Source organism: Pseudochaenichthys georgianus, chromosome 4, assembly GCF_902827115.2.
Source record: "Pseudochaenichthys georgianus chromosome 4, fPseGeo1.2, whole genome shotgun sequence".
In the NCBI taxonomy this organism is placed as follows: domain Eukaryota; kingdom Metazoa; phylum Chordata; class Actinopteri; order Perciformes; family Channichthyidae; genus Pseudochaenichthys; species Pseudochaenichthys georgianus.
In genome coordinates, this window is record NC_047506.1 from 44,003,898 (window position 1) to 44,148,076 (window position 144,179).

General features: G+C 42.0%; 7 protein-coding genes and 1 long non-coding RNA gene across 12 annotated transcripts in view; 7 read left to right on the forward strand and 1 right to left on the reverse strand.

Annotated features, from left to right (window-relative positions):
* The window catches only part of sap130a (Sin3A-associated protein a), an 18,995-nt gene extending 6,717 nt beyond the window's left edge, over nucleotides 1–12,278 (forward strand). The window contains 15 exon segments of the mRNA XM_034081507.2: nucleotides 1,692–1,836; nucleotides 1,923–2,013; nucleotides 2,137–2,241; nucleotides 2,551–2,692; nucleotides 4,682–4,797; nucleotides 4,988–5,275; nucleotides 6,109–6,280; nucleotides 7,655–7,753; nucleotides 7,833–7,991; nucleotides 7,993–8,195; nucleotides 8,592–8,834; nucleotides 8,910–9,035; nucleotides 10,130–10,233; nucleotides 10,319–10,432; nucleotides 11,089–12,278. Coding sequence (XP_033937398.1) covers nucleotides 1,692–1,836; nucleotides 1,923–2,013; nucleotides 2,137–2,241; nucleotides 2,551–2,692; nucleotides 4,682–4,797; nucleotides 4,988–5,275; nucleotides 6,109–6,280; nucleotides 7,655–7,753; nucleotides 7,833–7,991; nucleotides 7,993–8,195; nucleotides 8,592–8,834; nucleotides 8,910–9,035; nucleotides 10,130–10,233; nucleotides 10,319–10,432; nucleotides 11,089–11,247 — 2,266 coding nt within the window. The 3' untranslated portion in view covers nucleotides 11,248–12,278.
* Nucleotides 12,279–14,085: 1,807 nt separating this feature from the next.
* LOC117445062 (unconventional myosin-VIIb) lies at nucleotides 14,086–53,332 on the forward strand. Its single transcript, XM_034080462.1, is given in 48 exon segments — nucleotides 14,086–14,103; nucleotides 14,221–14,322; nucleotides 14,408–14,560; nucleotides 15,045–15,229; nucleotides 16,388–16,509; nucleotides 16,592–16,734; nucleotides 16,827–16,940; nucleotides 17,088–17,241; nucleotides 17,342–17,418; nucleotides 17,497–17,616; nucleotides 24,195–24,334; nucleotides 24,444–24,654; nucleotides 24,736–24,871; nucleotides 24,955–25,124; nucleotides 25,217–25,357; nucleotides 25,443–25,601; nucleotides 25,696–25,788; nucleotides 26,430–26,524; nucleotides 26,613–26,697; nucleotides 26,782–27,000; nucleotides 27,388–27,597; nucleotides 27,676–27,894; nucleotides 28,001–28,159; nucleotides 28,653–28,937; nucleotides 29,025–29,185; nucleotides 29,810–29,936; nucleotides 30,013–30,132; nucleotides 30,898–31,071; nucleotides 31,649–31,720; nucleotides 31,722–31,877; nucleotides 32,939–33,106; nucleotides 33,188–33,305; nucleotides 37,431–37,557; nucleotides 37,640–37,806; nucleotides 40,737–40,918; nucleotides 40,998–41,119; nucleotides 41,194–41,348; nucleotides 42,313–42,466; nucleotides 46,239–46,394; nucleotides 48,072–48,177; nucleotides 48,265–48,378; nucleotides 48,493–48,580; nucleotides 48,665–48,771; nucleotides 49,537–49,722; nucleotides 50,602–50,718; nucleotides 50,862–50,945; nucleotides 51,026–51,145; nucleotides 52,639–53,332. Coding segments are annotated over 48 exon segments (6,684 nt in total). The 3' UTR covers nucleotides 52,732–53,332.
* Nucleotides 53,333–54,903: 1,571 nt separating this feature from the next.
* On the forward strand, nucleotides 54,904–60,599 carry gpr17 (G protein-coupled receptor 17). Of its 2 annotated transcripts, none has more exons than XM_034080732.1 (2): nucleotides 54,904–55,056; nucleotides 57,679–60,599. In XM_034080732.1, the coding sequence occupies exon 2, from the start codon at nucleotides 57,687–57,689 to the stop codon at nucleotides 58,704–58,706; it is 1,020 nt and encodes a 339-aa protein (XP_033936623.1). In that variant the 5' UTR covers nucleotides 54,904–55,056; nucleotides 57,679–57,686; the 3' UTR covers nucleotides 58,707–60,599. The 2 variants fall into 2 exon arrangements, with proteins under 2 accessions (XP_033936623.1, XP_033936624.1); XM_034080733.2 differs by lacking the exon at nucleotides 54,904–55,056 and adding an exon at nucleotides 56,879–56,937.
* A 98-nt stretch (nucleotides 60,600–60,697) lies between these two features.
* On the forward strand, nucleotides 60,698–75,612 carry inpp5d (inositol polyphosphate-5-phosphatase D). Of its 3 annotated transcripts, none has more exons than XM_034080730.2 (27): nucleotides 60,698–61,666; nucleotides 62,143–62,206; nucleotides 63,621–63,756; nucleotides 63,853–63,976; nucleotides 64,662–64,802; nucleotides 65,473–65,557; nucleotides 65,643–65,720; nucleotides 65,828–65,905; nucleotides 66,009–66,132; nucleotides 66,359–66,465; nucleotides 66,872–66,974; nucleotides 67,050–67,246; nucleotides 67,331–67,448; nucleotides 67,544–67,640; nucleotides 69,482–69,620; nucleotides 69,891–69,999; nucleotides 70,883–70,971; nucleotides 71,364–71,445; nucleotides 72,913–73,002; nucleotides 73,086–73,196; nucleotides 73,285–73,364; nucleotides 73,443–73,530; nucleotides 73,609–73,755; nucleotides 73,843–73,909; nucleotides 73,994–74,197; nucleotides 74,500–74,936; nucleotides 75,018–75,612. In XM_034080730.2, coding segments are annotated over exons 1-27 (3,237 nt in total). In that variant the 5' UTR covers nucleotides 60,698–61,526; the 3' UTR covers nucleotides 75,020–75,612. The 3 variants fall into 3 exon arrangements, with proteins under 3 accessions (XP_033936621.1, XP_033936620.1, XP_033936622.1); XM_034080729.2 differs by having other exon boundaries at nucleotides 75,035–75,612; XM_034080731.2 differs by having other exon boundaries at nucleotides 74,054–74,197; nucleotides 75,035–75,612.
* A 5,746-nt stretch (nucleotides 75,613–81,358) lies between these two features.
* smx5 lies at nucleotides 81,359–84,204 on the forward strand. The gene is made up of 5 exons (XM_034080583.2): nucleotides 81,359–81,493; nucleotides 81,686–81,753; nucleotides 82,682–82,712; nucleotides 82,835–82,894; nucleotides 83,740–84,204. Exons 1-5 carry the CDS (start codon nucleotides 81,374–81,376, stop codon nucleotides 83,863–83,865), a joined length of 405 nt encoding a protein of 134 aa, XP_033936474.1. The 5' UTR covers nucleotides 81,359–81,373; the 3' UTR covers nucleotides 83,866–84,204.
* Nucleotides 84,205–84,538: 334 nt separating this feature from the next.
* Nucleotides 84,539–91,908, reverse strand: bcl6aa (BCL6A transcription repressor a). 2 transcript variants are annotated; one of them, XM_034080580.1, is made up of 9 exons: nucleotides 91,870–91,908; nucleotides 89,644–89,815; nucleotides 89,308–89,529; nucleotides 88,276–89,220; nucleotides 87,828–88,009; nucleotides 86,958–87,125; nucleotides 86,738–86,868; nucleotides 85,850–85,987; nucleotides 84,539–85,768 (listed from the first exon to the last, which is right to left on the reverse strand). In XM_034080580.1, the coding sequence occupies exons 1-9, from the start codon at nucleotides 91,898–91,900 to the stop codon at nucleotides 85,625–85,627; spliced, it is 2,133 nt and encodes a 710-aa protein (XP_033936471.1). In that variant the 5' UTR covers nucleotides 91,901–91,908; the 3' UTR covers nucleotides 84,539–85,624. The 2 variants fall into 2 exon arrangements, with proteins under 2 accessions (XP_033936471.1, XP_033936472.1); XM_034080581.2 differs by lacking the exon at nucleotides 91,870–91,908 and adding an exon at nucleotides 90,577–91,609.
* Nucleotides 91,909–105,535: 13,627 nt separating this feature from the next.
* Nucleotides 105,536–107,084, forward strand: LOC139433795 (uncharacterized). The gene is made up of 3 exons (XR_011643193.1): nucleotides 105,536–105,623; nucleotides 106,342–106,420; nucleotides 106,741–107,084. It is a non-coding gene; the product is annotated as an uncharacterized lncRNA (long non-coding RNA).
* A 16,555-nt stretch (nucleotides 107,085–123,639) lies between these two features.
* lpp (LIM domain containing preferred translocation partner in lipoma) overlaps nucleotides 123,640–144,179 on the forward strand; it is a 160,998-nt gene continuing 140,458 nt past the window's right edge. The window contains 3 exon segments of the mRNA XM_071202954.1: nucleotides 123,640–123,670; nucleotides 123,956–124,073; nucleotides 127,106–127,178. The gene's annotated coding sequence lies outside the window, so the exon portion shown is untranslated.

A 144,179-nucleotide genomic window follows, 5' to 3' on the forward strand; every position in this document is an offset into this window, starting at 1 on the left:
TGTGAGCGAGAGAGAGATGCAGCGTGTCTGTGAGGCCCGCCCCCGCACGCAGATGAGAGAGAGATCTCTTTTAAAATATATTGAAAGTTAGAAACGGAGATGGTTAGATAAAATGTGTAGCATTTCTTTATTGTCGAAATGATGACATTTATAACGGGATGAAATCAAAGTGAATGGCCTGCTGCTGCTGAAGGCATGGGGCAAGTGACTGGAAAACGTTTTAAAAGTTATTACATCGTTTCAGATAATAAATAATATTGATAATTCATTCTATTTAGGGGCGCCTTTCAAAGCACCCAAGGACACCTTACAATTCATAACATATTCTAAGGAAAGGTTTTAAGACGGTACAAAGAACGCAGTCCGGGTGATGTTTTTTATGTGGGCTGCAGATGAGAGAGCTGTCAGAATGACACCAAGATGTTGTGTTTGAGTTCTTGATAAGCCATGAAAACAGTAAAATACGTGTCTCCTGTTCACCCAAACATACCCATCTGTTATGGAAAAAGAAAGTATTCCAAAAGTATTCTTAAAGTAATCTGCCTCTGGTACCTGCTGGGATTGTTGTTAGCTTCTGATGCACAGAAGAAAAATCTGGCCCACCCTATTTTTTACAGGCCCACCCGAAAGTACATTTCTGCCTACGCTACTGCAGAACACTACCATTTGCATGCGATCATGGTACTTTAATGTTAAATGTATATAGAGTATATTTGCTTTAGATCGTTTAAGTATGATTGACATTGCAAGTTGGTATTATTCAGAAGCAAAATAATAAAAAATGTAAAAAAAATGAGCATGACGTCATAGAATCGCCGTAATTTAGAAATGAGATCGCATAGGTGTCTGAATCGAGATCACGATCTTTTTTCGATTAATCGTGCAGCACTAGCAGCGAGGCTTCTTTTGTCATCGATGACGTCACTGGCCTTAAACGACACAAGCCTCGATACACGCTTCACCAAAATCCTGGATTACTCGAACCACGCTCCGAAGTTTCGGCGCAGTACGTAACATCACTAATGAGTACGGATTATGTTTGTGTAAACACTGTATAAGAGGTGTGTCTGTATTTAATCTGATGACAAGGGGTTGAACAGTATAGTATAGTACACAGAGATACTTGTGACTTAATGGAAACTTTCAATTCTTTAATATCAGCCATGTGTGCTATATTTAGTCTCAATATGGCACTAGAACTTTATCCAGTGCAGCTTAAAGCATTTTATAAAATAGTATGAATTCAGCCTTAATAACTTGCGTATTCATATTGTGTTAATGGGGCAGTAGGTTATTACCTCTGTATACATTTTCTACAACATTTTGTTTTACCTCAAAACAATGGGTCTTTGTGTGAATCTAACCATTTGAACCACTTCACTTTACAACTTTATTATATCCTAAACTAACCAACATGTTACTGGCTGTAATAGTGGCAACATAATGTAAAGTCATCATAGGAACAACAGAGCGATAAAGTGTGAAGGGGCACATCTTGAAGGAAATGAAAAGGAACGCACTCTGTTCAGTGGAATGGCGAAAGTGTTCAGTTTATAGCTAAACAGAAGAAAAGTCATTCAAACTGTTTGTTTAACATAGAGATCTTTTATCTGACCATGTCTTCATCACTTTTATTGAAAGGTGCCTGAGCCTCAATCTATGCTCTAAAGGGGCTGTCATCTTTTCCCCAGGCGCCCAGGGCTGACCCTTCACCCCCCTCCCCCCACGGTCAGCATTCAGAGGTCTCAGGCATCCCGGGACAACGCCACACGGATCACGCTGCCGTCTCACCCGGCCATTGGATCTCAAAAGCCTCAGCCTCCGCACATGACACAGGTTACTGCTTCTTGATGGCTGTGAATATAAATAATGAAAAGTCATTGAAAACACTGACTGAACTAAAACGTTTGTGTTTCCTCCAGAAGCCCATGTTCAGTCCTGTGACACCGGTAGCTGCAGCTACTGTGGCTCCAATAGTTGCCAGTAACACTGTGCCATCAACAACCACAATAGGTATTTTATATATGAATTAATACCAGCTGTAACATGTTTTACAAGAAGAACACAATGAAACTTAAATCTGTGCAGTTATTCTTCCACATTTATCAAATAATATTGTCGTCCTCATTTTTTTAGGCTCTGTTCCGCATTCACAAATGAACAGTAACACTATTGTCACCATGACGATGGCATCACACTCCTCTCATGCTACAGCTGTGACCACCTCGGCCATCCCTGTTGGTAAGAGGATTGTTTGGTATGTGGCGCAGTGGGTTGTGTGTTGGGGTCAGGGGAGCACAGGTTCAAACCCCACTGCAGTCAGCATGTCATTGTGTCCCTGAGACACTTCACCCCAAGGTGCTCCTGTGGTGATCGTCCACAGTGTTGAGTATGTAAGTCGCTTTGGATAAAAGCGTCTAACAAGTGATATGTAATGTAATGTAATGTTTGGTGTCTTGGAATGGAACCCGGCTGTGTGCTTCACAGGCATTATCTTAACGTAAATGAATGAATGGGGTTTTAAACTCGTCTTTCTGCTACCTATTCCAGCTAAAGTGGTCCCTCAGCCCATCGCCCACTCTTCATCTCGTGTGCAGCCCGACTACCCCGGAGACAGAGCCAACCTCATCCCCATTCCTGGCCATCGGCCGTCTCCTAACCCCGTCACCATGGAGGCCAGAAGTGACATCAGGTGAGCACACAATGTTGAGCAATTGACACGGTTATACCAGGAAAAATAGACACCATAACATGGTAGTAGACATCTGATATCCACTTGTTATGTTTGAAAACCTAAGCTGATTCGAGCCACCACCAGCACTAGAGACGTTTATCCACTAAAAGAGCTCTTTCATCCTTTTGTTGCCATTATTTTATACTGCCATAAGCCACAAATTGTGCTTCTTTTAAGTATTTGGGTCTGGACCAACATGGTCAACCACTCCTCTGACGCTGCAATCCCTAGATCCACGCAGATAGAGCGGCTCGGGTGGGTGTGGACAGGAAGAGCAGGTAATGGTGGAAAAAAAACCTAACCATACAACATTTTAGATTGGAAATCAAACTAAGCAAAAATGACAAAAGGATATCAACAGATCATAACTTTGTTAAAGCGACATAGTGAGGGTTCCAATGACATATTCCCCTTTCACACCAACGCGGTTCCAGGGCCGGTTCGGAGCTGGAGCTTGAAAAACACCGGTTTTTCCTGTTCACACCGCAGCGGAGCCGCCTCTAAGCTCCGGAATCCGGTTAGTTTCAAGCACCAAAAAGTTGTCCGTCTAGAAAACAAGCACCGCTTACGTCGGAGGCAGGGTCAGGGGCATCAGTTTTAGTGTTATACCATAGTAATTAATGCTGCAAAGCTGGGTATTTTGAGCTTGGCGCATGCAGAGGCTAACAACAGCTAGCTCTAACGCCATCGAATAGGACGTATATTTACCTTCTTTCTCCTACAGAATCGTCGATGATTGTTGATGATGATTGTAAAGAACTTTTGAATGTAGCATGTAACGACTGTAAAGTTGGTAGTAAAGTCGTCCCGTTTCGACAGAGCAAAACCAAAACGAGTAGCGCTTCAATACAATCGGTCATTGTTGTTGTTGTCGATGTGAGGGGTTTCCGCGCGGTTTGGCTTTATGAAGCAGGCACGCAAACGGTTACTTCATGACGCAAACGATGACGCAATGACGCAGCACCAGTCGGGCTCTGAGCGGTGTGAACAGAGCGGGAGCTGAACCGAAGAACCGGTTCCGAACCAGAAAAGCTCTACCACGGAGCTAGAACGGGAAAAGCCTTGGTGTGAAAGGGACATATAGTGACACTGCCTCCTTTTCCTAACTGCAGGATTATAAATACAATTCTGGCGAGTCTATAGTAAATTACAGGGGAGAGAAGAAATGTTGTGCGTATATGTAGAGTAGGGCTGTAGCCGAATATTCGTTCGTTGGAGTACTATTCGGGTTTCAATTTTGTTATTCGGATATTCGTTTTTTTTTCTTTTTCGTTTCTGATTGAATTGATTGAAATCTCCAATATCAACATAAGAGCTTGTGCCTCTTCGGGGGGTGCTAACACTTAACCATAAACGTTATCGTTTACTTTCTCCGTCTTTATATGTAGATATGACTTTTCTCCTAATCTCTGTGACATTGTTTCCATAGCAACAACAACTTCCTGTCAACAGCGCTACCTCTCCTTCAAAATAAAAGCATTTCCATAAATAGGAAGCCAAGCCAAATTACATTTAAGACATATACAACTACAACGAAATTAACAAACACAATGCAATATCCCCTTTTCAATTTCAAAGAACACAAATTGGGTTACATTAACAAATAACTATAAAAAAACAATACTGTAGAATAACAAAAACAATGCCGTCAAGAAGTGGTTCGCTGCTGATTACTACTTAGTTTCCATTATGGATTGTGTGTATGGATTCAGATTGCATTCACGAAAGATTTTTTTTTAAGTTGTTTTCTTATTATAACTTCTGTATTTAAATATGTGGATTTAGATATATGGAGATTAGTTATAATGAGATTGTAAGTAATTAAGTATTTAAGAGAAAAAATTAAATGTGATAAATATGCATTTACCTGAGTAATAGAGATACCTTATTCAGATGACGATGAATTCATTCTGCTTGTCTGAATCACTGTGTATGTTTACTTTGAAGGCCGCCTGTGCCCGTGCAGTTCCAGTATTTCCTACCGGCATACTCCTCTTCGTACCCTCTGGCACACACCTACACGCCCATCAGCAGCTCTGTTTCTACCATCCGCCAGTACCCTGGTAAGCTCTGCTAACAATGCTGTTCTACTGATAACATACACTTTATTATTTGACTTGCCATTTCAATCTTGGACTGTAGCTAAGATGTTGACACAATATTCTGAACTCAGTACTTTAAATGTGGAATGTTTAACATGAGGGTTAAACATGTCACACAAACATCTCACACGACTTCCCCCTCTCAACATAGTTACCCCTCAAGCACCTAGTTCAGCGCTGCCTACCCAGGCTGGAGTAGGCGTGGCGACTACCGTCCATCTGAACCACATGCAGCTGATGGCAGTGGATCGCATCGGTCTCCCATCCGCACAAATCGGCACCCAAGGGATCCAGCCAGCACCAATCACTGCACAGGGCATTCAGCCTACACCTATAGGAGTCCAGGGCCTGCACACGTCCGCCCCCATCGGCACGCAGGGACTACAGCAGGGCCCCATGGTCACTCAGCAACAGCAAGCACAGTCTGAAGCAAAACCTGGTGATTACTAAACACACATAGTGGTGCAGGGATGAGTCCTAAACACACATAGTGGTGCAGGGATGAGTCCTAAACACACATAGTGGTGCAGGGATGAGTCCTAAACACACATAGTGGTGCAGGGAAGAGTCCTAAATACACATAGTGGTGCAGGGATGAGTCCTAAACACACATAGTGGTGCAGGGATGAGTCCTAAACACACATAGTGGTGCAGGGATGAGTCCTAAACACACATAGTGGTGCAGGGATGAGTCCTAAACACACATAGTGGTGCAGGGATGAGTCCTAAACACACATAGTGGTGCAGGGAAGAGTCCTAAACCACAGAATGAGTCAGGATTTTAACACTTCTTGTTCGAATGTCTCAAAGTCAACAGTTCATTTTTACTTGTTTTTGATGGGTTCCTAAAGTAATGTCTGCCGTTAAAACAAGCTAAGAGATTTTAATGTGTTGTTTCACGTCAGTAAATACCCCACTCTTAAATGTCAACATTAGCAGCCTTTAGCTTAGCGGAAGTCACATGACGTTAAGTGGACTTTGCATTTAAGCTTCAACAATTATAAAAGTGGTGTAAATATCTGCAGTTTATTTTGCTGATCAAAACATGTAATTATCTTAAACAGATGTTTGCCATGGAGCTTATTTTGGGAAATATTCCCTAATCCCATTGGCTTTTGTAGAGGGAGAACTTGCGATGCTAACTTCCGGGTCAGCCTACAGCAATAGGTCATCGCTGCACCTCTCTTTACTGCCTCAGTGAAACATCGTGGTGTCGATGAGTGCTACACTTGAGATGTTGGCTGCTTGTAACGCATGTTTGATTTTCTTCAGGGGTTGTTTTGGCCGATGGCTTTGTAGCCAGCCCCATCAGCAGCACATTCAGCTCCACCCTGCCAGTTGCCACCATGGTGCAGGCACACGCCCAGGCAGGGGTAGGAGGAGCCCCCACCCTGGTCTCCTCCCCGAGACCCAGCATCCTCCGCAAGAAGCCCGCTAATGAAGGGTGAGTAGAAGAACAGTACATGAGACGTGTTCAAATCCTAAATCTCTTAACTTTTATTCCCACAGTTCTGTCAGTGCTTATACCAGAGTTCCCGTTAGCCGGTAATTACCGGACTACGACCGGTAAAATATGCTGAAGACCGGCAAATCTAAATCTCTCCGTTCAAAATCATTTCCGCTTAGCGCAATACCACATCAGTTGCACAACTTGCGCCATTTATGTGACAGACAAAAGAGAGTTTGGGGCTCTCTGCTGGAACTGCTACCCCCGCGACCCGACCACGGATAAGCGGGAGAAGATGGATGGATGGATGGATGGACAAAAGAGTATGTGACAGACAAGAATAGTCAACTATAATGTCTAACACGTAATGTGGAGAAAGAGATGTCCTGGATGGGTTGATTGTGCGTTGATCTGTTGGTAATGCCTCGGGGTTCCGGTGGGCATGTAAACAGATGCATAATGCTGCGCTATACTTTGTGGCCTCACCCGGTTGCATAGCGACACTTATTGTGTAGGTGTCTTTTAATAAGCAGGTAGTCATATCATTAGCTAGAACTAGCTGGACCTGATCGATATGGACATAAACGCGAGTGAAGTCTGATCTGACGGGAGAGAGAGATCAGCTGCTGCTGACGAGTCGACACGCAGCTCTGCATAACCACATGCAGCGGTGAGCGGACAAAACACACTTCAGGGTAGAATATCACACGTAGCTATTTTAATGACCTCTCAAACTACCGTAACTAGTTATAGATATGTTTAGTTTGACTGTCGGGTCACTCATTACTGATCCTCGAGCTGCATGATACTGGCGGGCTGTCAGAAGAGGGAGAGCGCTCCGTTTATTATTCCCGTGTTATTGTAAATTACTGAACACTTTTGAATAATGTAGTTAATCTACTATAATTAGTTTGTTTAATATCGATGTATGTTTTAAAGCACAATAAATAACAAAGAAGACCTTTGACCGGCACTTTCCTCATTTTGTCCGGAAGATTTAAACTTTAACGGACATGTTGACCGGCGAACGGGAACTCTGGCTTATACACTGCATAACAAACATTTTGTCCATTTTGAATTCAGGCTCCATAATTGTTTGAAGTTAGATGCTTACAAATAATATGTCACATAATGCGTATCTCTTGCCTATTGCTGAGTCATTACAGACTGGTCACCCTGACCTAATGATATACCTTTAGACTGCTCTGTATACTAAACAAGGCTGACCAGTGGCAAACAGTCATTCCATAGCAGCTTGGCCGTCAGCATTCAATTATATAAATGCCATTTGACAGAAAGTCAAACGGGTCAAACAGGATGGCTCAATGTTTTTCTCTTTCACCAAACCACCCCTGCTCATCTTTGTTTCAGGTGTGTTCGTAAGAACCTGATCCCCGCCCAGTCCAGTGACCCGAGTGGAGGCAGAATGGAGAGTGGTGTGAGGGGAGCAGGATCTCCCCGACCTGCAGGGTGAGCCCCATCACATGTATCCATATTCAGGTCCTGTCATTATAAGTTCTGAGACGAGTCTAAAACCTTTCTCTCTCAGGTTGAAAGCCAAAGGCGAGGTTCACATGGGGGTGGCCCCCCCTGTCATGGCTACAGTAGAGGCCCTGTCTTCCCAGGGAGGAGAGCAGCATGCTCTGTCCTCCAACGCTCAGCACCTGGCCCAAGCTATCCCCACCCTGCTGACCCAGCCGGGGCCCGCCCCCCCCCCTGCAGCCCTCTACTGTGCTCTCAGCGCTGCCGGCAGCCATGGCTGTGACCCCCCCCGTCGCAGCTTCACTGGCCAACACTGTGGCCTCCCCCACGCAGCCTGCGGCCAGCAGCACTGCAGCCTGTGCTGCCAGCTCCACCTGCCCAGACCTCAAGATCAAGCAGGAGATGGAGAGCATGGACACCTCGCAGCCAGGTGAGCAGCGCACCAGTCTCCGGGGAGTGTTTCTCATGGTCCTGTGTTTTTGTAAACTGATAGTTTTTATTGAATATTTAAAAAATAATTATGTTATCACTCTTTTATTACACCTTTTTGCAACTTACTTACTTTCAATATATTGTGCAAGTTTATAAATACAAACTGTAAAATAAAAATGACATACGCTACACAGGACAAGGACAAATGAACATGATTTCATAAACAAATAAAACTTGGTAAGCACATAAATGATTTCTTTTCGATGACAGTGGAATGGAAATTGCATGAAATAAAAATAATCAAAAAATGAATTCCAGTAAAACTATAAGAAATCCACAAACATAAAACAATCAAAATACACAAATAATGGATGTGTTTATCTCTTCCTCTCAGATCCCAATGCAAACTTGTCATCAGCCCCTGGCCTCAGCCAGGCCTCCTCCCTCAGTGCTCCTGCCTCCGCTGATCTGATCCCTGGAGCCTCCCCCAGGAAGAAGCCCCGCAAGCAGCAGCATGTCATCTCCACGGAGGAGAGCGAGATGGTGGAGACCAACAGCACGGACGAGGAGAAGGCTCCCGGCAGGCCCATCACCGGCCGGGCGGAGCGGCGCGAGTCTCCTCCCAGAGAATATGTTGGTATGTAACCCCATGATGACATCACTGATGAAGATGATGATGTGTTATCTTGTTCAACACGTGTTTGTCTTGCAGATGAGGAAGGAGTGCGTTATGTTCCAGTGAAGCCCCGCCCTCCTGTCACTCTGCTGCGGCACTACAGGAACCCCTGGAAAGCTGCCTACCACCACTTCCAGAGGTACAGCGACATCCGGGTCAAAGGTCAGTAACTTCCTAGAAAAATGCTTGTGCTCTCGGTTTGTGCAAAGTGTTGAAAGTTCATTATAAACATATAAACTTTAAGAAGTTGTGTTTTTTTAAAGTTAGGAATATTCAAAAATACTTACTGTCAATACTCGATTCTCTTATCTTCACAATCACTCATGCAAAGGGGAAATCTTTCATATCTGAAATAAAAGCATCTTGTCCTCATATGTGTTAGCTATGTACTTCTGATTGAAGAGAAGAAGGCGTTTTTTATGAATCCCCTTGAGGACATTCAGCTTTAAATCCGTTGATAGAGAGCAGGGGTCGGCAACCTTTTTGATACGAAGTGCCATTCAAAAAAATGTCTTATCAGCGTGCCAACGATCGTGTATTATCAGCGGGGAGGCAGTGTGTGGACCTGTGCAACTTACATGATGCCCAATTTAACAAACAAATTTAAATAATTAGTTTAAACGGCATAATAATAAGGACGATCGTCCGTTCTGTGATTCTGCAGAACACACAGCTGGCCAGTCCGCCCCTTTGTAGCATGTTATTTGGATGAGAGATGAGCAGATCGCCACTGGGCTTTCAACTAAATACACAGCCACGCAAAAACTGCGGCATTTGTACATCTCCTTGTGGGTACTGCAACTAGTGAAGTGCTTCCCTCCGTGGTGAGACGATCAGCACCACGGAGGGAAGCGGCAGGAAGTCGCCTGGAGATAAAGAGAGCGGCGCTGCGCTGCGTGCATGGCTTCCTTCTGCAGGCAACGGGGAGACGCGCTCTGGCGGCGGTCTCGACCAGGATCCGAAAATACAATTTAAATATTTTGCACACTTATTCCTAGTGTGCCACTGGTTACGGTGCCGCGTGCCAGGGGTTGCCGCCCCCTGATACAGAGTAACAGTTCAATGTGAAAAAAGACACGCTTCCTGTGGCTATAAAGGAACTCTCTTCACTTTGTTTTTTGGCAATTGCATTATTAGTGACACTTTAGATATCATGATAAAGGCCTGGAGTGTGATTCCGGTACGTGGACAGTGACACAAGAAAGGTTCTAAAATATGTACACTTCATATCAACAATCCTTTTGCTCTTCTAACAGAAGAGAAGAAGGGCAGCCTGCAGGATATGGCCAACCAGAGAGGAGTGGCATGCCGAGCACAAGGCTGGAAAATCCACCTGTGTGCTGCACAGCTCAGGCAGCTGGTGAGTGCTGACCCCAGACCTGCCACAGCAGAACACGACTGTGCTGTTGATCCCTCTGGACACTGATGTCTCTCTCTCTCTGCAGTCGAGTCTGGAGCATGACGTGTACAGCCGCCTCTCCACGCTGCAGGAGGGCCTGATCCCCAAGAAGAGGGCAGGCTCTGACGATGACCTGCACCGGATCAACGAGCTCATACAGGTAGGGTTGTTCCTGCAGACATTCTCTGCTCAGGTGTTTGCAGCCATTGCTCATCAACGGTGTCTTTATCAATTAAATGCGAACAAGTTTAGTTAACTAAGATCATTACCATTGTGAACTGGCCCTAACTAGACTGGAGATGATGTTGATTTCATCTTTTCCTTTTCAAATGTCCACAATACTGCCCTCAGGTGGCAGCAAATAAGCTCATGTGTTTGTAGTTTGACTGCACACGCATCAATGTGTAGTTATTTTGATTATATATCATATTTCTACAATATAGATTCGCTGGTAGCAGCTGCACGGTCTGCTCTCTGTTCTGAGAAAGCTAGTGGAAACATTCAGCTCATTATGACATGAGGCTGTGAGCGTCTGTGACAGTCATGGAGGGAAAGGCATACAACCACAAGGTGTTAACTGTGTGTGTGTGTGTGTGTGTGTGTGTGTGTGTGTGTGTGTGTGTGTGTGTGTGTGTGTGTGTGTGTGTGTGTGTGTGTGTGTGGTGTGTGTGTGTGTGTGTGTGTGTGTGTGTGTGTGTGTGTGTGTGTGTGTGTGTGTGTGTGTGTGTGTGTGTGTGTGTGTGTGTGTGTGTGTGTGTGTGTGTGTGTGTGTGTGTGTGTGTGTGTGTGTGTGTGTGTGTGTGTGTGTGTGTGCAGGGTAACATGCAGCGCTGTAAGCTGGTGATGGACCAGGTGACCGAGGCCAGAGACACCATGATGAAGGTTCTGGACCACAAGGAGAAAGTGCTGAAGCTGCTCAACAAGAACGGTGCGGCGAAGAAGTCCTCCAAACTGAAGCGCAAAGAGCGGGCGTAGGCTTGGACCCTCTCCTCTGTCCACAACCATCAGTACCCCCCATCACCAAGGGGGGCGCTAACAATTTGGTGCTATGATTTGCTGCATACAATCTCACGCAGCCTCCCGGTCTGCCTGAGTGACAGGAGGGCGGGAGGAAGCAGACGAGCGCATCAACAGCTGGTTCTCATTCGAGCTCCACACACATGTTGACTGGGAAGCATTGCAGGCTACATTAGAGAGGCCAACTGGTCCTTTTTATTTTGTTGAGTATTGAAGACCCCCAGAGACCATTTTTACTAACCCAACTCCTGCCTCTCCTTTAAGACAATGTCAGAACAGGCACACCGTGTGTCTTTTAATATGTCACTTGATGGAGTTGCGGTTAAAAACAAACAAATAAAAGTGATGTAAGTATTTGAGTTAGAGAGTTACTGGATGGGTCAAACCATGTGAACAGGAGTCCTCTCATTGGCTGTGTATACACATGCTCTTTTCATTAAACTGTGCCTTCATTTAGTCAGCTTTCTCTGCTTCGCCTATCCTCTGAAAGTAGGTTGGTCAGTATACTGTGGGTAAACACATTGAGATTTAAAAAGTACTAGATGTGGCAAATTGAATTGATTTAATGTCCAAAACATGCTGTTGTCGGTTCAAAGATCAAAAGAGTCCCATTATGATGATCTGAATGCTAAAACACAATGCCAACTTAACTTCACGTTTTAAACGGCCATGAATCATCTACTTTCACCAAACTAAGGGGTACAAAGTATATTTCTGATTTGGTGTCAGAGTGGAGTGCTTGAAAGAGAGTGAGTGTCCTCGTGTGGTCATACTGGTGGATTGAGTTTATGTAAATCACTGTAAATGTGCTTTTGGTTCTTCATCGACATCTTTTCAAATTTTGTACTGAATAAGCATTTTGTGCAGTGTGTGCCGCTTCATTTTGTGTAACGACAATGACGTTCTGAGATGAAGCACCCTGAAACATCCAGCTATTGTACATTGTTTTTGTCTGTGTAATTATAGTAAAGATACTTAAACAATATGAACACCAGTGTTACGTCTTTACCTGTTTTTAACCCCGTTTATAAAAGTTGCTCTGATGTAAAAAAACAGCCTTCAAATATGTTGTCTTAATATTATTTTCCACTTTTATAATGAAATCTTTGAACCATCTTCAGCCCTGATCATCACCACCACATATTCATTATTTGACAGCCTCTGTTGTTTTTCATTTGAAAATGTGAAGTATCTTCTCAATATGAAATGCCATGGGGAGCATGTGTTCGAATGTTTCAATGTGGACACTTTCCTCCTTCAGAGTGAGGCTATTTGGGCTGCACACTTTATTCTTCACGTATTATCGGAGCCAAGGATACATTCCCAACATGTGAATGCTTTATGCATTCACATGTTGGCAAGAAACGATTTAGAAAGCCCAAAATGTCCCCATTGAGACCAAGGGTTAATATTGTACATGTTAAAAAGAGTGGATACACAGACCACACCTGAGGACCGTAAACCAGTGTTATCAGGGGCATCTTGATGAGCATGCTCACTAACTGGTCTTCACAAGTTATTATATTCTACTGTCATCACATATGAGGAAAGTACAGCATGACACATATAGATTAGTTTGGTAGTTATGGGAGTTTGAGACAATGGGCTTTTCCACAGAGAGCACACACACTTGAGTTCAGGCTCTTTGGTCCTTTTGTGTCTCAATGGTTCTTTTCATTGGTCATAGTCCTTGTGATTTGGTCTCTGTAGTCTTTGTTGGCTCTTTGTTGTTTCTGTTTATTTGTAGTCTCTTCCTGGATGGTATTTTCCTAATCGAAGCCAATCTGTATTTGTAATGTCTGATTGGTAAATGCTGTCTCATGTGTTTGAGTAGAGGGTATGAGCTGTTGTATGATCACATCCTCCCCTCTCCAGTGAGCCCATCCCCTTTAATATCTGCTTTACAGCGTAATTGCTGTGATAAACAGGAAGTGCATTGGCGGTATCCTGAGGTTCTGTATCAGGAAAAGTGACTTTACTGGTATTTCTGTAATCCACTCTCCCCTTTTAGCGGGAGTGTTTGCACCGTCAACAGAATACATTTGTGTCTGGTGTCGGTCCTTTCAGTATTTCTTAGACAATTAGCAAATCACTCCTTTTTGTTATGTCTATAACATTTTATTTTTTAGAAAAATTCTTAATCTTTTAGCCATTTATTCAAAGACCGATATCGTGTTTATTTGATTTATAGTAAATGGCATTAACTGTAGCATTGTTTTTTTCCATTGTGAGTGCAGACATGAAATGATCCAGATTAAATAATGGAAGGGGAAGGAACATGTTTTCTCTTCACGTTATCGTCAGATATCTAGATGTGAATGACGGTACCGGTGATAACATCAATTGCCGAGGGTGCTCTGTGATGATATGGAGTGAGTCGGCTGGTTGGTGACACTGGTGGCTCTACCTTCTGCAGGTGCAAAGTCAAAGAGCCATAAAGAGGTGTATGCTGGGAAACTGCCTGCTTCCTGCTTCACATTCATTCAAGGTCCTCAGATCCGACAAGGTAACACGATTATGATGTGTATTTTTTTTTGTACTTTTCCATTGTGATCTTTAGAGTGTTAAAATGATAGATCTATGGAAACACAAAATTGCATTTAAATTGTGTATAATTGGGTTTCTCGTGTTCAAGTGTCATGTCAAAATGACAATCGGAGAACCCCCAAGCTGCCTACAGTTTCGTTGCTATTGTATGTGATCTACGGCTAGTTCTTGGGTTACTGTCACTGGGCTGAATCTTAATAAAGAAGATGACATGTTCACATTCCTTTGCAGTCTTATCCAGGGTTTGCTATGCTGCATTTGAGTAAGGTAAGAACAACTATCTTTGTAATATTTATACATTATCCTAAAATTACTCAGACATTTTGATTGAGAACTAGTAGCCTAGTCTTTGTAAACAAAATAATTGTTTGTTGCCCAAACTAGGGTGATTTTGTGTGGGTGGACTCCAGTATCGGGGTGCCGATCGGGGCGGAGGTGAAGGTGTCCGACACCGGACAGCTCCGGCTGATCGATGATGAGGGAAAGGTACAAACCCCACTTTTTTTCACTTCCAGAAAATTGAGTTCATGACTTATTATATAAAGTAAACCCTTTTGTAACTTTCATACAGGAGCACAAGGTGAGCAAGAAGACGGAGGGCACCGTGCGGCCCATGCACCCCACCTCTGTGAAGGGTGTGGATGACATGATAAGGCTGGGGGACCTGCACGAGGCCGGGCTCCTCAGGAACCTCCTGGTGCGACACAAAGAAGGCACCATCTATGTAGGTTTCTGTTCCCTCGGCACCACCTAGTTTTATGATGTCCATAACCTGCTGTGAAATGATTAGGCCTACTTGCTGTTATTGGCTCCTCTATTTCAGACTTTGGCCTGTGCTTTATCACAGCGCTGTTCGTCTCCATAGAGACACATGAGCCTCTGTTGAAAGAGAACATCCCAGTGTTTCTGTTTCCACAAAGCTCAGCAGTGTGTGTTCAGTTATGAATCCAGGGGGCAAAATGTACAAAGGCTTTCATCTCTTTGTGTTATAACCCGCGGCGCTTAACACAGCGTTCATGATTTGAATCCGTCCGTGAAATTGTTAGATCATATTTAGAACATGCAGATGATGCAATGCGGCCATGACCAAACGGGGGTCCCTGGGGTCCCTGGCTTAATGCTGTGCCTACCACACAGTAACTGGTTTATGCTCATGTACACAAACATATTCCTCTACTGTGTCTAACTTAACCCCCCTCTGTTTTAAGACATACACAGGCTCCATTCTGGTGGCAGTCAACCCTTACCAGCTGCTGCCCATCTACACCGCGGAGCAAGTGCACATGTACACAGACCGCCGGCTGGGTGAACTGCCACCACACGTCTTCGCCATCGCAGACAGCTGCTTCTTCAACATGCGCCGCAACAAGAAGAACCAGTGCTGCGTCATCAGGTGGGCTTCAGTCAGACGCTGGTTCTGATCACTAGTTCTGCTTCAAATCATCCATTCATCAAATAAGCCTTCATTTTTAGAAGGGAGACTCTCTTTTGCAGTGCCCGTTTACAATACACAAGAAGATAGTGAAATGTATACCTACCTATTATAGACAACATTGTAAAGCGGCCCCATTTGTGAGTCAAATGATGTGGCTGCAATACAAATATGTATTATCACTGATTTCTAAGAGTAAACTGATTGTCTGACCGTTTATGGACCAAACAATTATTGTTTTTTAGAGAAAAGGTATGGTGGATGAATTGATGATACAAATACTCGTGTTCACAGCCAACATGGCCATGAGATACCATAGGAAAGCTACTGGAGACAAATACAGGATGGCAAGAGCCAAAAAAGCAAGACATTCACATTAAGATTAAAATGTCAAATGGGCAAAATTAAAATGTAAAATATTCATATTTAACTGTCATTGAAACTGTAATTGATAAACGTATTAATGTGAAATGTCCAAAAGTATTTAAAAGATTATTCCATTTGTAAGGTGCAAAGAAATGAAAGCTGATTTTCCGAGGGTACCATGCATAGTAGGGATATGTAAGAGCACTGCATTGTAGGGTTATTAAGGCTCCTGAAGGCAGGATGGATGTGAAGATTCCTTCTTAATTTCAACAGGTAAAGCTTTAGTTGTTGGAGGCAACTTTGAAAGAATTGCAACCATGCCACCGAGCATAAAGTGCTTGCTCATGTGTGTCTGCATATACATTGATTCAACCATTAAAAGCATACAGGGGGGGAAGACAACTTAAATTGATGTTGATAATTTTCAAACAATGTTGACAGGGGTTTAAAACAGACAGCTTGGAAACAGTGAAAGGCATTTTAAAGACGGTAAATAATTTAAATATTGAATAATATTGTTGCCCCAGACTGAGGCCCTGAATAAGCCCGTTCAATAGCTTCTTCATATTTCCTCTTTGCAATTCATTGCATCTTGTTTGTCGTTCATGTATTCATGTGTATTTGTAAGTACTTGATATGAAAGAATCCTATTGTTTTTACTCTAAATATCATTATAAAGTAACGTTTATTTTTTCAAAAGCTACCTTATTAAATGAATTTCCTCTGCACGTGTCACTTCTGTCTGCCCATCAGTGGAGAGTCAGGAGCAGGGAAGACGGAGAGCACCAAGCTCATGCTGCAGTTCCTGGCTGCAGTGAGCGGACAGCACTCCTGGATCGAGCAGCAGATCCTGGAAGCCAACCCCATCCTGGAGGGTATGGGCAGAACGTCTGAAACCATAAAACAGTCTTCACAATCTGCTGTTTCGTTTAATCTGCTGTGTTCTTTTCTTCTCAGCCTTTGGTAATGCCAAAACCGTTCGTAACGATAACTCCAGTCGATTTGGAAAGTACATTGACATCAACTTCACTGAGGGGGGGGCCATTGAAGGGGCCCGCGTTGAGCAGTACCTTCTGGAGAAGTCGCGAGTTTGTCGTCAGGTGGAAAAACGTGTTATGAGCAGAATATTTGAAGAGCAGTAAATTGGGACAGTTGAAATGTTCTTGTGATAAACATGTTGGTCCACATGCAGGCGCCGGAGGAGAGGAACTACCACATCTTTTACTACATGCTGATGGGAATGCCAGCCGGGCAGAAGAAGATTCTTTCCCTGGGGAACGCTGCGGAGTACAACTATCTGACCATGGTACTAGAACACTTTGGCAAACTGTGAAATGTTTATATAATCGTGATGGATAGTGAAGATGCAAAAGAGCCAGTTAATCTCATATTACAAGATCAAGGTTCAAATCAATCAGTAATTAAGCTGTAAACCATGTGATCATATCCCCAGGGTAAATGCACCAGCTGTGAAGGACGTGATGACATGAAGGAATATGCCCACTTCCGCTCAGCTCTGAAGATCCTCATGTTCACAGACAATGACTCCTGGGAAGTCTCCAGGCTGCTCGCTGCTATCCTTCACCTCGGCAATGTGGACTACGAGGGTAAAGACGGCACCATACGAGGGGATTAGCACACCAACACACATACTGGATATAGTTGCATTGTTTAGCCATTGCTTATATTTGTTTTGCATTCTTTCAGCCACCATGGTAAATAACCTAGAGGGCTGTGACATCCTCCAATCATCCCATTTCAAAATGGCCAGCCAACTTTTGGAGGTATGATTTTTTTTTTTTACAAATCTTAACTAAGGTGCTGAGATGAACTGTTCTTACTGTGATTGCCTCTTACCTCAGGTGGATCCCAAAGCGCTGGAGAAGAGTCTGACTCAGCGCTCCTTCATGACAGCCAAAGAGAGTGTGACCAAACCTCTGGCCTCGGCCCAGGCGGTGGACTGCAGGGACGCCTTCGTCAAGGTCACATCAGTCTTCATCCATGATTTGCAGCAAATTCACCTTATTTGAACACAAACTAAACCAACCTTGTGATGATATAATGCTCATCAGAGAACAAAAGTGATGGATGATAAAACTGAGACACATTTTAATTCTGTACCACCCTTAGGCAACAATTTAAACCTAATGTGGCCGTTTGAGGACTTCTCAGACTTTACGTTCAATATCAGTTATGTTCAGGTCTCTGAAACTCCTTCAATGACAGAAGAGATCATGTCCTCATAGGTGCCTGTAAAATATGTGTTTGTTGGGTTTTTAAACCTTAAGCTTAGTAACTCAACATTACATTATTACATTGCATTTAGCTGACGCTTTTATCCAAAGCGACTTACAATAAGTGCGTTCGACCAACAAGATACAGAATCATACATCAGGTTTCATAGAGCTAAAACATTTCAAGTGCTACTCAACTGGCTTTAGATAAGCCAGTCCTTTGTTAGTATATAAGTGCTTTGTTAGTAATTATATCGCTCCAAGTGGAGTCGAAAGAGATGAGTTTTCAGTCTCCCCCGAAAGATGTGTAAGCTATCTGCTGTCCTGATGTCAATGGGGAGCTCATTCCACCATTTTGGAGCCAGGATAGCAAACCCACGTGTTTTTCCAATCCAATCCAATCCAACTTTATTTATATAGCAATCCAACTTTATTTATATAGCAGAAGAGGTGGGTTTTAAGACGGGATTTAAAAGCAGTCAGTGTGGGAGCCTGTCTGATGAGCAAGGGCAGGTCGTTCCACAGTTTAGGGGCGGCAGCAGAGAAAGCACGGTCCCCTCTGCGCTTAGACTTTGTTATTGGCACCCTTAGGAGCAACTGATCAGCTGACCTGAGAGTGCGAGTTGGCGTGTAGCTGTGTAACAGCTCAGAGAGGTACGACGGGGCCAGGCCATTCAGGGCTTTAAATGTAAATAAAAGAGTTGTAAAATGAATCCTCAAATGAACGGGCAGCCAGTGGAGTGAAGATAAAATGGGGGAAATGTGCTCGTGTTTGCGTGTGCCAGTTAGTAGCCGTGCTGCTGCATTTTGCACCATCTGGAGGCGAGCAAGGGAGGATGCACTTATCCCCATATATAGTGCATTACAATAATCCAAGCGAGAGGTGACGAAGGCATGGATTACAGTTTCAAAGAGGTCACTATTTAAAAAAGGCTTTATTTTGGCTAGCTGCCTGAGTTGGAAGAAGCTGTTTTTAACAACTGCCTTGATCTGGCTGTCAAGCTTGAGTTCAGGGTCCATCTTTATCCCAAGATTTGTGATGGTAGGCCTGGTGGAGTGGCCCAGGGATCCTAGGTCTATAGGAGTGGTCCGAGGGGCACCAAAAACCATCACTTCGGTTTTGTCATCATTTAATTTTAAAAAGTTGCATGACATCCAGGATTGAATGTCTTCAAGGCAGTTTAACAGCGGTTTAATTGAATAGGAGTCATTCTTTTTAAGTGGCACATATATTTGGCAATCGTCTGCATAGCAATGGAAAGCGATACCGTGCTTCCTAAGAATGGACCCAAGAGGGAGCAAATACAGGGAGAACAACAGGGGGCCTAACACTGAGCCCTGTGGAACCCCACAAAGGAGAGGAGCAGACGAGGACTCAGAGTCCCCAAGGCTGACGCAGAAAGTCCTACCAGTCAGATACGACCTAAACCATTCGAGGGCTTTGCCCCTAATGCCCACCCACCCACTGCTCCAAACGAGCTATCAGGATCTCATGGTCCACTGCATCAAAAGCGGCCGTTAGATCAAGGAGTAAAAGGATAATGCATTCACCTGAGTCTGTTGCTAAAAGGATATCATTAAAAACTCTTAAAAGAGCTGATTCCGTGCTGTGCAAGGTTTTAAAACCAGATTGGAAGACCTCGAGTACCTTGTGCTCTTCCAGAAAAGCGAGAAGTTGACTGTATACAATCTTCTCTAGGATTTATGACATAAAAGGTAACTTGGAAATGGGCCTAAAGTTTGCAAGAACTGTGGGATCCAGACTAGGTTTCTTAATAAGTGGTTGAACAACGGCATGTTTCCAATTTTCCGGAACAACCCCTGTGAGCAGACTGCTGTTAAAAACGTCAAGAACAAAAGGTCCTATAGTGGGGAATACCTCTTTAAAAAATCGAGGAGGGACAGGGATCGATTGGAGAACCAGAGGGTTTTATTTTGGAGACAATCTCCTGCACAGAGGACAGAGTCATAGGCTCAAAACGGTCAAAAACAGCAAAGCAGGGGGCAGAGACAGAGGTGTCTTTTGATGGAGCAGTGATTTGAGTCCTAGTTGAAGTGACTTTATTAATAAAAAATTGAAGAAAATGTTCACAGACTGCAGGGGAGGTCTCCACACAGGTAGTCTGAGGGGCATTAAGAGCTGAATCTATTGTCTGAAATAGTACACGAGGTTTGTGACAGTTTAAAAGAATGATGTCAGAGAAATGTTTTCTTTTTGCCTCTTTTACAGTTTTCTGGTAGAGACGCCAACACTGCCTCAGCATTTGAAAAGACACTTGTAGTGTGTCCTTATTCCATCTTCTTTCAGCTCTACGGCATTCACGTCGGGCAGCCCGAGTCGTGGCATTGAGCCAAGGCTCGGATTTAGTTTTGGGTCGCCTTGTTTTTAATGGAGCCACAGTGTCCATAGCAGCTTTACATGTGGAGTGAAACCATAAACTAAGCTCCTCTGTAGTGTTAGACATAGGCTCATGGATAACACCGTTTTCATGACACGGCCGAAAACTGACCAGCAGTGGAAGTGTTAATGATACGGGATAGCCGGGCAGCAGCGCGCGGTTTGACAGTAGTACAGGCAAGTGTAACATCAAATAAAACAGGCATATGATCTGAGAAAACAGTGTCACATATCTCCAAGTTAAGAACAGGCAGACCATATGATAAAACAATATCAAGTGTGTGTCCGCGTTCTTGCGTGGGGCCAGACACATACTGAGCAAGACTAAAAGAGTCAACAAGGTTTAAAAAATCCTTTGCCATAGGTTTCTCAGGACAACACACATGAATATTAAAATCCCCAACAATAAGGACACGGTCATATTGCGGCATCATTTCAGCCAGAAAGTCAGAGAAATCATTTATGAAGTCCTTATTGTATTTGGGAGGTCTATAGACCACTGCACACAGCACTGTGTGAGAGCGGCCGAGCTCGAACACGCTCAGTTCAAAGCTACAAGGAGAGAATGACAGTGATAGTTGCTGACATTTAAAATCACTCCTAAAGACCGTAGCTACTCCTCCGCCTCGGCCCGAAGTCCGGGGAGAGTTAAAATAGCAGCAATCTGGAGGTAAAAGTTCGGTAATGATGGGAACTTGGGTCCCCCTCGCAGTGCGGGTGCAGCGAGCCGTTTGGCCAATGCAGAGTGGAGTGCACGTGCTGGGGTGTAGTTTAACCATGTCCTGGGAGGGCCAGATCCATTCACAGCATGGTACGCAAGTACCATTGTCTGGAAGTGGATTCTAGCAGTTACCGGAAGCCAGTGAAGGGATACTATGTACATTACATTACATAGCATTTAGCTGAGGCTTCTATCCAAAGCGACTTACAATAAGTGCAATAAACCATAAAGATTCAAACTAAGGACAACAACATCTGTGCTGACATATTCACTTCAAACAAGCAACATCATTGTAAGTACTGATGCATAAGTAAAACTCTTAAGTGCGTTTTTGTTCCAATTAGGAGCCAGTTAGGATAGCAAAACATCCATCACATTAACAAAAGCAAATGTCCTCAATTTGACTTGTTAATTCATTTACTAACCAATGTTGGCATCCTAGTAACATTTAGTATTATTGAATAATGTTAACACCTGTTAAGCCCCGAGCCTGTTTTTCAGGTCTCAGGCTCGAAAATGACATTCCCAGAACAAATGACCATATCTTCCCTTCTAAAAGGGTTACATTAATAATCTTTTCTCTCAAAGCAAGGTTGCATCTGTGAGTTGGATGTAGAAGTGTCAGAATCAATATAGATGTTTTTATTTTAAAGTGAATTCAGATTGAACACAGTAAATTATTGTGTCCGTCCAAAAAAATAAAAATGACTTCTAGTGAAAACCACCCTTGAATGATGGGATGGTAGACTAAAAGCTTTAGGAATCCAAACTACAACATATTGTAACGATCACAAAGGGAGTCGGAAACAGGCTTCAAGTTGTTGGGCTTTAATAACTCTTCTTAATCACAGATGCTCACAGGTTCATGCACAGCTTGTGGGTTCAACCTCACACTCACACTAACTCCCACACCTACTCCCATATATAACAGTGTCTACGCCACAACTTGCTCCCCCAACCACAGGCCCGCACCTCGACCAGCATCACTGTGCAGCTCTGTGATTGGCAGAGAGACGGGGGATGCCTGAGTGACACCCTCAGCATCCTATATAGGGTCGCTACACTATAATAAGTACACTGTAAAATATTACCATGATTTCACAATATTTAGCTGTAATATTTTACAATAAATTACTGTTTTACCACTTTACAGTCTTTACCTGTAATGTTCATAATATAATACTGTAATTTTGAATTTCACAGTGAAGTCAATACAGGCACAGTTAATTACTGTGAATGTACAGGATCAATGATTACCAGGATTTCACAACATGTTACTGTATTATTTCACAGTAAAATACTGTATTCAGACCATCCTCTGTGATAACACAACAAATTAAGTGATTTTCTTGCTTTTATCGCTCTTGCTTTAAATACTAATTCCTTTTTTTGGTGCAGGTTTTACTTAAATTGAAAGGGGCACCGCTGCATGTGCCTTAAAATAAACTATGCAACATATAAATCTATGTCAAATTGAAATTGTTGTCTTGGCTTATTGTTTTCAGGTGCTTCCTGTGCATTAATCCCAAGACGGGCTCGAAAGCCAAAAAGAGGCATGGCAATTTAAACCCCCATGTCAGCACATTCTTCAGAAAAACAGTTGACTTTGAGTGGATGTCTGTGTAGACAAGTGCTCCCCTATCTACAGTAAATTACTGTGAAATATTTACAGTAAATTACTGTGAAATCCATGCAACTATTAGCTAGTAATTTACTGTAATTTTACAGCCAAACATTTTATATCAAGATTGATGCAAAAATCTGCTTTCGTGTTATCGGCTGAATCTTTATTTATTGATTAGATCACGTTACTCTGATGATAGTGTTCAAGACAGCAGATATGTCTGAACTTGACCCTTAGAGTAATGTGTTACGGAGCCTTCTCTTCAATATTGTTTCCACATAACGAGCATTTTGCTCTTTTCCAATGTGGAAGCAGAATGTGTGAAAGCATACAGCACGATGCGGGGTGTGTCTCTAGACATCCTTAGACTGGAATAGCGGGGCCCAGTACGCGAACTCGCCTCGCAGGTGCACACGCCAGGATAGAGGACATCAGACTCCAGAGAAAATTAGCTCGAGTCCGAGTCGGAGCGTCAATGTACAAGTCGAGTCCGAGTCATCGTAGGGGGAAAAATTCACGAGTCCGAGTCCAAGTCAGTGTACGCGATAATTCACGAGTCCAAGTCTGAGTCGCGTCAATCAGTGCGTGAGTCCGAGTTGAGTCACGAAAATCGGCACTCGAGTCCGAGTCCAGGACTCGAGTGCTCCATCTCTGGGTTCTTGCCATAATATGGATTACAACAGTAGTCAAATAGGGCTTTCCACTGTGCACTAACTCTACCTCTGCTCAACACAACTGATGGTCTCAAACACATTCAGAAGGCAAGTCATTCCACAAATGGTCATGGACTCTTGACAAGGCACACGTGTTAATTGAAAACCATTCCAGGTTACACCTCATGACGCTGACTGAGAGAAGCCAAGAGTGTGCAAAACGGGGCTACTTTGAAGAATATCAAATAAAAATCGTATTCTGGATTTTTGTCAACTAGATAATTCCATATATGTTCTTTGATAGTTTTGATGTCTTCAGTATTAATCTACGAAGTAGAAACAAATTAAAATAAACAAAAACCATTGAATGAGAAGGTGTGTCCAAACGTTTGACTGCTGCTGTATATGTTACATATGAGGATTTATGCTAATGCTAAATTCATCAATCAATCAATGTTTATTTATGTACCTTTGGCAGTCACGACTAGTATTGTATTATCTGTTAGGGTACATGCTACACTAGCTAATATACATTTAGCATTGTAGCAACGTTCAGCATTAAATCATGTTAACATGATAAAGATACATGCTAATATATTGGAATTAATCTACTGTACAATATGCAAATATTTTGACCAGCTTCTGAGCATGATTTTTAAATAGCCTACCCAAGTTTGGCCTCCTCTTTTCATGGCAGACCTGGCCAAGACAGCAGCTTAAAAAGTCTGGCAACAAGTACTAAAAACCGATAAACCAGAAATAAAGCTAAAATCCGGCAAAGAGCAGAGTCATTTACCATAGCCTGAAAGCAATAATATAGGAGTTTGAGTCAACATTTATGACATTTCAATATTTTGTGTTGTTTTTTATTAAAGTGATTGGTGTTACGTAAAATACGTAGGTAACATATTCTCTATATTATTTGTCCAGGCTATTTATGGAAGACTTTTCCTTTGGGTTGTGGGCAAAATCAACGCTGCCGTTTACAAGCCAGCTGAGGATTCCAAAGAGGTCCGACAGTCGATAGGCCTTCTCGACATCTTCGGCTTTGAGAACTTCGCCCAAAACAGGTTCACAACAACTCCCATGACATTAGAGTGAGGCTGCATTGTTGAGACAAATTGACTAAATTCCCCCCATCGTTCTTTCCTCTTGTGCCGTTTGTTGGACTGTTGGCAGCTTTGAGCAGCTGTGCATCAACTTTGCTAACGAGCAGTTGCAGCAGTTCTTCGTCACGCACGTTTTCAAGCTGGAGCAGGACGAGTATTCCCGTGAAAACATTGTTTGGCAGCACATCCAATACCAAGACAACCAAAGCACCCTGGACGTGTTGGCCAACAAGTCTCTGAACATGATGGCGCTTATCGATGAGGAGAGTAACTTCCCCAAGGTCTGTATCCTCCTCGTACCTCATCAGATTTTAAAACGGAGCAAATCAGGTTTTACCTTTTTAATTTGTTGTTATTTTTAGGGCACAGATGCCACACTGCTCCAAAAGATGAATCAGGTCCATGGTAAAGGGCTCATCTATATTCCCCCCAAGAACAACTATGAGACACAGTTTGGAATCAAGCATTTTGCTGGAGAAGTCTTCTATGATTCAAAAGGTACTTCTAGAGCTTTTAGAAGCAGCAAGTCATTCAAGTGCAAGTCCTATGTGATGTTTTCATTGTGTCTGTCTTGCTTTGAGGTTTTCTTGAGAAAAACCGCGACGCCCTCAGCACAGACCTGATCCAGCTGGTGGAAACCTCCACCAACAAACTCCTCAAACAGGCCTTTCACGATGTGCTGTCTTCCAGTACCATCAAGAGCAGTGTGAACCCCCGGATGATCATCACCTCGGCCAGCAGCAGCCTCCGGGTCAGAGAAGCTTTGAGCTTCAGCAAAAGATAAAGTAGTACGTTAGTCGATGTAATTACCAACACTATCTGACATTTGTTTGTGTCTGGCAGCAAGCGAGTGATGGCAAGAAGCGTGTGCCGACCCTGACCGGCCAGTTCCGTCAGTCTCTGGATTCCCTCATGAAAACGCTGACTGTGTGCCAGCCATATTTCATACGCTGCATCAAACCCAACGACTTCAAGAGACCCATGGTGAGAAAAGCAGCTGCCTTCACTCCAACCAACCAACATTTAATGATCTACCAACCGTGAATGAGATGTGCTTCCTGTGTCTCAGCTGTTCGACAGAGAGCTGTGCATGCGCCAGCTCCGTTACTCTGGTATGATGGAGACCATCCGGATCCGGAAAGCTGGATATCCCGTACGATACACATTCGAGGAGTTTTTCATTCGCTACCGTGTGCTTCTCAGAACTTCCCTCTGTGATCCCAAACAAGTATGTTGGAGGTCTGATCATTTTTATCATCACTTCCTTACACCTTTGCTTATCCTCTCTCTGGTTTGAATTATGGATCTGTTTGCTCTCACAGGAAAGTAAACAGAAATGCTCTGAAAGCATTTGTGAATCTGTGCTGAGTGGAGAGGGCGACTGGAAGACTGGCAAGACCAAGATATTCCTCAAGGTGCTTATTGTACAGGCTGCTGTTGCTGATATGTGTGTGTTGATATGTGTGTGTTGTATGTGTGTGCTGATATGTGTGTGTTGTATGCAAGCCAACACTAACTGCAACATCTGACCAATGCTGATACCTTGTGTTGAATATTTGTAATACATGCTGTGTAGTGTACTGTTTAAGTAATTACAGTTCAGAACAACTAATCCAGCTTTACAAATTCAAATAGATTTTTATTTATATTATTAGAGAAAGCCAAATATAACTTTTAGCTTGGTGTGGCTCCTAAAATGTCAGTGTTTGTATCACAATCATCCAAGACTGGAATGTTTCCCTCAGAACACCTGTTCCTTGTGTTACTAAGTGCAACGTCTAAACAACAAGCAGACAGACATTGAGTGCACATGTTCATATCCTGGGGAACAACACAACTTTGCTTTATTTCAGTCCGACAATATCTGCAAAACTGTCACCCACACCAGATTCAACTGTTTATTGTTAATTAGCTAATGTTAGAATGTTTGAATCCTACTTACCTAACGGGAACTTATGTATAGTATATACAGTATATATATATAGTATATATATTGTAGGAAATAAATATCTCCACCAACAAAAAAATCAAAAAACGTGCCACTGTTTTCTTCCAGGACTTCCATGACACTATGCTGGAACTGGAGCGGATGAAAGAACTTAATGAGAAAGCACTTCTGATCCAGAAAGTCCTGAGAGGATACAGATACAGGTTTGGGGGGAAAAAGCTTGGAAATGACATTTATATTTTGCTTATGTGACTTGCATCCTCATGTCTGTTTGACTCGTTCCCTCTAAAGGAGGGAGTACCTGAGGAAAAAGGCAGCTGCTCTTGTCATTCAGAAGCACTGGAGAGGACACAAAGGCCGCAAGCTGTACAAAGTGGTGAGTCACTGTTTCACACATTGCCATCTATAGGAGATGCAGGGAATCATGCAATATCCCCCTTCAATGCTGTTCCAACTCTAGGTCCAGCACGGCTTTGCCAGGCTGCAGGCTCAGGTCCGATCCCGCCAACTTCACTTCCTGTACAAGAAGAAGCGCGAGGCGGCCGTCGTGCTGCAGGCCCGAGTCAGAGGATACCTGGCCAAGAAGGAATGGAAGCGCAAGAGAGACGCTGTGCTCCTCCTGCAGGCCCACACCAGGGGGGGGCTGGCCAGAAAAGCAGTCCGAAAGATGAAAACAGATGTAAGTGTAACCAGAAGAACTGTGAAGACCCCTCTCTAGTGACACCTGGTGGTGGTCAAAGTCCCTGCTGGTTATCTGCTACAGTGCTCTGACGTCACCCAGCCTCCCTATCAGAGGAGTTCATGTAACCTTTCATCAACACCTCGTCATGCTCCAGATGTCCTTCGGCTTATTTTACCACATATTTATTTACATTTAGTAAATGTCAGTATAACAACAATTTGAATTTAAATATGATATGAATATAAAAAATCTACTGTAGTGTAATTATGTATGTACGGTAATATGCATTCCTTAAAGCCATGGATGTGAGTGGCACCTCTGGTACTTTGGTTACTCTGACTGAGCAGGAAGCTTTATCCCTGATCTTCTTTTGTATTCTTTCAGAGGTACCTCTCTGCCAAAGAGAAAGAAGAAGAACGGCGAGTCATTCTGGGGAGACAGAAACATCTGGAGGAAGTGCTCAGGCGGAAGAAGGAGATGGAGGCCAAAGCTCAGAATGAGGCCATCACAGACCAGGAGATGGTGGACAGCATTTTTGACTTCCTGCCTGTCGTGGTTGGAGGGCAGGAGGGGCAAGCCCCTGTAGGATTTGAGGTTTGAATAAAAAAAAAAGGCTTTGCACATTTGGATTTCCTCGTGAAGTCGGTCACTGCATGTCTGTTCTGTTTTCAGAAATTTGAGCTGAAAAAGACAATTACTGAGGAGATAGACATCGACGACGTCCCCATGGAGGAAGATCTTCCCAGAGGCGACGATGATGACGACGACCTGGATGAGTACTCCTTCTCCAAATTTGCCTCTATGTACTTCCAGGGTGCAGCCACCCACACCCACATCCGCCAGAGGCTGCTGCTGCCCCTGCTCTACCACGAAGATCAAGGAGATGTCCTGGTGCTTCCCTTAGACTACATGAATCCATCATTTCTCTGGTTCTTATACGAGGAACGTCTTTGTTGGCCATCAGCTTACCATTGTGTTTCTGTGATGTTACCTTCAGGCGTCCATGACCGTGTGGTGGATCATCCTGAGGTTTTTGGGAGACCTCCCTGAGCCCAAGAAGCAGGTTCGAGGAAGCTCTACGCAGGAGCGCTTCATGCCGCTGGAGCTCATCTCCAGAAAGGACCGACGCCTCAGCCACATGGTCGGCCTGGATCAGGTAGACATCCTGACGGAGAGCAGTGTTATGATTTACATTGTGTAACATCATGTTGTATTAGGGCCATTGTAGGTCAAACGGCTGTTTAACATGTACAGAACAGTTGGAGGGGGTTAGTTAGAGTCGTTCATTTTGGAGAGAAAAACGTGGATAAAAAAGACTCTGAGATCAAAGGAAGAAATCCACGAGAAAACAACCACACATTGACTGCAAAGTGTGCTTAGGTCCTCCACTGCAGATACAAGTGCTTCCTGATCCATTCTTGCACAGTGAATCGCTGTGGTTCCTTGAAACCCTTTTCTTCTTGCAAGTGTTGGCCTTCTTCCTGGAAAGTCTGTGAATAGTTTGATCTCAGAGTAAATCTATGACTATCACATATACCTTTTTAATACAACCCTAATGCCCAAATACCAAATATGAATCTACAATGACCTTTCATGTACATTGTACAGTTATCATATATTTAAAATGTATTTCCTGTTGAATGTTTTAGAGGGTGCTGAGGAATAAAAATGAAAGGACGCCTACCACATTACCCGAGGAACCAGGACAGAACAGGAAGGGCTCCATGTTCATAGACCTGCTGACCAGGAACAGGAAGCCTTCTGCTGTGCCTGCAGAGGCAGCAAACCCCAATGTGTACACTGTGCCAGAGGGGAGCCCTCGAACCAGGAAGGGTTCCACATTCACTGACCTACTGACCAGAAACAAAAAAGCTGCTACAGAAAGTGCACCCCCCACCTCAAGCCTCAGGAAACCTTCCATCATCATGGAGGAGGTGAGGTGTAGGACGAAGACATATTCTGACTTGCTGTGAAGTTTTATTCTGTCACTTATATACTGAGTGATGTCTTCTTTCTTTCAGTCCGACGATCTGACGGAAGTGTCCAAGCCGCCCACCCTGCAGAGTGTGAAGGAGGACGGGGACCTCATGGAGGGGGAGGGGGCCACCCTGGACCGGCCGCTGACCTCACTGGAAAAACTCCACATCATCGTGGGATATGCCATCGTCAGACGTGACCTTAGGTAACGGAAGATCCATTTAAAAGTCACATGAATCCAATATCACCAATAAACTTATATATGGACAATGATTTTCTTTTATTACACATTTACTGAATGAAGTATTTCCTTATTAACTATGGGCAATCACTTCCAGTAGTCTGCACATTGAATCACGCCAGGTTCAAAAGTCAAGTTTCATTTTGCTGCCTTTTTTACTAAGGGGGATATATTTGTAAAACATAAATAAAAAAACATAGTCAACAGTCATAGAACAGCCATGTTTTTAGGAATACTATGTTGTCTAGGCCTGGCTATGAATGATTTATGAACAACTGTTCAAACCTTAGAATATAGATAGAGTGACAGTTTGGTGTATGCAAGTGATGCTCAAGTGCAGATTGTTGAATCAGCATAGTTTTAGAACAGGTTTAAAATAATCTCATTAACTTATTAAAAGAGAAATCTACAGAAACAAAGACACAAAGTTGGCAACATAAAGCCCTTGGATGCCTTCTTTCTGCGAGTCTGAAAAAAAGGCATGTAATGAATTGAAAATAGCCCAAACTTACCAGTGATTCAAAACGTATGTGCCTCGTGTCTTACCGTAAACTCTACTTTTACAGTTTGTGTTCTGTTTCTGTCCAGGGATGAGATTTACTGTCAGATCTGCAAGCAGCTTCAAGACAACAACAATCGCAACAGCTACTTCCGCGGCTGGATCCTGCTGTCCCTCTGCCTGGGAGTCTTCCCCCCCAGTGATCGCTTCATTAGGGTAAACACAGACCTCTGATCAGTGTGTAGCCTGCTGTGAGATGACTCTCACCTCTTCTCATCTCTTCCCTCGGCAGTATCTGCAGAGCTTCATCCGGTTCGCTCCAGGAGGCTACGCCCCGTACTGTGCGGAGAGGCTGCGGCGCACCTTGCTGAACGGAGTGCGGGGGGAACCTCCCGCCTGGCTGGAGCTGCAGGTACTGCCACTCCCAGAATATGCTCATGCTATTATTTTAACTGTGTTCATATGCATTGCATTTATAGAAATTGTAGAATTAAAAAATCACAGCTACAGTAGCCTCGTGTTCTGATCCATTCTCTGAACAGAAGGATTATTCTGAAAAAGTCTTAAATTCCTACGTTTTTTATAAACCAAAAGGTGTTTTAACTGGGATGGTTCTCAAAGGGAGTGGCTTTCTCTAAACACAAATGGCAAAAGTTTCAAAATATGAAATTATTTCGCTAGATAACTTTCTGAGAAAAAAAGAAATTAGCCGGGGAATTGTTATGTCTTTGGTCGGGATAGTATTTCAAATCATATACCTTATTTTTACATGTAGTACGTACAGCAGCTGCCCTTACACAGCAAGATGTTGACCCTTTTGCTCATGTGTGTGCTGTGCAAAGGATTGTGGGTCTGAACAGCCAGAAAACCATTCTAGGTTTCATTCTGCAAACTGCGACTGGATGCAGAAGCAAATCCCGTATTTAGCAAATGATGTATTTGGACCTAGGACATGTTTTAAGGGATAGGACATAGTGTGGTGGGTATTGGACATGCTGAAGGTGTTGTTGTTGTTGTTGTTGTACTGCTTATTTGGGCCACAAGAGGATGAAGTGCACAGCTACCCCTGTTCTAATGTTCCCGTTGTAAACCTCGCTGTCAGCAGAATTAACTTCACACGCACAGTTTATATCAAAGCTGTTTAATCAGCATGGTTTGTTTGGCTGCTCTGTGATAGGCCACCAAGACGAAGAAGCCCATGATCGTGTCGGTGAACCTGATGGACGGACGCTCCATCAACCTGCCGGTGGACTCCTCCTCCACCTCCAGAGAGATCTGCCAACTGCTCTCCAACAAAATCAAACTCAAAGACACATTTGGCTTTTCTGTCTACGTGGCCTTGTATGAAAAGGTGCGCAGTTCCATCCTGTAGTAGGCGATAAGGAGATCTGCTATTGATCATCTCACCGATTCTTTGTACTTTGTTCTTTACAAGATATTTTATTTATATTTTGTATTTGCCTTTGATAAGTTAAGACTCATGTCAGCATTAAGTCAAAGTAGCGTATGTAGTGTATGCCCCATAGCTGCTATTCATCCCTTTTCTGCATGTAAATACGCTTTACAATGTGAACAGATGGGGTCCATTGTTATTGTAATAAATAATCAAATGACTGGGCCGTGGTAGGTGACTGATATTCAGATGAACAACTCAATCAGATTAAAGGGGTCATTTTACAAGGAGCAACTCATACGTATTTTCTCATTCATTATAATTATTCATTGTAATAAGGTTGATCTAGCCCTTGCAAAGCGAGGATGGTCTTTTGCACTTTCATCTCAGAGAATATTACCTTTTTGTGAGTTTTTACTTTTAGATGTACCTATCAGAGAATATCCAATATTCTTTTGGATATTAAAAATCATTTGGTGTTGAACTTTCCCCCCCCCTACCAATCCATACCTTAACACGCTGACCTGTCCTGAAGGTGTGGGCTCTGGGCAGCGGCCGGGAGCACGTGATGGACGCCATCTCCCAGTGTGAGCAGGAAGTGAAGAGGGGGGGGGGGGCAGGAGCAGCACGCTCCCTGGCGGCTCTTCTTCCGCAAGGAGGTTTTCACCCCCTGGCACGACTGCAAGGAGGACACGATCAGCACAGAGCTCATCTACAAACAGATCATCCACGGCCTCAAGTTCGGAGAGTACCAGAGTAAAAAGGTTGGGGCTTTTATTGATAAGGACTTATTCTGCACATTTCCAGATTCATGTCAGTATGTAGTGTCTCTACTGGGACACGTCTCCACGCTTTAATGTTCAACAAGCTCTTTATCGTTCTCATACTGCCTGTGCTGCATCACCTCTTTTCACCCTCTGTCTGAAACCAGAGCCCAGTCTGCTCTGATTGGTTAGCTGCCTGGCTCTGGCAGTTTCAGGCAGGGGGGGAAGAGGGATGATTGCCTTTGTTGTACATGTACATGCACACAAACCTATATCACACTCTATAGGAAAGGGAAAACCCCAAAAAGCAGAATAGGGCCTCTTTAAAGTAAGGTCGTCTTCCGGCCTGTACCTTTGTTGTGAGATATACATTGGCCTTCAGTAGCGGGCTGTGCATTTCACACCTTGGCCTTCAATAGTGTCCTACCTGAATCATCCACTTTTTAATACCATCATTATTACGTCACTATAGAAACCATCAATATTATACAGAAGCGCAGTATAACAGTCTGCATCACAGAGCGAGAATGAATGCCATTACTAAAGCAAGAAACCCATAGCAGAACTGCATCAATATTTACTTCATAAAATGACAAGAAAATATGAAAACATTTCAATTAAAGTCATGATCGTATACTCACAATACGTTTTATTATTTGTACTCAAAATACATCCTCCTTTCTTTCCTCAAGAAGAGTTCGATTACAGTGTTGGACAGATTATCTGAGCATTGACCTGATTGGTCAATACAACAGTTTCCTTTCCATTTGTTTTGAGTCACTCACAGCACTGTTGATTCTGAAGGCCTCAGTGCAGATCTATTTGACCGAGCAACACATTCTGAGTTCAATAGGATTGGATAAAAGCTCCGACATTAACAACCATTACTGCACTCAGAGAAAGCTATCAAATGAAGAGAATAGACTATTGGAAATAATTTAATACATGTTAATGAAAATATATGAAAAGGTTCTGATAGTGTTTAGGCCAGCAGAGAAGGCCTTGCTGCCTCTGACGGCCCACCACCGATTGACTTGTTTCCCTACATTTCACTTCCACAGGAGGATGATTTGGTTCAGCTCACTGCGAAACATGTGTACATCCAGCATGGCTCTGAGAGCAGTGCAGAACATGTGAAGGAAGCTGTGCAGGACTGCATCAACAGCTCTCTGCTGGAGGCCAAGTCCGAGGCCAAGTGGGTGCAGATGGTCAGCACTGCTCACGCTCAGGTCAGTCCCTCACAGCGCCGGACACACGGTGAGCCTCGCAGCTCTGAGTAGATTTAAAGTCTGCTATTCTCAACACCCTAGGGTCCTTATGTGAGTTCAAGACAGAAGGCGGACTCTGTGAAGGCGGAGATGGTGGACTACGCCCGGGAGAAGTGGCCCATGTTCTTCTCCCGCTTCTTCGAAGTTGTCAAGCTGTCAGGTAGGAATCATCTCGCTCTTGTTATTGTTGTTCGACAAGCAATGGATAATGTGCAGCCAGCCAGCCTAATAGATATCTTATTTTCTTATTATCCCTTAAGGCGTTTCTTTAGTGTTTCTTTAGTGTTTACTTCCTGTCTCTCTTCTTCTGCTGCTTTCTCTGTCCTCTAGCTCGCTGTGTCTTTTTCATTCCTCCTCTTGTGCTGTTTTCCTGTTCTTCTTCTCCTATTCATTTTTTAAATATTCAAATAGTATCAGATGTAAAAGAAGTGATTTTAGGCCACTGCTGAAGGTGTTCGATTTACCAGACTTCTTTCTGCTTGAACGTTGATCGGAGCATCCTTAGCAACAGTGTGCTATCCTAGCATAGCATCTGGATAGCAGACCGCAGGATGTCCAAACTGACATAATCGGGTATTCTGTATTGTAATGACTACTAACAGTCTTTTTACTTCATTAATAAAGTAATATGAGTATAATGTGTCATTGCCTGAAAGCATAGCACTTGCTATCTGTTTCTATCAGGTCAAATACTTTTTTACATTTTCAGGCATTATTATATTTTTACTTCAAGAAATGATTCCAAAGCATTTTCCAACCTGAATCCTGTGTGCCTCTTTGACAGCAGCACATGTGATCATTACTTTGACTGCTTCTGTTGCTTCTCTAGTGTTCCGTCATTACCATGAACTTTGAACAAGACTAAGAGTTCAGCTTTATTTTAACAATACTTTATCAAAAACTCTATTTGTTGTTATCTACAAATGACCTTTATTAGTATCTAAGATTTGCATTCAAAGCTTGTATCAAAAAAGTGTCGGTTGATTTCCTCCATAAAATGTTGAATATGAAAATGTGCCGCAAGCACATAGTAGCCTCTGTTCGTTCATTCTTTTTATTTTGTTATACTGTTCATTGTGATTTGTTTATCTGTTTGTTCATTTATGACAAATAACAAGTAACAAAATAACTTTGCAGTGATACAAAAATTAAATTATGATACTTCAGAAGGAATGTCACAAAGACACAAAGAGAGTTGTATTTGTTAGTTTTATGTTTTATTACAGTAGAACATTAAAACAGTATAAGTTCTGCACTTTCCTCAGGACCAAGCCACAACACTTTTAATGATCCTCAGTGAAGCTGTTTACCCAGCATGCTCTGAGCAAATGAGCTGTTGTTGTGTTTTGTATCTATGTCAGACTGAAATATAAGAGGATATTAATAATAATAATAATAATAATAATAGTTACACTCCACCATTGGGGGTAAGACTCCAATAAAGCAGTGGATAAAGAAGGGTTGTGAGTCAGGAAGTACATTTCAGATGTTCTGCTTGTGAACAGCACTTTACACAACAATACATCTCAGCTGTCTTCACGATGAGCTCAGACTCTATTTTATCTCCAAAAATGTAATTGCAACATGCCACTAACATAAAATAAACTGTTAGACTTCCAAGACTCAATTCCTTAACATAACTCATCTAGTGGAGTTTCAGTCTTCACCATGTGGTGCCCCTGGTGACCTGTCAAATCTAATCACATTTTGTTTCTCCTCACATCAACAAGAGCATTTCCATGTGGCCTGTCTTCTTTTTATAATTTGATTTGGGTGTAGGTATAGTTACATTACATTCAAGATTTCAACATGACACAAGAAATTAATAAGCACCAAAAAATACTTAAATGAGATAATACCAAAGCCCTCAGGATTACAAAAGACCCCCATCACCCAGCCACAAACTGTTCTGTCTGCTGCCGTCTGGCAGGCGGTACCACAGCATCCGGACTAAACCCACCAGGTTCAGAGACAGCTTCATCCCACAGGCCAGAAGACTGTTAAACACCTGAACTCTGTAAATAACATCCATAACATTCATCTGGCTGCTACTTATATATACAGTGGGGCAAAAAAGTATTTAGTCAGCCACCAATTGTGCAAGTTCTCCCACTTAAAAAGATGAGAGAGGCCTGTAATTTGAGACAGAATGAGAGAAAAAAAATCCAGAAAATCACATTGTAGGATTTTTAAAGAATTTATTTGCAAATGATGGTGGAAAATAAGTATTTGGTCAATAACAAAAGTTCATCTCAATACTTTGTTATATACCCGTTGTTGGCAATGACAGAGGTCAAACGTTTTCTGTAAGTCTTCACAAGGTTTTCACTGTTGCTGGTATTTTGGCCCATTCCTCCATGCAGATCTCCTCTAGAGCAGTGATGTTTTGGGGCTGTCGCTGGGCAACACAGACTCTCAACTCCCTCCAAAGATTTTCTATGGGGTTGAGATCTGGAGACTGGCTAGGCCACTCCAGGACCTTGAAATGCTTCTTACGAAGCCACTCCTTCATTGCCCGGGCGGTGTGTTTGGGATCATTGTCATGCTGAAAGACCCAGCCACGTTTCATCTTCAATGCCCTTGCTGATGGAAGGAGGTTGTCACTCAAAATCTCACGATACATGGCTCCATTCATTCTTTCCTTTACACGGATCAGTCGTCCTGGTCCCTTTGCAGAAAAGCAGCCCCAAAGCATGATGTTTCCACCCCCATGTTTCACAGTAGGTGTTCTTTGGATGCAACTCAGCATTCTTTCTCCTCCAAACACGTCTAGTTGAGTTTTTACCAAAAAGTTCTATTTTGGTTTCATCTGACCATATGACATTCTCCCAGTCCTCTTCTGGATCATCTACATGCTCTCTAGCAAACTTCAGACGGGCCTGGACATGTCCTGGCTTAAGCAGGGGGACACGTCTGGCACTGCAGGGTTTGAGTCCCTGGCGGCGTAGTGTGTTACTGATGGTAGCCTTTGTTACTTTGGTCCCAGCTCTCTGCAGGTCATGGACTCGGTCCCCCCGTGTGGTTCTGGGATCTTTGCTCACCGTTCTTGTGATCACTTTGACCCCACGGGGTGAGATCTTGCGTGGAGCCCCAGATCGAGGGAGATTATCAGTGGTCTTGTATGTCTTCCATTTTCTAATAATTGCTCCCACAGTTAATTTCTTCACACCAAGCTGCTTACCTATTGCAGATGCAGTCTTCCCAGCCTGGTGCAGGTCTACCATTTTGTTTCTGGTGTCCTTTGACAGCTCTTTGGTCTTGGCCATAGTGGAGTTTGGAGTGTGACTGTTTGAGGTTGTGGACAGGTGTCTTTTATACTGGTAACGAGTTCAAACAGGTGCCATGAATACAGTTAACGAGTGGAGGACAGAGGAGGCTCTTAGAGAAGAAGTTACAGGTCTGTGAGAGCCAGAACTCTTGTTTGTTTGGAGGTGACCAAATACTTATTTTACCGAGGAATTTACCAATTAATTCATTACAAATCCTACAATGTGATTTCCTGGATTCTTTCCCCCCATTCTGTCTCTCATAGTTGAAGTGAACCTAGGATGAACATTACAGGCCTCTCTCATCTTTTTAAGTGGGAGAACTTACACAATTGGTGGCTGACTAAATACTTTTTTGCCCCACTGTATCAATATTCCAACTACTGTATATAGACTAATCTGAACAGTTCTATCATATTCTGTTTCTATTATATTATATTTTATTGTATTTACTTGTACTATTGTATCTGTGTAATTGTGTTGCACTGTTGGAGGAGCCTGGAACATCAGATTTTCATTGTCATAACTACTAACTAAAAAAAAAGGATATATGAAAAAAAAGATAAATATGTGAGAGACAAACAGAGTTAATGAAATAGTTGTCATTACGTTATATTTTATCCCCACTCATGCCCCCCCCCAGTCCCTACTGTAAAATACATATACAAAGTAGCTTTGATGGCCTAAGAGGACAACAAATATGTGTCAACAAGTTGCCAAGAAATTCAAATCTTAATGTCCTAAAAAGTCTGACTGTCTGTCGTTTCTTATACACTTACTATACGAGCTAGTATGTCAAGCTTTCAGATCATTAAAAACCTATTCTTTGCCAACATTGTTGCTATATGCTTTAACCCAGCCAACATTCTAAAAAGTTAAAATGCTGATCTTTCTGATGCTTATCTGTGAAAATGTTTGACTTTTTAGTGTTTTGTTTGATTTGTAGTCGAATATCTTCATGGACTGTTGGTTAGACAAAAGGAATAACTAACCCTGTGCCTGCTGCTTCTCTGGTGAAGGTCCTGCGCTGCCGAAGAGCAAGTTCATTGTGGCCATAAACTGGACTGGTATCACCTTCCTGGACGAGAGAGAGAAGAGGCTGCTGGAGCTCTCCTTCCCCGAAGTCACCGGAGTCCACAGCGTGAGGTAGGGACGGATCAGAGGAGCAGGAAGCTCTCTCCAGAGGTCGAGTCAGTTCAACTGAGCTGTTTCTTGTGTTGTGAATCAGGGAGGGTAAAGCGTCCAGCCAGGCCGTGAGTCTGCTGACTCTGAAAGGAGACTTCACCCTGAGCGGAGGCATGGCCGAGGACATGTCCGAGCTGCTCACCATGTTCCTGAGCGGCCTGACCTCGAGGTCTCGGTACGCTGTGACCCTGAAGGAAGCTGACACGCAAGGTCAGAGGTGCACCTTTCTGTCTGCCATGGCCACAGCTGAAGTATCCCTTTTAAGGGTCCTTTTAATCAGGAGAGAAGCATTCGGTCAAAGAATATGTGTTCAAATGTGCATTCCTTCTCAATCACTTATTCCCTTATTGGTACTTAGTGTTTTCAGGTGGTCCCTTGAGGACTTCAATTTAACATAACACAGTGATATTCTGCTGACTCAAATGCAAATTGTAAAGTGCATATTGTGAGAACAAGCATAATGTAAACTGCCTTCTATTCCGTATACTTATAGATTTATATTGTGTATTCAATATACGCTGTGTGTACAATTATTAGGCAAGTGATTATTTTGACCATATTATAATTATATATTGCATATTTACACTCCAAGCTGTAAAAACTTGAATGCTTATTAGATTTAAGATTTGTTTAATGAGGGAGGGTGTGGCCTAAGGAGATCAACACCCTACATATCAATGTGTGCATAATTATTAGGCAGCTTCTTTTCCTCAGGCAAAATGGGCGAAAAATAGATTTAACTGACTTTTGAAATATCTAAGATGTTGGGGCGTGATCACAAAACAATCAACGGTTTGGTTGAAAATAGTCAACAGGGTGGCAAGAAACGTGTTGAGACAAAAAGACTCAAATGAAGTGCCAAAGATCTGAGAAGAATCAAACGTGAAGCCACCAGGAAGCCATTATCCTCCAGTGCGGTCATACTCAGAACTGTGACCCACCTGAGGGCCCAGAGGTCTCAGGTGTTCAGAGACATGGCCACGGTGAGGGAGGCTGGACCCCCACTGAACAAGACACGGTGAGGGAGGCTGGACCCCCACTGAACAAGACACGGTGAGGGAGGCTGGACCCCCACTGAACAAGACACGGTGAGGGAGGCTGGACCCCACTGAACAAGACACGGTGAGGGAGGCTGGACCCCACTGAACAAGCCACGGTGAGGGAGGCTGGACCCCACTGAACAAGCCACGGTGAGGGAGGCTGGACCCCACTGAACAAGACACGGTGAGGGAGGCTGGACCCCACTGAACAAGACACGGTGAGGGAGGCTGGACCCCACTGAACAAGACACGGTGAGGGAGGCTGGACCCCCACTGAACAAGACACGGTGAGGGAGGCTGGACCCCACTGAACAAGACACGGTGAGGGAGGCTGAACCCACTGAACAAGACACGGTGAGGGAGGCTGGACCCACTGAACAAGACACATGAGTTCAAGACTGGGCCAAGACACAACTGAAGACAGATTGTGAAAGGTTTTCTGGACTGATGAGATGAGGGGGACTCTGCATGGACCAGATGGATGGGGGCTGGATCAGTACCGGGCCCAGAGCTCCACTTCCACTCAGACCCCAGCAAGGTGGAGGTGGTGCATGTATTACTAGAGATGAGCTAGTTTGACCTTTTCAGGTTGAAGAGGTGAGGGTTGACTAGAAATCAAGTCCAACCCTCCTGCCACTTTTCAGAACACACTTTCTTCCATCAGTGGAACAGTCTGTGTCTTTCAGGAAGGCCATGGTGTTATGAAGAATAATGCTCCATCGCATGCTTCAAAGTACTCCACTGTGTGGCTAACCAGTAAGGGACATGGCCCCCTTCCTCACCTGACCTAACCCCTTCCTCACCTGACCTACCCCCTTCCTCTCCTCACCTAACCCCTTCCTCACCTGACCTAACCCCTTCCTCACCTGACCTAACCCCTTCCTCTCCTCACCTAACCCCTTCCTCACCTGACCTAACCCCTTCCTCTCCTGACCTAACCCCTTCCTCACCTGACCTAACCCCTTCCTCTCCTCACCTAACCCCTTCCTCTCCTGACCTAACCCCTTCCTCACCTGACCTAACCCCTTCCTCACCTGACCTAACCCCTTCCTCACCTCACCTAACCCCTTCCTCTCCTCACCTAACCCCTTCCTCTCCTGACCTAACCCCTTCCTCTCCTGACCTAACCCCTTCCTCACCTGACCTAACCCCTTCCTCACCTGACCTAACCCCTTCCTCACCTGACCTAACCCCTTCCTCACCTGACCTAACCCCTTCCTCACCTGACCTAACCCCTTCCTCACCTGACCCAAACCCTATTGAGAACGTGTGGGCCCTTCTTAAAGGGAGATTTGCTCTGAAGGAAACTCCTCTCTGAACAGAGTCTGGGAGGCGGTGGTTGATCGTCAACACAGATCCAGAAACTGACAGACTCCATCAATGGAAGGCTTGTGACTGTCATTGAAGAGAAGAGTGGATATGGGTTCATGTTTTATCTCAGGAAAATTAATTTGTATATGTTGGGTTGTTTGTTTATTATTCTCACTTTAACAGTTGAATACAAACAAGTGAGATGGGAACATTTTCGTTTTACCTTTAGTTGCATAATCGTTCTGCACAAAAATAGCTGCCCAATAATTGTGCACACAGTGTATATATACTCTATAGATATATATCCTTCATTATTGAAATTTATATATTCACTATTTTGCATATTTAGTTTATCTTCTACTGTTGATATGTATATCTTAATAGTTTTTTTTAAAGGTATTTATTTATTTACTATTATTTATTTATTTTAATTCATGTACAATGTCTTATCTATGCTGCTGTCACGAAAAAAAATATTGGCATCACTAAAGTATATCTTATATTATCTTATTAGATATCAAATTGACATGTTCTTTGGACTATAATTCCACATCTGGATCTTAGGGGGAAGTGTAGGTAGAACAGGAGACGCAGTAGCATCATTTGTGGCAAAATATAGTTCACTGAAGAGTGGACGTTTAGAATCAGCTGATAAGAGGCAGCTGGAGGAAAGAGAGAGAGAGAGAATGTAGAATGATAAAACAAAAAGGTAGTTTTCCTGATCAAAGTTATGCTCAGCTTTAATTGTGCTCTTTTGCTAATTGATTCCCGACTTCCATTCTTCTGCAGACGACCCCATGTTACTGAGCTTCAAGAAAGGAGAGCTCATTATCATAATCAAAGACGACGAGTTTGCCCAGGAACGTGGCTGGATAAAGGGCCAGAATGAGAGCACAAAACATACCGGCGCCGTCCCCACCGGGGCCATCATAATCCTGCCAACGCTCAGCAAACCCACCAATCAGGTCATGGTATGGAGATGTCAACCTCACTTCCCTGTCAGATGAGTTATTGTGCTTAGACTGTTGTTAAAGTTCTCCTTTGTTTCAGAGCCTCATCAACCTGTCTCCAAACCAAAGGAAAGACATAATACAGGCAAACCAGAAGGAAACAGGAACCATGGAGAGATTAGCTCCCACCACGCTGAAAGACTTCTCCCTGGAGTACTTCAGGTATCTGGAGAAGCCCTCTTTGTTTTGCACACTGGAACAGGAGTGTTTACCCATACTGTACCTTGATCCCACAGGCAGCCCACTAAGGATGTGAACCGTCAGGTGATGTCCAGGAACGCTGCTCCTGAGAGGCTGTGGGCCAACTCGAGGGAGCCAATCAGACAGCCCCTCCTCCAGAAGCTGGTGGGCAACCCGGAGCTCAGCCACAAAGCCTGCCTGGCCTTCACTGATATCCTCCACACATATATGAAAAGTAGCATTTCTTACTACGTGTTTTTTTGACCAGTGCACCTTTTGCCATGCAAGTTAAATTGATGAATGTACTATAAGCCTATTTCAGGGCATGGTTCAATTTGTCTACTACCTGACACACGTGTGCCTGAATCCTGCCCACACGGGGAGCAGATCCCCACGGTTTAATCAGGCCTCACAAAGTATCTTCTTTGTATCAGCTTAACCCTAACCACACTCACTTTCGCTCAGTTTTCCAGCCTTCAACAAAATACAGATTTGTTTGTTTTCATTGATTGGGATACGGTTTAACATCTAATGCATATCATCCAACTGCTATGTTGCACAAAGAGTTTCTAGCTATTGCTAATTTTAACTTTGTTCCTTAGTTGGGATTTAGCATGTACATTACAATATCTTTCAGTATTATATAACCAATGAAGTGCCAACACAATAATAAACACATAATGCAATAAACATACAAATATACCTTGAAATTATACACTAGCCTACATAATATGTATAGCTCTGGTTTGCTTTGGAGCCAACCCTTATCTTCTTGTTTATGATTTTATATCTAAAGATAATTGAATTCATAATGAATGTGGTCCCCCCTGATGGAAAGGCTGTCCAAATGTAGATGTATGATGTGTTATCTTACAGTGTCCATTCGCAATGATCCTGCAGTCTTGTTATCTAGCTATCGAGTTCCACTCGTTAGTGTCTCGTCTCTGTCTTAAACAAATGGTTCAGTTAAGTCAGAGTGTAAAGTGTAGGGGTTCAGGTTGGCCTCTAGCACAGGGCCATTCAAACCTATCTACACTAACTAATATACTAAGCCAAGACCCTACAGCCAAACAATCCCTTCCTACCTAACAAGCCACAATCTGTAGCATCAGTACCTCACAATATCGTTGAAGTTAAGGAAATAGGATGGTTGTTCCTCCTTGATTGCTGTGTACCGATCCTGAAATATATGGGAGATTATCCCACCAAGCAGATGCAGAGTCCCCTGGAGCACACAGACCTGATCTTCAGCCCCGCCACTCAGAACGAGGCCCTGAGGGACGAGATCTACTGCCAGATCATGAAGCAGATGAGCAGCAACAACAACCGGTACGTGTTCCCCCGCTGTCATGGCTCTCCGATTCTTTAAGTGTAGATGGGTTTGTTCCAAGAAAAGGCTGCGTCACAATTCCTTTATTATTATTTAAAATGTGTTTGTTACATGGTCTGTCTGTATATGTATTCAGAGCTAGTGAGAAACTGACTTTCAAAATAATAATAATTTCTTCTTTTTTTTCAAATCTTTTTATTGCAACAAGTCATAAACCGGCAAATGACAAGAAGTAAGAACAGTAGTAATCGATACAAAACAGTACAGATGTTACAAATGGCAAATGAAGACAATGGGGATCATTACAAAGGACCTCTTTGAAAATAAAATAAAGTGATGTATTGCTCCATATTCACTTCAGGGTTCGTAGAGAGTCCTTGTTTACAGGTTGTTGTTGGTGTTGTTGTTGTTGTTGTTGTTTTTTAACCCCCCCACCCACAGGTATGGACGGCCCCAAATAGTAAAATAACTGAATAAGTCAAATAAAATCATAAGTAAAACATAAATAATAATAATAATAATGAAAAAGAAAGTCGAGAGTCTGTAAGAATCCGGTATAAGGGAAGAAAATAATAGTAAACATTGTCGTCTTGGTGAGGAAAAAAGGTTTCATTAAGAGGGAAAAGGAAATGAGTGAGTGGTCAAGGGCAAAAGACAAAGGGTCATGGTGGAAGAGCAGTAATAGGAATGGTCACTTTTATTTTATTTATGTCCTTTCAGAGAGCTACCTGCGACTCAGCGTCAGAAGTGATGGGGAGTTCTTTGATAGGGTTATATATTACTAACCCAGGTAGTACGGAAGGATTTCAGAGATCCTTCAATGAGAATCTTAACTTCTCCATCTGAAGGCATTGCAAGACATCACGTATCCACTGATCATGTGTTGGTGGGGAAGCATGTATCCATTTGAAGAGAATAGAGCGTCTAGCTAATAGAGTGGTGAAGGCCATGACACGGCGTATAGTAATGGGTATATTCTCAGATGGAGGAAGGCCGAACAGTGCAGTCATAGGATTAGGGTCTATCGTTGTATTAAAGGCCCGCTCAATGGTTCCAAATATGTCAGACCAATATGTGTCCAGCCTCGGGCAAGTCCAGAACATGTGCAGATGGTCAGCTGGGGATTGATTGCATCTGTTGCAGGCATCACTCCGATCTGGGAACATTTGAGCCAGCTTAGCATTAGTAAAGTGCGCTCTGTGGAGCACCTTGCACTGGAGTAGGCCATGTCTAGCACTGGAGTAGGCCATGTCTAGCACTGGAGTAGGCCATGTCTAGCACTGGAGTAGGCCATGTCTAGCACTGGAGTAGGCCATGTCTAGCACTGGAGTAGGCCATGTCTAGCACCGGAGTAGGCCATGTCTAGCACTGGAGTAGGCCATGTCTAGCACTGGAGTAGGCCATGTCTAGCACTGGAGTAGGCCATGTCTAGCACTGGAGTAGGCCATGTCTAGCACTGGAGTAAGCCATGTCTAGCACTGGAGTAAGCCATGTCTAGCACTGGAGTAAGCCATGTCTAGCACTGGAGTAGGCCATGTCTAGCACTGGAGTAGGCCATGTCTAGCACTGGAGTAGGCCATGTCTAGCACTGGAGTAAGCCATGTCTAGCACTGGAGTAAGCCATGTCTAGCACTGGAGTAAGCCATGTCTAGCACAGATAGATGATGTATGGACGAGGTTGAGAACGTCACTCCATTGATCCTCGGAAATGTTGCTACCTAGATCACGCTCCCAGGCTCCTTAAGAGGCACCATAGGGTCCGGACTCAGGGAACCAAACTGACCACAGAGAACTGAAACCAAGCGCTTTTGATCAGGGTCGAGTGTGAGACATGTATCAATTGGCGATTCGGGGGGGCGGTTAGGAAAATGGGGACATTGCTTTTGGGTGAAGTGCCTGATTTGGAGAAAACGGAAGAGATGACTGGGCAGGTTGAATTTGACTGACAGGGACTCAAAGGATGAAAAGACTCCATCCTCGTAAAGGTCATTAAGCGTTGCGAGACCGTTGTTCGACCAAACGCGGAAGGCCGGGTCAGTACACGATGGGGGGAATAGGTGATTGTTTGAAATTGGGGCGTGAACCGAAGCTCTATGTAACTCGTGCTGTTTCCTGAATTGGAGCCAAATGCTTAAGGTGCTAGTAACAATTGGGTTACTCAAATGTTTCTGGGTCGCTACAGGGAGCTGAGAGCAGATCATAGAGGGCAAAGGAGCAGAAGATGACGGCTCGATATGTACCCAAGGTGGGCAGGGGTCTGAAAGTTTATAGTTAGCCCAATAGAGGAGTTTGTTAATATTACAGGCCCAGTAATAGTGGCGAAAGTTGGGGAGCGCCTTCTGATTTAGGGCGTTGGAGACAGAACCTTCTATACGCGCAGGCTTGTTGTTCCAGATGAACGCATTCAGCTGCTTATCAAGATCAGTGAACAAAGATGTGTTGATGCGCACTGGGATGTGTTGGACAAGGTAAACACTTTGGCAGGATGACCATCTTTATAAGGATGCCGCAGGAGACAGGGGAAGGGAGGCCCACCTAGACGGCTTTGCATTTATCTAGTAGAGGCTGAACGTGTTTAGGGACCAGGTCTTTAAAAGAGTTTGCAACAAGTGTTTGAACCCCTCCGCAGCCCTTTGAAGGGGAATAGGGATTGGGGAAGTGCCTCTGCCATTTTATTTACAAAAAATACTTTGCTCTTTTGAGTGTTTAGTTTGTAACCTGATACACGGCCAAATTGATCTAAAATCGACAGTATGGGGGGGAGAGGGGATAAGGGGTTCGAGATCATAAGAAGAAGGTCATCAGCATATAGAGACAGTTTATGAACCATGCCATGACGCGTAATGCCCTCAAACCTATCATGGCTTCTGAGCCAGATAGCAAGAGGTTCAATGGCTATATTGAACTACAGCGGCGAAAGAGGACACCCCTGGCGAGTAGCACGTTGGAGAGAGAAAGGGGGAGATGGAATGCCATTAGTGTGTACAGAGGCAGACGGAGAGGCATAGAGGAGTTTAATCCAGGACATAAATTGCGAATCGAAACCAAATGTATCAAGACTAGAAAATAGGAAACCCCACTCCACCCTATCGAAGGCCTTCTCTGCGTCAAGTGTCACGATGACTTCGGGGGTGTTAGAGGAAGGAGAGACAATTATATTGAGAATGAAAAAAAGAGTGTCTCCCCACCATAAATCATTTCTTTTTTAAATGAAATGTAAATGAGCGATACAATGATTTCCGGCGTTAATGAATCCTAGGATCTGTGTTATGATCTTTGCCAATCGATGCCTTTACTCGTGATTTAAGGAAATAAAGCCTCGTGACCATTGATTTATTTCATTAATGCTTATTTGAAAGGCTGTTGATCAAAGGGTTAGGACCATGTTAGGACCCCTTCTGTTACTATTGCGATTGTTTTGTTATTGACAATATTTATTTTTAATTTTTTTTATATTAAAATGATCATAACAGCAAGAATATTTGATATGAAATATCTGACAGATGAATTGATCATTAAAGTACCTAAAGGCTTTTCCATCCCTAGCAAACCAAGATTATAGAAAATACAATCGTGAATGAAAGAAACTTAAACTTGTATTCCTTTGTGTATTTTTATTTATTAAGAAAGAAGGAAGTAAAAACAGTAACAAATTCCAGGAGTAGAACCCTCCAATGTTTCAGTGTTTGTGAATGGCAACCCACTGGTCCTCCGCTCCACAGTGTCCCACATGTTTTCATCCTGTTGCTTGCCCCCCCCCCCCCCCCCCAGGTTCAGCATGGAGCAGGGCTGGCAGCTGCTGTGGCTCTGCTGCGGGATGTTCCCCCCCTCCCAGGCCCTTCTGAGGCACACTCAGAGGTTCCTGGAGTCGCGGCGCAGAGAGGCCCTGGCCCCCGACTGCCTGCAGCGGCTGCAGAGCTCCCTCAGGTCAGCAGCGCTAACACACTCACAGCAACATGTCTTCACGAGTCTCAGAGCAATGTGTACACTATGAAGGGTGTGTGATGTCAGGCAGCATGCAAACAGTTACAGGATGGAGGATTGTACAGCTAGTGTGCTTGTAGAAAAGAGGCAGTTGCAACATGCCAGCCCTCGTTAGCAGCCACCATGAAGTGCATGTCACCACGCTGAGAACAAGGAAATGTCAAGCTGACCGCATGTTCCTAATCTCTCATGAGTTATTGGTACGGAAGCCTTGAGAGGCAAGTGTCTGAGTCTGATCTATGTACTTTCCTCTTCTGTGCCTACTACTTAAGAACAGTTGGGGAAAAAATGTCCATGATAGTCTTTCCAAGTTATTGAGCACTTTGTATCTATAAACAGGTTAGGGTTTTACCAGGTTAGGCTTTTCTTAATTGTTTTAAGATACTTTTCGTCTGTGAAAACAGTTGTTCGAAATAGGGCTGAAGCCGTCATGTTTTTGAACCTTTTCATGCACAAAACCTTTTTTTTGCCAGTTTTCTCAAATAAGAAATTAAAGTAATGTTTCACAGACAAAAGACAATAATTAAGGAATTTATAAGGATTGTCCTAGAAGTATCCTTTTTATACCTGCCTTAAAAAACTGCCTTAAATGTGTCCTATCATGCAAAATGCACTTTTTGATGTCTTTTATACATAAATATGTGTCCTCGGTGCGTCAGGGAACTCACAACGTGTCAGAAAATAAAACCCTCTCTTTTCCTCCGTACCCACATCTCTAAAAACGGGGGTACAACGGAGCTGATCCAGATTTGCTGCCGATATGACGTAATATCAGAAATGTGGGCTGGCTTTTCGCCCACGGCCCAATCAGAAACATCGCTATCAGAAACAATGCCCGACTGTTTTGGACGTACTATGGTCTGTGTTTACATTAGTAAGCATGGCTAACACTCAGAGCTAACCTGTACTGGAGAGAGTATGTGTAAAGAAGCAGGAAATAAAAAGCTACTCTCCTTGTGGTAAACCCGCAGGAAAAGAAGCATTTGAGCTCCATACGGTTTCAGAAATAATCCTTAAAGTGGTTTGGAACATGATGTGGCGTTTAATCACGGCTGCATCTGAGCAGAGCAGACAGCTCGTCACAGAACTCAGTGTGCCTGCTGCTCAAAAGGGGGCGGGGCCTCAGAGTATCAGCCATTCTCTAACAGGGCTGAAATAGAGGGATGTCTAAAATGCATGATCTGTTTGGTATTTTGAGCAAAACACATCACAGATATGTTTTTAATATATCTGATACCCATAACATATGCCTACAAATAGCATGATAGGAGATCTTAAAGTTAGAACCATTTAGATCAGACTCCCCTGCCTCTCAGGTAGAGGGACTCCTAGGACTTCATGTATGTGAATATATACAGACCACTTTTGTCTTGGTTTGTTTGAATGCATGTTGCGGTTTATTGATGTTCACATTCAACGTTAAATGTCACTGTGTGTTGCATGGCCTCCTCTATAATACATTTGATTCAAATTCTTTATAATGTTCTTCATCTCAACAGGCTCTAAGAGAAATACCAAAGAGCAGCACCTTTGAATGATCAAGTGTGTGCTCTGTAGCTACACAATGATAAAGTTAATTCAATAGTAAATAAACAGTGTGTGTTTGTTGTCCTTGTGTAGGATGGAGCCGAGGAAGCTCCCACCACACCAGGTGGAGGTAGACGCCATCCAACAAAACAGCACTCAGATCTTCCACAAGATCCACTTCCCCAACGACACAGAGGAGGTGACACACCTCTCGTGCAAAGTTACAAGGAAACATCCTGGTCAAATATTCCATCATCACATCTGGACTCCTGTCATCTCTCTCCAGATATTTGAGGTTACCACCAACACCAGGATCAGGGATCTGATCCAGAGAATCACCAAGAAGCTCAGGCTGGCTTCTGCGGACGGCTTCAGCATCTTTGTCAAAACACATGACAAGGTTCATTTGTCCTTTCTCAGCCCTGATCATGATATGTTGTCTCTTTTACAACATGCTGTGCCATCTTTCATGACCTGTTTTATTTAACAACGTCTGAAATTGTGTTCATTTCAGGTTCTCAGTTTGAATGACACGGACTACTTCTTTGACAGTCTGAGACAAATCACTGACTGGTCCAAGAAAGCCAAGACGATCAAAGAGGGTATACACATGTTCAGATGGCAGTGCCTTTAGCCTTGTGATGTTCTTTGTATTGACCTGTGAACACCTCTTGTGTGTCCTGCAGGTGGGCTTGTCAACATACCCTACCTTGTGTTCTTCATGAGGAAGTTGTGGTTTAATGTAATCCCTGGCAGAGACACAGAGGCTGATGTTATCTTCCATTTCCCTCAGGTACATTTGAATGATGCGGCTCAACCTGCCACCATCACATTTTCCGGATGAGTTTTTCCACCTGATATGACAGCCAAATATTTCCAGTTGGACGTACGATATATAAGTAGGATCTTTATTTTGAAGAGTGTGAATGGAATACAGTAATACAGCAAAAACACCTATAATTGTTTTTAATTAAATGCGCCGGACATACAAGGCATATCTAAAGGCGTCATGCTGCTACGTTTTACAAGATACATTTCTTTTATTTAAAGCTCCTTGGATACAAACAATCAGTCATGGATCAGTGTATCAAAGAACCAAAGCAGGCACCGCTAGTCCATGGCCACAACCAACAACATATTAGAGAGGAAAAACAGAAAAGAAAATTCTGGTTGCAAAAATAAATGCTGAGTCAGTGGTATTGAAATACAAGCTACAGAAAACATTATGTGAGCGGGCACTTTATTTATTTCTGGTGAAAATTCCTCCGTTTTTTCTTTTGAAATATATAGCAGAATAACAAAAACATGTCCCCTATTTGTTAATATCGTTCAGCTGTACTTCCATGTAGACAATTCTATCTGACCGATACATGAGATAGTACCAATATTAGTACTGGACCACCCTGGTTTCTGACCTCTATAAACGTTACAGGTTCAAAAGTTATCAATTGTACAATGTTGTGAATAGTCTGTGGTTGTGAGGAGCAACTTGGCTGAAGGTCAAACTTGGGCCCAGATCTGTGGTGAAATATTTTAAAAGTGACTTTTTCTCCTCCAGGAGCTACCAAAGTACCTGAGAGGTTACCATGTCAGCACCAAGGAGGAAATGCTCAACGTTGCCGCTCTGCTCTTCAGGATAAAGTTCAGCAACGACAAGAGCCAGTTTGTCTCCATCCCAAAGGTCCTGAAGGAGCTGGTCCCTGCAGACCAGCTGAAGGCCATGTCCGAAAATGAGTGGAAGAAGGTATGAGGAGCCTCTGCTGTACAGTTTAAATGACTTTCTTCTTTATTGTTGTTTACATTGACTGACCAAAACCAACAACTACAAATCCACACGACCAGGCTAGTGGCTTATTGTGTCTTTAGTTCATCATCTGAGTGGAAGACAGCGAACTCATTGCCAATGCTAACATGCACATGTCCTTAGAGGGCAGACATATACGTACAAATACTGCCATATCATTATATATGATACAGCACGCTTTACACTTTATTAGGGAACATCTTTAACCATCTTACATTTAGAAATGTCAAGTTTTTGGACCCAGTTTAAATGCCAGTTTGTTTGCATAATGCCAATGTTGTTTTCTAATAACCAAAATCAACATAAAACTGTTAAGGTTTACTTACATCTCCGAGCTATGCTGATGAGCAACAAAATTAATCTTGAGGCATGTTATTTTTTATGTGCATAAAACCAGGAGAAAAGCCAACGTTTGAAAATGCATAGTAAAAAAAAAAAAGAATAGAATGTTTTATTTCGTGCTGTAATGGCCGTGGGATCCAAATATTCGGTTTGAATGGATTTCAATGAGGACAGTTTGTCCTTGTCTGCAGTGTTTGGAAAACAATGGAGCTCTCTGGCACAGAGAAAGAGATATATACAGGCTTGGGATACTCAGACAGTTATATAGAGCATCACCAAACCTGTTTTAACATGTATCATCTGAACAATAACACCATTATGCCATGCCTGTGACCCCCCCCCCCCTGCCTTGGGAATATTGCCTGAGGGCTGCGGGGGCGTTGGAAAATCATTAACCTCAGTCAAAGTAGTTCAACTACTTCTACTAAATGAGTGTTTTTTCACACTGCGATGTAAGTAATTTTATTTTATTTTCAGAGTATTGTCGCATATTTTAACAAACAAGTGGGTTTGACTGCTGAAGAAGCGAAGGTGGCGTTCCTGAAGGCGGTCTGCCGCTGGCCCACCTTCGGCTGTGCCTTCTTTGATGTGAAGGTAAGGCAGTGAAGGCAGAACATGGAGCTTTTATTTAGCTATCTGTAGTTCTTTTGGTTGAGTGGGTGCTTTGTTTATCTGGTGCTCTCAGTCCTTCCCTCCCTCTGTCACCATCTCATTTGCTTTTGGAACTTTATTTTCAGCAAACATCTGAACCAAGCTTCCCAGACATTGTGCGAATAGCCATCAGCAAGCAGGGACTCACCATCATCCACCCTAAAACCAAGGTGAAACAGAAGAAAACCAGCATTTTCTTTAACATCTTGCTGTTATTATTCATTATTAACAATTATCCTCTTTTGTAAAGGATGTACTGGCTAATCACCCATTGAACCGCATCGCTAACTGGTGCAGTGGAAGCACCTACTTTCACATGACTATTGGCAGCTTAGTCAAGGGGAGCAAATTCCTGTGTGAAACTTCACTGGTAAGATCTATCTATCGTTAGACATGTGCACCTTAAAGAGCCTGTGACACGGTTTTCCCCATCATCCAAACCCATCCATTTGAGTACATATTGTCCCCTTGAAAACCGTTACTGAACTGATTTTGGATATTTGTACTTTGATAACCATTAATCTGCCTTCAATGTTGACCATTTTCTGGATCTTCTCGGGGATTCTTCAAGTCCCGCCAAATGATGTGTGACGTCATTGCGGGCACAGCGCTCCAGCTGCACCGTCCAGGATCCCAGCATCTGCATGTAAACCTTTATATATATACAGTCAGATGTAAACGCACGACGGCGCACACAGCAGCAAGCTCAGACAGCGATGACAGGTTAATGTTGAACGTGTCTGAGAGCTCATATGAGGCTGAAGGATCGGTTTATGTTGTATCTGTTAGAAGTTTAGGAATGAGGTGCGTCAATATGGGCGATCATACGGTCATGTAGCCAGTGGTGGAATGGGACTAAAAATCATCCCGGGACTCTCGACCGGCCCACTTCGGTACCGCTAGTAAATTGTCAACAGGGGGGAGTGGGGGATGTGCTAGTGACTTATCCGACCGGCCCACTTCGGTACCGGCCCATCGGGATTCGTCCCGATGGCCAGTCCGCCACTGCACCCAGCCCACGTAAACTGTCAACGGGGGGAGCCTCGCTGCGGGGAAACGGTGGACCTAGTGTCCCGATCGGAGTGGGAATAATAATAATAATAATAATCCGTGCATTTTATCCATTAATTTCCCAACATTGTGGTAAAAAACCACACGTTTAATCCATGTTGGTGTACTACAACTACAAAAAGCATCGGTTTGTTTTCTCATCAGGAAATGCAGACCGGCTCAAACAAACGATTTTTAATCATCATCCTCACTCATCATTTAATGTATCATATGTTCGCCGAATTGACATGAAAGCACTAATAAATGTAGTTTCATCCACTTGAGTTTACAACTACAAAAATAATCGATTTGTTTTTATATCACATCCGACGGGAGGAAATTCAGCAGCTCTCACTCCCGATTTTTAATCCTAATGTAATCATCGTCTTCACCACGATCATTTGTTTATGTCGCCGAATTGACATGAAAGCACTGACACATATGAATATACTGTAGTCGACTTCATTACAACGTTATTAACGTGCCTAAACTCAGTAATTCACCATTTCTACGCATGACAACACACTTTGTCCGTGTTTGGCTCTCTCGCCGCACAGAGAAGCGTTCCCGCATTGACGTCACTTCCGGCTTCCCCCAAAACTTCAAAAAGAGTCGAAGGAATTTCCCCGCAATGTTCGAAATTATTGATATTTATCGGAACGGTATCGCACCTTCTTTTTTAAACTGACTGTTCGAGATGACTAGTAGCCCAATATTTCATTGCACAGCAGTTGGGAGGCTGTCACAGGCTCTTTAAGTAATGACTAGTGTGTCCATTATGTTGTCTTTACCTCTCTGTCTTCCTCTTAATAGGGTTACAAGATGGATGATCTTATAACCTCCTACGTAAACATGTACCTCCAAGAGAGGAAGGCGGGGCATACCAGGAACCAGCGCTTCAACTGAGCTGAAGTAGCACCAGTGTGTCGCAACTTTGAAACACACACACACACACACACACAGAAAGGCGGAGCAGCAAAAAGTTCATTTGGAATCCATTTCATTTGACATTGATTAATTGCATGAAAGAAAGTTGTTTTAGATTTCTCACATTTTATTTTAAGCTAATCTTTCTTTGCCATGTATTCAAGTAACATATTTCTAATTGAATAACTTACGGTTTAAGTAATATAATTTAATAATAATATCCATCCATATGGTTTCCTTAAATGCTTCTTTCTATTTTTAAATACCACACAGGTTTAATTATTATTAAACACATTTACTATACTTTTTGAGTATGTTAGTCTCTAATAATATTCCCCAAAGGGTTTCATCTGCATTTGGTAAACATGTTGTTTAGACGTCTAAATGCACAGGAAGCATTGTGTTGCGTATGTTCTCTTTCTCTTTGTTTAGTGGCATGTGTTTTGGAAATTCATTGTGAACCCCATCATGTAAACACAATTAGCCATACACATATGAAACCTTGTTGTTATTTGTATTCTTCACAACTGGTATCTCCTCTCCATATAAATCCGCCTGCCTTATAAACATTAAAGGAGCACTGTGGAGTCTTTGAAACAATCACTTGATTTATTACTCAGTAACATGTTCCTAATGAGTTTATGGTCTCAGCTAGCTTGAAGTCTTTCAGCAGCATGATGTTCGTTATGTGAACCACGGTCCTATTCGAGTGAACAAGGTGTTATAGGCGGGGCCACCTTGTGAATGACAAGTTGCTGTCCGACAATATGTTGTACATTAAGACTCTAAAGGGTCAGCTGTTTTGTTGTAGTATGTTATGTGCTAGATAAACTTAGCAGCTTCGGAAAAGCTAGCGTTAGCTGGTTAGTTATTACACCATTTAACTTCATGGCCCTGCGTGGCTGCTCCTCCCCAGCGCCTCCAAAGGCCTCAAAGCTGTAGGCCTAACACCAAAGGGAGACGTCACACTGTCTATGTTCCCTTTTTATAGATATATATATATATATATATATATATATTATTACAGTATGTATAACATCTATGGTCAAAACATTGCTAAGTTGTGCTAAAAGGTATTCAAAAACTCCATCGGGATACCTTCTTAAAAGTCCCTCTTCAGAAAACATTTGAAATGATTATGATCCCAATAAACATTTCGGCCTGAGTGAAAGCCTGTTGGTGAGTGTTCAAAATGATATAAAATGTTTATTTCCCCTGAGCAGCCGGGAGCCCGAGTCTGATAGTCTGCAGTCTTCAGAGAGAAGAGTGCTATATTTATGGTAGCAGGATCTTACACTAAGCGATGTTTTGCTTCGGGTTGCGAGACGCAGAACAGACAGAGTCGAAGTGGCGAACAAAAGCTGGGGCCATCCCAATTAGTAGTTGGCAGTAGATTAACAGTGTAGTGGTGTCTGAGCCCCCCCCCCCTGCCATGCACAGATAGCGCCTCTATTCAAGTCTACAAAGCATTTGCATATCGATGATCCAGAGGAGAGAAAGGGCCGATGTGTCTGACACACAGCTGTGATCTCCCTGTATGAAAGAAATATTATCCCCCCCGCCAACCAGCGGGTCCCCCCTCCACATCTGTCTATGGGCTATGTGACTGATTATTTTGGGCATTCCAATTCAGGATGCCCCTAGGAGGCTAGAGACCAACAAGGGCCTCTGTTTCTTCCGAGCGCTGACCCCCCTCCCCACTCTTGTTTTCACCCGCTCTCCTATAGGGAAGGGGGCCCTCTAGAACTAAACAGACTATCGACAAAAGATCATTTCTGAGACTTCAGTCATAAACTTCTAAATTAACAACACAGTCCATCTTCTATCTATCAGTGGGGGGGTGGGAGTTCATAGTAAAGGCACTTGGTGGACCACTAGCCCTCGTTGTCATGGTGTCATACCCCACATCTCATTGGCACTGAGGCATGTCATTCTTCTCCCCGCTGCTAAAATGTGCTGCCTATTCTGACTCAGGCTATTGTGGGGCGCACAAGTAGCTCTCTGAGGAGATGGGGAAAGAAAGGGCGGGGTCAAGGTTCAAACAAAAGGCTCTCATTGGGACGCCGTTTCTGTTATCAAATTGGTTGAGACACAAAAAGAGCTACAGTCTCATTCCCAAGGACGTCTTGAGGGAGAGAAAAGGGGGATAGGACAGCATTCTTCGTGTCCGCGTCAGAGCTCCAGAGCTCGCGGTCGGACTCCAGTCTCCACTCGGCTCCTGCAGAGTGTTCAGCAGCTCAATTGTTCCTAAAGCAGCCACGCTTCTCTCAAGACGTCCAGTTACTGTAAAGCTCCAAAGCTCAGGTAAGTCTTATTTTACCTCAGAGTTTTAGAAAGTAATAGAAATGTGTGATTATAATTGTTTTCTTTGATTACTTCATAACAATTCTGGCTCTGCAAGAAGGATTATTTCTATTGTCTGTATAGTACACACTGTATTTAATTGGCATACATGGTTACGGTAAAGCAATATATCCTTATTTTAGAGCCACTGTGCAATAGTAAAAAGTATTTAATCCGTATCACTAAGCATCACTTTGGAAATCTAATATTTACTTTTTAAGAACTATATCCTTCCGGTCAGTGCATTTAATCCAATAACCAGATTTCACAGTTACTTAATTCTACGGGTTTCTTTGATGATTTTAACAACATGTACACATAACAGCTGTCACAGATTTGTCACAACAAATTGTTCCTGACTAATCTCCTAAAAACGACCAGTGCCAGGATGCTCAGTGTCCTCGATGGCAACGCTCCTCCACAGATCTGTTTACCAAGATCCTTGTGATGAAGGCATATTTCAGGATTGCCTCTCTTCAGGATTATCCCTCGGGATCCGTATTTAGGGAGCTTTTTCATTGAGCTGTGCTGCTCCTGGTTTGTTATCCCTGCTGGGACTGAAACTCTTTTCGTTAAGGCTCCTGATTCCCAGGCTGAGGAATACCCTCGGTTACTGGTCTCACAGCTCCAGTCGGTGCAGGAGCAGAGCACACACTGAAGAGAGGCACGCTGCTATGTCTGACTGCTTCTTAATGGGTCAAACGGTCTATGGTCAAAAGACAGTGGCTGGTAAAACATATACCCCTGTCAGATAAAAAGATATATTTTTATAAAGCCATGCGCTGCAGCATTATTTAATCACGTTTAATACATTTTAATAATAATACATTTAATTTATATAGCGCTTCTCATCTGCCAAGACAAATCCCGAAGCCGAAGACGTTTCACTGTCTGGGCAGCTTTTTGCATCGTATATTTGTGAACTTCCATCAGCTAAAGAAACATCTGTGGATGTCAAGTTCATCTCTGCTGGCTGCACATGTTTTGATGATGTTTCTGGATCCTCCACAAAGCCAAAATAAGCCTTTTCTCACATTCATTATTTGTGTTCACGCCCAATGGAGTGGGCAGATGGAGCTTGCCTGAGGGACAGAGGAGTGGGTGGTCATTTTGTAGGTGTGTCGAATGGTTCTCATAGAGAGAAAATACAAAAACGTGGAGAGTATACTGTATCAATCAAAAGTTATACTTTAAACTCACGAAGGAATAACCCCAGAGATTTGAAAATCATATCATATATCATTCAAATATATCTTTGATAAAAGTATATTTCCACCAACAGGTTACTTCATGTAGCCGTAACCCATAAAGAACATTTTGGACATTTGGACAGAGGTGTTAATACGTTTGCTTTTAGTTTCCTGGCTAAGCTAACAGGCGGCCGGCGCAAGCTTATTATTAGCTTACAAACACGAGGGTGGTGTCTGTCCAACCCAGTCTCACGGCATTTCATGTTCACCAACACCCTAACCCTGACGGACGCCAAAAAAGCCCGAGATTATGGAATTAAACCAATAAATAAAAGCAAGGAATAACAAATTAGAAGGAAAAACAGATTTAAAAAATACAGATTTCAGTATCCTGAGGCTCTGAGCCCCATTTATTTTCCTCACAGACGGCAACAAAAGTCCGAAATTATACGATTTAAAATAAAAGCAATAACTGTGGCTTGATATTGAGTAAGAACATGTTTTTATGAACCACACAGCTTCCGGTCTTCCACGACCCGACCGGAGAAAAAGACGTGCTGCAGCCGGCAAATCGTGATGGTGAACACGAATCAATAGATTAAAAATCGTGTTGGTGAACACGAAATGCCGTGAGACTGGGTTGGTCCGTCAGGTGAAGAGATACACACTTTGGAGACACATTTACAGACTTATTGATGCTATGCTAGCGTTAGGTTTAAAATTGCTCACACTATATAATTGTTAATCAGTCTAAAGAATTGTATGCTGACTAATCAAACTAGGGGGCCAGATGAACTGTAAAAAAGAGGAGTGAAGATCTGAGGGAATGTGGACATTAACCGGGTACACTGACATCCATGGTTACCTTGTGAGACTGTCACTGAGACAAACTCTCCCTGCCGTGTGTGTGTGTGTGTGTGTGTGTGTGTGTGTGTGTGTGTGTGTGTGTGTGTGTGTGTGTGTGTGTGTGTGTGTGTGTGTGTGTGTGTGTGTGTGTGTGTGTGTGTGTGTGTGTGTGTGTGTGTGTGTGTGTGTGTGTGTGTGTGTGTGTGTGTGTGTGTGTGTGTGTGTGTGTGTGGTGTGTGTGTGTGTGTGTGTGTGTGTGTGTGTGTGTGTGTGTGTGTGTGTGTGTGTGGGGAGACAGGGGTTGGGTTTCCTGTCACTGCAGAAATGAAAAGCACGTGTTTAGAAAAGTCATGACTCAAATGGTCAGTGATCTGGAGCTGTCAATGAGATACTTTATCTATCCTACAAACACAAATACTAAACTAGAAATGAGCTGTATAAATACCTGTAGGCCTACATATTTTTGCGATATTAAAATTAGACGTTTCTAGTTTTCTAAATATTTTTTTTAGATACATTTTAAATGTCAGTTTTGTTGTCTCCTCAGCAAGCAACATGGAGTCTGCTACCATGGATCTGTCCTCAGTGCTATCCAATCAGTCATCAGAGAGCTGTGCGCCGGTGGACACCACAGTGGAGAACACACTGTTTGGATGCTTCTACATCCTGGTTTTCTTCCTGGCGCTGAACGGTAACAGCCTTGCCCTCTGGATATTCTCTCACCAGCGTGGCGCTTCATCTCCAGCAAACGTCTTCTTGGTTCATCTGGCCGTGGCAGACTTATCGTATGTGATCATTCTCCCCCTGAGGGCCACCTACCACCTCACAGGAGGCCACTGGCCCTTTGGGGAGGTTCCCTGCAGGTTGGCAGGCTTTTTATTTTTTGTCAACATGTACGCCAGCCTGTACTTCCTGGCCTGTGTGGCAGGGGATCGCTACCTTGCTGTGGTTCATGCTGTGAGGTCGCTGAAGGTTCGTCGTGCCCGCTACGCTCACATCATCAGCTTCTCTCTATGGGCCCTGGTTACTGTTTCCATGGCGCCACTGCTCATCACCAACCAGACTGCAGAGGTAGACGGCATGACGGTGTGTTTGCAGCTGTACAGAGAGAAGGCCTCGCGCAATGCTCTGATCTCCCTGGCTGTGGCCTTTACCCCGCCTTTCCTCACCACCCTGTCCTGCTACCTGCTCATCATTTATAACCTGCATCGGGGCTCCAGGTTAGAGCCGTCCCTCAAGCGGAGGGCCCTGCGCACCATTGGTCTGGTCATGCTCATCTATGTAGTCTGTTTTCTGCCTTATCATGTGAGCAGGGCCACTTTTATCCTGGGCTACAACCACCCTGACGTCTCCTGCCAGACGCGCAGAGGCTTGAGCCTGGCCAACCGCCTCACCTCATCGCTCACCTGCCTGAACGGTGCCCTGGACCCGCTGATCTACCTGTTTGGAGCGGAGAAGTTCCGCGGAACACTTATGCGATTGTTTTGCAAAGATCAGGCCGGGGTGTCAGCGGCCACCAGTGGAGAGTTAAAGGGAACACATGAGAGCTCTGTCAGTGCCAAGTCTGAGTTTTGAGGGAAATACATTTGATCTGGAACATTGTTTGACGTAGTTGAATTTCCTTATTCAGGCCCATTCCACAATGTGGTTGATGTGCTTCTCTAGTCACCATGTCTCAGTTATAGTCTCCACCCCACGCCCCATTCACCCTCAGAGACTGCAAGTGAGTCCTGTGTACTAGCAGGAGCATGTGAGGACTCCCTATAAGGACCTCATGTTACCTGGACAGGGCCAACCTGTGCTCAGCTAAATGTGAGAGACGTTGAAGAGAATTATTCTGTTTTAAAGAAAACAAGTAGTTAGTTTATAGTTCCAGGAGCATTTCTTCTTGCCATCTTCTACCACCAGGTGATCCCACCACCAAAGTCTTAATGAAAGTGCCTTTAAGGTCAACGGGAGCCCCCTAAACACGAGCCCTCACTCTCAGACTATCATGGTCTGTGAGACTATGAGGATCCACCCAGCTGTGATCTCAACACGTTGTTGAATCTACTATTTCCACAAGCAATTTTTGTGTTAAACACCAAATGTTCAAATGTGTACACTACAGTCAACTCTTAATGTATATTTTTTGGAACTGTTTTGTATCCTATGCCAAATGTGACTTGTTAATTCCTAATGCCTTTATATATAAGGTGTTTTTAGCCATGCTAGCATTGTGGCACTGGGCATGGCTTGTTGGTCAGTTAAGTATTGGAGGAATTGCCACACAATTACAGATATCCATGATCAATGGAACAACGTGTCCTGTCACTGGTAGGTATAACATGTTGATTTGGGCAATACTTTGATTTATGACCAACAGGTTTAGTCTAAGTGTTAATCTAAATGTAATCTAAGTGCTAACACACTGAGATGGTGGGAATAGTATATAACTCCTTCATCTTTAAAGTTATAGTATGATTGTGTTGCTGTAATGATAGATTGTTTGTAGTCACCCAAGCAGCAAAGCCCCAGATATGGTCTGCCAGGTTGTCGTGGTGATGACCGTTATTCAACAAACCAATCAGTCTGAACATGTTTCATTGGACTGAAATCACATTTTTTCATGATGTCATCTGACCTTCTATGGCAAAGTCATGACACGCCCTACTCTGCCTCTAATTGGCTTAGCCTGATATCTTAGCACTAACCAGTCCCAACCCTCATGGCTAAACCTTATCAACCCAATCAACAAAGGCGACACTTTCTAGCCAATCAGAGGCTGTAAAGTAAAAAGAAAATGGTTTGGGCTCTCAGTTCCATGGTTCATCGGGGTTCAGAATAATGGGCCGTAAGAACCATTTTAAGCTCAAAAAGAGAGCTAAAGTTAGTCGTTGGCCACAATTTGGTCCAGACTAAACTATCTTGTGGCACTGACTGTCATGTTCCACTGAGAATGAATAACTGTTTGACCAATGCAAAACATGTGACATCCCCAATAGCCTTGGGTTTGCTAATTAGCAACATTCAGAATGGCAAACAGGACGATACACACGGTAGAGATGGACCCGTCACACGCTGGGACCATCATTGTGAGTGAGTATGTTGGCAGCTCAAAGCACCCGATGCCGGCGCAGTGTCTCGGAGCTGCTAGCATGGCTATAGACTCTTGGTCTTATTTTAATGAGGTATACTTTAATAGACTTTGTTTTTGCGAGACACATCTTCATTGTACACATGCTTAGTCATTATCCAACTTGCTAACTTGCTATGCTATGCCTTTATTGTTTTGTACACATTGTTATTGCACTATTGCATGAAACACTATTAACCCTGTTTTACTGCGAGTCAGTCTGGCTTGACGTCGTCTGCAGAAGAGGTGAAATACATGATTTATTTACCCAGATTAGTTACATGTGAATTATAAATGTACTTTGTAACATTAAGTTGTAAATAATAACGAAGTAAACATGTGTTTTCAAGTGCTCTGTGCTGTGCATGAGACGATGCGTCTTCTCTAAACTGTCATATATCTGAGGATTTGAGCTGCTCTCTGTGAAAGTGAGAACTCTATTTGTAGCTTCGGACAGAAACCTCCGAGCTGCAGTGACTTGTCACGGTGTGGTTCTCTTTTTGTGTCATGTGACCCATGTTGTGGTTAGTGAGCAGCTTACTTTCCTCATCTTATTTCTGCAACACTTCCTGTCCATCACATGAACATGGCAAGCCACTCGAAACTTGTATTTCCTGAATGTACACATTTTCATAAAACCCCTTGCTCTTCTAGTTCATATTTAAAGATCAAACTATGATCATTCGGACACAATGTGGTGTGAATATGAGCACTTGTTTAACTTGAAGTCAAATGTGATGCAGCCATTAAAAACGCATCCGGGAACCAAGTAAAGCTCCTTATAGATTGAATTTATTTTCGAACACAATTGTCAAGAAATGTTTGGACTATAACAAATGGAGTCGTGTTTGATACATTTTGATTTACTTCCCTTTTTCATTTTTAGTTTTAACAAATGTTTTGCCTATTTCCTGCATGGCTCACATTACCAAGCAGCTGCACAGAAACTAAAGAGGGAACGCTGGTTCATCAGTAACACAATGTAACAAAGATTTCTACTTGGAGAGTGAAAGTATATATTTCCAGTTAGAGCTGTGGAGATCTGTCGTATAACAGGCAGGGCAGAACCAGGGCCCTCCTCTCGTTACCTCTCGAATAAGGAAGTTCAGAGTCTAGCTAGTATAGCAGCTTCCTTTTACAGCGTTCAGGGCAGAGGATGAACAAAAAGACTTTTGAAGTTTGCACCATGAAAAGATGAAGATAGCTACTTCGGTTTGCTAGCATACTGTTGGAGAGCAGAGGCAGAACTCTTGAGCTCAGGCTCCCCGGGGAGAAGCAGGATGCCGTGTTATCAGCCATGGTGCCATGGTACGATAAGTCGATCCAAAGCTGAGGATCTACTTTCCAAAGCAGCAAGAGATGGAAGCTTCCTCATCCGGGCGAGTGAGTCCATACAGGGAGCGTATGCCCTCTGTGTTCTGTAAGTTGACATTTTTGGTTTCTTGACAGTTTATCTTAAATGCAATTTCATAGTGGACAATGACAATTGTTTGAAAAATGATCCTTACTATTTAAAGATAAACACTCATTTGTTAATGTGTTTGGAATCAGGTTTAAGAAGAAATTACTCTTATCATAGTTAATTTAACATGATTACAAGTAGTTACATTTCCCCCTTCTATTTGTCGATGTGTCATATCAGATGTTCTGCATGTACTCTCGTAAGGCAAGTCTAATTCCGCTTTATTTGCATACTGTGCTACCACGCCGCAACACCCTGTGCCATCTCCAACTCATAACTTTGAAATAGAAATATCCATTTGAAATGCTTTACAATCTGTTTAGATCGTTTGCTGTACTCAATAAAACACACTCAGCCAGTATTCAGTTTCTTTCACCTACAATGTCATATTCCAGTGACACACATTTGCATTTGATTATCTCTATTAACCACAGATACCAGAACTGTGTGTACACATACAGAATCCTGCCAGATGAGGATACGAAGCTCTCTGTCCAGGTGGGTTGACAGTTTCACAAAAGCCTCCATTATTTTGTACCAAAATCTGTTGAGTTATTATGGCTATAGACTGATAAGTACTAACAGTATATACATGGATGCATGTCTTCATGTGAATGTGAAGATAAAGGGCTTCTTATATCAGAGCTAAAGGTTGGGATGCAGCTCATTGTGTTGCCGCACCTCCACCTGTATTTTAAGACACATATTGGTTACATCCGTCCTCTGGCATCATTTTACATTTGGCCGTGCTAAGGACACGACTTTTAGGATAGCAATGTTTGTCGGTTGTCCACCATTTTGGACTTAAGCATCTCAACATACTGAAAGGATCGCCCTGAGATTGTGTTCATACATTCTGGTGATCACGTGATCTTTCATCCAGCACCATCATGAAGGCATCGTTTCACTTGTCCTATCTGCCTCAGCTGTACTTTGGGTTTAGTTCTAATTGGGAAATGTTAGCATGCTAACAATCTCAAATAAAACAGTAACACAAAACATGCTTAGCATCAGCATGTTTACATTGTTGTTGTGAGCATTTGAACATGCTGTCTTAACGTTTAGCTCAAGACCTCGACTGTGAATAACAATGCCTCACAGAGCCACTCGCATCTATTTAGACCCTTGTTCTTTTCTCAAAATGAATCTAAACAGCTGAGAACTGCTGTGTGTGTTGAACACAATGAAATGAACCACCAGGAGGAAGTGAAAGCCCTTTGCACATGTAATGGAGCATCATCGGCATAGAAACAAAGATATACAAAGTGTTATCGTATTGGAGCATGCCCATTGACCAAAAGAAGCCTATCCTGGGGTACTTGGTAGCAAACATGTGTCGTGTGTACCATCAACAGAATAGATCGTGTGCACGTCTGTGACCCCGCATGCAGGCTGGCAGTTTGAATAGTAGTGGCACCAGTTGTTCCAGTTCCAGCAGGCACTGTCTGTGATGCAAACATTTAATGTGGAATGGCAGTCTGCGGTTTTAGAATAACATTTTGAAAGAGATTAGAGTCGGTTTGCTGTAGAGACACTACATACTGATATACACCAGAACATCAGCAGGAGAGGACTCTTCAAACAATTGTGTGTGTGAAGCGAGATGAAAACAAATGGTCAGAAAGAGAATACATAAAGGTTATAGAGTGACTGCAATGACCGTTCAACCGTTCAACCTTTGAAAGTCTTTGAAGTGCACACACAGCTGCTTGAGGAGCTTAGCTGAGGACATGAGTGCAGATCTAGCATGCTGGAGGAAGCCACAGACGGCACCACTGACGTCACTTGGGAAGTCAAACTAAAAGATGGTGGCACCTGGTCTGGGAAGGAAAGAAACAAAGGTCTTCCAGCCCACCATGTAATGTCCGTTCTTCTGAGCCATGAGGTGAATGACGCTGTATCTGCTCTCCAGGCATCTGAAGGAGTTCCCATCAGGTTCTTCTCTGTGCTCACGGAGCTGGTGGAGGCATATCAGAGTCCCAACATGGGTCTGGTCACTCATCTGCAGTACCCTGTCCACAGGGAGGAGGAGGTAGACGAGGAGCAAGGTCAAACCACTTCTTATTCATTTGATTGGTGGATATTATGTGAAACATTTTAAGATTTGAAAACTCCTAAACATCCTTCACATCTCTGTCCTGCAGAATCCCAGATTCTTCCACCGCAGCTTCCACCCAGGAACTTCGCTGGCAACGATGTGAGAGAAAGTGACTCCATGTCCCTATCGGAAACCTGCCTGATGAGACTGCAGCATATGGACTTGTCCACGTATGGACACATTTACAGAATTGGCAGTGATGCGTATAGCCAGATAATGAATCGTGCAAAGTGTCTGATAATACACTGGCAGTATACGAAGTGTACAATGAGTCATCTGTCTGTGAGCAGTGATTTAACGCTGTTAAAGGTCCCCTATCGTGCAAAATGAACTTTCTGATGTCTTTTATACATAAACATGTGTCCCCGGTTAGTAAGGACACTCGCAAAGTGTCAGACATACAACCCTCTCTCTTTCCCGCCTTATCCACATCTCTAACGGGGAACACCGGAGCTGATCCAGATTTGCTGCGTCATGACGACATTACCAGAGGGGCTGGCTCTACGCTCACGGTCCTCCAAAGGGGCGTGGCCAGCAGCAGCTCTAAAGGGGCGTGGCCAGCAGCAGCTCCAAAGGGGCGTAGCCAGCAGCAGCTCGGTTACATTTAAAGGGCCAGACCCAGAATCAGCACTTTAGTAACAGGGCTGAAATAGAGGGGTATGAGGCATGCTACAATGGGTGATCTGTTTGGTATTTGGAGTAGAACACTTCAGAGACATGTTTTGTATATATGTGGCCCTATAATATATTGTTCTAATATAGTATAATAGGTGAGCTTTAAGTGATTAAACTAGGTTAACAGAGGTTTGAATAATTAAACAGTTTTTAAATTGTTACTGTGTCTTACATTTCCAGAATACCAGAGGAGCATCAACTGGCTATCCAAGAATACTTCCGGACCTCAGTCAGCCTGGATGCTGAACAAGTGCACAATGGTTTCTCTAACCTCCCTGGGCTAAATAAGCTAACGATGGCAATCTGCAAGAATCTAAACAGGTACAGTTAGCAGTCAACAGAATGGCCTAGTCCTATGTCCCCACATGGCCCCAGGCCGCCCACATGGCCCCAGGCCCTGGACCTTCAGGGAGGAGTTGACGTCTCCTGGTATGTGCTTGATCGCAAGAAGCTGAAAGAGACTCAAAATGATTAGGAGGATACACCACTTTTAAAAGTGGTGTATATTTATATATTTTATTATTTGTTTCCTTTGGAGAACATACAGTGGCCCTACGCAAATGTAAAGGTACGAAAGGCCATTTCTAGAGCCAGAGTCTGGTTCTTCTCTTGTGTGCTACTGTAGAAACATGGCGTTCTATTACATTAATCCCAATATCGATCTGTAATTATTCATGATTAATAACAAGTTTGAATGCTAGTATAAACTTGTATCTTGGGTTGAGATCAAAGAAATACACATGTGGTGTTTTAATAAAGAAATGCATGACAAACTGGTGAGAAATCAGTTCGCTAAAGCATGGACAAAGCTGCTGTATGCCCTCTGTGTAATGTGTGCTACACAGGACATGTTCTCGTACTGCAGCTGTCCCTACAGTGGTGACCCTGTCTGCTATCTCACAGTCCTGTGTAGGTCCGTGTGGACATTGGCAAATACATGATGTAGATTACAAAGAATAAGGCTGATTGTCTGCCCTTTATTGTGAGACAGTGAAATATCCCGCATCCTGCCAGTTTTGGAGATCTGTCATAGAACGTTGGACCAACAGCTCTCCCCGGCGATTGGACTAAAACAAGTGAGTTGTACCCTTAACCGTCTGTAAGGAAAACAACACACAGAAAAACGTCCTTGTCATGATATATTATTTCCTTGATGTTCAGATCTCCGGCGATGTAGGTCAATCGGTGCCCTTTAGGCTTGAGCAACTGACAAAGCTGCTCCACTCAATAGAAGATAAGGTACTGTGGATCCTTTTGCCAACTGACCTCGAACCATCTTGTTTATTGACCGACCGACAGTTGGTGTGAGTTACAGATGACAAAGGACTTCTCTATTCTCTCTTCAGGCTAGAAGCTCGATGTTTGAATCTGTTGGGTGTGAAGGAGGTCACAGGAAATCTCTCATACCGCTTGTTACGTTTGAGGTGCTTCTCTAAACTACTTTATTAACAATATTGCAGTGAGCTAATGATGTGCAATGTCTGAAGGTTTCTTGTTAACTTTCCCCATTTCCTCTTTCACTTGCAGGTCAAGCAAGAATCTCTGGGTATCTCCATGAAGATGTTCCTGAAGGTAGACGTTGAAAGTGGGAAGCTCTACTTAAAGAAGTCAAAAGATGGGCCTGAAGACAAGTTTTTTGTGCACAACAAAAGTAAGAAATCCCATCGTGCTCGAACCTCATTCCTTTGTATTATTAGCCCTGCAAGCAATGTGGCTCCAGCAATGGCCGCCTGTCAGTCGGCCACCGCTTTAGACCAACCGACACATGTGTGCTGGGCCTGGACACCTTTACATGGCCGTAACTCTTATCTGGTTTACAACCTGCAGTTAAGCATCAACACGACGCATTTATTAAGAGTGCTATGATTCTTCTTTAGTCCTGCAGTTGGTGAAATCTCAGAAAATGCATGCCAAACTGGTGATCGTGGCGGAGAAGGAGAAAGAGAAGATTCTGCGGAGAGAGTTTGTTTTCGATGACACAATGGTAACAAACGTCTGATCCATTAGCTTGTTCTTGGTCTATTTTAAGTCCCCTAGATTTGGTTAAATATCAATCATTTATAACATATTCATTGACAGATTTGATTGTGGTATGGCAACATTAGGGTGGGGTTCATAAGCATAACACCTTGTCAGCACATTGAGAATTATTATTTTTTTTTTTTTAAATGAACAATTAAGACGAGCATAGATAAAAACATGAACAGAAATGAGATTTGATATAACCAAAATGGGTTTGACATAGCTTGTTCATGTAGAAGCCCTTTGGTAATTATAAGAAGCTGATTATGATATATGTTTTCAGGGCCAAAAGTGAACTCATCAGATATAATGTTTAATTGGGTTCATTTTAAGAAATCACATTTTCATTTTTGTATGTGTCTCGCCAGAAAAGGGAAGGATTTTGCCAACTCCTTCAGCAAATGAAGAACAAGCACTCTGAAAAGCCTGAACCAGACATGATCACGGTGTTTGTTGGCACCTGGAACATGGGTAACAATGTTACAATGATTTGAATTCATGATTAAATGTAACAACAAAGTAAGATACTTCCCTGTAAACCTGCAGGAAATGCTGGTCCTCCCCACAACATCGACTCCTGGTTTCAGTGCAAGGGCCAAGGGAAGACCCGAGACGACACTGCAGACCACATCCCGCATGATTTCTACGTTATCGGAACACAGGAGGATCCTCTGGGCGAGAGGGAGTGGACAGACACGGTCAAAAGCGTGCTGAGGAAAATCACAAACATCACTTTTAAACAAGTAGGTGACTAACAAGCAGTAAGAAACAAACAACTGAATGCAGACGCAGAGCAGTAATGCTTTACTTCATCTTCTCACCTCCAGGTGGCGACCCACACTCTGTGGAACATTCGGATTGTGGTCCTGGCCAAGCCTGAGCACGAAAACAGGATCTCCCACGTGTTCTCAGACAGCGTGAAGACGGGGATTGCCAACACTCTGGGTGAGCAATCCAACTCTACGACAAGCAATTTAATATCCTCTTATCAAAGTGAATAACACAAATCACTGATGTTTTGATATTTTGATATTTTGTAGGAAACAAGGGAGCAGTGGGAGTTTCCTTCATGTTCAACCGTTCATCGTTTGGCTTTGTCAACAGTCACCTGACCTCGGGAAGTGAGAAGAAGCTCAGGTTGGTAACAGAGAACAAAGCCAGCGAGTCTACATGTATCAGTAACACTATAAACGAATCAAACTAAAACTGTAATGTCAGTGTCTTTACTATTTTCTTTAGTAGCAGTTGCAAGTTCTTTCTGGACTCTCATACATACAAACTGCCTAGGCACTCAAACTGGTGGAAGTTGTTGTAGTCAGAAGGTACAGGAAAGGAGCTCTGCAGAGGCTTCTACTGAAGTTGACAACATCTAGAAAAGGGTTATCAAACACTTACTGAATACATCCTAATACTATGTTTAGTTAAATCATTGTGGGTAGGTAAAATAGCTCGCTATCTTAACCTTCAATCACTATTAAATAAACAGTTAAAGAATTGTTTATTCACTAGTAGTGTCAATTGATTCAAAATGGTCTTAATCACAATAATAATCCTGTGATTAATCATGATTTATCACATGGTCAGAATACTAGTATTGACTTGCATCTAGGAAGGACATAACACAAATATGTGTTTGGTGTTGTGATAAAGGAATGTATGACAAACTCGTGAGTGAAATCAGTTTAATTGTTAGCATGAAGTTGGACATTTTGCTCAAGGTATGGACAAAGCCGCTGGCATGGAGAGCCGGTGTAATGTATGGGCATATATATATATATATATATATATGTATGCTTACAATGAAAGTGCAAAATACATTAGCAAAATAAAAATGTGAGCTAACAGAAAATCCTCCATATTAGTTTAATACACACAGTTAAGCTAGCACACACTATTGTATGAACATATAGGTTCACCTGCTGAATTAAAAACAGAACACATGAAGCAAAGAAAGTGAAAAGCATGAAGCAGGTTCAGGCAGGAGGCGTATGGATTCACACTTAAAGTATTATCCTACAGAACAGAACAGCTTCAGGAACAGAGATAACAGCTGATCCTTTACAACACACACTATATGCTATGTTTAGCTTGTTACTAACACTTTATTCCTGCTAGTAGGCTAATCCCCATTTTTTCAAAATGAAACTGATTACATCATTTTTTAAGTAACTAAGGGATTACAGTTACCTATTTTTGTATCTTGATTACATAATCCCATTACAACATTACCGTTCCCATTACAACATTACCGTTCCCATTACAACATTACCGTTCCCATTACAACATTACCGTTCCCATTACAACATTACCGTTCCCATTACAACATTACCGTTCCCATTACAACATTACCGTTCCCATTACAACATTACCGTTCCCATTACAACATTACCGTTACCATTACAACATTACCGTTCCCATTACAACATTACCGTTACCATTACAACATTACCGTTCCCATTACAACATTACCGTTACCATTACAACATTACCGTTAAACCCAGGCGATGAGGGTCCGTACTGATGTCCAGTGGTCTCCAGTCAGATCCAAATACTAGCTTGTGCCACTTCCTCTGCTTTCTTTGGCATTGGCACAAATGTATTAATAAACATGTCCCTATGTAGATACACGAGGAAGATACAGATTGTGTTATGAGTATGTGTAATTTAAAGATAAGCATGTGTGTGTGGACTTCCCAGCAGCGCTAACGAGCTCACTGTGACTGCTTTAGCCACTGTTACGAGAGTTGAGACAGTGATGCCTGAGATATTAACTCATTATGCCCTTGGTGGTGTATTTGTACAACAATAGTCACTACTGCTTTTAGTTTATCTAACGGTTACAGAGTTGTCGAGGATTTAAGCTTGTTCACTTACTGGAGGTTAAAGGAAACATATAGCCTACGCTTTATTTTGTTTAACACATTCAAGCAATAATATTATTTATTGCCGACATGCAATACATTTCAATTTATTTGCAGACGAAATCAAAACTACACAAACATCCTGCGATTTGTGAATCTGGGGGATAAGAAGCTCAACCCGTTTGACATCACACACCGCTTCACGCACCTCTTCTGGCTCGGGGATCTGAACTACCGCGTTGAGTTCCCCTCCACGGTGAGTTCTTTTGGATTGTAACACAAACACAAAATAATGTACTTTGATGCAAAATAACGTTTTTGCTACCACTGGATATATAACGTTTGTGTTGATATCTTAATAACAAAATGCTAATTATATAATCTATGTTTGTTTTATAAATACATGTTTGCATTGCTGTAGTTCAGTGGTATATAAAAGAGCGTGCTGGATGTCAGGTGTTTACATGCTCAGCTGCTAACGCTGTTAGGCAGAAAAGTCACTTCTCTCCACTGTTTCCCTTCACAGGAAGCTGAACACATTGTGACGAAGATCAGACAGCAGCAGTACCAGGAACTCCTCAGCAGAGACCAGCTCAACACGGAGAGGGAGGATGGAAAGGTCTTCTTGCATTTCGGTGAGCCTTGGATCATATTCATTCATAAAGAAATGCAGCGTGTGAGACCTGTATGTGCTTTTCAGATTCCTAAGGAAGGCAAGTGAGAAACATATTCTGTTGATAACATGTTGTAAGTTTAATCAAAATGATTATATGTCTTACTTAATCCCTGGTTAGAAAACAATGTTTTGCTACGTTTATTTTCCCAGGTTCCTTTTTTTTATCTGAGTTTTGGTAGATTCTTTTTTCCTGTAAGGACATGTTCCCCAGGTGTTGTTTTGTAATACTCTCTTTAGCCACAAGAGGCTATAACAAGTTGTCAGTTTACAGTACATCAGGGGTGTCCAAACCTTTTCATGAGGGCCACATACAGAATAATATAAGAAGGACTGGGGGCCACTTATAGAGGTGAGGTATATTGCCTCGTAAATGAAGTTATAAGTTAGCAAAATGTAGGTAAATTAGGCTTGATACATGAATACACTTTAAGAAAACAGCCGCCTGCATCACAGCTCTCCATAGGGTTCATTTCTCTGATCGGCAGCTCATCCCCTAAAACAGAAGCCTCAGAGGGATTATAATAACATGAAATATGAAGGGTCTATTTCAAGCTTGTTATGTACATAACTTATTGGGCTTTTTCTTTATCAACTAAGATTTGTTAGAACATGTTTTCAAAAGTTGGCTTATTAACACATGAATACTACTGTGTTATATATTTGTACATATACATTAATAAGTACAATATAAGAAAAGCACAAGTTTCATTTGTGGGCCATATTTCATTATACTTTTTAATTTGCTGAGGGCCGTTTCAAAATGGCCGCGGGCCGCATTTGGCCCCTGGTGTAGATACAAAATAAAACACGTCTTCTTAACAATGATTTCATTATGTCTGTAGATGAAGAGGAAATTACGTTTCCACCAACTTATCGCTTTGAAAGAGACACGCGAGAGAAGTACGCCTACACGAAGGCCAAAGCCACAGGGGTAAGCTTGTGTCCGACGTCTTGTCCCTGACCCCTGACCCCTGACATGCCCCATAGTGCAGACACTGTGAAACTACACCACTGAACATAACTCTCATTTGACACAGAACATGGGTTTCGCTTTTAGCCATCCAGGTCAAAGACTCCATGTGAAGATATATTCTCATCTACAGGCTCCAGGATACATTTCACACACTTCTCTTTTAGATTATTGAACCTCACACATTTTGATCTCTTGAATTGATCCATACCAGCAAGAATGTTTGATCATAGTTTATACCAGAAATAACATAGCCTCCCTGCTGCTTTTTAATACTTCAAATGTTTTAAAGCTGTATCTGGCAAAAGCTTGTAATGAGTCTTTGTGGGTGTATCATGACTTTAACTCTACAGACAAAGTACAACTTGCCCTCATGGTGTGATCGGGTCCTTTGGAAGTCGTACCCCCTGGTTCATGTTGTCTGCCAAGCATATGGTGAGTCATTGGAGAACATGTATGGAACTGATTTATTCTACAGGGTCTGTCAGGTCTGGTTTTTAAAAAGCTCTCTAATATCTTAAGTGTTCAAGAAAAAGGAGACTATTTTCAGTTTTTTTAAATCCTATGAAATTGTTCCAATGAATGCTCTTTGAGTTGTAGTTCAGGTGAACATTACAGAAGAGATTCTTGTTTGAAGGCCAGGGTCTCTCATATGGTGCATGCTTTGTCCCCGGAGAGCACTGGACATTGTTTTATATTGTAAAATGTTCCACTCAGCATAGAACTTTGTCCAAATTCATAACAACTTTAAATATCAACATTAGATCAGCCTCAAAGATCCATCATTGGTCAGGCAATAGCAGATGTATGACATCTAACGGCCAGATTACATTTAAATAAATATGAAAAGTAAATGTTTCATTAAATAAAAAAATCTGATTTACTCCGTTTTTAAAACATACTAATTTCACCGACAATGTTTCTTCCTGGAAAATACCAAGGAAAATGATTAAAAGATTATTTGTAAAAGATGAACCTGTTTAGATAACTTTTCAGTAGGAGCACCTAACCCCTGAACATGTTTGATTATGCTCTCTGCAGCTCTAAACTAAACTAACTAAAGGGGGGGTTTAAAGGCAAGGGCCTTTACCAGAGAGGGGGGGTTTAACAAAAGAAGACAGCTGTAGGGACTAAAGTCATGTTATCTCAGCGCCTGCTGCACACTTTCACCATTCTTGGTTTAATATTTCTCTTCTGAGTGCACACACAGGTCTCCTCACAAAGTGTGAGAAAATAAAACCCTCTCTCTTTTCCTCCTTACCCAAATCTCTAAAAACGGGGGAACAACGGAGCTGATCCAGATTTTCTGCCAATATGACGTAATTTTGGAAATGTGGGCTGGTTTTAAAACGTTGCTATCAGAAACAATGCACGTCGTGTTTTGGAAGTAATATGGTCTTGCTTTACATTAGCAAGTATCGCTAACACTCAGAGCTAACCTGTACTGCAGAGAGTATGTGTAGAGAAGCAGGAAATACAAGGAACTCACCTTGTGGTAAACCTGAGAGTGAAAAAGCATTGTAGCTCCATACTGTTCCAGACATAATTATTGATATGGTTTTGAACATGATATGGCGTTTACTCATGGCAGCATTTAACTGAGTTTCTGGGTAGAATTCCCAGGCACAAGCTCCCCCCCAACCCTCTTCTTTTTTTAAAGCTACGGACCCAGAATCAGCACTTCTCTAACAGGGCTGAAATAGAGGGATATGAGGCTAGAATGGGTGATCGGTTTGGTTTTTGGAGCAAAACACTTCATAGACATGTTTTTTATATATTTGTATATATCTGAGACCTATAATATATGCCTACAAATAGTATAATAGGAGACCTTTAACAAAAGAGCCCTGTTAATGATATTTAGTGAGACAGACTCATTGTTCCAAACTTTCCAATCTACAGGTTGCACTAATGACATCATGACCAGTGACCACTCACCATTATTTGCCTCGTTCGAGGTGGGAGTAGCCTCACAGTTCGTCTCCAAGCAAGGTAAGACCACCATCTCTGGCTCCCTGCAGTAATGATTTCCTTTCCGGGGTTACAGGGTGATGTTGTCACTTTTACATTTTCAGACATGAACAGTGCACCTCAAGGTGGGATACAGATCAGGAACTGCATAGCCACCTTGATGACCAAGTCAAAGACCAAGTTCTTCATCGAATACCATTCCAGCTGCTTGGAGAGTATGTCTGTGTGACTGACCCTATCACTTTGGATTCTGCTGTAAAACGCTTCAATGATGAAAACTAATATTTCTTTAATTGTCTACAGAAAAAGTCAAGACTATAGAAGGAGAGAACATGGAGAAATCGGATGGGTCAATAAAAGTTTCCTTTAGAAACCAAGTTGAGGTAAATAAGAAAGGAGCTTTCAGTGTGTGCTTGTTGTGGTAAGAAATCATAATGATGTTGTCTTCTTCCTCCTTTCAGCTCACCCCCATCATCTCTGACCCAGAATACCTGTTGGACCAGCACATCCTCATCTGCGTGAAGTCCACAGACTTTGACGAGTCCTATGGTGACTGACTCACATGTACTTTGTAATATGCAGTAATCTGAGCAGGATTTACAGTTTGCTGGTGTCTTCTTCCCAAAGGTGAGGGCTGTGTTGCCCTGAGAGCAGCTCAGTTCTCCTACAGAGAGTTCCAAGTGACACTGACTCACCACGGAGAGAAGACGGGCGTGCTGACAGGCGGCATCCAGTTACCCACCTCGGAGTGCAAGCCCACTGAGAAGTTATACGGTCAGCACATCTCATCAGGACTTCACATATTCAACTCTTCTTACTTCAGTTCTTTAGGCATTCATTCCTCTTTTTATACGCTTGCAGATTTCATCAAAATCGAAAGCTCTGATGACACCGGCTCCTCAAAAGGAAAAGGCGTTGACGCCAACAAGTAAGACGTATTTTCACCTGTGATTACTGTCAAATAACTGAGACGTGACTTCAGTTTGTGATGATTTCTGTCTTCTGTTGACAGGTTTTCTGTCACACAATCACATGATATTTCTAACCCCAATTACATGGGCATTTCCTTCAGAAGTGGCAATGTGGTAGATAAAGGTTGGAGTTACAGCCTGCCACAGAAAAGTCTTCCAATCGCTGGCCAAGGGAGCAAAGACACCAAGAAGGGGGGCTATGATGTGGGCTCACGAAGCCCCACAGGAAAGCATCTCAATCCCATGTGAGTGCCTGTTGTTTATGCATTTCATATCATCTCAGTGGTCAAACTACAAAAATACATTATTTACATACACTCTTTTAATACAGAGCGAGTGGAGGGGTTTGATATTCTGAGAAAAAAAGTTGAAAATTCACAGGAAAAATACTCTCTCTCTATGGAAAATGTTTACAAATATTCACATTTGTATTGTGAATGTAGGCCTTATCTTCTCAGAATATCTCCTGAATCTCCGTAATAATTGTTTTTTAACTACAATGACCCTCATGCACTGTCTGAATGAAACTGAACTAACCCTTCTGTAGGGGGGAGGAGGAAAAGGTGTCAGGGATGTTTGACAATCCGTTATACGGTTCGATGGGGAAATCACGGGGCAAGGACCAAGACCATCAGCAGAAGGACCTCTTCACACCTCCAGATCCCAACTTTACAACCTCCAATGCAGCAGACGGAGACCCTGATCGCCCCCCGCTGCCCACCCCACGCATCCGGTCCTTCACCTGCTCCGAGACAAAACCCCAGCCTTCCACCCCCGTCTCCTCGCATCCCTCAACATTCAAGAAACCAGTGGCGCCATCGCGCTCCGAAGGGGGGGTGGCACAGAGCCGGCCCCCTCTGCCTTCCAAGTCCCGGCCGGGCCTGCCGGAGCCCCAGAACCCCCAAGACTACAGGGACAGCTCCGAACTCCCCAGCAAACACAGACTGCCTGCAAAACCTGGCCAGCCGCAGCCTCACAAAGACTGTAAGTACAAATGTGTTTCTCTTATTGCAAGACTCTTAAATCATACATTTCCCAGCAAATACAATACATTTAATGATGCAGAAACTGTCTTCACATAGTGCACCCTGAAGTCACCAAGATGGGCCGTTCTGTGAAGTGAGGCCGGACCACAGCGACTGCACAGCTTCCGGCTCTGCATCATGGGAGCCAGGCCTTCCCCCTGCTATATGTATCACATACTGTATGAGTGACTATTATTTAGTAACTACTGAATATTTCTACATTTTTTATGGTGTGCCTTTTCACTTTCTTGCTAAAGAGAGCAATACCACTTTAATGTCAGTATGCTAAATATTACGCTATAGCAAGTTAGCTAATCTAGCATGCAATCTTGTAGTCTAATAAAAAGTGCTGAGCAACACATTTTCAGACTTAATTTCTGCTAAGCTTTCATAAAAAAAAAAAAGTTTGGAAATAGACTGCTTATAAACAATTGTGTTACTTTGGATGTGGAGTTTCACACTATAGTAGCTAACGAATGTTACGGCACAGTATTATCTGCATACACATTAACATGTTTGCCCTTGAGATGTAAAATATATGCTCAAAATCTCAGCTAAACTGTGTTATTTAAGATCTTTTTTTAAACCTGAACTCATAATCATTGCCTGTTTAATAAAAACCTCAGTGAGACCAATGTGGTGCTGTAAAACTCAATGCTTCCATCTGCTGTTGTGTACAAGAATTTCATGCAGAGTGAAAATCAAGTCATCCAAGCTGCACAATCAAGAAGACTTACCTTTAAATTCATTTAAGATTTGCTGTTTGCCATGTGAATTGCTGGATAATTCTACCTGAGCCTAAGAAAATAAATGTTTGGTCCCAAGATACATTACATATGTTAACATTTACAATGTATGGAAGAGTATAAGGGCCAGGCATGAGGGGAAATATGTTTTTGAGGAGGAAGATATTTAGTATTCTGCATTTTCAGAATAAAACCAATGTCTAGAGTCTAGACCAGGGATGGGCCCTCTTTTTGCGGCCCTCAGATTAATTTATGAACAACGTTATTAAATTTAAAAAATAAAATGTAGTACTTAAACCGTCCACTATACTCCTAGTTATGTCGCGAGCTGCTTACATGATTTCGTTCGGCAGCTAAATACCGCGAAATAATCTGTGACGCGTTTGTGTGTATTGTGTTTGTTTCCCGGGGAAGTATGGAAGCAAACAAGAGACAGAAGTATTTGAATTGTATCAGACACCGAATTTATAGCATTGAAAATAATTACTTAGAAAATCATGTATCTGAATTGTTTTGCTCCGAATTTACCTATGTGAAATAAAAAATTAACAATTCAAGTTAAAAAAAATTAAATGTTCAAATTCAGATCCCAAAAATTGAAGTGAAAAAAATGTGAATGCACAATTTCGGTGTTTAAAATTCGACGTCAAAAATATCGGTGTTTAAAATTCGATGTCCAAAATTGCGATGCAGCATCAGCCGGGCTACTCAGACAGGATAAGCATTTGAGCCCGAATGCAATCAAACCGACTTCTGGCCTATCAGAGCACGGCTTTGTCAGTCATGTGATTACAACAACCCGGGAGAAAAATGACGGAGAACAGTGGGGCTCGGGTAAGTAGTCAGTTTGTGCTATTTATTTTACAAGCAGTGAGGGCTCGACAGCATTTGTATCTTACATTAGTTAGCTAAATGAGTGAGCCTTGTGCCTTGCTGTTAGCAAGCTCCGTAGTTATCATTAATTGAAGTGAATCACGTTACTGTGTCCTTTTGTGTGTGTGTGGGGGGTGACGGTTTGCAAAATAACGTTAAGATCACTTCGGTTAGATAAGTCAAGTAGACCATGCTACACTATACAAATACTCTCTTACAAAAGCCCTGCATTTAAACATGTTAATGTTACTTTAGTAAAAGTATGCTAGTATAATTAGGAAAGTGTTGTTAAAGTATTTCAAGTAGACACAAGTTATATTATATCATTTGTTTTATTGTTATTACCGATGCATGAGTTTACTTAACTGTTGTAGTTGGAGCTCATTTTGAACAATGAGCCAACTAATGATTACTTTCATAATGGTTTAATGTGCTGATTATTTTCTACATTAATAGATGAAGGTCTGGTTTGTTCAAACTCTCAAAATAGTAGGACATGCTGTCATAATTACCCAGAGTCCGAAGTGACACCTTTACGATGTTAAAGCTGTTAGATAAATGTAGTGATGTAAAAACTAAGATTTTCAAGATAGTGTAGTGGAAAAGAGATAATGTTTTAAAAACATGTTAATAAAACAAAATCTCTTGTTTTGGACTAACAGTAATGATTCAAGAAATAGTAGATCAATAAATACACACATCAATCTGTGTGCATTTGTGGTGGATGGACAAATGGTGCTCTTACCTGTGATGCCACCTCCAAACATTATAACCAGACTGTATCATTCAAACTGTAAGTAACAGTTATAGCTACTTGACTTTAGACAAACAATTCAAAAGACAAAATCAACACAATTTATTGAAAGGCCAATCTTTATTTTACGGTGCCTCTCCTTTTGTTTGTATTATTAAACCCTGTCAATCTAAAAAACTGAGCAACTCAACAGTTAACTTTATATTTCTTATTTTCCAAAGCATCTATTACACTATTTTTTCCCCTCTCATATTCACAGGATAGATGATTAGAGACTTTGGGGGAGACCTCAGCTTTATGAACGTCCTGTCTGTTGCTTTGGCCAGAGAGGACCGAGGGTCTTTCCCTGAGGCCCGAGGGAGGAGGACCAGGCCTGAGGGAGGAAGACCAGGCCTGAGGGAGGAGGACCAGGCCTGATGTAGGAGGACCAGGCCTGATGTAGGAGGACCAGGCCTGATGGAGGAGGACCAGGCCTGAGGGAGGAGGACCAGGCCTGAGGGAGGAGGACCTGCACCAGCTGCACCTACAGAACTTAGCCCATGCTGGGCATAGCTGTTACCACCTGCACAGGCCTAGCCTGTCAATTAACAGATTAACATTTAGTGTAATTTATGTATATTATTTGGTTTTTATTTTTTTTAAATGGTGATGGTTAGGGTGAACTTTTAGTTCACATTTCAATAAATTGTATTTGCATTGGCACTCTTTTTGTCCGTTATTCTTACTGAAAATGTTACATTACACATTCACATCTGACTGAAGATTGGCCCCATTTATTTGTGACGTTGCAAACTCTGCAGTACAAGGCACAAGTATTGTGAAGCTCATAAAGTGAGGCAAATGTATTTGATCAGCTGACTTTTTTTTGTGCTAAACTTTATAGGCCTGACAATAATCACACTGTCTCTGAGGTGCAACGTAAAACACAACACAACAATTAAGTTCCTGTTAGACTACAAAACTAGTCAGTGTGCAGGTCTGTGTGTTACAATATAAGTGTCTCTTCGTGAATGTCCTGTACTGCTCTTAAATCTCATCATATCAGCTTCTCCTTTCCCTCTTGGATGTTCTTCTGGACCCTCAGAGAAAGAGAACATGGTGAAGCAGTCCTGTCTCTCAGGCATGTCCTTTCAACAGAAATATTATTGCAGAGCAAGTGTGTTATTTAAGAAAGAGGTGTGTTTGTTTGTTCAGGGGCTATAAATATAATGATTTTTATTTTTTATTTGAATGTGTTTTTTAAATCCAACAGTGTACTACAAAGATAATCTGATTATGAATAAACCGTTCTAAATTCATCAACATTGAAATAAATGTATTATTCAAATAATATGTAACTGTTATCAAAACTTAGTGCAACTGTAGAAGCTTGCTCTGTTCGGTTGTCTCACTGAAATAATCACTTTTAACATGTTGTTTTACAGTCAGTATGCAGAGACAAAGGGTCGTAGTTCTCACTATGTTCAATAATATTTGCCGTAAATACATTGAAATGTGAAAGTTGAACAAAAAAGTGATGTTGCTTGGTAAAATGTAAATGTAACCTTTTTCTAAGAAAGTGCACTCAACATCACTGATGTGTAGGTGATCTAGTATTCAGTCATGTTTAATGGCATGTCTATCAGTGTATTAGAGTCATTACTTTATGCATTCTTTGTAAAGTATGAAAAAGGTGTACCTTGGAATCCGTGCTGAAGTTCTCTGCTGCTAGGAGTCCAGATCTGTCTCTCCTCCTCTGGTCCAGCCTGTCTGGATCACCTTAAGGACACTTTGAACAAACAGATGTAAAGTTACATGCATGGCTTACAGACTTCTTTACATGCAAACAACGTTTTATCTTCTTTTAAAAACAGGTCATAATCTTATTGTTATACTTAAGAAATTGCTGGATATCACAGTCCTCATACTGCATCAGTTTGATTGAGTATTATTGTCTAGGTCCTTTTTATTTTTCTGTTACTTTGGATGAGTTTTTCATGAGTCAGTCAAATTAATTTGTTTTCATATGCCATATTCATACGTATGTATCACACACGTAAGGGTAAGACACAAAGCTATTTAACAAATGCAATGCAATGGATAAGCTTAATTTTCACTGAAGTCACAGATAACGTCATATCTAATATTTAAACAAATAATTTCCTTGTCACTAAAGCATTGACTACGCTATTCATTGTCCTTAAATGCAGGCATTAAGTTAAATCTTCCGTTCTACAGCCACGATGAGGCTGTTTCTCAAGTGTGATGAAAATACAATTAAAAGAGGCATTGGTAATAATATTAAAAACAACAATGTTTGGGTCGTTCGTCGGATAGGTGGTTAGCTGCAATAAATAACTCCAGTTCAACAAACCATATTACAATATCTAAGGGAGCGTTATTTCTGGACCATGTTGAAATGTGACGTTCATATTTTAAAGATACACACATTTTATTGTGAGGTTGATTTAATATACACTAACTCTCTTCAACAATACATTGACGTTAGCTAGTCTATTTTATGCTATAGTAGAGCATAGCAAATTGAAATGAACCTTCACGGCCCGGGCGTGTCTGAAGCTCGACCAACAACCAATCACATGAATCTCCCGCCCCTGACACACAAGCAGCGGTTTGATTGGCTAGAACTTGTCCTGGCATATGATTCGATTGGCTGACGCTTCTGCCGAGGCTTCAAAAGTTGAACATTGCTCAACTTTTGCAGCGAGCCACGCCAGCAACGCTCCGCGTCGCTTCCCACAATGCAGTTCAGCGAAAAGTGACGTCACCCTATTCAAAGTGACGGCACACCATACAAATGTAGAAATATTCAGTAGTTACTAAATAATAGTCACTCATACAGATTTGCCCTGCTCTCAGATTTATTCTGTGCGCGCTCGAAATTTTTGTGCAACAATCCTGTCAAAATCCCTCAACCAATAGGAGGCCAGGTGTCTTTGCGGATGCGTTCGCTTTACTTATTACAGCGTCCCGTAAGGGACATAACATGTACAACTTTTTTCGGGGGGGGGTAAGCACAGTTAGTATATATATACCTTAAATAATAGCTATGTTCAGTGGCGGACAGGGACTAAAATAAAACAAGTGCTGTACATGCTATGTTATAATGCCGTGGAGGGCGGGAGTTTATAAACCAAAGAGTAACCGCCCTTACGGGACGCTGTAATAAGTAAAGCGAACGCACCCGCAAGGACAGCTGGTCTCCTATTGGTTGAGGGATTTTGACAGGATTGTTGCACAAAAGTTTCGAGCGCGCACAGAATAAATCTGAGAGCAGAACAAATCTGTAAACAGCAATATATCTGAGTGCAAGCGTACAGTTTGAGCACAAGCAGAGCAAATCCAAGTGCAAGCAGCACTATTTGAGTGCGAGGACAGGGTTTGAGGGAAAGAAATCAATAAAGTATGCTCTCAAATTTAAATACCACGCTCTTGAATAAAGATAGGGAATAACCCCCATACAGGTTCTCCCTCTCATGAACACTTTGCACATACTGAACATCCATAACCATATACATAACCATATCTCTCTCTCTCTCTCTCTCTCTCTCTCTCTCTCTCTCTCTCAATTCAATTCAATTCAAAGGGGCTTTATTGACATGAAAGTTAAATTAAACAATGTTGCCAAAGCATCACAATACAAAATAATTAACAACATTAACATACATTTCAAATGTTTACATATTATTGATGATATATATACAGTGATATAATTACATTTCAACACGTGTGTGTGTGTGTGTGTGTGTGTGTGTGTGTGTGTGTGTGTGTGTGTGTGTGTGTGTGTGTGTGTGTGTGTGTGTGTGTGTGTGTGTGTGTGTGTGTGTGTGTGTGTGTGTGTGTGTGTGTGTGTGTGTCATTCACTGTCCCTCGGGTTGTGGCATGTGTATACATATTGGGCAGCAAGGTGTGCCTTGTCTCCTTCTCCTAGCAGTACTCTCAGTCTTGAGAGGTCATCAACCTCCTTGAAACCTGGGATTACAGAGTTCAACTTGTTCCAGTAAACGCTCCTTACTTCGTTGAATGTTTGGCACATCTGGCGCCCTCGCGCGGCGCTCACCCTCCTCCGTCATAGCAATATCACGCGGGGTGAAACGTCATCAACACCAGACGCACATCCAGAATACACCAATAGCAATAATGGCAAGTATACCAATGTAAACGTACGGTATGAATGTGTTTCCAGTTTTTCAAAATGTTTTGTGTAAATGCTCAGTGCAGTACTCACGACTCTATTCTCGCTTCTTTAGTGTTTTTCGCTAAATATGGACAGCCTTCGTCGTGCTCGACAGTTAGCTCGATGCTAACATTAGCCGCATGTCTTTGTGTTTGCAGCTCTTCTACTCGTTCTTCAAGTCGCTGGTGGGGAAGGATGTGGTTGTGGAGCTCAAAAACGACCTGAGGTTAGTTCTGTTCGGTTAGGCCGAAAAACGGAGTAACACTGTTTGAATTTGCCTCCACTGTATGAAGCTGACTGTGCTGTACAATGTGGAAACCAATTCAGTTCTAGATTGACCTAATATCAGGGGACCGAGTGTGACCATTATTCTTACTTGTCATTGAAGTGAGGTTATTGTAAACATCAGTAGAAACAGCTAACACTCAAATGCAGTGGGGTTATTATTGATGTAAGCAGAATTGCACGAGTATTGTACTTGAGTAAAAGTAGAAGTACTCAGATCTTGTACTTGAGTAACCAGAATGTAGGCATACTCTTTTACGAGTAAAAGTACTGCATTCAAAATGTCACTCAAGTAAAAGTAGAAAAGTATTGGCATCAAAATATTCAAGTACCAAAAGTCATCATTGTGCAGATTGGTCCATTTCAGAATAATATATATGATATGTTTTATAATAATTGATCATGAAAGTGTTCTCAAAGCTGGTGAAGGTGCAGCTAGTCTGAAGTACTTTGTAGACTGCAGGGTAGCTGGTGGATTCACTCCAGGTGGAACTAAAGTCTGATTCAACACTTGGTTAGATTTCACATCATTCATCCACATCTGTGAAGTAACTAAAGGTATTAAATACATGTAGTGGAGGAAAAGTACACCATTTACCTCTGTACTGTTGTGGAGTAGAAGTACACCATTTACCTCTGAACTGTTGTGGAGTATAAGTACAGTAGCATATAATAGAAATACTCAAGTAAAGTACAAGTACCCCAAAATGATACTTAGGTACAGTAATGAAGTAGATGTACTTTGTTACTTTCCACCTGAGGGTATAACTAGCTATACATTCCACCAAATCTATATGTATTCAGCTTCGCTTGCACTTTCGCTATAACTTACTGCGTAACAATTAATTTCCTAACATCTCTCTTTTCAGTATCTGCGGAACACTTCATTCTGTTGACCAGGTTTGGAAATGATCATTTCTTTTCTAATATGAAAACAAAGCCATTCCAGCTGCTCCAATGTGTATCTGACTGCATAGACTTGTAATCTTCTGATGTCACATTTCTCTGTTTGTGTGTTTTAGTACTTGAACATTAAGCTCACAGACATCAGTGTCACTGATCCAGAGAAATATCCACACATGGTGAGTGTATCCGTCTGATCATTCAGTGTCATTTCAGCTTTGAAGACACGTCAGTTTTAAAACTCTACTGTTCACTTTGGATGTTCGAGCCCTATTTACCAGCTCGAAACAATGTAAATTATATATATTAAAGGTGGGGTATGTAATTTATTTCAGAAACACTTTTTGTTATATTCCATGGAATGCTCTTAACATCCCGATGGCAATGAATATATGAAATGCTTTGACAATAAATACATTAAAAAAATTCATCCTTGGAAGCCGTAGCGCTGTAAAAAGCACGACCAATCATCTGAGCCGGCTAAAGTAACTGGATGGCCTACCTGCCTGTCAGCCTTCCATCTGGGCACAAACTTATCTCGTGCCCTCATTGGTCATGTGCGCGTTTGTGTGTGTTGGAGGAGGGGCTCTGAGAGGAAGTCTGAAGGAAGTGGCAGATTTATTCCGGCTGTGTATTTTCAAATTGTAGCGCACTGGAGCTGGTTTCTCCAAAATTACCTACCCACCTTTAATACATTCATAATAAACGTAAAATAGTTTTGTCACCTCGGTAATTCATAACTTACCCAACCTCTATATGAATTTCTTATTAACATCCTCAAGTCAGAATAAAAGGATGATTTTTGTTACTATAATTAATATTGTTGTTTTTTATTATACCTCAATACATGTGAATGTAAAGCCAATTTTAACAAAACACCAATAAAACTTGTGGTTTATTAATAAAATGAGTGATGGAAAAATAATAACAAATACAATCTGATGAAATATAATCAGGCAGCGTCTGTGTCTCTCTGAAAGACAACCATGTTCAAACTGCTGTGTTCGGTTTGTGCTCTGCTCAGCTGTCAGTGAAAAACTGTTTCATCCGTGGGTCTGTGGTCCGGTACGTGCAGCTGCCCGCTGACGAGGTGGACACGCAGCTCCTGCAGGACGCGGCGCGGAAAGAAGCCATGCAGCAGAAGCAATGAGTGACCCAAGGGGTGGAGTGTGTGTGGGAGTGGGCTGAATGAGTAGTTTTGAGTTCAGGTCATTTTAGAGATGATCCCGTTTGTGCAGCTCTTGTAAACGGAGCATTATTGGTAATTTTCCTGTATTTTCAAATGGAACTTAATAGTGTTTCTGACCAGGATAATTCTTCATTTGTAAACAGTCCTTTTTGGATTGGTCTTTGTTTTGTTTAAAAGAAAGATAATTAAATAATGTTGAGCCCAGTAGAGGTAAAGATCTGAAGTCTTTCTGTTTATCTTATCTTAAATGATGACTTTGTTTTTTTATGCCACTTCGAAATAAAAAAGCTATTTTATTTACATATTGAAATGATTGTCGGTAATTCTACATGTAACAAGTGATACACATGTTGGTTATGGGCTCTTAAGGATTACAGCCAGAATGTTCCTTGAGCTGCGATCATGCGAGAAAGTTATTTAGTAAATGACTGCATTTATGGGAAATACAAATGAAAATCCCATGACCTCATTGCTAGTTATCCAAATCAGTGTATATACGTGTTTATTTAAGATGTTTTATATTTGTCCTGAAGTTATGTCTCAGTTATTGTAGCTACCTAACTGTTCCTGAACAGATAGTCCCTGTATACCCAGTCCTTTCTCCTTGTAATATGACTAGTCTGTGGTGAGTACATAGAAATCCAATACCTTTATTTTACATTCATACATCTATAACATTGTACAATAAGTTTAATGCAGTTAAAAAAGCCCAATCCAAAAACAAATCCTGAAGATTAACAATGATGGAATTATATTTTACGATTGGTGACAAGCATTTAAAAATATACACAAACACACACGGGGTATGAGGACGAGTGGCGTCCTTGAGTTGTACCTTTTGTGCTGAACAGAGGGATTCAGACGGAGAGAAAGGCACATTGAATACACAGTGTACAAAACCGAAATGTTGACACGTAACAACCTTACTGTAGGATCTAGAACAATGACCAAAAACTGTAAACCTTCACTTATGGAAAACTAATGAACAGAAACTAAAGTCACATCTATACAAATACATTTAAAGCAAAATATTTTCTTGGTCATAACAAAGCAGAACCTTGAAATGCATTTCAACACCTAGATTGGCTCTGCCAGCAGAGAGCAATCCCACAGATATAATTACACAATATGTCACAATACTTATGCAGTTGCCCACTTCATGTGCTCCGACAACTGGTAGAGAACCTCATGCAGAACCATCAGACAGCAGCTCCAGCCGATATGTTTTAGATTCCATCTAATTACAACGTCTCCCCTCTGTACATGAACATGGTGCAACATGTACGTACATCTACATACAAATGTATAGACAACCCTATACAGCCGCACATCTGGTATGTACCGTCAATCAAAAATGTTCAATACTTTCAGAAAAGTAAGTTCTCTGATATAAAATACTGTATTTTAAAAAGCAAATTGTTTACATTCCATCCAACAAAATAAAGCTTTATATACGTACCTTCAAAGCTTAGAAACACTCCCAACATACATGTATGTATTTATATATATATATATTCTATATAGAAACAATAAAGTGACTAAGATGCCATAAGTGGCTCTACGTTCACATGTAGTGGAAACCCGTTTAGAATGGCGTCCAAAGCCAATGTATTTGTCTAATGAACACAGTGTGGCACTACAATTGTGGATGATTGTACGAGTTGGGGTCTCGATGCCAAGGTCAAGATCGCCTCCTCTGAAACGGGCCTCTTCTTCCCGCTCAGCACGCCTTGGTCAGGTCAGTGGGCATGTCGGGCGTGGTCATGCGGTACTGGATCTTCGTGTTAGTGATGGCGCCGTGCTTCTGTCTGAGATGCAACCGTAGCTGACTCTTGTGGCGGAAGTGCAAGTTGCATTTCTCACACTGAAAAGGGAAGCGGCGTAACGTTATTTAGGATGCTTGATTTAGTCACTTTAAAGTAGTGAAAAGAGTGCGTGGACCTACATGATAGGGCTTTTCTCCTGTGTGAATGCGCAGGTGGCTCTTCAGCGTCTGCAGGTGGCGGAAGCGTGTTCCACAGATCTCACAGGGATATGGCTTCTCCCCCGTGTGGATCAACACATGGGCACGGAGATGAGCAACCTGAAACACAAACAAGTCATTTACTAGATTATTTGATGGTTCATAAAAAGTCAGAACATGGAAAATAAAAGTGTCCATCCCAGTTCCTCAAAGTTCAGAGCAAATAATGTCCACATTTGAAAGGCTTAGCGTTCAAGCACAATAAATGTATTATCAAAATACTTTACCATTATTTTTGTTGTCGATCTACTACTTGTTACAGGTCTAAAATAAAATCAAGTTTCATTTATATAGCACCTTTCATACACAGCTGGAACACAAAGTGCTTCACCAGAACACATCAATTCACAAATAGAAACAATATTACCTCCCCAGTCAGTGTAACACATAGCTTTGCAATTCAAACATTAATCCATCTATATATATATATATATATATATGCATGCATAAACACTTCATATACATACATACAAATACAAGAAGAATAAAAGAGAAAAATACAACTCAGTAAAAAGGTGGGTCTCTAGTTTGCTCGTATGAGTACGAACGCTCTCTGCTGAACCTCGTAAACCAAACTGACTGATCACAACAATGCAAACTGTTATCGGGAATGAGTCAGACTTTGATGAAACTTTTCAGACAGTCAACGTATTTGAATCAATTGTAAAAATAAAAACCCACACTTAAGGTAGCTCTTCACTGTAATGATGGGTATCTGTGTAAAGCTGAAAGTGACTAAAGCCTCCCTGCTATTAGCGCAAACACAAAAGAGACAAATGTTTCATACAGAGCCGTCTCTGTAGCTGTTACCTGTACGAAACGAGCTCCACACGTCTCACACTTGTATGGCTTCTCTCCTGAGTGGATGCGAGTGTGAGTCTTGAGGTTCGCTGGTCTGTTAAACTGAGCCCCGCAGATATTACAGCGGTACGGCTTCTCTCCTGAGGAAAAGAGATCAGAGGGGGAGACGCTCAGCATTCAGCAGCAGGGGGCGTGCACTTTACCAGGCAATAGAAGAGCTGCGATGTACCGGTGTGCACGGTCTTGTGGCTGGCGAGGTTGCCCTTGTAGCGGAAGGCGGCCTGGCAGCGGTCACACTTGTAGGGCTTGTCGCTGTGCACCTGGAGCACGTGTTGCTTCAGCGCCCCGTCTTCAGCGAACTTGGAGTCGCACTCGTTACAGAAGAATGTGCCGTTTTCTGTCCGGGGGAAAGCGTAGCAAAGGTTACCTCGAGTCAGGTTTGGGGAATCACGGACTACGTGTAACAGCGTTACGTAATCAGGATGCAAACAAAGGAACCGATGCCCTTACGGTTACTTTAAGAAAAGACATGATCACATTGCTGTTAACATCTTTTTTGAATGGGGACTAGAATGCATCAATGAATTACAGGTAGACATCCTGCCGGAATGTTCTTTTTGGTTTTCATTTAGGCTACTTTCATTCTCTTTTTTTAAAGCAGCAGGTGGACACCTGATTTATTAAAAACAAAAATGCTGCTTGCTTTTAATTCATAAATTAAACTAAAACACTTTTTGAAAGCTCTACCATTCTGTAGGTCTAGCCTAAGTTTAAGAGGACACGTTGTACTAAATATCTTGGTTAGGTCGTAGCCTATTGTTCTGTTGTCTCTAATACACTGAAGTAAAAACATATTATTCATATTTCCTCTTTATTTATTTGCATTGCATTTGATGTTGAGGTAATCCAACAGTAATGGAAAGTAATTAGGTTACATTACTTTTATATTCTGATACTAAGAACATGTTTCAAATGTTTTACAGGTAACTATTCATTGTAAACATGTTTAAAGTAACCTTCCCCACCCCGCCTCTAGTCCTTAAAAAGTTATTGATTTACAACGCTTGTCACTGTATTCAATTGGATGTGTGTATCTCACCACAGCTGGAGTCGGAGTACTCCGAGTGCAGCTCTGCCATGTCCTCAGGTAGCCGGGACCTGGGGGTGTTGGGACAGACCTCCGAGTGCTGCGGGGAGGGGGTGCCGCAGGTCGAGCAGTTCAGGCGGCTCAAGTAGTGCGGAGCGTGGCTGTCCCCGTTCCTCAGCGACCCCTCCAGTGCACTAACACACAAAACAAGTACTTCATGTCAGGCATAACAAAAAACAATATATTCAAATAAAATGTACTTGCAAATAAAGTTTCTAAAAGATCTTAGTGAATGCCCAAAAATGCTCAAACACAGCAAATAACAATGAATGGATGATAAAACTCGTATCAAATATATACACAAACGTTACCTATAGATCCTCACCGCATGCCATAGAACCTGATCAACATGTTCTTGTTGGACTGCAGCACACATGCAGCGGTGTGTGTGAGCGCTCACCTGCTGATGATGTTGTTGAGGCGGCTGGCCTGCGGCACAGGGAGCTCCTCGCTGTGGTCGCTGCTCCTGCTCGTGGCTTGAGGGTCCAGGTTCTCTGAGTCGCTGGGGTGGAGGTAGGGTAGCAGACCCAGACGCTGAGGGGACCGGAGCCCCACCTCGTCTTCCTTGGCGCTCTGATTCTGCACGATGAACTTGTACTTCTTCCAGTTGCGGGATTTGGTCTCCTGCGCGCCTTGCGGAGCCTGCACTGCGGCCGCCTGGGAGAGCGTGGCGTTCTTGCTGCTGCTGGACTCTGTTGGGGAGTTGGGCTGGCAGTCTGATTTGAGGGGGCTCTGCGGGCTGCTCATGAGGCTCTTGCGCCCAGTGGAGGAGATTCCCAGCGGGTAGTGCTGATGGATCAGGTCTTCCTCTGCCTGAGGAGCGTGATCTTTCCCTGACTCTCTGTGGTGCTCGAGGGTCAACACAGGAAACGCGCGCTTCCTTGCACCGTGGCTGATCGACTGGCTGACCCCCTCGTGGCTCTCCTTCCGCATCTCCTCGTCTCTGCCTACCTCCCTGGAAGCGTAGGTGGTGGAGTGAATAATGCTGGAGGAGCTGGTGCCGAGTGCTCGACTGTATTCTGCCCTGATGATGTTGGCGCTGTCATGCGGAGAACAATGGTGGATACCACTCTTAGAGAGGTCAGCAAAAGCGTTTTTGGCATCAGTCAGCTTGCAGAGCGGGAAAGGGAACCCTGGCATGGGAAACTGCCCGTAGAGGTGGTAGTTGCTGGGGGTGCTGACACCACTGAACATGTTTGAACCGTAGGGCCTCCCATCCCTGAATGGATTGACCCGGCTGTGCAAACTGTCAATAACATCGTGGGGCCGGTAAGCATGGACATCCTGAGGCAGCACCAAGGGGCTGATCAGGAACTCATCTCTCGGCAGCTTGGCGGAGGGATCACTGGGAAAAGAATGAGAAGGGGAATAAACACAACGCATGCTGATAATGAGGAATTGGACCTACGTAAAGCAGCCTTGTTCTGCCAACCTGGACTTGATGAATCTGTGGCAGGTGTCCACCACGTGGTCCATCTGCAGGTAGATGGCCGTGTTCATGATGGCCATGATCAGACTCTCCTTCAGTGTGAGGCGGGAGGTGTACATGAACTCCAGCAGGATGGCGAAGCCCTCTGGGTCCACCTTGGGATCCAGACTGATGGCGTTAAGGTTGCACTTGTGGGAGTCAGTAAAGATGGTGTAAAACAACCCACTGCAGCCATGAAAAAAGAGAAGTACACACAATATCAGTCAAGATCACAGGATCAGTCATTTCATCTTTAAACTGCAGAACAAAAGCGTGCCTCACTTGGCCCAAATAACACACCTGCAAGCCATGAGAACCGTCTTGTGCGCACGAAACTGCTGCCTGTTCACCAGGATGGTGACGTCTGTGAGGATATCTCTGCTGCGCAGCCGGTTCAGGTTCAGCAGGACGTCGCTTGCATGGCGTGTGAATTGTATGCAGCTGTCTGCTGCACAAGCCATTTTGTCAAATTCTGCAAAAAACAAACATACAGATATTTTCAGATTAAATTCGTGCCTCAAATTCACAACTCACCCAGCTGTCTCAATGAGGAGAACTGGGTTCCTTTAAGTCAATTCAATGGGCTAAAGTTATGTATGATGTTCATCATGAGGTCTGTCAGACTGAAACAGTTACATCCCTTCCTCCAGAAGGCGGCGCCATTTATTAAATAAGCCAGGTCTCGAGGTCTCTCCTCTTCCCTGTGTCTCTTCTTAAACCACTGGTTGACAAGTTAATATATAACCAATAAAGGTGAAAAGCATGCATCACATTCTGACAGAGTAAACAGAAGATTTATGATATAAAACAGTAATAACTTGTTTTACTATTACAACTTTTGGTAAATACAAAAGTAATGACCGCGTTGATTTAACTTAAATAGGCCTAGTTCATATTTCAGAAAATAAACAGAATTTAATGCAATGATTTAAAAAAGATCATTGGCAGTTGGCAGTTTTATTAATCAAAAATCCGGATGGATGGATGGAAAAATCCAATAAGCACAAACGTGATCGGTCCATAGTCGCGTGAGGGCTTTCTGACGGTGAAAAGTTTTCCGCGCGGCGGTGTGGGGTCTCGTCTCACTCAGTCCATGAACAAGCTGATGATATTTTATAAAATAGTTCAAGGAACCAATACGGTAATTGCAAACTTTTTTTACACACAAAAATAACACGCAAATGTTTAATTGTTTAAACGCAATGTGTAATTGTTTAAACGCAATGTTCTCACCATGACTGCAGTTTAAAGCGCTCCGGTCAGACCTCAGTGCTCTCTCCCATTAACAATATGCTGTTATGCATTTCTAGGTCAATTACTTTGAGGGTGTACAAACTATTTATTAACTCAATAGGGCAGAATTGGCTCTATAGAAAGCACGCGGTTTCAGACAGTGTGTTCAACTCAATGTGACTTCTGTAACTGGACACGTCCGAAAATAGGAGCAGAACAGCACAGCCTACATTTCATTTGATCAAAAGATAGAGAACTATGACCTCCAGCCAGTGGTAAACAAGCAGGAATGTTATAGTAACAATTAACTACGTTTCCACGGAAGTTATTAGGAGGGAACGCCGCGTTAACTGCCGTCATTGTGCCCCATCAGTTTGTTCATTAATATAACGTCGTTTTTCAGCAAAGAAGTAAGACCCCACTTGAATTTCGTTTTTATTTTAAGAGCCAAACTTTGACTAGTTGTAACTGCTCCTTAGACTTAAAACTATAAACCGAAACTCTGAGTCCGTGACAGACATGAGGCAACACTGCAGGAAAGTTGAAGCCCACTCTGAAACATGTCACCGTATTCTGAGGACTGCGTGCCAAGCAGCGCAGGGTCTCAGTGGAAACACAAGTTCGCGCGACTGCGTGTATCGTATCCTCTACTACCGTGGAAAACACACACCCATCAACACTTATGTTTCCGCTAAGAAGTGACGCTAACAGAAGCACTTGTTCGGCGCAGCCTTTGCGCTTCACTAAAGTGAAACTGTGTTGAACCTGAGGCTGCCATGCTGCCGGCGGAGAGAGTCTGACAGCGCCGTGTTGACACTTGAGAGTAAAGTCGCGTTAAAGCACGCGCATTAACAGCTGAGGCTGACACCGCTAACTGTCCACCCGAGAACCACGTAGCCAGCCTACTACACCCCGGGCAATGGGTAGCCTATCCACCGCTCGATATCCCATTTGTAGTTATCCAAACTAAGCGTTATGACAGCCTAACAACATGACTGTGTTGGAGCGGCATGGGGAGCTCCCGCGGAGGGACACACTGCGGTCTACCCCGCCGGTTCAACCCCGGTTAGCCTGATCTGTCAGAGGCGTGCTGTCACTGCACGAGCCTCTCAGAGTTTCCTCCGCTCTGTTCAAACTGCCAGCGGACACAGTCACACAGCGCAAGCTTCACAAGCACATAACACAAACACAAACAGCACACATTGACAAATAGCTCTGTCTAAAGCACCAGCATTACACAGTTGATAACCACTTCGCGCCAAATTAGAGGGAAAAAGGAATTAAAAAAATCACCTGGTAGCGCTTTCCTAGAAACTTCTTGCATCACCACTTCTAAGAACCCCAGTTCTAAGAATCAGACGAGCTCAATTCTCGGAATTTGAGCCCAAGACCGTACCACTTTTTCGTGGCAGGGGTGGGACGCCCTTTTCTCTTGTGGTAAAAACAACGTATTTCCAAAGCCGTTATTTCAACGCTTTTATCAAATTATGCTTTTTACAGTAGACACGAGTTAGATGCAATGTTACAATGAGCATAAAAATCTGACTTATTTTGTAAAATAAGGCAACGAATTGTTTCATAGTGATCAAACTCCCCCTGCTCTTGGTTGAGTCCACAGTTACAGGACGTCGAGCCGGCGACGTCACGAGTTTCTTAAACCCAGCCCCCGAAATTCTCAGAACTAATTCATATTCCATGATTTAAGCAATGTGTCGTTCGGTGGCCTTTCTTCGCATTTAACACAAAGACAGCCCCTACTATACACTGAGCGCACTGACAGACATCTTCATTAGACCCACGCGGACAGGTCGATGTAACAAGCGTGCTGTTCTTCTTTTCTTTTTTAGCCAGATTTCCTGCAGGTATGCTGACTTTATATATGGAGAATGCTGCAAAGCACCGGGGTTTGTTGTAAAAGGAACGATTTAATATGTTTAATTTGTAACAGTGTCCTTTGGGTGTGTGGATTTGATTGTTAAGCGGTTTGGTGTTTCAGTACATGTTAGAATGCATCGTCAGATTGGCACTTACAAGTGTTATTATATTCTCAGTTTCGCATATTAACAGTGCGTGTCATTAGGATAAAGATGACATCGTACATGTAGGTGCGATATTCAGGTATATATTAACTTAATTATATAGAAAACTTGTTGCATCACTAATATACGTTGAATGAAATCGTGCCTTGATTATTAAATTGAATCAGCCATACGCGCTTGACTGTTACTTCCATGGCTTAATAAATAGTCCTGTTGTGACATTTTCTTGGTCTTTTTTGTATATGCTTTTGAAAATTGGACTACTAAACATAGTTTAGAAAGCCTCGTGTTGTGTCGACTGCTGTCCGTTGTTGTGGAAATGTTTGAAATTATTATTAAGATTGGAATTTGCCAACGCAAAGTGAACGTTTCCTGGGAAATGAATTAAATGCATTGCTCTGATTTCCCCCACAATTTAATTAAAAAGTGTTCTCCCTGTTGCATAATTTCTCAGAGTTGAGGGAGAATAAACAACCTTTATTTTTCAGCTTACTGGTGTTGTGTTTTACTTCATGCTTCTTAGTGTGAAAAGTAGAAGGCAGGATTGTTTCTATTAAATGATGGCATGGTCAAGAAGTTGAACTATTTTTCTTTCCTGCGTTGGAATGAAAACTGTGTGTGTAACTGGTGTGAAGTATTGTTTGGACCAGTTGATTGATAGTATATGGTGCATTGTTAGGGGATGCAAGCATCTGAAATGTTGTAGTCATTTCATGATTCGTGTCAGTGGCTCACCTTGGAAACTTTGTTTGTGGTGATTCCAAAGCTCTCCGTCTTTTCTCACCCCGTTCACCCCTTGGCACAGAAGGAGCATCTGCTGAGCTGATGGTACATAACACAAACACATTTATACAATACATGAAAACACATATAGGTTGCACTCAATCATGTATTACTCTCCTTTCTAAATGTATCAATTATCTTCAGCAATGTTACAAAATAACACAGGTGGTTGAATGAAAACTCTCATATCAATTCTATATTTATAGGATAAAGTCAATATTCATATCATTGTACAGAACAGCATGCAAAGACTGAAGCGCATTCATGATAATAAGTTGCTCGCACATAACCTTGTCCTCTATTGGATTTATATTTAATTTGGTGAATATCCACAGTGTTCCTTTAAATACCTCCTTGTCAACATTATATATTTGATCAAGTCTTTGAGGATTATTATGTAAATCATGGTCTAATACTTTTGTTTTGATGAAGACAAGATGAAGTTTTTAATTCTATGTAAAAATGCTTTTCTTTTTCGACACACATTTTTCTGAATAATTGTAATATCTACTTTATAATATACATTACATGAGGTGAAATGCACATGAGTGAGAGTGCAGTCAGTCACTGTGTTTCAGACTATGTTTCTTTTGTGTTAACCCTTGATGTGACGCCACACTCCTGTAATGTAACCGACATGTCCCTGTGGATCGCCGAGCATCCGCCCATCTGGATCCGGCATCCCACTAAAAGCACTCCAGGTGTTTACAAACCATTGGAAGGGAGGGGGGAAAGTCTCCAAAATAATTAAGACGCACACTTTCACAGCAACCTCCGATTCAGCACTGCCAAATAAAGACTGTGTTGAGCTGCAAACAAAGAGCAGCGTCAACTTTATTCCAATCCACTTGGGGGATGTTTAAGGCGCTCCAGCGCAGTTATGCATAATGCACGGCCGTAACGCATCCAGGAGGTAGGAGAGGGATGTGTAATCTACCAGAGCCCCATGCTGTGCCCGGCTAGAAGGATGAGATCATTACTGCAAACTTTAACTCAACCAGAAAATAAATGACCCACTTACAGCGCACAGAGAAAGAGTGCACGGCAGCTGATCAATATCTGAAGTGATAGGGACGACACACACATATGAACAGGGTATCTCCATAATGAGCCAGCGGGGCACGATGTCGGGGGCTCGTTGTGAGGCGGCTCAGACACTAGGGGGTCAGAGCAGGTCGTGACGGCGAGCCGGCCAGCAACAGCTGCACAGAGCAGAGCAGCTTGTGACACAGTGTGAAACACCTCTGAGCCGTATCATGCGCACACTCGGCGCATGATAGGTCACTGAATAGAAATGCCCACTGACAAAAGCCCCAGGCCCGGAGGTTGCCTCACTTTCTTTTTGCTCATAAACTGCACACTTTTGTCTCGTTTCACAGCACATTTCTGCCAACTTCAGTGTTCATTGTCAGCAAAGATGTGAGTGTGGAGTTTTGTTCTGAGAGGCATGATGCAACCCAGCTGTAACACCACACAGATAGTGCTGTTAGCTACAGAGCTCCTTTTTTAGTTCCCTTTCTTTCAAATCATTTCTTTTTTGTATTGTTAAGTTTCACTTTTTTAACTCTGTGCATCCCAGAAGAATTGTGTTCTTCTTTTGTCCATGACAAAGCCCCCCCCCCCCCCCCCCCCTCATTGTCACATGTGAGTCCTGCTGCAGGTCTGGATGGAGACACGGCTGCATCAATTCTTTACTAACATGTGTTCCACTAGTCTGTGTTCTGACACATGTTCCTTACGCGTCTATGCCGTCTATCATTGATAACAACTGACGTGCATCATTGAAAGGACACACTTTGTAATAAATAGACCCACTTCCTGCGCCTTTACGATGAGCACACTTTACTTGGAAGCTTTCCTCTTGCTTTTTAACCTGTTAAACCCCGAGCCTGTTTTTCAGGTTTCAGGCTCGAAAATGACATGCCCAGAACAAATGACTGTAACTTCACTTCTAAAAGGTTTATATGAATAATCTTTCTTATCAAAGCAAGGTTACATCTGTGAGTTGGATGTAGAAGTGTCAGAATCAATATAGATGTTTCTGTGTCAGAGTAAATTCAGATGGAACATAGCAAAAAAATGTAAATTCCTGTCTCCGCCTAAAGAAAACCCATTACTTATAGTGAAGACCAACCTTGAATGATGGGTTAGTAGCCTAAAAGCTTTAGGAATCCAAATTATAACATATAATAAGTACCCTGTATCAAGATTGAGGCAAAACAAATGACATTTGACCTTTTTAGAGAGGTTTATGAAAATAAAGTCCAGGCGGAATAAGCTTTGGGCACATTTGGGCCCATTTGGGCCCATCAGTGCCATTTGACATTTTTCAGATACCAGACTATAAAAATCATTGTATTACATTGAATAATCACTATAGGTATTCATTCCATTAAAAAAAAAAAAATTAAAAAAATGTAAATAAAAAAAAAGATTCTTAAAAAAATATTAAAAATATTTGTGTGAGTGTGTATAAAAAAAATCAGGGTCCCCGTCGGCGGGGACCTTCGGGCTTAACAGGTTAATTAACAGACACACTGGTGAGTTGTTGACATGAAATCTTGTCTGTTTGCAACAATGCTGCCGCGGTGTGTGTCTGCACTCACACACTCACACACTCACACACTCACACACTCCCTGAAAGACGCTTTCATCCCACTTGACAAGGTCAACGCCAACACACCCAGTCAGATTATCAGCAGCAGCGGTGCGTAATTGAAATAGGAAGCTCAGCCAAAGGACTCCCTTGATTGTATATAAGATGTTGATATACTTGTGAGTTGTTGGACTTGATATGAAATAGTTTCCCTCTTCCTGAATGCAGAGTCTGATCAAAGGAGAGGCTTGCTGCACGGCTTTGTTAAAGGACTCTTTATTCTGCTTTATCCCTATTTGAAAATGAACTTAGTAAAACGTGTGTTTCTGTAGGATGACCTTGAGTCCAGCAGCCTGCCTCTGCGAGCTCCGTGCTAAGGCTGTAGTCGGAGCATACAACCTTTGTGGGCTAGAATTTCAATTTTGTTGTCAAATAAAAGCATGTAGATTCAGGACATTCTCAAGGCCAGCTGAGAGCGGCCAGGAATGCAGCCTGCAGAGCCCAACTTGATGGAATGTTCCACGCATACCAGAAGCAGTCCCTCACCAGTGTGCCATCTGCGTGAGGATGGGTCAGCTACTTGCATTAACTCAAGAGCTGCAAAGCAAAAGTGCTCAACAGCTAGCATCTTTACAATCAGATGCTGTTCTCTCACACGCCCAAACACACGGAGCTTTGAGAGCGGGTGAGGAGGAGTTGTTCAGACTAACTTCGGCCCAGATTAGTCTCAGAGCCGTGTCTGTAACAGAGGTGTCCCCTCGCAGTGATGGGGAGCTTCAGTGCAGAGATTGAAGACGGTAAACAAGTGGCTCTTATTTCTTTGCAGCACCCTCCATAATGATCCAATACAAGTCCTCTCTGTGAATCAAGCTTCTCTGCTCCGAGTCACACACCCTTCAGAGCCGCTCTGCAGCTCCTCCTCCATCACTGCATGGTTTGGTGTTTCTACAACTTTAGGGACGTGCGTACTCCTGCGTGCTAATACACCCCCACTGGACAGGAGGGATTACTTTATTCATGTGCATGATAACAGAGTCAAAAGAATGGACACATGGTTTTAATAGTTAGTTCAGTTTGAAATGAATAAACAGTTTTTATAAGGATTTACAATTAAGTCAAAAACAGACCTAGCTATATCACTTAAATAATGTACATTTACTTGCATACTATACTCAAGCAAAGGTGGATAAAGTAGGCTACTCAGATGTTTTGCTTTAGTAAAAGTATAACAAAACAGCACCTGAATATACTTAAAGTACCCAGAGACATTTTCTATTCTGCAAAATGGCACATTTCTGAATTCTTCTAAATTAATTACAGTTATTTATGTATTAATTGTCACTTTTTAGTTGCAGCTGGTAAAGGTGAAGCTTGTGTTATACTTGATATGCTGCTGATGGCTTGTGAATTTCCCTAAGGTATCAATCAAGGTTATGCTAACCTGAAATACATGATCAATTATTACATTTTGTATTATTATTATTCTGAAAGTAAAAACCTTTTTAATCCAAGATGTTTTATTGTAGCATTCGAGTATTTCTTCATGGGGATATTGAAAATGTTACTCTAGTAAAACAGCTCAGTAGTTATTTCACCTCTGTCTTAACTTTGCTGGATGCTCAAAGAACGTGTCAAAGATATTGTCCTCACGCTGTGATCACTCTGACCGAGACAATGTTATACGTACATAAATAAAACGCAGCACGCACACTGCGGAGATTTCATTTCAAGCTTGCAATTAGCTGTTTAGTCAATACAGGCAGCTTTCTTCTGTATTCCACTGTAGCACCGGAATATTCCAATGTCAACATGTGGATGGTGACTTAAAGGCCACTAACCCGTTTAATGCTGTGTGTGGCAGCATGTGAAGGACCGAAACATTTCTCACTTCAGATAGTTAACATCTGCTTGTAGCACTGTGTACTTATAGTTCTCAGCACACATACATATTCATCACGCTTCTTCATACCGTTAATAATAATACATTTTAAAGCATTTTATAATGACATAAGGTCTGGTATCATGCTCATACTTAAACTGATCCTTTGTTTTTTGCATTTATTTGAGATGGACTTTTACATTTCAGTTACGTAATGTTTACCCCCCAACAACTGACTTCAAAAACGACTTCTACCAGACCAGCTGTATGTGACGGCTATTATTTCAGTCAAACTGAGAGATGATGTGACTTTGGAGGAAGCTTTACATAAGGGAAATGTTTATGTGTCAAATTAGTTTTTAGTTTACTGTCTGATATTATCCGTTTGAGATGTTATGAAAGGATTCCCTCACGTTCAGCTGTATCATGTTCTCTGTGTTACATTGCCCTCCCTGCCAGGCCAGAAGAGTCTCTGGTCTACAGGTGTGTTAAACAGACTCACACACACATAGCTCTGGGCCATGCTTCAACAAGGACACATGAAGCATTTAGCACATCCACCACCTCGGAAACGTCCTAAATGCATATATGTATTTCCTCACATTAAAACACGAGAGGTCAAGTCCAAAAGATGCTGAACAGGCATTGGTTGAGGAATCTGGCCCTCGGTGCCAGAGATCCTCATCAAACGGCCTGCAGCCTATAGGTGTATGTTAAGTTCAGCTTTTTGCTTTCCTCCAGCCAGAGCAGTACATTGATTTAATCCATCATGGAAACATGGGATTGGGAAGATGAAAGCCATCCCACCGAGCTCCACAACTCAGCTGCTTCACCAAAGAAAACAACGTAAACTCTGGGTACTTACATGGATTCAGGAAGAGATGACTCAAACATTTATAACATTGTTAGATGAATATATATATGTGTAATACGTATGCACAAACATGCAGCAAATACCTATACTCATACACATCTACTGTAAACATACACACATACACACATATTACAGATACTGCAGATAGGCTATACCAATAGCAGATCGTTTTACAGAATGTGGAATGCATTTAAAAAAGGTTAGCTATTATTTTTGATAAATAATAATGTTTTACATTTTTGATCAGAGCCCATGACCTTTTATTGAAGCCAAACAATGATTTCTCCTTCTAAATTCTCTAAAGCCTCCCACTCTTTATTTTAGCTAGAAACATCCATCCATCCATCCATCCATCCATCCATCCATCCATCCATCCATCCATCTATCCATCCATCCATCCATCCATCTATCCATCCATCCATCCATCTATCCATCCATCCATCCATCCATCCATCCATCCTATCCATCCATCCATCCATCCATCTATCCATCCATCCATCCATCCATCCATCTATCCATCCATCCATCCATCCATCTATCCATCCATCCATCCATCCATCCATCCATCCATCTATCCATCCATCCATCCATCCATCCATCTATCCATCCATCCATCCATCTATCCATCCATCCATCCATCCATCCATCCATCCATCCATCCATCTATCCATCCATCCATCCATCTATCCATCCATCCATCCATCTATCCATCCATCCATCCATCCATCCATCCATCCATCCATCCATCTATCCATCCATCTATCCATCCATCCATCCATCCATCCATCCATCTATCCATCAGGCCTCATTAATGTGCATTTATTAAACACGTTGGTGACGATCACATTGACATATTGTATGTGTACTAATGTATGATAGTTAACAGCTGCTCTCTCTCAGTGCTTTTTAAAATTAACTCTGAAGCTCAGGAAATACCGGGTGGAAGTGTTGATGCAAAAACTAAGCAGAGTGACACCTCCTGCACATTGGCATAATTGTTATCTGTACACACACACACACGCACACACACGCACACACGCACGCACGCACGCACACACACACACACACACACACACACACACACACACACACACACACGGTACTCCCGTTTGCTTATCAGATGTCAGTTGTTTTATCGTCACCCCTTTAGACGACACTTTGCATGCTTGCTCTTGCTCAAGCGATTGAGCAGTATTGATCTGATGTGTGAGATTAGCTGACCGTCATAAAGCAGTATGGAAATAAAGATCTACCTCTTATTACAGTGCAGGGGTAAGCAAGCCAGTGTTTGTGTTCTTTTGGTATAATGTGTGTTGATGTAAGACAAAAGAATGCGAGAATACCAATGAATAATACAATATTACATTTCAGTTGTAGGATGCTTTAAAGCGACTTCTGAGGGCAATCCCCACAGGAGCAATCTGGGGTGAAGTGTCTTCAGGAACACAACAACATGCTGACTGCAGGGGGATTGAACCAGTGCACCACACCACTGAGCCACAGTCTATGTATATATTGTAGTGTTGGATATATCTAAATTATATATATAAGAACAAGTCAATATGATTTTTTGCATGAAAAAACTATATATTTCTCAAATTAAGAATTGTTTTGCAATATAATTTGTTCATGCACAAACCTTGTAAACTGATAACAATATATGACAAACAATGGTAATATAGAAAATCCTACATTTGTCACCAGTCTTTTAAAGAATGTTACATTTCCAAAAATATTTATATTAATTTCAACGTTTTAAAATTAAAGATTAAAATGTCATTATTTTCTACATTCATTATCCAGCCAGTTTTGATTGTAAGTTGTGCAGGTGTTGAGAAACAGAAAAAGAAAGAAGTCTCACCTTTTTTCTGCAGGAAGGAGTGAGGCATGATGATGGGATCTGTAGTGGGAAATCAGGAGGAAGTGAATTCAAAGTGCAGTTCAGGAAGCAAAGCGCGGCCTCTTGTGCCGCTCCAAAAGTCTTTCAGTGCTGACCGTCAACTTTCTACCTGACTGGTACGATCCAGAGCACCAAACACAACACGCCTTGAGTCTTATTTTTCTGGCAAGTAGCGAGATGTTCCAGGATGTCCCCCCCCCCCCCCCTGAGTGGCAGCTAAAGCTGGAGGGATGGAGCTTCTGTTCAGAGCAGGAGGGCAGCGGGGGAGCTCTGGTGAAGCCTCATGTCTGTCAGTTTTCAGCCGGACGAGTGGGAGCTTCTGGAAGGCGGCACGGCGGCGGGCTGAAGTGAGTCAAGTGGAGTGAGCACGCTTCATGTTAGTGAACCAGTCCACAGGGCATCCCGCTCTCTGAGCTGATAGGCCGCCTGCACTCTAGCGTTCATTCATTGTAGCGCTCAGTTGCTCCACTTTTTCCACGAATGCTGAAACCGTGGAGCAGGCTCAGTTTTGCAAAAAAAAGAGAAGAGATTAAACAGCCTATAAAATAATCCCAGTTTTCCTATGTATAATTCATTTGAATGAAGAGTCTAAAATCCCATTAAGCCACAGGAGCACAGACTAGCAGTGCCTTTACCGTGCAGGAACTCTGGAGCTCAGGCCATCTGCCAGATTACACTTTTCATATACGGCTACAACACATTGTTTTATAAACAGAGCTTTTATACAACACACATGTCAGTGTTCCGGAGCATTAATCTACCTAAATTGATCTCAATCCAGGGAACTAGATATTGCTCTTTATAACTTGTCAGTGGAGGTGGGGTTATTACATCTCACCAGCTGTCACTTCAACGTGGCACAGCCAATAGGAAGGTCAGCAACGTGTGGCGGAGAGAACATTAGGGAGGGAAATCCTGAAAACAGTAAAAACATATATTCAGTGGAGAACTGCTAAATTCAAATACTTTGAGTGGAGCTGTTTGTGATCTTTTTTCATATTTGGTTGCAGACTCTGATAAAGCACTTTTGTAAGCATAGATCCACAGTGTTCATGTCAAAGCACGAGTATCAGTGGTAATCGCTGTCGACACCTGATGTTGAAGTCAGATTAAATGAACACACATGCTGTCTGTGCAGATAAGCTCACCTCAGCGGGTATGAACTCCCAAAGCTCTGCTATTAACAGCCTTACATGCTGCACAGCTTTACTTATGAATGCTGCCATCATTACAGAAAAAAATAGATGAATGCATCAGAAAGTGAAGAAGAACCTAAAAATGAGATACATGCGGGTGTGTGACAGATCTGTACAGTGTGTTCATCGCAGCCATGGGATAATCCATTTGGATGAGTGGACTCATATTCAGCCAATGCTGCTAAAGCCAAATTAGTCCAACACATTTCCATCATATTTCTGAATAAAGCAGCCCCAACAATCCGAGCTCTCGGGATAGTGACGGCAAATGACCGGTGAGCCCTCAGAATCCCTGTGATCCAGATAAACTCCTCATGAAGAAGCTTACACCTCTGAACTGACACACACATGAGAGCCAACAACAGGTCACAGCGCCTCAGAGGGAAACTGTGAATACTGTCTTACTGTCACCGGAGCCACGGTGAGGCAGGGGGAACCTGGCCCGAGAGGGATGACAATAAAGGCATCAAGTCACCGGAGCCCCCCCCCCCCTGCTCTGTGGAGCTTATAGGAGGATGGCTTGTGCAGAGCAGCGTAAGAGTGACCTTAATCATCAGAGGGATATTTGGGTTTTATTCTGCACGCCGGTCAGCGCTCTGTTTGACTGGCAGGCATACAAAATTAGAGAGGGGCAAGGTCGGTTTGAAAGTGTAATCCATATCATCCCGTTACAGAGGCTGGGCTGCCGTCGGGCCCCGGGGCCAAACAGCGGCAAGCCGCGCCAAGCACATTTTGATGTTGATAATGATGTCGGATTATGCTGTCATCTGATGTAATTTCGGCCTGGATCAAATTAACAAAACAGGGATCAACACAATTCTTTAGAAAGGGACCGTTTTGTTTTGTTGCAACCTTCTAGATGCAAAGTGGATTTCATGAAGTTTAAAGCCCAGATAGACTTTAGACATTTCTGCCGTTGGCCTTTCCCTGGTAAATATCAGATTCACAGCATCCTCGCTTTCATAGCAAGAAAAAACGGTGACCCTGGCTGCATGCCGAATAGTCAAAAAATCAGCTCCTAACGTCTAACCCTATCGTCTATTCCTTGACCTCTGAGTGAAAGGTCACGGGGTTAAGGGATAGTGGATAGGAGAATTCAAAAGGACTTAGGAGAAGAGACTGCGGTACTTTAGAGAATCGACTGCACTTTCACTATCTGACGTGTTTATGATGCGCCAGCAGACGTCATACATGTGCGTCTGCTGCTGTGGGGAAACCATGGAAACCACAGTTTTCTATACAGCGGACTACAACATGGATGTTCAATAAGAACGAGGGACTGCTGTGAACTCATCTAGAGACTCTGCTCCGTGCTCTGATGCTGCTGCTTTGCTTTATGAACGTGGACAACAGAGAAACATATTCTTCAGGACCAAAGTTGGAATTGAAATAAAAAAGGAAAGTGAAACTTATGCTCGTCCCCCTCTCCCTCCGGTCCACATTAATACTAATGATCCCAAAGATTGTATGAACTATGAAAAGATCTTAAAATAAATAAAAATGTATTTATTATAAACGTTAGTCCTTAAAGAGCCTGTGACAGCCTCCCAACTGTTGTGCAATGAAATATTGGGCTACTAGTCATCTCGAACCGTCAGTTTAAAAAAGAAGGTGCGATACCGTTCCGATAAATATCAATAATTTCGAACATCGCGGGGAAATTCCTTCGACTCATTTTGAAGTTTTGGGGGGAGCCGGAAGTGACGTCAATGCGGGAACGCTTCACTGTGCGGCGAGAGAGCCAAACACGGACAAAGTGTGTTGTCATGCGTAGAAATGGTGAATTACTGAGTTTAGGCACGTTAATAACGTTTTAATGAAGTCGACTACAGTATATTCATATTTGTCAGTGCTTTCATGTCAATTCGGCGAACATAAACATAAATGATCGTGGTGAAGATGATGATTACATTAGGATTAAAAATCGGGAGTGAGAGCTGCTGAATTTCCTCCCGTCGGATGTGATATAAAAACAAATCGATTATTTTTGTAGTTGTAAACTCAAGTGGATGAAACTACATTTATTAGTGCTTTCATGTCAATTCGGCGAACATATGATACATTAAATGATCGTGAGGATCAAATCAAATCAAGTTTTATTTATATAGCACATTTATAAACGATTTTTGGTCGAGCCAAAGTGCTGTACATATAATAAAATTAGCCTACAGTAGAGACACTTTACAGAAAATACAACAGCACAGATTGTTCAGAATATCAGTGTTGTGTCTCGTCAGATCTGTTAGTATTATTTCTCTGTGAGTCTATATTGTCAAGTCCGTGTCTGCCATTGCCTGTTTTACTTTGTCATTTCCCTTCTCATTTCAGGTAGTTCGATTCCTACCTTGCCTGTTTGTCCACTGACCTGATTACCTAACCCGCCCTTATTGTTTGCACCTGTGGAGTCCCTTGCTTTTGTATATATTCTGTGTGTTCCCTGTGCCAAGTGCCAGATCGTTTTGAACCTTGTGAATGGATTACCTTGTTTTATCATCACAGTAAAACCTTTTTTGAATCATCTTTTGTCTAGAGTCGTGCATTTGGGTCCTATCAGTTTTTGTGTGCTCCAGTCGTAACAATCAGTATGAGAAAAACGACACCCTCTGTCCTTAGACCCTCACATCGTACAAGGAAAAACTTCCAGAGAAACCCCACAGTTTAAGGGTAAAAAATGGGAGAAACCTCAGGGAGAGCAACAGAGGAGGGATCCCTCTCCCAGGACAGACAGACGTACAATAGATGCCGTGTGTAAATCAAAGAGATAATACATTTTACAGCATAGAGACCGAATGTTAGGAAATGCATGTGTCTGTAATAAGAAGATGAATCCACGAGGATGTCAGCTACAATCCTGAGGAAGCCATCAGGGAGGCAGCATGACGAGACCCAAGGCAAGACCGCAGAGACAGGTTCAGCCACGACCCGAATGAGGATGATGATTTAAAAATCGCTTGTTTGAGCCGGTCTGCATTTCCTGATGAGAAAACAAACCGATGCTTTTTGTAGTTGTAGTACACCAACATGGATTAAACGTGTGGTTTTTTTACCACAATGTTGGGGAAATTAATGGATAAAATGCACGGATTATTATTATTATTCCCACTCCGATCGGGACACTAGGTTCACCGTTGACAGTTTACGTGGGCTGGGTGCAGTGGCGGACTGGCCATCGGGACGAATCCCGATGGGCCGGTACCGAAGTGAGCCGGTCGGATAAGTCACTAGCACATCTCCCACTACCCCCGTTGACAATTTACTAGCGGTACCGAAGTGGGCCGGTCGAGAGTCTCGGGATGATTTTTAGTCCCAGTCCATCACTGGCTACATGACCATATGATCGCCCATATTGACGCACCTAATTCCTAAACTTCTAACAGATACAACATAAACCGATCCTTCAGCCTCATATGAGCTCTCAGACACGTTTAGCTAAACTTACTAGACTAATACTAATTACTAGACTTACTAGCTTACTAAACTAGTTGCTAAATCTGTTTACAGTTCTGTTTCATATGGGTGTTGAGAGATCCATAAATTAATTTTGCTCTCAAAGTGCACCAGGTTGATGCATTTAATTTCAATATATATATTAAAAAAAATCTTCCCTAGAGGAGGTGAGGTGTCTCTCTGCTACCTGCTCCATGAAGCTACAGGGACTCTGCCTGCTCAGTTCATCCAGGAAACACAACTTGAAGCCGGCCGTGGCTGTTTGTTCTTCATGCTTATATATCGGACTATTGTGACTCGCTCTGCGGTTAAAACAGACGGTGCATGAATGCGGTAAGTGAAATTCGAGTGCTTTATTTATGTCTTAATGATTTTAATCAGCTACGTAATGAATGGTAAGGCTTAGGTTAGCATACAAGCGAGTGGTAGCTCCATCGGTGCTAACGATGCTAATCGTAGCCTCCAAGTTAAAATCATAGACTGTATATATAAAGGTTCAAACGAAATAGACAAGTGTTAAGCGTTAAGTGGGATAATACTGTTGAACAAACGGCTTCTGTTTGAGGTTGATAAAATAAGGTCATCCTTGTAACTTAGAGAGATATTTTATTATGTAGGTAGGAACTGTATGCATCGCTAAGGTTAATTTAAATTGGCTATGCTCAAGTATGTAGACAAGCTAATGTCGAAGTAGTGTATGTGAAATCAACCTCACAATAAGATGTGTGTATATTACAATTATTAATGTCATATTTCAAGATGATTACTTAGATATTACAATATGGTTGGTTGAGCTAGAGTTCATTATTGAGCTTACACGTTAACGTCACAGTCATCTGAAGAACGAACCCAAACCTTGTTGTTTTTATTAATTGCATTACCAAATGGGTATCAAATAAACAGTAAGCATTGGTAACACAACTTCCAAAGTTACAGTAAAATAAAAAGGACCCTGACTCGGACAATACACAATCCAACATGTTCAACAGAAGAGAATCAGTTATATTGTTTGTACACATGGTACTTTACATATATATCTGTTTGTTTAAAGTGTCCAGGTGATGCAGACATGCTGGACCAGAGAGTGAGAGACAGAACTGGACTCCTCACAGCAGTGAACGTCAGCTCAGGTACAAAGACTCTTTTTTCATACTGTACAAAGAATCAAGAAAGATATTGGTTTAAATGAATGAAGTATTGACTTTAATAAACTGATATACATTCCATTACACAATACTAAATACTAGATCACCTACACATCAGTTAAGTTGAGGGTTTTTTCCATGCAAAAAGTTACATTTAGATGTTAACAACACCTGTTGAAATAAAAAAAAACATTACAATTACAAAATAATTATATCTACAGCCCCTAAACACACAAACACACCGCTTTCATAAATAACACACTTGTTCTGCAATAATGTTTTATGTTTCCTGTCATTTTTGTTAGGAAAGGACCTGCCTAAAAGACACAACATTTTCTCCTTCTCTGAGGGTCAAGAAGAACATCCAAGAGGAACATTAAAAGCTGATGTTATGAGATTTTAAGACCAGTACACTAAGAAACTACTTTTATTGTAAAAACAGTCAGCTGATCGAATGCACCTATTTCCACATCTACACTCCATCAGCTGATTATTTCTATTTGCCTCACTTTATGAGCTTCACATCACTTGTGCCTTGTGCCGTCACAAATAAATGGGGCCAATCTTCAGTCAGATGTGAATGTGTAATCTAACATTTTCAGTAAGAATAATGGACAAAAGGAGTGGAAATACAAATACAATTTATTGAAATGTGAACCAAAGGTTAATCAAATGTTTTAAATAAAAAACACATATAGACAGAAGTTGTAAACCTATTAAATGTATAAGTAAACACATTTAGTCAAATAAAGTGACAGACTAGGCCTGTGCAGTTGGTATCACCATCAGGCCTGGTCCTCCTCGCTGAGGAAAGACCCTCAGTTGTCTCTGGGCCAAACCAACAGACAGGACGTCCATCACACGGAGGTTTCTCCCTGAAGTCTCAGCAGCTCTATGGACACCACGCTGTCTCAATCCGTCCACACTGAATATGAGAGGGGGGAAATTAAAATAATAAATGCTTTAGAGTCTAAAGCATTTATTATTTTAATTCAACTCAACTCAAGCAACTCAACAGTCAACTTTATATTTCTTATTGTCTAAAGTTTAGACAATAAGAAATATAAAGTTGACTGTTGAGTTGCTCAGTTTTTTTAGATTGTCAATACTATTACTGTATAACTAATATATCAGGTTAAGAGGCACATTCAAATAAAGATTGGTCTTTAAATACATTTTGTCTTTTGAATTGTTTGTCGAAAGTCAAGGATATAGAACTGGTACTTAGTTTTAATGATACAGTCTGGTTATTATGCTGTTTGGAGGAAGCCTCACAGGTAAGAGCACTAACTAGCTACCATCACATGTACCTTAGCTTGACTTAAATGTATTAAACGTATAGTTAAGTGATATCAAAATATAACTAATGTCATGCAAACATTAATATTTGCTTGATTCCAGTGTTGAATTTAGCACAATTGCATACAAACGTTAAGGGATTTTAAGATTCTGAAGTATTATGCTAAAAACTCAATAACTTAGATTATTATTTATAGTTTTGCTGAATAGTTTCATGTCCGCTTACCTTAGAAACGTAAAATGCAACGGCAGTGTGCAGATGGGGAGCATGTTAGTTTAGCTTGGTAGCTTCAGCTAGCTCTGGAACTTCCAGCTTGGCAGCAGGTCCCGCCTCGGCTCCGCCTCTTTGCCCTTATTTGGAGCAGGCTGGAGAAGGCGGGAGTTGAACTCTGACGTCACTGTCGAGCCGTTAGTGGCCGACTCCGCCTACTTTAGGCTTCTCTGCAACTCTGCAGAATCCTATGGGTGACGTCACGGACCCTACGTCCATTTACAGTCTATGGGTAAACCCCAAGGTCCCCGTCGGCGGGGCATGACACTGTGTCTCAGGGGATCTTAATATTTAAGAACCTATTAATGTGTTATACCAGATTAACGGGAATAATCTCAGCTAACTGACGATACAAACCATGTTTACCAAAACAAAACACAAGTCTCATAAGAAGAATCTAAATGACCCCTGAGCGAAAAATGCTAACCTATTACTGCACCGATAATCACTCCTAGCTCCCTTATTACTTATCCTAGGTGCACATACAAAACATCGTTTATGATCGCAAGGAGACACAGAATCTAACGGTGCCCAGCTCAACACTGAAAGATACAAACTCGAGACGTTATCAACAAAAACGTACATCAAAACAAGTGGCGCTAGGTAGCCCACAACGCTAACATGGCTTACCTTAGTCTTTGTCTGGTCTAAACTGGTCTTCAATGGCATTAAAACGATAAAAAACGATGCTGTAGTTAATCCATAGGTTAATATCCAATGTGACTGCGTCCCCTTTGAAATGTTCTGATAATCCATAAGCAATAAAACAGCTTTTCCGTTGCTTGATATCAGAGCAGGATATTTCTCTCCTCTGCTGCAAACTAGCATGCGCGAAGACGCCACCTTTTTCTTTAACATGAGTGTGTGCGGGACGATTTCCCTTGGATTCTATTGGCTCTAACGGTCAAAAAGAGATGTCACATGTCAAAATCAAACAAGGGGGGCCAGAGATATGGAAAATCCACCCAAATGGCCCCAGAAGAGGTTTTCTTTGCTAAATCTGTCTAAAAAGGTCAAATATCACTTGTTTTGCATCAATCTTGATACAGGGTACTTATTATATGTTGTACTTTGGATTCCTAAAGCTTTTAGTCTACTAACCCATCATCCAAGGTGAGTTTTCACTATAAGTACAACATATTTTTTGGATGGACACTATAATTTACAGTTTTTTACCATGTTCAATCTGAATTGTCTTTAAAATAAAAAACATCTATATTGATTCTAACATTTCTACATCCAACTCACAGGTTTATCATTACTTTGAGAAAAAAGATTATTAATTTAACCCTTTTAGAAGGGAAGATATGGTCAATTGTTCTGGGAATGTCATTTTCGAGCCTGAAACCAGAAAAACAGGCTTGTGGCCTAACAGGTTTTAATGGGTGAATGTAAACTCTTTGAGGGGTTGTAAAGACCAGATAAAGCGCTATATAAATACAGTCCATTTACAATACAGAATATCCATACACAAGCCTTTCTTAAGAGCACATCAGTTGTGTTTCTATTTAATTGTAATCTTTTAATTACTAAAAAGAAATTAGATGCATTAACTGTTGAGCATTGAAAACCCGCCCTTAAGGGATCTTTGGGAGATGGAATTTGGCAGACTTAGCTTCATCATCAGATCCACCTACGATGTTCTTCCCACTCCCAAGTTTAGTTTTAACACTGCAGCATATGTATGGCTGCAAAACCAGTCTGTCCAAGACCTGTACACCTGGAGGGACATTACATGTTACTTGTTAGACGCTCCAAAGCAACTTACTTACTCAATACTGTGGGCAATCCTCACAGGAGCAAATTGTGGTGAAGTGTCTTAGGGATACAACGACATGCTGACTGCAGGGGGGTTTGAACCTGTGACCATCTGATCCCCAGACCAAGGCTCTATCCACTGCGCCACACGCCACCACAACAAGTTTCTTGTAAAAAACTAATGATCATCCTGGAAGGAAGGAGAGCTACCTCCAATGTCCTCTCTCTACCAACATCTGGGTGCTCAAACATCGCCTTTGTTTCAGCGGAACACATTCCAAATCAGTGTTCTGTAAGAGGGGAATCAAACCTCCTGGACTCAGCTCGGGCTAGTGAATGCAGGTTGACCTGGAGCAGAAGCTCACCTTTCGACAAGAGATCACCACAACCAATCTCAGGCCAGATCTGATCACGAGTTCAACATGACAACACTCCCTGTACTTCATGGAATTGACTGTACCATGGGAAGCTGAAGTTGATGAACCTTACAACAGCAAATGGCTGAAGGACTCAGATATTGTTGCTGAGGCAGGACAACAGGGCTGGAAAATGTGGGTGCTACTGGTTGAGGTCGGCTGTGGTGTAGCCACATCCAGCACCAGCCAACTGAAGCGTCAAGAGGACAGATACCCCCGACAAGATGTCAAGATGTGCAGAGGCTGTCGACTGAAGCAACGACTGGCTGTGGCTGAAAAGGAAGGATCCCAGCTGGACTGAAGGTAATCAACAGGAGGGGTAAGAGTGGAGGGGGGCATCTGGGACGCCAGGTGTAGCAGCTGAGCCCTCTGGAGGTGATGTGACCCTTGTCTGTCCTTACCCATCTAGAGCACCACATCCTGACACACTGCACTGAGAAGCCCCCACTTCCCACTATGCATTTTTTGACAAACTCTTGCTGGGAAGAAGCTGTACATAATGTTTGAAAACAGAAGAAAAAGTCCATTAACACTAAAACAAGCTGCTGTTTCTGCCTCTTTATTTGGAAAGGCCTTTCTTAGCATGTGCTTCCTTTTACATGTACACTTTACATGCTGATTTCTTGTTCATCAAACTGTTGTCTTTCAAAAAGAAAAGATCATTTACACTCAAAGTCTTTAAAAAGGGTACATAATGCTTCGGATTTGGTATAGTATCGTCTCAGTTTTTAGCATATTACTTGATTTTACATACTTCCTCTGTAATTACTTTACTGTAAACTAACAGTGTGTGAATAATTAATGATGTTTGTTGCTGGGAGGAAAATATCACATTTTTCAGGCTTTCTAACCAAACACGATAAACAAACGGGGACATCTATCATTCTCCTGCTTATCCTTTAAAGGTGATAACTGTAAGGGAAACTTCTGTGTAGCAATGCAGTGGGAGTCACCGACTCAGGAAGGAGACAGGGTAGAGCAGGAGCTTCGATGTCAAACACTGGAGGTTTATTTGGAGTTTCGACCGGAGAATTCACATCACAAGTCACAGCAGTCACGGTCTGACTGCACGGGTGGTTGCCACGTCAATTCTGGAGAACCTCTCTCTCGTTAGCCCATTTAACTGGTTTCACAGAGTAATCAACATATTTAGATAAGATAGTTTAACCAGTTGGGCACACTGAGTCACTTGCGTCCGTCACTTATGGCCTCGAAGATGTCATACCTTGGAGTCCACAAACAACAAAGAAGGAAGTGTCCCAGTGCACCCACAACAACAGACCATCTGTGACCTAGTGATCTGTGACCGGTCACAGAATGGGAACAATAACATTATGGCTCAAGCAGCCTATGTCCTTAAAGGAGATAAACAGACGTCAGGGTTGGTCCTGTACGTCATATCTAGGTGTCTAGGTCAATTATTTCCCTAACAGTCCTCTCTTTTTATCATTTATGATAACCTATAAACATTAGTCTAATAATAATTTGGTCAATACTTAAATCAATAGGCGTCTCCAGATTTGAGTGTGGTCTCACCTTACATTAATTACATCACAAAGTAGAATAAGATTGAAACATTCAATCACAATGATTGATACAGCCAATCATAATAGGAAAAATCATCTCTCATCAGTGTTTGATCATCTTTTGTCAAAAGCATAATAATGAACACACATAAAACACAGGTGCACAATAGCTAAATATTTGTTTTAAACTAATATATTTTATCATTTACCATTAGTTAATTTCATTCATCAAACTATAAAATCAAAACCAGCTTGCCGCTTTAAAGATTTACTCCAAGGCAATCACTGGTCAAAAGCATTTTAAAACTTAGGATCGTAAGAGATCCAGCTAAGAAATTCACAGTTAGGGTATCAAATTCACAATGGTGATTTGATCAATCTGTAATCTGCACAAGTGCAGTGTCCTCAATTTTAGAATTACTTTTACGTTTACTTAAATACGCTTTAGTCAAGAGTAAGGCACTTAGTCAAATCAATACATTCATTTCAGTCAAGTACATTGTTCAAAATCTGAAAAGGAAAAGTTAGGCAAATATTCAAAGATTTTTGTAAAAACCTGGAAAGGAAGAATTAAACGTTCTTAAAATTTGAATTATTACATTTGTGAATGCTAGCACTGATCTGTACCAAATTAAGTCTATCAATTATTTCTATTAGCCATACTTACCTGAGCATCTACTTATGGTACTTGGAAAGGATTCTTCTGTGTTTATCTAATGTTGAATGTATAATATCAATTTCTTTAAATTATACTTCTCTAATTTGAGGATCAAATATGCTACATAATTGTTATATGAAATATTATAAATATTTGTTTTGGGCCAAAACTGAAATTAATCCAGTACTTGAAACATCATTGTAGGTCTTTCTGTGCATGGATAATACTTTAAAGAGTAGTGTTGTTAAACCTGATTGCTGGACGATTAAGGATATTAACATTATCTGTGATAATAGTATAAATATCTTATTATTCAATCTGAAAATATTAATTAATTAATTCTGTTTAGTGCGAAAGTGTAATCTGATCTGGCAAAAATATATTAATCACCACTATTCAACACATGTCTGGTCATTGGAAATATAAAGACAGTCATTAATTGTACATCTGTAAACATTCAAGATATAAAATCAATTCAAAGTTCATCTTTGTACGGGAGCTGGAAGAACGTGTCCTTCAGTCTTTCTGACTCGTTCTCCTCCTTTCTTTATGACAACGAGTGTCTGGTGTGTAAAGGCATCCTGATACTGTAGATTAGCACTGAGGTGCTGATTGGCTCAAACTCTTCGTCATCAGAGCGCCATATTTCAACCCCGCAATTGCTCTGCTTTTGTGTGGCTCATCAGTGAGCACTGTAGTTGATCCCCCCAGTGAAACGGAGGCTCATCCGCCTGCATTCCTTCTGCTGTTTGAGAGTAGTGCCAGACAAAACTGCGTATTCCAAGTGGCGCATCCAGGTCTCCCCCCGTGATGGGAGAGGTTAGGAAGACATCTTGTATGAAGCCTCTGAAGTCCTCGCTCGTCCCGCAGGTTTGTCTGCCTGAGCCCGCCGAGCAGAATGGTGAAGAAGCATCCCATCTCCTCAGATAGTTGAAGATTAAAATCCTCTCATCTCGATCGACCTCGTGCCTCCTTGCCCGTGGCTGGGGGTGCCCTCTGCAGCCGGAGAGTGTGACCCTCTCTCTCTGACCCTTGGCCTTCAGAGCTGTCCTAGTTATTGGGTTAACACTTGATAGGGATGTTTTCCTGAGTGCAGACACATCAAAGCAATGGATTAGCACATTATCATTTTAATTACAAAAATAGGATAGGCCCCTCAGAATTATTTGGGAGCCTTCCCGACACATGCACATGCATAAATGTAAGGTTTGTGTTAGTCATTTAACATGCAAGAATCATATACTCATCAGTCCAAAGCAGAGAAATGTTATTGTAATTTAAAGGTGAGCTAGTCCCTGTGGATATCACCCCTTATCAATGATTCTAAATGTTATATTAATTCACCATTTGATAAAATATTAGTTTATCAGAAATATATATTTTTTTCTCTTCCATAAAACAGGTTTGAGTAATAAATGTTCCAATATAAAATCAATTACTCAATATAATTTACTCTTCCCTCCCTTTTCTTACATATGTCACATATGAAATAATAACTATTTAAGCATGGTGTAGTTTATAATCTATTACTCGAGAAGACTCAGTATCACCTGTGTGCAGCTTGCAACAAAAACAATTGTGAGAAACATATATTATGCAGGAAATGCATACCTTTGTTGAAAAACAAAGCATATCTGATTTGGGAGGAAAAGCTTCATCCCCCCTAACATCTGAGTTATTACTGATGGCATAGCATGAATGGAATTGGGTGTCTGAGGGTGTTATTACTGAGAAATGTCAAACAAATTCAAAACCTTACATTTGAAAACAGGTTTGCATTCCTCCACTTAAGGTGACGTTATCATTGGAAACAATACAAGCTAATTGTTTTGATGTAGAATCTATCAATTGAATCGTTAGAGCAGAACAGAATGGTCGTATTGTAGCCTGCGTACCGTGCAGCCTTTAGTTTTACCAGGTGCAAACATGGTCCATATAATGTGAATACATGTAGAACTAAGAGGCCCCTGACATTAGGCCTATTTTAAAAATAGTAGGGGCTTTTAACAGCTTGCCAACTTACAGGCATCCTCTGCATAGCAGTATGAATAGCCTTAAAAACAACCCACTCTGCGGTAACGAGAGTCATATTTCTGAACCAAATGCCCTAAGTTAAGCCGTTAGTCCCATCTGACTGACCCAAGGGTTTGGTGCTGGTGTGACCGGGAGGCTTCCAGGTGTTCAAAGCAGATGTCAAGCTTTCAGTTCATGGCTTGGTGGGGGGAGTGGCCCACGTGAGACAGTATCAGTTTGAGGAGCATTGTCTCTGGGAGCAGGGAATGGTGTCCATTCTCGGACCAGACCATTAATGTCATTTCATGTAGAGCAGCCATAGCATCTCTGTGACTGCACTCAGCCGGACGGTAGCAGGGTAGAACTGGGTTTGTCTTAGTGAAGCCGTCCAAGGCCATAGACCAAATGGAACCACGTACCAACAAAAGGGACACAAGGTCATCAATGTCTCTCTTTACCATTGGCCTAATTGCACAATAAATGAGTGGGGGAAAAATGTGGAGCACTAATCCATCATGTGAGTTAATCTAAATAATTACTTATGGGTTGAAATCAAATTAACATTAACATTAGAACTAAAGTCAGTCAAAATTGGACTTGCACGGATCAGAATCTAAGCAATACACCATTTTCCCAGCTCTGTAATGAAAAGGATAACAAGACTAGGTACATTACAGGAGTGTTAAAACACCCAAACATGCACACTTATCTTATTCTAGTAGAGATTAGAGGACAAGGTCTAATGTTGTGAACAAAATGATCAAGTCAAAGTTATTTTATTTATTCTATGTTATTATGTACCACATTTAATTTAATAATTAATCTTGAATTACTAATAACTTTAAATAAGGCAACAATTTACAATTTGGATAAAGTGAATACTCATCCAAAGTGTGTGTGTGTGTGTGTGTGTGTGTGTGTGTGTGTGTGTGTGTGTGTGTGTGTGTGTGTGTGTGTGTGTGTGTGTGTGTGTGTGTGTGTGTGTGTGTGTGTGTGTGTGTGTGTGTGTGTGTGTGTGTGTGTGTGTGTGTGTGTGTGTGTGTGTGTGCTTGTCTGCCCAAGTTTTAAAACATTTGGGACAGCACAGCAGTGAGAATGTTATAAGAACCAATATGTTGTTTACACTCAACTCGAAGGAAGCTAGACTGGAACACTTTAAATAAATCAAAACACTTGCACATTAATTAAATACATTTGACATTTAGCTCGAGCTGGGTTCAATACTTTTCTTTATGGTATTTAAAATTGGGCTCGATTAGAACCCCTGGATTTGGCTTGCAACACAAAGTGATACTGATCTCTGTTGGACTTGGAAATGTTATGATTCAAAGTGTGCGCCTGTGAAAGAGGCCCTTGGAAAACAACATCTATTTTTTAACTGTAATTACTTATTTTAAAAAGATTGCAACATTATACTTTTTAAAGAATTGCTCAATTAATTTAACACATTCTATTATGCACACAATAAAAACTTCAACACATATATTGATCCTGGCTTAACCAGCGACCTTCACTCTGTTGTTCATAAGCTCGGTTTCAGAAAACTTGTCAGTAGTTTAACAACTATTTAAATTTTTAGTAATGTCTATGGAGACCAATTGGTTTATACGAGAAATAATTTGAAGCAGTTTAATAAAGAATGTTAAACTATTTTTAAAACTGTAATTGAACTTCAATTTATATTAATGATCTGAATCCAGTGGCCAGTTGGAACAGACAATCAACAAAGTTTCCATTTTGCAGCAACAGCACAAAAGGTTTCAACAACAATTAATGAAACAAATAATACAACATTGACCTACACAAACAGATTTTGCAACCCTGATCTCCTCAGGCAGGTCTCTGAGGGTCTCGGGGCGCAGGACGGGGCATAGGGTTTATACAAGGTCACAAACATATCTTAACATACCAGCAATACCATTTAAGAATGGATTCTTAAAGCAATATCAACTTCTTTTCTTCTTACACCTACAGCGCTCACCCTGAACAGTGGGCTTCTTGTTTACATGTTCCTCTGCACACTGAGAGGCAGGACATAAAAACACTCTTTTGCTATTTATTTTCATTTTGCAGCACATTTATACGACCAGAATTTTGCTTTACATCTTTAGATTATTTATTTTTCTCAAGTCATTTACTTTTGGTGAGATAACTAAAGTTTAGTTCATTTTACCCTGGCTATGGACTGATTCATTATTAGTTGTTACAAAACATTCACAAGACGGCGGGACAAACCAATATAGACCCCCCATACAAACAATCAGACAAACAAAACATGAACTCCAAATAAACCTCAGCGTGACGGCAAAGCTCATTCCAGCTCAATTTAGTCCGAATTATGAGGTCTTTCAGAGGGGGTAGGGATTTATCTCTCGTGGGGCGCCTTGACTCGCGCGTTCCACCCTTGTACAAGTGCTAAGATCGTGCCCGAAGACCGTCCAAAAGCAATAACTAGCTGATCCTCTTGCGACACCACTAGTTAGTGGCGCTATGATCCCCCGACCAGGAGAACATAGACTTTTTCCTCTACCCTTTCTCTCCAAAAACAGCCCAGTTAACTGTAGTCCGTACGACCAGCCGAAACACTTGCCATCGAGTTCACCTCAAGATGAAACACAGTCTGCTCTATGCTTGCTTGCCACTTCCCACCTGTGATCAATTAGCCTATAATTGTATGTATGCACCCCGGACCGGCACCAGTTCCTCTAGCCATGTATAGGGAACCGTGGCGCATCGGATGATGCACGCATCTCGCGCTGCCCCAGCCTTGCCAGCAATGTAGAAGACGGTCACAACAACGAGTGCTTTTAGACCATCCCTGGTTTTTTTAACAGAGATGGTGGTGCTGTGAGTTAAAGATATAGACAGAAACTGTGACTTTCTTCCTCTCAGCCTGCACTGTTCCAGCCCCACAAACACGGGGAGGTTTTACACACACTCCCAAGGCTGCAGCTGGAGCCGTGTTTTGCAGAGAGGCGATAGCAGTATTATATCTCTGGCTGCTTATTTTCAACTGCTCTGTTTGGCCGCTAAAATCCTCAGAATTTGGCGATTTGTCCAATACAAATCTTTTACATTGCTTTCAATTCACACAGAAGCTCCACTTCACTGATGCCTTTCTTTAAGGTTTTCTGAACATGAGCTGTGCATGCTTGTATGGCACATACGTCCCGAGCAGCATACACAGAGAAAATCAGCCAGGACAAAAGTCCCCAGACAATGATTCCCTGGGTTTACTATCCCCAAATTATCATCAACCAAAAACGAAACGCAGCTAATCAGTTTCACAGGTAATTTTAGGATACCGTCAATCACAGATTCTGGTAAGGCAATGTTCAAATGTAGATTTGAAAATCACACTTACCAGCTCTGAAGATTTGTTGGCATCCTGCCGACAACGCCAAATTGTAAGGGAAACTTCTGTGTAGCAATGCAGTGGGAGTCACCGACTCAGGAAGGAGACAGGGTAGAGCAGGAGCTTTGATGTCAAACACTGGAGGTTTATTTGGAGTTTCGGCCGGAGAATTCACATCACAAGTCACAGCAGTCACGGTCTGACTGCACGGGTGGTTGCCACGTCAATTCTGGAGAACCTCTCTCTCGTTAGCCCATTTAACTGGTTTCACAGAGTAATCAACATATTTAGATAAGATAGTTTAACCAGTTGGGCACACTGAGTCACTTGCGTCCGTCACTTATGGCCTCGAAGATGTCATACCTTGGAGTCCACAAACAACAAAGAAGGAAGTGTCCCAGTGCACCCACAACAACAGACCATCTGTGACCTAGTGTTGACCGGTCACAGAATGGGAACAATAACATTATGGCTCAAGCAGCCTATGTCCTTAAAGGAGATAAACAGACAGCAGGGTTGGTCCTGTACGTCATATCTAGGAGTCTAGGTCAATTATTTCCCTAACAGTAACAATCTCTAAGTTACTTCAATATTATTTTGTACTCATTTTTCTAGCCTGTGTGCATGAATTCCTCTTCTGTTCCCCTGATATAAGAACAAACAGACAGCAGTAAGGATCTCTGCGTCCTGAGCAAAGTCCACACCATACACTGAATTCAAAGCCTTAGTTAGGGCGAGAGAAGATGAACCAGGAGTGGTTTTTAAACGAGTTGATCTTTGACTATGGCTGTGCAACTCTCTGCTCTGTTCTAGTGCACATTTCATGAACATACACAGGATACCTCTATTCCTCAAGAAGCTAGTCCTGGGATCCACATTTCCTTTACATGGACTGTTTACCTGCATGCAACCAAAGATAGCTCAAACGTGGTTGGTCAATATGGACTGTAAAAGAGAACCAGAAAGCTCTGAAACCAACATCTGGTCCTCTGCCTGAAGATTCTGCGTCCATCGGCACAAACTGCGAGCTTCAAATCTCCAAATCTTCTTACAATGCCTGGTTTAAACAGATTTAACCCCGTAGAAATGCTAATTGTTTTTTATTTCAAGAAAGATTGTTGACCCCCTGCATCCAATCGGCTTCCTACAGTACATATCAAAACAGAAACATGAAACCTTTTGAAAGTAACCACTTAAGGTGGGCTAATTTACTAGATTTGGTTTAGAAAGATAAAGTGGTTCATTTTCATATTTGCTTTAATGAAACCACGCTCTCATGGTTGCTGTATGTCCAGGTTGATAACCTCCAGCAGACAGCGTGCTTACTCTCTTGTTAAGAATATTCTTGTTGCTGAGGAACAGAGGCAGCTGGATACAATTTGTTCTCAGAGATAAGAAAGTTGATCATTTTCATTGAAGAAAAAGTAAAGGCTATGTTTGCCCCAAGTAAAAGCAATCTGATCTCAGGATACAACAACTAAACCCTGCTTTAAAAACACTTGAAGCAGCATGAAGCTCACCATACAGATCACTGCTCAAACCTCTGCTGGAGGCAGGGATTGTCTCTGTCTGCCATTTTAATACATATTTACATGCTAAAACACAATAATTAGAATTCATTAGTGTAATCTGAGGTCTACATCTAGATTGGGAGTTGTTTGATTAGTAGCTTTGGGACATTGTTTTTGTACTGAGTCTGCCTCTCTCCTACTTTTGTTTCTCCTTATTTGGCATGACTTTCTGTAATAAGGCTGTGCTTGAAGCCTAATCTCTGCTATCTCAGCTCTAATTAACAGAGCACACACAGTTGCCACATTTGTTGTTTTTGTGATTTTTTTCTGCTAAGATCTCTGTGTTGTTTTTGTGCAAAGCACCTGAACTTGTCTGCCTGCTGACGATGATTCAAATCATACACCAAAGGACACTTTCACCTCTCCCCTCGTCATGGCTTCATATGTCAGGATGTAACCTGCAAACTGGGCCTTCTTTGAAACTAAGAGCCGCACTAAATAAACAATTGGTTTTCTTATTGGACGTGTAGGTGCAAAAACACGTGCCTTCATGAGGAAGTTCACAGCACGGTGCAGCTGCTGTGTGTCGTGTTTGAGCTTTACCTACTTCAGAGGAAGTGTTGTGGGGGAGAAGACAGTGTTACAACCTATGGTTACAACCAGCAAAAAAAACAGGATATCCGATGGAACAAAATGAAACACTTAGATATGAAAAACGAGGTCGTTTTCTCCGACTCCTCTTAATTGACCGTTTGTAATGCAATGTCAAATACCCTAAAGTTAGATCCAACATCAAGCGTATATCCAGAGTGGATTATCTGTTGTGGTGGACCCTGTGAGCACATTTCAGTTCTTATGTTTGGGTAGAGTGAGGATCAAATTGAGAGCCCATCATATCAATGATATGCGTAGCTACTCTGCTAACTGCCGCACTTCAAAGAGCCCTTGATTTCCTCTAGCCGAGCATGTTAATTGGCGCTTGATTGATAACTCAAGTTCACAGGCGATGTCATGTGTCGTCTAAACTGTTCCAGGGTGTCTTTGTGAAATCAGCGGAAGAAGAAGAATCACTGGCGGGCCAATTAAAAAAAATGTGCCAGAGTACACATTTACGAATAAGCTGTCACACATTACAAATTAGATTACCTTTTTGCAGTGTGCCCTGGAACTTGGTAAGCACGGGTAAGACACTAAAATAGCTCAAATCGTTTTTGTTTTTTTTATCAGCGTGCTCGATCTGCAAGCGCTGTTTATGCTTTCCTCATGCACAGTAAAAAAAGAAATTCACAGCTTGGAGCAAAATGTAATCAGTTGCAGTAAAGGAAGAATTAGCAGGTTAAAGAGAGAAACAAGCTCAGAGTGCTTGCTTTATATAGGCCTATATTTATATATATAGTTTATTTTACATTTGGCATCTAAAAAGAATGACAGTTTTCAATTCTCATAAATGTTTTCATTTAACCCAGTCATAGAAACTGGTCAAACATGATATCATTCATCCCAGAGATGGAAGCAACACTATCTGGTTTTATTTGCATGTACACATACGTGACACACACAATGCCAGTGTTATGAATGGCAACACTGTGATACAGAAATGTCAATCAGGGGTGAGAAAGCTGTTCTTGTATTTGCATGCAATCACAAGCTCTCATTCTAATTGTCTAGTTTGCATGGCACAGATCACTGAGGCCAGGTGAAGCCCTATGAAGGTGGCTCTGTTGGACATCTGACAGCGTCTCGCAGTACGCATCGAGCATCAGAAGCTTTGACAAAACAGAGGCAACTAAATTCAAGTTATGACTGAGCGCCATCATTATAAACTGGAACAAGTTCAGCGGTTGTTTGAAAAAATAGGTATCAGGGGAACAGAAAGAAATTGTGAAATGCCTTAAAGATGCTTTCACAGCTTTTTCCCCAGGATCTACTCACAACTGGAAAAAAAGACATTTCAAGTCACGTTACACAGAAACATGTGGTACAAAAGTCAATGTTGGGTTGATGGTCGGAGAGGTATTCATTTATTTGTAATATTTATTTGTAATATTTGTAATATATATTAGGTTATAATTATTATTTGCACATTTCAAAATAGACAACCCATATCCTATGATGTGCTTTGTCACTAAATACAACACATTATGTTCTTTCCACATTATGACTTAAAGTAAATAAACAAACCAACGTTAAGAAGCACATGAACATTACACACTAAAGTATTACTGTCTTGTGGATCTGCTCATATTCATATAATACATTGCACTACACTCACACTGACAAGAAAGAAACTAAGGTGTGTTTCAAATTTGCAAGGTATGCATGCAAAGAACGCTTTCATAAGTAGAGGAAAACACTATGACTCAAACCATTAAGACAAACAAACAAACAAACAAACCAAGGAATAAATGAATCACTTCCTTGTGTTTTGTCTTAGCTTAATTTGCTCTTTGGTCATAGAAGTGCATGCCTCAAAGTTTGCTTAGACTGTGGCACATTAGCCTTCGATGCGTTAACATTTTGTTTTTGTTTTGCTGTGTGATTCTAACATTTAAGACAGAATTACCTTCACTACTGTAAATATATGGCAAGTGATGTTTCAATATTAACTAATCAGCCAGTAAATTCAGGATTTAGTTAACAATGGTTCGCTGCTTTTGGTGTATTTTGTGGAAGCAGCAGCGCCACTTACAGGCCCGGCATATGTACTACAGCGTTTCCAGCATTTCCAGTGGTATCGTGTGAACGGACACGTTAATTGAGCCGAATGCGTTTGAACCATAGATTTGAACGGAAGACTTTTTTAAGACCCGTGTAAATTGGGTCTTAACCTGTTCAAATTAAAGCATGTGCTCTGTCAATCGTCACAGACTTGCTGAGCAACTCGTAGCAGCACCTTGCATTTCCAACTTCCTTTGTCCAATTATCAAGAAAACAAAAAACAAATCACAAATTCTTAAAACTATTCTTAAACTATCCATGTAATATTATTAATAAAAACCAAACCAATACAGCAAGACACAACAAAAGAATATGCTCTAGCTGAAAATAATAGCCTAATTAAAATGAGGTGGAATATTAAGAGTGTGCCTTCTTCAGGTGGTGTCTTTTCTGGGTTATAATCCAGTTTATTCCATGAAGGTTCTCATGTACAAGGAATTTGCTTTGGTGTATCTTATGCATAACATAAACATAGTAAGAGATAATGAAGAATTACAATAAAATGTTTTTAAAAAATACTATAAAATGATATACATATATCTGTAGACAAAAAAAGAGAATAAATACAAAATATAATAAATATATAAAAACAATATCAAAAGATTTTTTTTAAAACATCACAAAGACCAACACGTGAACATATTCACATGAAGTATTCGAATATGTGATGAACAGATATAGTCCTTTATATTCCATATTTATTTTATTATTTGACTTTCATTAGAATAGAATAGAATGGGAGGGATGAAACCCTCTTTAATGGTCACACATGCAGAGCACACAGCACACACAGTGACATTTGGCCTCTGCATTTAACCCATCTTAGTACTAGGAGCAGTGGGCAGCTACAGCGCCCGGGGAGCAGTGGGAGTGGGGGGGTTATCCGGTGCCTTGCTCAAGGGCACCACGGTCGGCAGGGCCCAGGAGGTGAACTGGGACCTCTCCAAGTAGCAGTCAGGGTCGGCTCATTTACCAGGGGGGGGCACACACTGCCGTCAACAACCAACACACAAACACCAACCCAACTTCAATTTCAAAACATGCTGTAAAGTCTCTTGTTTTCACACATTGCAGGGGTGTAGTGCTATTTCCTAGCGCACCTATGACTTGTGCATACATGCACGGTTGTGGAAAGACCAAAACAGAAACATATGGACATAGGCCACCATATTAAAAAGTGTGCACATTTATTTAGTATCCTATCCATGTGAACATGTTTTAGGTGGGTGATGGACCTAACATCCTGTAGGGGAAGATTTTTATTAAATGTTGAAGTTGAAAGCATCAATCTGGTGGACTTCGAGAGCAACATTAAGAGATCTATGGATACATCTGTCAACACCCATATGAAACAGAACTGTAAACAGATTTACTTTTTCTTTATTTTCCAAATCACTCCCCTTTTAAACTATATTCTTGTTACTGTCCTATAGTATTTCATACCTGTTTTTCATTTATTCTCTTATTTTTTAATAGCTATACAATGATCATTTCAAGGTGTTCCTCGGAAATACTTCTTTACATGGTGACCAAACAGTTTGAGACCCACTGAGATAACTTAAGTTAATTATCTAAACACTGACAGAGTAAAAAAAAATGGGGGGGGGGGGGGGGGCTGCGAATGACCCCCCATGAGGTCGACCTTGAGCCCACACTCCATATTTAGGTCTGGCAGGTAAGTGTCTGGCAGATAACATCATTGGGTACAGTGTAAGTAGTTTAAGCTGAAGTTTCTTCTTTTACTGTGTGTGCTCCATACTATTGTATTGCTATTTAATTGTGCAGGTGTGGATACTTTGACAATTTATATATTATTTCCTGATATGTTTCAAACAGCACGATTTTGTGTACTACTAAGACAGAGTCACAGGGTTTAGCTTCTAAAAAAGCGGACTTCCAGTATAATGTCCCCTGCTGTTGTCGTGTTGTCGGCCCGGTGTAAACACTCTCCCGCCGGCCTGCTGCCTTACATGGGCAAACCTCTCCTCACTGCAGGCGGCTGGAATTTCAGAGCGTGACGTCACTGCCTACAACTCTCCCAGAATTTGGATCAAGAAGTTTCACTTTTTGGGTGGGATTGGAACCTCTGTTATAATATTCCCTAGAAAGCGAGGTAAGCACAACTTTGGAGCACTTTAAACATATGTGCGTCTGTCGGCTGTGAAGTTTAATGTGTGTGTGATAACCCGGTATAGCTCGTCTTTAATGTGTTCGGCCTTGTTAGGCTATGATATGCCTTTTTACTGTAGCTCGGACTGGGTTCACAGTGAGGGCGTGGACTCACACGATAGCCTCGGCTTGTACAACTGTTACAAGAGGAGACTAGCAAAGTTAACGTGTCGGTTAGCTAGTCCTCAGCCCGGCTGAGTTTAAACCCTGTGGAGCGGGACTCAGGCGACTCCGTTGGGTCTGTTCTCAGCCCTCTGCCGCTGAGCAATGCGGAAGACTTCCTGTCAGTGCAGAAACACGAGAGCAGAAATATGTCGCTGATATTTCACTTCAGCAGGCTCATAAGCATCCATTCACCAAGTGTCCCATTACAGGAATAACAGTTAGCTCCCTGACTGTTTGCTAGTTTTAGCTTCGTCGTTAAACAAAAATAATATTTGCGGACTTGTTTACGGCAGCACAGATTCGTCACGTTGTTAACGTTGTTTTGATGACGCTCTCTATCATTAACTTGGAAAATACTGTTGTTTCTGGAAAGTTGTTGGGACTTCTGTATCCATTCGACTTACATTATAATTCATTGCACACACGTATACGTTTGTTCAGGCCCATAAAGGACTAATTTACAGTGAAGGCCTTAGAATACTTTGAACCCTGGTCTGTATGAAAAGACAAGCCAGGAAAACATAATTGGCATGAAGTGACATTAACATGTCCACACAGTTCAGGCCTGGCCCCATGTCAAGTCTTCTTTTACTTCTAAAGACCCTGGTCAGATACTCTCTGCTGGCCCCTTGACAATGTAACATGTTACCTCAGACAGTTCTGGATTAAGTGACTTCACTTCATGTACAACCCCACAAGTATCATGCTAAATTAAGATAAGTGTCATTTTATCAATTCGACTGTCTCAGCCTGTTGATAACATCATCTGGGAATTTTCTTAAGGACAAAGTCTACATTTTAAATTAAACCCCATTCATTAGGTGTGATGTATAGTATTGTGTAGTATAAGTATGGAATGTAACTACATGCCGCAGTATTGTGACGGTCTTTTGTGCATGTCTCCTCTAAAGCTTTACAAGGGTCATACACACACAGATGAGTAGCCTACTGAAAACCTCCATATTGTAGCTTTAACGTTGTCAATGTCAATATATGAAAATCACTGTCTAGACTACAGGTATTGTTCTGCCATAAAATATCACTAGTGTGAAAAATAAGTCTCACTGTCTTGGTTGAAAGACGGAATTAATACTTTGACTTAGATGTTGAATTTCAAATCAATAACACTAAGGTCCCCTAAGAGTGCTGTCATCAAACTGAATACATCTGCGTCGCTCAGACACATTTCTGACTCGGGCAACATTAAACGGAACTGTCTCTAAAATCTCTGGTTAAAAAGAACTCGTTTGACAGCGTTGATGATGTTAAAGTTAAAAGATGAGTGCATGAACTGCCTTTGAGCCGGGGGCCCCCTGGTAGGGTTAGTCAAGACATTCTACTGTTTGTGTTACTTTAATGAGGATGTGTTTTTTTGGAAGGAACAGCAGTGTCACCAGACTCAAATTGAAGAGTAGAGCAAAATGAGAAGATGGTGGTCTTTCAGAAAGTGTTACCATAACCCGAAGCTAGTGTTCCCTAAGCATGGCAAATATGCTTTATTGGTACCAACAATGAAGACAAGACGCACTGCTTCTGCATCTGCAGATACCTGACAGTCTTTGCTACAAGATCCTTTAACATCACTACTGTTCTGAAGGGTTTTCCAGAATCCTCAGAGACTCCTCCGGTCATCTGGATGAAATAATATTCCATCTTGGTATCATAAAATATTCTAACCCGTTTCCCCAATTGCACCCCTTTTTTAATCCAAAAAAACACTAGTTTTCCCAAATTGAACTTGTACATTTTGTTACTTTATAATATCAGAACATATTCCAGCCTACGCTGTTGGGTAAATGTGTTAAGTCAAAATGAAGTTAGTTATTGACAGTGTAAGATCTCTTGACCGCATAAAACAATAATGTTTTATAATTTTGTAAAGAATAAACCTCCACTAAAATATGCATTGACCATAGAAAAAAGACTCAAAACAAAAGCAGATAATGACACCAGACTTCAGAGACAACATAGTGAGACATGTCGGGGCCTGCTGGGCTCTCAGGTTAGGGTGTGACATGTGGCAGGCTCGTTAGCAACTCACACCTTTTCCTTTTACATTCATCTATGTTGATTTAAAAAAAGTCACGATACCTGCATAATAATAATAATAATAAATACAATTAAAACTAAATTGAAAGTGTAGATGGGTGTTTTCCTGTAATACTCTGCAGGGAGCTTCATGTGTGGTTGCTGATACTCTCACGGAGGAGCTGTGCACAGTGCTCAGGAATGCAAGCAGGGTACTTGACTTGATTGACACCTCCCTCGTTAACTCTACTCTTTGATTGACCTATATGAGTGGGACAACACCCATGACATTTTTTTAAATATTGTTGTACTTTATTGTAACAGTAACATTCAAAAAATAAAATATATAGAAATGCAAAGAACAGAAGAGGAAACAACGTACTGTCACGGAATTCAGTTATGACATTAAAAAAAAAACCAAACACTTGTTTAAGGGATTGAAATAATGTTTTTATAAAAACAATTGTTTCTATTTGTTTAGAACGCAGATATCACTTGAATATTTAATATTCACTTTAAACCTTTTCAGATCCTTTTCATGTTGCTTTGTACTTTTCCTGATAGATACCTTTATAATGAATATTATTTGAGTTTAGTCTGTTCACTAAACAACAAGCAGTGTTTCCCCTGAACTGTATCTCTGCAGTGACAAATGACTGCTACAAGCTGTGACAGCTGACTCACATTTAAATGGAAAACATACTGAGGTTCATGCAGGATTTATAGGAGTTATGTAATCTATTTGAGTAATACAGATTCGTCACTATTTCTCAATGTCAACAGATTCCAACACACAGTGAAGGGCATCACTTCATCAGCCTTCCAGGATTTCCGTTACATCCAGAGAGGAGAAAAGGTGAGGCAGCTTTTGTGCTTGGAGAGTCATGCGTTGCAGTTTGAGGAGATGTACATATGGATATGGCAAGTCCGGGTCAAAGCACTCTCAAAACGAACACACATGTGCTCCAGTACACAACGTGTGCATGAGCATCCAGTAAAGACATGTGATATCATCAAGTTTCTCTGCAAGCTGTTTAGCTAAGTTTATTGCATTTCATATGGTTTAGCTCAGGAGCACATTTACAGCCAAGATTCAAACATGTATTGTCATATACACAAGTACGTAGTTATGGAGTCACATGTTCCTCAACAGTGCAATTACAATAAAACAATAATAATGTTATGACACCTCTGTTATTCAAGGTGTTTTTAAGGTTCTTGCAGTGCCATGTGTGCCATGTGTTGCTGCCTCTTCTAATACACTTCAACACTTGCCACATTTTTTATTATTCGAGGAAGACTTTGATTCAAAAAACATTTCCAGAATGTTTGCAAATCACTCTTCTACCATCGATCACCTTTACATGGAGTAGTTCACTTAATACCTTTGGGTTCCCGCGGAGTTGTCACTGCTACATGAGATTTGTACACGTTTTAGGACTTAAGGAAAGTCATTTGGAATTGTGCTCTTTACCCACGGAAATAAAGACTTTATGAACATACAGTATAAAGATGTCAGTCGTTCGAACGCAGTCCTTTAAGATACTAGTTTGAGAAAAGGAGCATTCTCCAGCCAAGTCGCCCTTGAAAAGTGTTCCAGTGCAGGGAGGCAGGGAGGTGTAATGTGCTCCCTAAGCAGCTGTTAATATGATCGTGATCTGGGCTGACCCACAGAGCGCATGGGGAGTAATCAGACTTTAATTATACCTTCTTAATTACTTGAACACAATCCGTGTGACAGCACAGCTTTTCACAGTAAATGGGCTATTTTTGCCTTCTAATCGGGCCTGGTCGCCTGATTAACAAAAAAGTCACTTCTGTCTATATTTCCATACATTTTTAGAATTTGCTAACTTGACTTCTCTACATTTTTGTATAGTTATTCTTTTAAAAATGGAGCTTGTTTGGCAGGCTCGGTGTTGCCCATCTTAGGTCAGACGGAACACAAAGTGATGGTGAAATGTTCTCGACAATCATCTGTATTATTGCTAGTGAAAGGTATGCACCACAGAACTGGCTCTGCTGAGTGACTCTGGCTCACAGAGTATGGCATTCCAAGTTAAAAGCAAACCAAACTGATATCGCCCTCCAATACTGTCTTCATTTTTTCTCCATATTTGGAAATGTTTACCTCCTCCATGATGGTTGGGAGAGGGAATGTGAGTCATTTCAGCTGCACAAGGCTTGAAGGGCTGAGAGGAGACTTTAGTGAAGCACACTTTTCTCTGCTTCCATAATCTAAAGAAACTGTGAGTATCATACTATGCTTCATTCTTGTTTTAATATTTTAGTTTGTTTGTAGCATGTCTTTTTTCAGTGAGAGGATGCAGCTTATTACTGTAAAACATGGCATTCATAACATAATGTATGGTTTTGCATTGTCCATAGCTGTGCGTATAGGCTGCTTGTGGGGAACTTGTGTCAGTAGTTGTCATGTAGATCAGGAAATGCTATTGCTGTGTCATTGCAGACACAATACAGACCCATTATGTTCCTGTGCATCTCTGCAAGGAAGAGGAAGCCACTTACATGGACTGTTTGACAGATATCTTTGAAATAAAACGCCACACTTACTCTGTACTGCACAGCAATGTGAGCAGGTCAGAGCTGAAGATGAAAGCACACAGATGTGTTGGGTCTGGAGTCCTGGACACACTGAAGAATACACATTGTAGGATAGAAATAGTGAAATAGCTCAGAAGGCTTTCCTGCAGATGTGTGTGTGTTTGAGAGTTGGGGGCAGCTTGAAGAATCCTGGTTTTGCAAACATCCACTCGGACTGATATCTACACTTCAACAGGTCTGACCTTCCTCCTGGCTCTTACTTTCACACTTCAAACGTTTAGTGGCAGGTGTGGCAGTAGGTGAGGGAAAAGGTAAATGATTTGACTTAGCTCTAAGGGCTGGGGCTGCTCACTTCACTCTGATGATCCTTTACTTGTATCTCTAAATGATGCTGGGAATGTAGCCTTGGGGCTGAACACTGGTACGTTTCTAAGTCAATGTTCTTTTTCTCCCATATTGTTTGATTGGATACTGGATTGTATATGCTTGCACAGTCATTACTGAATAAAGGAAACTATCATCTATATGTTTATGAAATTCTAGGTAAAGCATTTTTTCCTTACAATTGTCATATGGCTGAACTTGGAGCTGCTATTGTGCTGTATTTATGTTTCTTTTCATATTGGAAATACAGGTCTTCAGGACCGTCCACTAATGCCAATATGAACTTGAAACATGCATCAACACCAAGTGTTCAAATATATTTATGCTTACCCTGCAACGACTGATGAACATGTTAAACGTAACTACAACCACACTTTTAGATGGAAGGATATTCATTCCCCCTTGATTGTAAAAACAATGACCTTTTACTTTCTGTCTCGTGCCATGTTCAGGTAAACATTTCGGTCTATCCAATTGGCTTAGGACCAAGTATCTGCTAAACGTCCTATCTTTTTTGGTATTCGTTAGATTTGAGGTGAAACTATATAACATTTTCAGAATCAGAATCAAGGTTATTGCCAGGTAGGAATTAGCTTTGGTATCTGGTGGTGCAAACATAAAGAAGTTGCAAAGTAGTTAAAAATAAATATATAAGGATAATAAGTATTTGCACCAAATACAAAAAGCTAAAAAACAAAAACACTTTGCAATGGAAGAATGGGCCAAAATCCCTCAAGAGACCTGTGCCGACCTAGTAAAGAACTACTCTAAGAGCTTGTTGTCAGTTGTGGCTCAGAAAGGGTACACTAGTATTGACTATTATGGCACATTTCCACTGCAGCGGGGTAGCCCGGTTTAAGCGTCCCTAAGCGTCCTCGCTCAGGCCTCGGGCTGCCTCGCTGGCCGTCCGAGGCCGTGGCGCATTTCCATTACAGTTTAGGACCTGGAGTAGCAACGCAGTGTAGGCGGGGCTCCCGTCGAGCTCCCGCTGGATTTTATCATCCCCAATGAGATGTAGGAACGTCGTCACCTCCTCGGTCGACCACGGTGTGCTTTTCTTTGACGTTGCCATTTTTGTAGCTCCTCCGTTTACAAAAATGCTGTGTACAAAAATGCTGCAAGCTTGCGTCTAGATATATATGCGACGCTAGGGATGATCTCACCCGCGATCTTGTGACGATTCTCTCTGACCAATCAGCAGTCGAGAGTGTTGACGTCACTAGTTCAGCCCTGGTCCTGGCCTGATAGAACCACGATTTTATGGGGCCGGAAAAAGAGGGAAAAAGTACCCGCTAGCCGGTACTAGGCTATATGGAAAGGCCACCAAAAACTAGCCTGGCCGATTGAGGACGATTAAGGACGCTTAAACGGGGCTACCCGCTGCAGTGGAAATGCGCCATAAATGGCCTGGGGGCTAATATTTTTGACCAACCCATTTTTCACTATATTTGATATAAAGCAAGCCTAAAAACTTATTTTATTTTCCAAAATATACCAAAAGCTACTAAATAGCACTGGTGAATGTTTAATTATATCAAGTTTTATCAATACTGGAAACATTGGGAAGAATTTTAGGAAAATGTTCCATAACTCCTGGGGGGCTAATCATTTAGGCCTCAACTGTATGTAACAATGTGGGGGCTGTGGCTCAGGGTTGGAGCGGTGCTTTGATCCCCAGCCCCGCAGAATAAGCAGAAGAAGAAGAAGAAGAAGACATACTTTATTACATTTCTTTCTCAATTGTGTTGTGTTGTGTTTACACACATTTCACACACAGGGAGTATATACATACACAACCACATGCAGACAGGCAGAGCAGAGAGGCTGCCAGTTAGCCGGCGCCAGGGAGCAGTTTCGTTGTTAGGTGACTTGCTCAAGGGCACCTCGACAGTGGCCCAGGAGGTGAACTGGCACCTCTCCAGCTACCAGCTAACACCGTATTTTAGTGTGTTTGTCCGATCAGGACGTGAAGCCGCGACACTTCGGTTTACAGACTGAGCCACTGCTGCCACACCTTGGAAGTTTTTTTGGGCAAGATACTAAACCCCATTTCTCTAGATGGCCAAAAGTGTGTGTGTTATGGCGCGTTTCCACTGCAGGCCTCGCTCGGTTTGGTTAGGCCTTATTAGGCCCGGCTCACTTTAACACTTTAAAGTGTAGGCGGAGCCGTGACGTCATCTTCAATGAGCGCCCCAGAAAAACAACACAGCCGTTAGCTGTTAGCACTCAGAGCTCACAGCTCCTCATATCTGTTCAGAAACTAGACAGAAGTTAAACAAGTACAAACCACAGACTGCCTGTGTCATGGCGAATACAGTCGCTGGTTTATTTATGTCTGTATAGGCCGTTGTTGTGAGTGTGGACGGTCGGAGCATATATAACGTTAGCTTAGCCAAGCTCCATTTAGAAAACACGCATTTTAAAAGGGTTTTTCGCCTGCCGTCTGTCTGCAGACTTGTCAAAGCATTAATTCATGGTTTTTACTAACCGGTATCAGTATGTTATTACTTCGGCATCATTTTGAAACGTGTATTACAATTAAATCACGGTCAAATATGTTCATCTTGTTGTAGTTGTAGCCCCCTTGCCAGCGATTCTCTCTCTAGTTTAGCATGCTCAGCCCGACTCAGCCTGGTTGTTCCTGGCCCTAGAACCACGATTTAGTCGGGCCAGAAAAACTGTGAATTAGGACCCGCTAGCCGGTACTAGGCCAAGTGGAAACGCAACCAAAAACGGGCCCCGCACGGCTCGGCACGCTTAAAGCGAGCTACCCGCTGCACTGGAAACGCGCCATTAGTCTCTCTTGTAGGCAGCCTCTGTATGAATGGGTGAATGCTGATTCAAAGCACTTAATTCAACATTTTACTATAACAAAACACCATCAACAAGAGTGTGTTGAGATATTTCAGTGGCTCTACTGGTTTAATACATTACATTACATTTAGCTGACGCTTTTATCCAAAGCGACTTACAATAAGTACATTCGACCAGGAAGACACAACCTTGAAGAAAACAGAATCATAAAGTACATCAGGTTTCATAGAGCCAAGTATTTCAAGTGCTACTCAACTGGATATAGATAAGCCAGTCCTTTATTAGTATATAAGTGCTTTGTTAGCAGTTCTTTGTTTGTAATTCTATCGCTCGAAGTGGAGTCGAAAGAGATGAGTTTTCAGTCTGATAAGCAGTGACAGACGCTGATCGCTGGTTACATCACTCTCTGACCATAGCTTTTAAAACGACTTAATCTGCTCTCACTTCACTTCATCTCAAGATGTTGGCATCCCCAGATTGGGAGAGATTTTATGTTTTCAAGACAAGTTTTCTTAATGAATCTCGTCAACAAATCAAGGCATGATTAACAAGAGCAATTACAGCGAGGAGCTGGAGAACCACGCTGAAGTGGAGGAGATTATCCCTCTTATTAAGGGTTTGATTACTTTCTGTTTTTGTGTTTAACTCCAGATTACTCTTTAACTAATGAGGCCTTCTTAACAGCTACTTTCATCCGATTGGATACTTTAGAATTAAACACTTGCAGAATGGTTTTAAAACTGTCTGGTAGCATATTTGGCAACAATGACAGCTTCATGTACTCTTTTATATGTCAGTGTCTGCTCGATAGTTCTCTAATTGGGATTGACTCCCAATCTAAGTGTTTTCCTCTTGTAGTCGGCATTGATAGTGATGACAAAACAACTGCTCCGACACACTATTGGATGTCTTTGACTTGGTCCCTCTTGTTAACGCTGACCTGGCTGTGTGCCGGTGGACAGAGTTTGAATAAGTCACCTCTGTACCAATACTAAATGAATCTCCACACACACCGCATGTTGTCACGACCTCCTTTACCTTATGTCTGAAGGATTCAGTTTTGATTGCATCAAATGGAATGATTCCTTAATGACATGCTGTATTGCTGTCAGTGAACTCTGTAGTCCTGTCTGTTTGTTCCATCAGCCCGTAGCCATTTGTTAAGGAACGATCTCTCAATAAGCTTGATGTTATTTATTATTATAATATGGTATTTATGAAAAATAAGTAGTACTACAGTTTCAGAGCACTTGTATGGACAATTATAAATGTGTTGTAAGGGGCATTCAAATGAATGTCCCTTAAATAAAGTCCAAGATTTTCACAATTTTCATAATTAAAAAAACGAATGAAGTCCAGCTATTTCCAGCCCTTTGGCATGTTTGACTTCTGTACAGCAATGTCCACCATAAGTGATTACATAGAGACGTGTGTATGTGTATGATGAGCAGAGAGACGTGTGATGAGAGAGAGACGTGTGATGAGAGAGAGACGTGTGATGAGCAGAGAGACGTGTGATGAGAGAGAGACGTGTGATGAGAGAGAGACGTGTGATGAGAGAGCGACGTGTGATGAGAGAGCGACGTGTGATGAGAGAGCGACGTGTGATGAGAGAGAGACGTGTGATGAGAGAGAGACGTGTGTATGATGAGCAGAGAGACGTGTGATGAGAGAGAGACGTGAGATGAGAGAGAGACGTGTGATGAGAGAGAGACGTGTGATGAGAGAGACGTGTGATGAGAGAGAGACGTGTGAAGAGAGAGAGACGTGTGATGAGAGAGAGACGTGCGATGAGAGAGAGACGTGCGATGAGAGAGAGACGTGATGAGAGAGAGACGTGTGATGAGCAGAGAGACGTGTGATGAGCAGAGAGACGTGTGATGAGAGAGACGTGCGATGAGAGAGACGTGCGATGAGAGAGAGGCGTGCGATGAGAGAGAGGCGTGCGATGAGAGAGAGGCGTGCGATGAGAGAGAGACGTGCGATGAGAGAGAGACGTGCGATGAGAGAGAGACGTGCGATGAGAGAGAGACGTGCGATGAGAGAGAGACGTGCGATGAGAGAGAGACGTGCGATGAGAGAGAGACGTGCGATGAGCAGAGAGACGTGCGATGAGCAGAGAGACGTGCGATGAGAGAGAGACGTGCGATGAGAGAGAGACGTGCGATGAGAGAGAGACGTGCGATGAGCAGAGAGACGTGTGATGAGAGAGAGACGTGTGATGAGCAGAGAGACGTGTGATGAGAGAAAGACGTGTGATGAGAGAGAGACGTGTGATGAGCAGAGAGACGTGTGATGAGAGAGAGACGTGTGATGAGAGAGACGTGTGATGAGCAGAGAGACGTGTGATGAGAGAGAGACGTGTGATGAGAGAGACGTGTGATGAGCAGAGAGACGTGTGATGAGAGAGAGACGTGTGATGAGCAGAGAGACGTGTGATGAGAGAGAGACGTGTGATGAGAGAGAGACGTGTGATGAGAGAGAGACGTGTGATGAGAGAGAGACGTGAGATGAGAGAGAGAGACGTGTGATGAGAGAGAGACGTGTGATGAGAGATAGACGTGTGATGAGAGAGAGAGACGTGTGATGAGCAGAGAGACGTGTGATGAGAGAGAGACGTGTGTATGATGAGCAGAGAGACGTGTGATGAGAGAGAGACGTGTGTATGATGAGCAGAGAGACGTGTGATGAGAGAGAGACGTGTGATGAGAGAGAGACGTGTGATGAGAGAGAGAGAGACGTGTGATGAGAGAGAGACGTGTGATGAGAGAGAGACGTGTGATGAGAGAGAGACGTGTGATGAGAGAGAGACGTGTGTATGATGAGCAGAGAGACGTGTGATGAGAGAGAGACGTGTGTATGATGAGCAGAGACGTGTGATGAGAGAGAGACGTGTGTATGATGAGCAGAGAGACGTGTGATGAGAGAGAGACGTGTGATGAGAGAGAGACGTGTGATGAGAGAGAGAGAGAGACGTGTGATGAGCAGAGAGACGTGTGATGAGAGAGAGACGTGTGATGAGAGAGAGACGTGAGATGAGAGAGAGAGACGTGTGATGAGAGAGAGACGTGTGATGAGAGAGAGACGTGTGTATGATGAGCAGAGAGACGTGTGATGAGAGAGAGACGTGTGATGAGAGAGAGACGTGTGATGAGAGAGAGACGTGTGATGAGAGAGAGACGTGTGATGAGAGAGAGACGTGTGTATGATGAGCAGAGAGACGTGTGATGAGAGAGAGACGTGTGTATGATGAGCAGAGAGACGTGTGATGAGAGAGAGACGTGTGATGAGAGAGAGACGTGTGATGAGCAGAGAGACGTGTGATGAGAGAGAGACGTGTAATGAGAGAGAGACGTGATGAGAGAGAGACGTGTGATGAGAGAGAGACGTGTGATGAGAGAGAGACGTGTGATGAGCAGAGAGACGTGTGATGAGAGAGAGACGTGTGATGAGAGAGAGACGTGTGATGAGAGAGAGACGTGAGATGAGAGAGAGAGACGTGTGATGAGAGAGAGACGTGTGATGAGAGAGAGACGTGTGATGAGCAGAGAGACGTGTGATGAGAGAGAGACGTGTGATGAGAGAGAGAGACGTGTGTATGATGAGCAGAGACGTGTGATGAGAGAGAGACGTGTGATGAGAGAGAGACGTGTGATGAGAGAGAGACGTGTGATGAGAGAGAGAGACGTGTGTATGATGAGCAGAGACGTGTGATGAGAGAGAGAGAGACGTGTGATGAGAGAGAGACGTGTGATGAGAGAGAGACGTGTGTATGATGAGCAGAGACGTGTGATGAGAGAGAGACGTGTGATGAGAGAGAGACGTGTGATGAGAGAGAGACGTGTGTATGATGAGCAGAGACGTGTGATGAGAGAGAGAGAGACGTGTGATGAGAGAGAGACGTGTGATGAGAGAGAGACGTGTGTATGATGAGCAGAGACGTGTGATGAGAGAGAGAGAGACGTGTGATGAGAGAGAGAGAGACGTGTGATGAGAGAGAGACGTGTGATGAGAGAGAGACGTGTGTATGATGAGCAGAGAGACGTGTGATGAGAGAGAGACGTGTGATGAGAGAGAGACGTGTGATGAGAGAGAGACGTGTGTATGATGAGCAGAGACGTGTGTATGATGAGCAGAGACGTGTGATGAGAGAGAGACGTGTGTATGATGAGCAGAGACGTGTGATGAGAGAGAGACGTGTGATGAGAGAGAGACGTGTGTATGATGAGCAGAGACGTGTGTATGATGAGCAGAGACGTGTGTATGATGAGCAGAGACGTGTGTATGATGAGCAGAGATGTGTGTATGATGAGCAGAGACGTGTGTATGATGAGCAGAGAGACGTGTGTATGATGAGCAGAGACGTGTGTATGATGAGCAGAGAGACGTGTGTATGATGAGCAGAGACGTGTGTATGATGAGCAGAGAGACGTGTGTATGATGAGCAGAGACGTGTGATGAGAGAGAGACGTGTGTATGATGAGCAGAGACGTGTGTATGATGAGCAGAGACGTGTGTATGATGAGCAGAGACGTGTGTATGATGAGCAGAGAGACGTGTGTATGATGAGCAGAGACGTGTGTATGATGAGCAGAGAGACGTGTGTATGATGAGCAGAGACGTGTGTATGATGAGCAGAGACGTGTGTATTCTCTTTCTATCCACTATATCTCCTAGAATTCCCATCTTCAGTCCTAATATTTATATTAATAATAGTTACGTTTCTCATAAGATCAATTGGGCGTACACTATGGCCATGAAACCATTTCCAGAACCTTTGAGCTGAAATGATGGTAAGGGTCCAGCACCAAGTGTTGACACCCCCCAGGGCCCATCATTGTTTACATTCAGTTTGTTGTCTGTTCATCAACATTCACCAGTAAACAACAGTAGTAGCATTGTGAAAATGACAGTGATAGTGTGACTAAAGTGACATTTACTGTCCCCTATCATCTAGGACCAGATCTCCACTAACTGATGAATCTCACGGCATCTATTGCACGTCTGTCCGTCCTGGGAGAGGGATCCCTCCTCTGTTGCTCTCCCTGAGGTTTCTCCCATGTTCCCTTTAAACTGTGGGTTTTCTCTGGAAGTTTTTCCTTGTACGATGTGAGGGTCTAAGGCAGAGGTGGGGAACCTGCGGCCCCCGGGCCGTATACGGCCCGCGAGACAATTTGGTACGGCCCTCGAGGTAATTTATGTACACACGCAAAAAAGAAAAAAAATGAAAGAAATCTAGACTGTAAAAAAATTAAACAAGCGAGTGCCTGTTTTTCCTGGCCAAGGTCAGGGTCCTTGAACACAACACGAGCCTAACGTGTCATCACGTGGTATATGTCTGGTCTGACAGGGGTGTGTAGTGCTGACGGAGAGCACCAGAACGCGGCTCCGGCTCTTCCAAAAATTGCAGTACCCATAAGGAGCCGTACACATGCCGCAGTTTTTGCATGGCTGTGTCTTAGTTGTAAGCCCAGTGGCGATCTGTTCATCTGACATACTGATCATACAGACAGTCAATAACTTTGTTGTTATTAGCATCTGGTTAGCTAGCTATGCTAACAAATATAAGAATTTTTTTCTCCAACCAGTGAGGTAAAGGCACATCTTTATATGATCATTATAGTTATAAAAAAATAAGAGAATAGAGGAAACAGGTATAAAATACTATATGACAGTAAAAAAAAGTTGTTATTAATAAACAAGAATACAGTTTGAAAGGGGAGTGATTTGTAAAATATCCATAAAGAAAAATAAATCTGCTTACAGTTCTGTTTCATCTGGGTGTTCACCTAATTTTGCTCTCTAAGTGCACCAGATTGATGCTTTCAACTTCAACATTTAAAAAATAATCTTCCCGGGGAGCATGCCCCCCGGACCCCCCTAGAGGAGGTGAGGTCCCCCCCACTTAAATCATGTCCACATGGAGAGGAAACTAAATACATTTGCACACATCTTGTGTCCATATCTTTCTGTTTTGGTGGTCATGCCACAACCGTGCACGTGCATGCATATGCGAGTCATGGTGAAATATCTGGATTAAGAGGTTGCTTTTTCTTTGCACAGCATGAAAGAAAGGCCAAATGAATGGGCTGTGATTTTAGTATTTTTAAGCAGAGGTCAATAATTTGTACGGCCCTCGGAGGATGTTGGAAAAATTGAAATGGCCCTTGAGAGGAAAAAGGTTCCCCACCCCTGGTCTAAGGACAGAGGGTGTCGTATTGTCATACTGATATTCTGTACACACTGTGAAGACCACTGAGACAAATGTAACATTTGGGATATTGGGCTATATAAATTAACATTGATTGATTGATCTCAGATTAGGCAGAAGCTGGAGGCTAATGGGACACTTTACACAATGTGTGTGATGCACATGCTCGGCATGCAGTGACAGCTGCCAGCCTCTAAAGACGCTCAAATGACTGAAGCATGTTGTTGGCAACATAGAGCCATGTGCCAAACATATTCACTCCAAACCACATCAACAGATTAGAAGGACAAAAGGAGGCATGATGTTAGTGTACAGCTGTTAGTGTTACAACACAAAGCAATGAACAGGGTCACTAACTATGAGCAACATTGTACAAAACTTGATGTTTAAAGCTTCTTTAAATGAATTGAAATACAATCTCTTTATACATCATTTTTCTTATGCCAAGATTGGTAGATATCAAAGTCATTGTTATCATCAGTATTTATTGTTGACCAAAAGAAGGAAAGGCTTGAGATATTCCTGACAGTTAATCAGGTGAAGTGTTTTGTTAAACCTCATGTTTCAAGATAGCACTTTTAGGTAGCTGATAATGGAGGATTGTAAAGCTTTGTGCTAGTGTTTGAGATGTTAGGGTTGTGCTTAATTGAGTAGAAAGAGTTCTGACTTTATGCTACATCAGGCACAGCACCATTTTGTTCTTATTGTGTCTGTGTACCTGCAAGTGATAGCAGCAGAATTGTGCCTGTATCACTCTTTGAAGATCTGTAGTAACAGGGCTGTAGTTATCAGTTTGCTGGCACACTGTACACAGGCATATTTCACATGGCTCACTAGCAGGATTAATTGCCAACAAGTCCCCTGTGGTCTGTGAATGCAATTACCTAGTGACCCAAATCATCCTCTTGGCTGGAAGTCAGTGCCTCTGTTCTGGCACACAGGGCCGTCACTCAGCCTCACCTGTCCGTGCATGCTAACACAAGGGCACTTGTGGAATTTTACCTCTAGATCATATCTTTTGAAATGAGGCTGTTCATTTAAATTCAAAGTTGTGCTGTCTAGAAAGAAGACGTAAACAGAAACACTTTAAGTCTTACTTTCATAATGTAATTTTCAAAGAAATGTAAGGATTAGAATTGATTGAAAACATGTAATTTTTGAGTGTTCTCAATTTAGAAGCTGTGATAACTTGGGCTGCCGCTCTATATTTTTAAGCTTTTTTCTTGCCCAATGACTATTTTCCAAGAGTGCAATCTCTGGTCAAAACAACCAGAAATCCATCTGAAAACTTTGAAACTTGACCATTGAAATAGATTTAGAAAATACCAAAAGCTCTCTGATTCTAGCTTTACAAATGTGATTCACAGGTTTCTTTAAAGGTCCCATGTCATGGCCATCTCTACTGATCATAATTCCATTGTTGAGGTCTACTCAAATAGATTTACTGTGCAATGTTCCAAACTCACATTGGTTTCTCATACCGCATCTCTGTATAGTACAGTGGTTCTCAAACTTTTCTGTCAGGCCCCCCCTTTGGAAAAAAAAAAAGTCGGGCCCCCCCAAAACAAATAGTCAGGCTCAGTGGCGGCGCCAGAGATTTCTTTTGGGGGTGCTGTGGGGTAGCTTGACGTTTCATAGAGGGTGCTCAAACATTTAGGGTTTCCCATTAAGGTACCGGTCGCTACAGTGACATTTTCTACTGCAACACTCCCCACCCATATACACAACGTACCCGCGACTGTTACAATGAAGGCTCGATAATCAGCTCACGGCATATAGGTGTAAGCAGGGGTAAAGTGCTATTTTTATAGGTGCTGTGTGTTAAATATTGAAGTTAAAAGCATCAATCTGGTGCACTTTGAGAGCAAAATGAATAGATCTATGGATACATCTCTCAACACCCATATGAAACAGAACTGTAAACAGATTTACTTTTTCTTTATGTATATTTTACAAATCACCCTTTTAAACTTTATTCTTGTTTTACTGTCATATAGTATTTCATACCTGTTTTTCATTTATTCTCTTATTTTTTTATAACTATAATGATCATATAAATGTGTGACTCGGAAATAATAGTTTACATTAATGGTGACCAAAACGTTTGAGACCCACTGAGATAACACTGACAGAGTCCTTTAGCTCACTGAGTCTCTCAGTCTGACAGGAGAGGACTCTCCTCCACTTTGTTGTTGAAAAAACTTCTTATATCCATTAGCGTAGCTCGCTAGCACCAGAAGCTAACAACAACGATCTCACACACACACACACACACACACACACACACACACACACACACACACACACACACACACACACACACACACACACACACACACACACACACACACACACACACACACACACACACACACACACACACACACACACACAACACACACCACACACACACACACACACACACACACACACACACACACACACACACACACACACACACGCGCGCTTTTTCATTATGTTACCATGGAAATGTACCTTTGCTTTTTTGTATTAACCGTAACAACTTTACCAATTTACCATTTCACTCTGACTGGCAATAGGTTTCAGTGGTTCCCCTAGGATGGAGTCATAGCAGCGGTGCTAAGGCACGTGGGTCCAGCATAATGTGAGCGCATAGCGCGTGAAATATTTTAGTGTGTGCGAAGTATGCCCCGCCAATTTTTTTCTATTTCTATTTGTTCCAGCACAAGGAAGGCTCTTGAGGCCTAGTACCAGGGCCGGTTCTAGCCAATTTGCTGCCCTAGGCGAGATTTTATATATAAAGAAGAAATGAAAAATCTCTACAAAAGACAAATACACTACAAAACAGAAACTTATTGACAGGTAATATACGTTAAAATGGCTTCAAATGTATTCAGTATTGTTTGAACATGTTTTAATTGGGGGGTGGACGTCACATCCTCTAGGGGGGACCGGGGGTATGTCCCCCCGGGAAGATTTCTTTTGAACATTTAAAAGCAAAATGCTTCAATCTGGTGCACTTTGAGCAGCATTACTAGAGACCTGATCTAGGGGATACAACATTTACATTTTAATAATCAAATAAGTATGTGAACATAACCAATAACCTTCCATAGCCAATAACAAATAAATGTAACTTATTTTATTTTTGTTGTTCATTTATATCTTATTTTACCTAGTTAACATTTATTTATTTATGCATATTTTTGTATCTCTCCAACTTTAAACGATATTTTTGGTTTACTGTCTTCTATAGTATACATTGTACGTTTTTATTTATCCTAATAATTATAAAGTAGTGCCTTGGAAATATGTGTTTACATAATTTGTAAACACATATTTGTTTGAGACCCACTGAGATGACTTAGACTAAAATTAACTATCTAAACTAGTGTTGTCACGATACCAACATTTTGGTTTCGATACCGATACCAAGTCAAGAATTGCGATTCCGATTATTTTTCGATACTTTTCTTTTATTATTTTCATGATCAATAAAATTGTAGTTTATCTGTTAAGTGTTTTCTTACAACATGGCCTCTTCTTTATACTTGAGTTTATGTGATTTATTTGATAGTTAACTTTATATTTTATTAGCATGTAATAGTACAGTAATATAAATAATTATTGACAAAATGTACATTGCAGATGTTAGCCACATTGGTAAGTTAGCTAAAAAGATAGCCATATTAGACAGTTATCATTCAATCATTCAATCAATCAATCAATCAATCAATCAATCAATCAATCAATCAATCAATCAATCAATCAATCAATCAATCAATCAATGTTTATTTATATAGCCCAATATCACAAATGTTACACTTGTCTCAGTGGTCTTCACAGTGTGTACAGAATATCAGTATGACAATATTGCCATCGATTGCCTCGTCAAACTACTAAAACGTTAGTTTGTCACAAAATAAATTACACTTGTTTGACTTAGATTTGACAGAATGGACTTCATTAATGGATTATCCAATTGTATATGATGGAGCGTGCATTGTGGATCAAGTAACAAAGTGCAGCCACTCTCCATTGACACTCTAAAGACGGCTGGCTTTTTATTTGAGCTCGCTGCATGCATTTTGTTTGAGGTTGCATACTGTGAGTTTTAAGCTGAGGCAGAGAGGAACCTTACGTGTCAGGTTTGAGGTCACGTGTGTTAATATCAGACAGATCCAGTAAATTAGATGCATTCATCTCTTAAATCCCTCCACTGTCCCAAGTTTCATTTATTGTAGAAGCATCAATGTAGGAAGAAGCACACAAAGCAAAGCCCTAGATGTGTCCTGCCACCTTTCAGAGATAGCACTTGTTATTCCGCTGCTCTGCTGTGTGTTTTTTACATTAGTTTTCCTGCTAATGATAAAAGCTTTTAGAAACAAAAAAAGGTTTTCCCCCCCCCACACTTAGTAACTATATCTCAATGAAAACATTTATTGTAAATATTTAATTTCCTCTTATGTCCAGACAACAGTAATGCCTTTTTAATGTAAGTATAGGAGCGCTTGTTTTTACCCTTTGTGCATCTCTCGTGGTACTTACTAGGGATGTCCCGATCACCTTTTATTGCTCCCGATCCGATTCCGATCATTTGATTTTGACAATCTGCCGATACAGATTTTTCCCGATCCGATCTTTATGCAATGCATTGAGAAAAAAAAGGAAAAAAGCATTCAAGTTGTCCCTTAAGGTTATTTTTGTATTTAAATGACAGTACCCAACTATCCATTATATCCAACATGGATATAGCTTCTTTTTTTCACAGCAGCATTGGATCAGTTCAGTTGTGCAGCATTGGATCAAAACAAAATAAAGCTTATCAGTGGTCCACCACAAAATAACCATGTAAACAAATTGAGTGCAGATAGTGCAGTAACAAAACAAAAATAACTCTACTGGAAAGAGGTAGCTTGACTAGCTTCACAAGTTCACATTCAGTCACAAATAATAAAATAAAATACAAATGTGGCTTAGTGCAGAATTCTAGCCTTAAGACTAACTAGTCTAGTAATAATGCAATGAACAACAGCAGCTTAACATAACATGAATAAACAAAGTATTATATTTCCATCTTACTGGAGTAACACAATTCAATAGTAATCAGCAGCGAACCACTTCAACACGTGTGTTTCGGTGTATTCACGGCATTCATTTTGTTATTCTACACTATTGGTGTTTTATAGTTATTTGTTAATGTAACCCAATTTGTGTTCTTTGAAATTGAAAAGGATATTGCATTGTGTGTGTTACTTTCGTTGCAGTTGTATATGTCTTAAGTGTAATTTGGCTTTGCTTCCTATTTGTGGACATGCTTTTATTTTGAAGGAGAGGTAGCGCTGTGGACAGGAAGTTGTTGTTGCTATGGAAACAACGTGATGGAGATTAACGGAGAAAAGTAATATCTACATATTCTTTCACACACAGTGACGTCACGAGCTACCCACAATGCAACGCGCGCCATATATATATATATAAATACGCCATTTTCCTGGAGGTGCAAATATCCTGGAGGAACAGCTAGCTAACGTAGCCAGGCAGAGCGCACTAGGTTTTTTTTCTGAATTAACGACCGAAGAAATCGCTGCATGTCTTCGGATTACATCTCTGGACTTGAGGGGTGTGCTCGAGGTCGTTACCAGCGTAAACTAGAGCTGTGTGGGTTGTCGGATTGCCCTTACAGACTGCCTGCAGATATATGGAAAAACGACCCTCGAAAGTGGCCTTAGTCGATTTTGGCTGCATCTACGTCTAATTTCTGGAAACACCAGGTGAATACCCCACTTGTCACAATAATATTATCATGCCATTGCATATATGTGGTATTTTAGAGTTGACTAGATATTGATTAAGGCAATAGACTATGATATTCAGTACAGGAAGCTTAGCAAGACCTAG

Excerpts from the sequence above, each read along its gene's own strand:
- smx5 (XM_034080583.2), top strand. The coding sequence starts at position 81,374 with ATGTTTGGCACATCTGGCGCCCTCGCGCGGCGCTCACCCTCCTCCGTC. Across the intron at positions 81,494-81,685 it reads ATACACCAATAGCAATAATG|CTCTTCTACTCGTTCTTCAA; the intron begins GCAAGTATACCA and ends TTGTGTTTGCAG. Across the intron at positions 82,895-83,739 it reads CAGAGAAATATCCACACATG|CTGTCAGTGAAAAACTGTTT; the intron begins GTGAGTGTATCC and ends TGCTCTGCTCAG.
- inpp5d (XM_034080729.2), top strand. The coding sequence starts at position 61,527 with ATGCCGTGTTATCAGCCATGGTGCCATGGTACGATAAGTCGATCCAAA. Across the intron at positions 71,446-72,912 it reads TGTTGTCTGCCAAGCATATG|GTTGCACTAATGACATCATG; the intron begins GTGAGTCATTGG and ends TCCAATCTACAG. Across the intron at positions 73,756-73,842 it reads GCCCACTGAGAAGTTATACG|ATTTCATCAAAATCGAAAGC; the intron begins GTCAGCACATCT and ends ATACGCTTGCAG.
- gpr17 (XM_034080732.1), top strand. The coding sequence starts at position 57,687 with ATGGAGTCTGCTACCATGGATCTGTCCTCAGTGCTATCCAATCAGTCA.
- bcl6aa (XM_034080580.1), bottom strand. The coding sequence starts at position 91,900 with ATGCAAGAAGTTTCTAGGAAAGCGCTACCAG. Across the intron at positions 89,221-89,307 it reads CACAGATTCATCAAGTCCAG|TGATCCCTCCGCCAAGCTGC; the intron begins GTTGGCAGAACA and ends TTCTTTTCCCAG. Across the intron at positions 86,869-86,957 it reads CCACAAGACCGTGCACACCG|GAGAGAAGCCGTACCGCTGT; the intron begins GTACATCGCAGC and ends TCTTTTCCTCAG.